At 45.3% G+C, this 144,179-nt stretch overlaps 3 protein-coding genes across 3 annotated transcripts in view; 1 reads left to right on the top strand and 2 right to left on the bottom strand.

Annotated features, from left to right (window-relative positions):
* Positions 1-42,879, bottom strand: part of LOC144508636 (deoxynucleoside triphosphate triphosphohydrolase SAMHD1-like) — a 59,300-nt gene extending 16,421 nt beyond the window's left edge. Inside the window, exons 1-13 of the mRNA XM_078236854.1 lie at positions 42,630-42,879; positions 36,461-36,527; positions 34,816-34,885; positions 32,946-33,106; positions 29,640-29,755; positions 18,460-18,530; positions 15,815-15,994; positions 15,197-15,297; positions 10,856-10,964; positions 4,317-4,408; positions 3,670-3,785; positions 2,627-2,766; positions 848-940 (exon numbers count right to left, since the gene is read on the bottom strand). Of these exons, the coding sequence (XP_078092980.1) occupies positions 848-940; positions 2,627-2,766; positions 3,670-3,785; positions 4,317-4,408; positions 10,856-10,964; positions 15,197-15,297; positions 15,815-15,994; positions 18,460-18,530; positions 29,640-29,755; positions 32,946-33,106; positions 34,816-34,885; positions 36,461-36,527; positions 42,630-42,819 (1,506 nt within the window). The 5' untranslated portion in view covers positions 42,820-42,879. The remainder of the gene's footprint in view (positions 1-847; positions 941-2,626; positions 2,767-3,669; positions 3,786-4,316; positions 4,409-10,855; positions 10,965-15,196; positions 15,298-15,814; positions 15,995-18,459; positions 18,531-29,639; positions 29,756-32,945; positions 33,107-34,815; positions 34,886-36,460; positions 36,528-42,629) is intronic.
* Positions 42,880-57,261: 14,382 nt separating this feature from the next.
* gss (glutathione synthetase) lies at positions 57,262-113,850 on the bottom strand. The gene is made up of 13 exons (XM_078236853.1): positions 113,724-113,850; positions 103,547-103,684; positions 92,309-92,454; positions 86,970-87,045; positions 85,498-85,637; positions 83,665-83,781; positions 82,218-82,298; positions 74,939-75,016; positions 74,521-74,590; positions 69,597-69,791; positions 67,520-67,601; positions 65,229-65,418; positions 57,262-61,429 (listed from the first exon to the last, which is right to left on the bottom strand). Exons 1-13 carry the CDS (start codon positions 113,772-113,774, stop codon positions 61,306-61,308), a joined length of 1,488 nt encoding a protein of 495 aa, XP_078092979.1. The 5' UTR covers positions 113,775-113,850; the 3' UTR covers positions 57,262-61,305.
* A 3,183-nt stretch (positions 113,851-117,033) lies between these two features.
* On the top strand, positions 117,034-143,943 carry LOC144508261 (glutathione synthetase-like). The gene is made up of 9 exons (XM_078236079.1): positions 117,034-117,039; positions 118,032-118,177; positions 120,435-120,510; positions 122,642-122,781; positions 123,928-124,044; positions 128,025-128,105; positions 133,535-133,609; positions 134,423-134,489; positions 143,917-143,943. Exons 1-9 carry the CDS (start codon positions 117,034-117,036, stop codon positions 143,941-143,943), a joined length of 735 nt encoding a protein of 244 aa, XP_078092205.1.
* The last annotated feature ends 236 nt before the right edge of the window (positions 143,944-144,179 follow it).

Here is a 144,179-nt window from a genome sequence, read left to right as displayed (position 1 = left end):
AGAGCTGCTCCCTATCCACTCTGTCGATCCACTCAATCTTGTACACCTTGATCAGGTGGCTCCTCAGTGTTCTCCGCTCCAACGAAAACAACCCACGTCTATCCAAACTCTCATCATAACTTAAATGTTCCATCCCAGGCAACGTCCTGGTGAATCTCCTCTGCACCCCCTCCAGTGCAATCACATCCTTCCCATAATGTGGCGACCAGGATTGCACACAGTGCTCCAGCCGTGGCCTCATGAACCAGGATGAACGAGTCCAATTCAATTCCATTTGAGGGCAGGGCAATTTATTCAGATGGCATCCCTAGACAAGCCAAACCAGCTCCTTGGCCAATGGTCACATGCATACCTTACCCAGTAGAGATCAATGAAGAAGTTAATTACAGTTTTTTCCCAATATTTATTTACGGGATGTGGGAGTTACTGGCTGGGTATTTTGAGAGTCAACCACATCGCCTTGGATCTGGATTCACACACAGGCCAGACCCTAAAGGACAGGTCAACCAGACGGGTTTTAACGACACATCTACAATGGTTTGAAGACCATTAGACTTTTAATTCCAGATTTCTATTGAATTCCAATTTCACCATCTGCCACAGTGGGATTTGAACCCGGGTCCCCAGATCTTGCCCTGTGTCTCTGGATTACTAGTCTAGTGACACCACCACTGTGCCACCTCCCCATTCAGCTGACGTCTGCACTACAGCCACTCTATTCAACAGAGGTCACGATTTGAACCATTGACGTTCTGGGCTGACATGTAGAAGCAGTGTTCACATACCATACCCAATTTTCACGACAGGGTGAAGGAAAAACTCAAAGATGTCCTTAATGAATACCTACATTGACAATGAAATCTGCTGGAGTAAGTTGGACATCCAAAGGTGTTGATGGAATAGCTGCAGCGACCTGATGATTCAGCTCATTGACCTCTTCCTGAAAGTAAAACAGATTGTAACAAAAATAAAGTTAAAAGTTTATTTATTAGTCATAAGTAAGACTTACATTAACACTGCAATGAAGTTACTGTGAAATTCCCCCAGTGGCCACACTCCAGCGCCTGTTCAGGTCAGTGCACGTTTTTCAGAGGAAACCGGAGCACCCGGAGGAAACCCACACAGACACGGGGAGAACGTGCAGACCCCACACAGACAGTGACCCAAGCCGGGAATTGAATCTGGGTCCCTGGCGCTGTGAAGCAGCAGTGATAACCACTGCGGCACCATGCTGCCCCAGTTAGTGCTTTTAATGCCGCACATTGACCATGGCTAATCCACCCAACCGACACATTTTGGGACACTTAGCGGCCAATTTAGCATGGCCAACGCACCTAATCTGCACATCTTTGGACTGTGGGAGAAAACCGGAGCACCTGGAGGAAACCCACGCAGACACGGGGAGAATGTCTGTGTGGAGTTTGCACAGTCACCCGAGGCCAGAATTGAACCCAGGTCCCTGGCACTGTGAGGCAGCAACGCTAACCACTGTGCCACCTGTTGCAAGCCTCCGGCCTTGTAGCCTAGTGCCAGCAAGATTATCCTGTGGATAGAGTCCCCCAAAGATTCGCCCCAGAGATCTCAGAGCAACATAACTGCCCAGCTCGTTACACATAACGGCAAATGGCAGGGGGCTGGGAGGGTAAAACAGCAAATACTTTCCCAATAGGATTTCAGTGGAAAATGTAACAGCTGCCCTTTGGGCAACTGAAACACTGGCAAAGAATAAGAGGAACTTCAACAAACATCTTTAAACCGAGGAAGGGGGTTAACAGGATGGATGTGGCGAAACTATTTCTAATTGTTGATCAGTCTAAAACAAGGAAGAACAGGTGTAACATGGCCACTAGCTGACTTTTTAAATGGAAGCCATGATGTGGAGATGCCGGCGTTGGACTGGAGTGGGCATGGTAAGAAGTTTCACCACACCAGGATGACTCACCTGAAGAAGGAGCAGCACTCCGAAAGCTCGTGATTCCAAATAAACCTGTTGGACTTTAACCTGGTGTTGTGAGACTTCTTACTGAATTTTTTTTTAAAGTCAGGAGAATTTCCTTCCACAGGGAAGATGGAGAATGTGAAATTTGCTGCCACGTGGGAGTGGTTAAAGCTAACAGCATTAATGTATACAAAAATGAGGGAGAATTGAACAGAGGATAGAGGGGTTAGACTGGGAGGAGACTCGCGAGGATTATAAAATACCAGTATAAACTGGTCAAGCCATTTGGTCTGTTTCGGCGTCTCTCACGCTACATCATTCCAGAATCATAGACATCATAGAATCCCTACAGTGCAGAAGGTGGGTCATTCGGCCCATCGAGTCTGCACCAACAACAATCCCACTTAGGCCCTATCCCCGTAAACCAACATATTTTACCCCGCTAACCCCGCTAACCTACGCATCTCAGGACACTACGGGGCAATTTAGCACGGCCAATCCACCTAACCCGCACATCTTTTGGACTGTGGGAGGAAACTGGAGCACCCGGAGGAAACCCACGCAGACACGGGGAGAACGTGCAAACTTCACACAGACGGTGACCCAAGCCGGGAATCGAACGCAGGTCCCTGGAGCTGTGAGGCAGCAGCGCTAACCACTGTGCCACCCTAAAAGGTAAATACTTACTGCCGGAATTGTTGTTTCAGCTTCAGGTTGGGTTTGTCCAATCCATTTGTAGAGCTTGCGACAGATGATATTGTTCAGGATTTTCTGCGCGGGTTTCAATTCTGGTTTAGATGAATTCAGGATTTGGTGAAAGATTTCATCTGGAAAAGCAATCAAAGCTCTGGTCAACTTAATAACTTGCTTCTCATGAGGTAAAAAAGCAGCAGTTAGAGCAACAAAAAGGCCCAAAGTCTTGTATAATCTACAGTTTTTTTTCTAGCTCGTTCCTTCGTTTTAGGGTTTCTCATCCCCTGGGCTTTGGTGCAGCCAGATTCCACAGAAGGACCAATTTCCCCAGATATTATAGCAGTGAGATGGGCCGAAAGGCCCTTTCTGCACTGTATAATGACTCAATGCAATGGTTCTTAAAAGTTTATTAAACACTATTAGGCTTCAGTTAGAGTTTGCATTCATTTCTGGACACCAGCTTTTGGCAGGTGTTAAACCCTTGGAGAGGGTGCAGAACGCCATCAGGGATGGGGGACCGGGGTCTTAATTAAGCAATGACATCACAGAGGCTGGGATTGTCCTCCATAGAGCAGGGAAGGTTCATAGAATTACCACAGAATCCCTACAGCGGAGAAGTAAGGCCATTCTGACCATCAAGTCTGCACTGACCACAATCCCACCAAAGCCCTATCCCCGTAACCCCACGTATTTACCCTGCTAGTTCCCCTGACACTAAGGGGCAATTCAGCATGGCCAAAGATGTGCAGGGGTTAGGTTGATTGGACTGTGGGAGGAAACCCACGCAGACACCGGGGAGAAGGTGCAGACTCCACACAGACAGTGACCCAAGCCAGGAATCAAACTGGTTCCCTAGCGCTGTGAGGCAGCAGTACTAACCACTGTGCCGCTGTGCTCCAACTCTGGAGTAAATGGGGAATGGGATGAACTAAACAGTTTCTTCAAAAGGGGTAGCACAGGAAAGATGAGCCAAATGGCCTCATGGGCTGCAGGATACAAAGAACAACTTAAGTTGGGAATCATACAGTGATGCTCACCTGTCAGTTTGGTGTAAGCCACCATGTCATCGATTGATGTGGACATTTGATAAAGCTTCCCATCTGTACCACTTATCTGGATATGCGGATCTGCCAGCACCAGTGCCTCTGTGATCCTGAAAGATTTAATATTTTCAGAAATGTGTCAGTGACGTTTTCCAAACAAGGATTTTTAAATTGTTTTTCCAGGAATCCAATGGTACATTCACTGCCATGGGGGAACAGACTGACACTCAGATCGCTGGTCTGTACGGAGCTTGTACAGCTGAGCAAGCACAGTAGCAATGCTCTGTTATTGACCTCAGTGTCCTTAGGATGGGGAAGGGGAAGATTAAAGAGAATACAAATCAGCCAGGGTTCCTCATGTTGGCCAACAGACAGAGATTGTTGCTGCAGTGTAAACGTGTCACTGTCAGTGAGGACCAGGCGGGCTGGAGTTTGATGTCTCTTAGGCAACGCCAATCAGCTGCTCACCCTCACCATCATGGCTTCACATTTGGAGATAAGGTGCTAGAGGATGACCAGAAACAAGGACTTGTGATTCGCAACGAGTTCCTTCAGAAGAGGAGAACATTTGAGCGGAAATGAGAGAAAAACAACATAACACGAGTCCCAGAGGGACACGACTTCACTTCAGTTATACTCACATGCTCTCGATAATGTTGCTCACTCTATGCTGATAGGCTCTTCGGTGCAAAGTGTTTCTTGTGTGAAACATGTTATACAGATCAGCAACCTCCTGCGAGAAAAAACAGAAACAAAAACAAATAAACTCTTGTCCTTCAACGTGCGCCAGCAACAAAGTCCTTGGAGTGACATCCCGGAGCAGAACTTGACAATGGATATTTCAGTGAGAATGCCAATGGGGTATTTAAGGAGATCACGCTGAACCTCAAGTACCTCCAATTTTTCCCCTCAAGATTGGATTCCGACACCGACAATAAGCCTTAGGGCTCCGCAAACTGCTGACCACTGTTGGTGAGGTCAGGGATATGTGTGTGAACGCCCTTGAGAATGTCAATATATCAAAAGGAAGAAGTATCCGAAATTGCATTAAGGTAGACAAGTCCCCGGGACCGGATGGGATTAATCCCAGGTTACTGCGGGAGGCAAGGGAAGAAACAGCTGAGGCCTTGACAGATATCTTGCATCCTCTTTGATCACAGGCGAGGTTCCAGAGAACTGGAGAATGGCCAATGTTGTTCCCTTGTTTTGGAAAGGAAGCAGGGATAATCCAGGAAATTATAGGCCAGTGAGCCTGACATGAGTGGTGGGGAAGTTTTTGGAGACGATACTGAGGGACAGGATATATGCACATTTGGGGGGAAATGAACTAGCTAGTGACAGGCAGCATGTTTTGTACCGGGAAGTTAATGTCTCACCAACTTGATTGTTTTTTGAAGAGGTGACAAAGAAAATTGATGAGGGAAGCGCTGTGGATCTAGTTTATATGGACTTTAGTGACGCATTTGACAAGATTCCACATGGCAGACTGGTACAAAAAAATCATATGGGATTCAGGGTGGACTGGCTAGATGGATACAGAACTGCCTTGGTTATAGAAGACAGAGAGTAGCGGTGGAAGGGTGTTTTTTCAGAATGGAGATCTGTAGCTAGTGGCTCCACAGGGATCAGTGCTGGGACCTCTGTGGTTTGTAGTATATACAACTGATCTGAAGGAAAATGTGGGTGGCCTGATTAGTAAGTTTGTGGATGACATGAAGATTGGCGGAGTTGCTGATAGTGCCAAGGATTGTCAGAGGATAGAACAGGGTATATATAGATTGGAGACTTGGGCCCAGAAATGGCCGATGGAGTTTAATCCGGACAAATGCGAGGTGATGCATTTTGGAGGATCAAATTTAGGTGTGAATTACACTATAAATGCAGAACCCCTTCGGAATATTAACATGTAGAGGGATCTGGGCATGCAAAGAACAAAGAAAATTACAGCACAGGAACAGGCCCTTTGGCTCTCCAGGTCTGCACTGACCATGCTGCCCGACTTAACTAAAAACCCCTACCCTTCCGGGGACCATATCCCTCTATTCCCATCCTATTCATGTACTTGTCAAGACGCCCCTTAAAAGTCACTACCGTATCCGCTTCCACTACCTCCCCCGGCAATGAGTTCCAGGCACCCACTATGTGTAAAAAATCTGCCTCATACATCTCCTTTAAACCTTGCCCCTCGCACCTTAAACCTATGCCCCCTAGTAATTGACTCTTCCACCCTGGGAAAAAGCTTCCGACTATCCACTCTGTCCATGCCTCTCATAAACTTGTAGACTTCCATCAGGTCTCCCCTCAACCTCCATCGCTCCAGTGAGAACAAACCAAGTTTCTCCAACCTCTATCAGGTCTCCCCTCAGCCTCTGTCTTTCCAGGGAATACAATCCTAGTTTATTCAACCTCTCCTCATAGCTAATGCCCTCCATACCAGGCAACATCCTGGTAAATCTTTTCTGTACCCTCTCCAAAGCCTCCACATCCTTCTGGTAGTGTGACGACCAGAATTGAACACTATATTCCATATGCGGCCTAACCAAGGTTCTATAAAGCTGCAACATGACTTGCAATTTTTAAACTCAATACCCCGGCCGATGAAGGCAAGTATGCCGTATGCCTTCTTGACTACCTTCTCCACCTGCGTTGCTACTTTCAGTGACCTGTGTACCTGTACACCCAGATCCCTTTGCCTATCAATACTCCAAAGGGTTCTGCCATTTACTGTATATTTCCTATCTGTATTAGAACTTCCAAAATGCATTACCTCACATTTGTCCGGATTAAACTCCATCTGCCATCTCTATGCCCAGGTCTCCAACTGATCTATATCCTGCTGTATCCTCTGATGGTCCTCATTGCTATCTGCAGATCCTCAGTTCCCTAAAAGTGGCAACACAGGTGGCCAAGGTGATTAAGAAGGCATATGTCATGCTTGCCTTCATCAGCCAGGGCACTGAGTACAGGAGTTGGGAAATCACATTGCAGCTATATAAAACCTTGGTTAGGCCGCATTTGGAGTATTGCGTGCAGTTCTGGTCACCACACTACCATAAGGATGTGGAAGCTCTGGAGGGAAAGTTCACCAGGATGTTGCCTGGTCTCGAGGGTGTTGGCTATGAGGAGAGGTTGAATAAACTGGGATTGTATTCCCTGGAAAGACGGAGGCTGAGGGGAGACCTGATAGAGGTCTACAAAATTATGAGAGACATAGACAGGGTGGATAGTCAGAGGCTTTTTCCCAGGATGGAAGTGTCAATTACAAGGGGGCACGGGTTCAAGGTGAGAGGGGGAAAGTTTAAGGGAGATGTGCGGGAGAGATTTTCATGCAGAGAGTGGTGGGTGCCTGGAACGCGCTACCAGAGGATGTGGTGGAAGCAGGCACATTAGCAACATTTAAGAGACATCTGGATAGGTAAAGAATATGGAAGCGGGAGAGAGATACGGTCCAAGTAAGGGCAGAAGGTTTTTGTTTTAGTTAGAGCATCATGATCGGTACAGGCTTGGAGGGCCGAATGGCCTGTTCCTGTGCTGTACTTTTCTTTGTTCTTTGACCATTGAACATGGAGTGTTCCAAAAGTCATCAATCCTTCATTGACATATCTGATCCCATCAGTTTTTTTGGTATAATTTGGACTAATTCGATATTTACTCTCACACAACGCTAAACCCCAGCATTCATGGGTGAACTGGGTTCCCAGGGACTGAAGCTACAAGCTGTGCATGCACACAGTAAATAACACACAACTAATTTGCCTTTATATTACCTCTGTTAATGCCCCACGTCACGTCACAGAAATGTGGAATTAAGTGCGACACCGAGCAACATGTGGAAACATTAGGACAGGTGACCATAAGTTTGGTCAGAGATATCTTGAAGGAGGAAAGCTGGTGACATTTAGGGAAGAAATTCTGAAGTTTAAATGCCTGAGTGGCTGAAAACACGGACACCAAAGTTGGAGTGGTGAAAATCATGGAGATGCAAGAGAGGCCAGAACTGAGGGAATGTGGAATCATAGAATCCCTACAGTGCAGAAGGTGGTCATTTGGCCCATCGAGGCTGCACTTACAGCAATCCCACAGAGCCCTGTCCCCATAATCCCACGTGTTTACCCTAGCTAGTCCCCCAACATTAAAGGGGCAATTTATCATGGCCAATCCACATAACCTGCACATCTTTGGACTGTGGGAGGAAACGGGAGCACCTGGAGGAAACCCACGCAGACATGGGGAGAATGTGCCAACACCACACAGACAGTGACCCGAGGCGGGAATTGAACCCAGGTCCCTGGCGCTGTGAAGTAACAGTGCTAACCACTGTACCACCATGCCGCCTATTCTTAGGGGGTGTAGGGTTGAAGGAGGTTAGTGATATGAAGGGGCAAAGACAGGTAGAGATTTGAAAGCAAGGATGTTGAACGTTAATTAATAATTAAAATCAATCTTTAATTAATAATCAATAATTAAAACCAACAGAAATCAGTGAGCACAGGGATAATGGGTGATAATTTGGTGCGGTGTGTGGTCACTGTATATTAATTGGTGAGCCCCCAGTTCAACAAATGATCAGTGTCACATACAGCAAACGCTTTCGTCATGGACTCGAATTACCAGGCAGTTCGATTCAATTCACCAACAGTTATTCCCAGGTAAAAGTTAAAACAGCAAATTGTTGAAATTCAGTCCAAATAAAAATCATCCTTTCAACCTGATTAGTTTAGTTTATTTATTAGTTTATTATTTATTGGGGCGACATGGTAGCACAGTGGTTAGCACTGTTGCTTCACAGCTCCAGGGACCTGGGTTCGATTCCCGGCTTGGATCACTGTCTGTGTGGAGTTTGCACATTCTCCTCGTGTCTGCGTGGGTGTCCTCCGGGTGCTCCGGTTTCCTCCCACAGACCAAAGATGTGCGGGTTAGGTTGATTGGCCATGCTAAAATTGCCCCTTAGTGTCCTGAGATGCGTAGGTTAGAGGGATTAGCAGGTAAATGTGTAGGGATATGGGAGTAGCGCCTGGGTGGGATTGTGGTCGGTGCAGACTCAATGGGCTGAATGGCCTGTTTCTGCACTGTAGGGTTTCTATGTTTCTAGTGTCACAAGCAAGGCTTACATTAACACTGCAATGAAGTTACTGTGAAATTCCCCCAGCCGCCACAGTCCGGCACCTGTTCGGGTCAATGCACCTTACTAGCACATCTTTCAGACTGTGGGAGGAAACCCATGCAGACACGGGGAGAACGTGCAAACTCCATCTAAACCCAGTTCTTAAACTTAACCCAGTTCAAGCAAAACAGCTCAAACCTCGTGCAGGACCTGGGAGACAAAACTTTAGTTTGCTCGTTGGAGGTTCAATATTTTCCCCGCGGGATCAGAACACATCAACTGCCTCATAACAGAAACCACCAAACACAGACTAGGTCCAGGACAATGGTGCCACACATGCTCTCCAACAGGAATTACCATCTGTATCTTTCACAAATTAAATAAAGTGGTCAATTAAAATCAAATTCAAATACAGAAACACCGTGTACACTTGTGAAACAATGCGACCAATACAGAGGGCAATTGTCTGCACTCCCTGCTGAGCTGACAAGAAACAGCAGACGTCTGGGATACTCACTATAAACAATCCCTTATTATTGGTGACTCATCCTTCTGGGAAACCATCTGCCCCCGAGTCAGGGAGTGCATATTCCATTCTCCAAATGCCCAGGGAGTCAAGAAATCAAGGTTTAAACTTGTTGATGTATCTTGGCAAGCTATCAACTTTGATAGCAAAATATGAAGAGAAACAATTCAGGATTTGCAGTGAAAAGGATTTTGGAACTGTTCCTTTTGTCACCCATATATATATACATTAGAGCACATCATCGTCAACCAAAACCACAAGAGCAAAACCCCAAAAGGTTTTCATAGAATCCCTGTAGTGCAGAAGCAGGCCATTCAGCCCATCGAGTCTGCACCGACCACAATCCCACCCAGGCCCAATCCCCGTAACTCCACATATTTACCCTGCTAATTCCCCTGATACTAAGGGGCAATTTAGCATGGCCAATCCACCTAACCAGCACATCTTGGGACGAAACCCACACAGACACAGGGAGAATGTGCAAACGCCACACAGTTTTAAAAGCATTCTCCGGATCTACCCACTATATAGAGAACCACTAAAATACAAAGCAGCCCGGACAGAACAATCTTAAATCAGATCATAGAATCATAGAATCCCTACAGTGCAGAAGGAGGCCATTCGGCCCATCGAGTCTGCACCGGCCACAATCCCACCCAGGCCCTACCCCCACATATTTTACCCGCTAATCCCTCTAACCTACGCATCTCAGGACTCTCAGGGGCAATTTTTAACCTGGCCAATCAACCTAACCCGCACATCTTTGGACTGTGGGAGGAAACCGGAGCACCCGGAGGAAACCCACGCAGACACGAGGAGAATGTGCAAACTCCACACAGACAGTGACCCGAGCCGGGAATCGAACCCGGGACTCTGGAGCTGTGAAGCAGCAGTGCTAACCACTGTGCTACTGTGCCGTACGATTCATGTGGAATCAATTCATCGTGACCTTGCAACCACTCGCAGTATCTGTTATTTTACTTTTTCTGGAGTCATAGACGTCTACAGCACAGGAAAGGCCCTTTGGCCCATCGCATCTGCGCCAGTCAAAAACAACAACCACCTAACTATTCGACTCCCATGTACCCTCAATTAGATCACAGCAATCTGATGGTAATCCAACCTAGGTGGACATGTTTAGCAGATATATATCACTTGCCTATCAGCGTTGTGGGAGTGCTTTCAACACATGACTGCAGTGACTCGGGGCATGTGGGGGGGTGGCGGGGGGGGTTTGAATGACAACTAGTATCCATCCTGCCAACTACACCCATATCCCTTGACTGAAACCTTCATAGAACACAATATGCTTTGGAGGTTGTAGATCTGGCCAACCATTCTTTATGTCCCAAGTTGCTATGATTGGCCATGGATTCCAAGAGGCAGATAGGTAAAATGAGAATAATGGACAGCATTATACTGAGTTAATTGCTGCGAATACAGGTGTAATAATAGGTTTAGTGTGCCTGTGCGGAGTGAAAAATCCACCAGGGTTTTTATTAACAAAAGCTCTAACAAGACTGTCCATTTAATCTGACAATAGACATCACCTTATCTCGAGTGCAAATATGCTTCTTTCTGCCAACCTCACAAACTCGAGCAAACTTGATGAAGCGTGCAAAGTCAAAGTTGTTCCGGATTCCCAGGTGATGGCAGTCCCTTCAGAAACAAGACAAGACACCATCAATCCCAGCCTTCACATCAACTCAATTAAAGGTGACGACACGTTCTGTTGAATCATCACACAATCTCCAAATGAAGAAACCAGCTTATACTTTCAAATTGGAAATAAGCCCCCGGCAAGGGGAAAATTGGACCCCGACTCCATTCCTAAAGGCTCCAGATCTAATCACTTTCTTTTCCATTCCACTGGCTTCCTCATTCAGGAACTTCCCCTTTAGACAAGGGAATTTTAAATGTAACTCCATTATTTAATTCTGTGTTGTTATAATTGTATAAAATCTAAGATGTGGCGAGGGAAAATGTTGGCCATATGAAGAATCCAAAGGAAAATCTTCATGAAAAAGCAAAGGATTTGGCCAAAGGATGAAAATGAGTACTATGTCTTCACAAAGGAAACAATCATAGAATCCCTACAGTGCAGAGGGAGGCCATTCGGCCCATCGAGTCTGCACCGACCACAATCCCACCCAGGCCCTATCCCCATAACCCCATGCATTTACCTTAATGTCAGGGGGTCTAGCTAAGGGGCAACTTTGCACGGCAAATCCATCTAACCCACACATCTTTGGACTGTGGGAGGAAACCGGAGCACCCAGAGGAAACCCACGCAGACATGGGGAGAATGTGCAAACTCCACATAGACAGTGACCCGAATCAGGATTCGAACCCAGGTCCCTGGAGCTGTGAAGCAGCGTTGCAAACCACTGTGCTGCCACATAATGTGAAAGTTACACTGAATGGAGGCAATGAAATTCTAGATGGGATTACAAGAGATAGAAGATGTATTTGGAAGATTATTTCTGCAAGTTGGCAAGTCATCTGGTCCAGATGGAACATATCCCAAGTTACTGAAAAAAAAAGTAGAAGCAACAGAGGGACTGGTCAAAATCTTTCAATCCTCGCTGAATACAAGGATACTGGAGGAGTGGTGAGTTTCTGATAGAATGCCACGATTCAAGAAAGGGAAGAGGGATAAACAAGGAAACCACCAGCTAGTCAGCCTTACACCGGCACTGGGAAAACTACTGAAAATCCATCAGACTCAAGAAGAAAGCTTTTATCTGGAAAGACAATGAGTTAATCAAGGAGATACAAGCAGCGATTTGTAAAAGGCAAATCATGTCTGACTAACTTGACTGACTTCTTTGATGAGGTAACCGAGAAGGTTGATCAGTAGACCTTCGAGGGGCATTCTACATACAGGAAGTTTATTAAGAAGTTGGAAGCCCATGGGTTCAAAGATGGCTCAGTGGCAGGAAGCAGGAGAAAAGTAATGTTTAAAATAATGTTTATTTATTAGTCACAAGAAAGGCTTACATTAACACTGCAATGAAGTTACTGTGAAATTCCCCTAGTCGCTACAGTCTGGCGCCTGTTCGGGTCAATGCACCTGGCCAGCATGTCTTTCAGACTGTGGGAGGAAACCGGAGCACCCGGAGGAAACCCACGCAGACACTGGGAGAACATGCAACCTCCACACAGCCAGTGACCCATACCAGGAATCGAACCCGGGTCCCTGGCGCTGTGAGGCAACAGTGCTAACCACTGTGCCGTCCCTGGTGCTAATGCTACTGGATGGATTGGGTTATTTATATATACAGACAGGGAGGTTGTTTGCAGTGGTGTTCTCCAAGGATCAGTTTGGGGGCCATTTTAACTCTTCAATTTCTATAAATGGCCTAGGTTCAGATGCAGAACAGGAGGCAAGGTGAACTTTTTCAATCTGAGTTCCCTGGAACACTCCTGAAAAGTTGGTGGATATTTCATAAAACGAGAGTTGGACCAAGTTCTTGAAGATGAAGAGTTTACAGGGCTGTGCCCAAATAGAGTGATTCTAGACTAAGCATGACTGCTCCTTCAAAAGAGCCTGCATTGGCAAGATGGACTGTATGGCCTCCATCAGTGCTGGGTCTCAAACACTGACCACACGCATTAATGCAACAGAGAGTCATATGTCCAAGATTGCCAATGACAAAAGACTATTGGCATCGTCAGTAATACATACAGCAGCCTAACATTACAGAGAGATATTGATAGATTCAGGAAATGGATGATCGTGTGGCAGATAAGAGGCCATCTATTTAAGACCCAAAAAAGATAGTTCAGACTATTTTGTCTAAATGATGAAAAAAGTGATGAACAAAGATATTGAGGGATCCAAGTACACAGATCAATAAAATGCTAAAGGTACAAAGAAAACCCAAACACTTTAAGAAGTATTTACATGAGCACTTGAAATGCCATAGCATAGAAGGTTATGGACCAAGTGGTGGAAAATGTGATTAGAATAGATAGCTCATAGAATCCTTGCAATGCAGGAGGCGGCCATTCGGCCCATCGAGTCTGCACCGATCACAATCCCACCCAAGTCCTATTCCCGCAACCCCACACATCCACCCCGCTAATCCCCCTGACACTTGGGTCAATTTAGCATGACCAATTAACCTAACCCGCACATCTTTGGAGCGTGGAAGGAAACCGGAGCACCCGGAGGAAACCCACGCAGACACGGGAGAATGTGCAAACTCCGCACCGACAGTGAGCCGAGGCCGGAATTGAACCCGGGTCCCTGACACTGAGAGGCAGCAGTGCTAACCACTGTGCTGCCCCTTGATGGCCAGCACAGACATGATGGGCCAAAGGGCCTTTTTCCATGCTGTAAAACTCCATGACAATGCTAATAGGATCTTCACTGTTAAACCCAGAGAACTGTAATGTACAAGAGGGAGGGCAAAGTTGTGCCACAGTTATCCAATGCCCTGGTTCAATCACAGGTCTGGGTTCTGTACCTTGCAAAAAGGATAGACCAGGCTTGCGAAGATTCACCAGAACGTTACCAGGGCCGAATGGTTAGATTATGAGGATTACATAAACTGGGCTTGTGTTCCTCAGAAAAGGGAAGGTTAAGGAATCATTTGACTTAGGTTTTAAGATCTTGAAAGGAGTCGGGAAGGGTGGATAGTATGAGATAATTTCCACTGGAGGAGGGAGTCTAAGACAAGGAACCTAACCCTTAAAATCAGAGCCAGGACATACAGGAGACAAGTTAGAAAACAAGTCTTCACAAAGGGTGGTCACAATTAATTTAAATCTGTGGTCAACAGAATTTGGTGAGCCAAGAAGATAAAAGGTTGATGAGTTTAGGTAGGTTGATGGAGGTCAGTAAGGTACAGATCACCTATGATCTCAGTGAGTGGCAGGGCAGGTGGGAGGCAGAAGTGTCTACTCTTAGTCCCATGGATTCCCACACCAAAAGAAACAGCTTTTCTACACTGACTCTCTTAGATTCCTTGATCATTTTGAATACTCTGATCAGATCACTCGCAATGTTCAAAACTCAAGGGAATACAACCAAGCTTCTGCAACCCTTAATCATGCAATGTCTTAAACAAGAAATCACGTTGAGAATGCAGCAGTGGAAAAGGCTACTACTGACAAACAAGTCATCGTGATCCCGATGGTGGAGGAGTCCAGAACTAGGGGTCATAGTTTGAGGATAAGGAGTAAACCTTTTAGGACTGAGGTGAGGAGAAATTTCTTCACCCAGAGAGTGGCGAATGAGTGGAATTCACTACAAGAAAAAGTAGTTGCGGCCAAAACATTGTGTGATTTCAACAAGAGATTAGATAAAGCACCGGGGCCTAAAGGGATCAAGGGATCTGGTGGGGGGGTGGTGGGGAGGTGTCCCTGTGGATCAAATGGTCACAGGCTGGATTACCAATTCATGTTCAATTAGCTCGCAGCCAAGCCAACAAATCAGGCAAGACTCTCCCTTCCTGGCTATACAGCTGGTGGGAAGCACACCCATATTCAACAGCCAATGAGTTCAAAGTCAGGCTGAACCGTGATTCCCCATATAGTCAAACAGCCAGCCAACATTTACACACTTACAGCCACTACTCAGGCGAGACGCCAGTGTCTGTGGAACAGCACCCCAGCAAGAGCAAAACCTTCAGGAGCAGAAGAAAGGAAATTGGAACAAATATAAAAAAGTCTCCTCTTTAAGCACGGTACGAGTGGCCAGAACTGATACACCCGATTTAAATTAACTTTGAGCGGGATTTTCCAACCCCCGGGATGGGAAAGTTTGGACAGCCATCCCTGCCGGGTGCTGGAAAATCCCAGCCTTTGAGTTCCTGCAGTGAGGAGACATAGATGAAAGAATGTTGATCATTAAGTGATCAGAGAGATTGAGAGAGCAGGCTTACCTGGCAAAGTAATCCCACTTATCAACATCAATCCCATTTCTCTTGTTGGCGACAATTTCATACAGAAAACCCTTCTCTCTGGGCCGGCCCTTGTATGGCCACTGAAAAGACAAGATACCAGAGTCAGATACAAAAATTGAACCCTCAGGACAGAGTAAATACTGAGAGTTATGCCTTGGTTTCTTCTTTCTCATCCACACTACCTTCAATCTCTGTGCCACGAACAACAAACGACTTGTCTGAGCTCTAACATATCATGCTGTCCCCATAACCCCGCACATTTTGCATGGCCAATCCACTGAGGCTGCACATCTCTGGACTGTGGGAGGAAACCGGAGCACCCGGAGGAATGTGTGTGCAAACTCCACACAGACAGTGACCCAAGCCGCGAATAGAACCCGGGTCCCTGGCGCCATGAAGCAGCTGTGAGGCTGCAGTGCTAACCACCATGCCACATTACTGAGACAGATTTACATTCCACATTTACCAATTGAATTTAAAATTCCACCAGCTGCTGTGGTGGGGCTTTGCCACGGTGCCACCAGTGTATTTATAAAACCAGCCACCTCTCACACACCTTCCCTCCTCCCTTTCCCTTGGTTCGATGGGGTCACTTACCACCGAACAGTTTGTACTACAGCCTTCACCATTGCTCCTCACATCAGGTATTGGCCCTCTGATCTGCTCCTTGATAAATACAAGGTCATCTGGTAACTCCAGGCCATGGTTTGTCAGAACACCATCCAACCCATTGAATCTGATCAAGTGCTCAAACATGGACAACGAAGCATCCTCGTGCTAGATTCAAGGAGGAAGATTGGGTCAGCGTTCAACGCAAGTGAATGACAAATGAAGCTGACAGTATCACACACTTAAAATCGGGGCACATTTACTTACACTGAACCCTCCCAATCCCAGATAGAACATTTGGAGGATTCTCAACCAGAGGGCCATAAATACAGGAGAGTCACGAATAAATCCGTCAGAAACTCAGGAGAAACCTCGGCAGGAATTTTCCAACCATTCATGCCAGCGGGATTTTCCCATCCCGCTGCAGTGAACGGAGATTTGGCCTGTCGCCAAATCCTTCATCTTCATTGCAGCGGGAGCGTGGCGTGAACGGGTGGTTAAGATCGCGCCCCACATATTCTAACCACTCGCTAAGGAATGTGGAATTCGCTACCACAGGGAGTAGTTAAGGTGAATAGCATCAGGAAGGGTATTCTGATATACCCTGAATTAGACAAAAGGGGGCAGAAGGTGGTTCATGTGTAGAGTATAAACACTGGCAAGGACCAGTTGACCTGAACACCTGCACTGTGTCTCTGAGAGTGTAAGAGTTTTAACAACGCCAGGTTAAAGTCCAACAGGTTTATTTGGTAGCAAATACCATTAGCTTTCGGAGCGCTGCTCCTTCGTCAGATGGAGTGGAAATCTGCTCTCAAACAGGGCACAGAGACACAAAATCAAGTTACAGAATACTGATTAGAATGCGAATCTCCACAGCCAACCAGGTCTTAAAGATACAGAGAATGTGAGTGGAGGGAGCATTAAGCACAGGTTAAAGAGATGTGTATTGTCTCCAGACAGGACAGCCAGTGAGATTACAGTGACAGGCCCTCCACTCACATTGTCTGTATCTTTAAGACCTGGTTGGCTGTAGAGATTCGCATTCTAATCAGTATTCTGTAACTTGATTTTGTCTCTGTGCCCTGTTTGAGAGCAGATTTCCACTCCATCTGACAAAGGAGCAGTGCTCCGAAAGCTAATGGCATTTGCTACCAAATAAACCTGTTGGACTTTAACCTGGTGTTGTTAAAACTCTTACTGTGTTTACCCCAGTCCAACACCGGCATCTCCACATCTCAGAGTGTACATGGCTGAGGATTCATCGATTTTAATGTAGAACAAAGAGTACAAAAGAGACAGCTAAACAGTTGAAGTGACCATTTCCATAACACATCGAAATAAACATTCAGAGAGATGAAGAGTTCAAGAGCGGGATTTTCTCTTTTCTCGACAATGTATCAAATCAGGTGGTTAGGTGCATTGACCCAGAGTGTGGCGACTTGGGGAATTTCACAGTAACTTCATTACAGTGTTAATGTGAGTCTTACTTGTGACTAATAAATAAACTTTACTTTAAAAGCAGGGTGTAGCCCGCCTGCCTCACTGCCAGCTTTCCCCACCAATATTTTGACATGGTAAAGTAAAAATAAAAACACAAATATGCCACAGAATCCCCTCCCCCCCCCCCTCCCCCAATGGACTCAGGGCCCACCCACCCACTTGGAATGCCCTCAAAGACATGTGACTCTTCCCCCTCCTCAGGAAACTACCCCCCCCAACCTGCACCCCAAACTTTCCTAATGGAAGCCAGGGTGCTGCCTGGGCATGATCCTCTGCCCCTGGGGGAAGGTACTTAACTGTGCCCCACAGTAGGGATCGATTGCCAGGTCCCCATCTGTCAAAGACATTTGTAAACCCTGCTGATGAAGGGGGTGGGGGGTGATACAGCAGGGAATAACAATAATGATATTTAAATGCAAGGGAATGGGGTTCCCAAGCTTTTATTATATCAATGGCAGGGACAGTTGAGCAGGGAAATCCGCCGGCGAGAGCGCCATTTTGGGAATCTCTCTCGATTCTCCACCCCCACCACCATTCCGGCTCACTGAAAACCAGGCTGGGAAATCCCCCCCCAAAGTTCTAAGCCAAACTTTGCCTAAATTTAGCAGATCTCAGCAAATCTGTGCTGAGATACTTCCAAACTGCCCGGAATAAACAACTCGCTCAGTATGTTCCCAGCAACACCTCAGTAATCGGTTCCTATGGCGATATTCATTGGCCTGATAAGAGTGGCTGCCCAGCTAAGAGTGGATAGTGATGAAGAGTGTTCCAGAGGATTTAGTGAGAGAGCTTCCCACTCTCACGCTCTCCATCTTTTTAGCCCATGTACAAGTAGTGAACGTGCAGGTGGAGGCAGTTATATGGCGAGGCCCTCACTCTCCACAAACTGGGTCGGGACTGTTTAACTCATTTAGGATGCTTCCAACGGGAAGGTGGGAAGCTTTCACTGCTGCAGTGTCAAAGCGGCAAGAAGCCAATGTCAGAACCAGAAGTGACAGGAAAACCATAACAATATTCAATTCCACTGGGAGTCTTAACCGAATCCTATTTAACATGGGCAATACGTTAATGACAGCTCACTGCATCGTTCCGTGTACATCTCAGCACATCTAGGACTCGACAAATAACATTACCTTCCATGTTGAATCTTTCCGAGTAAGAGGGATAAATTTTCCATCAAACAGGTGGGAAAACGGCCCATGACCTGGCAAAGTCAAAGATAAAAGTGTTAAACATGCTGTATCTTAACATCTTCTACCTCAAATCCGGATCCTGAGGGAGTATCAGAAACAGTATTATTTCCTCTGTTGAAGCAAGTCGTGTTTATTTAGTAGTGTCACAAATAGGCTTCCATTAACACTGCAATGAAGTTACTGTGAAAATCCCCTAGTCGCCACACTCTGGCACCTGTCCGGGTACACGGAGGGAGAATTTGGCACGGCCAATGCACCCTAACCAGCACATCTTTCGGACTGTGGGAGGAAACCAGAGCACCCGGAGGAAACCCACGCAGACATGGGGAGAATGTGCAGACTCTGTACAGATGGTGACCCCCAAGCCGGGAATCGAACCCGGGTCCCTGGCGCTGTGAGGCAGCAGTGCTAACCACTGTGCCACCATAGCATCACCTAATGGAAAACCTGAGCTAATTTCCTTGGGATTTGTCATCAAGTCGAGACCGAACTTCAGCTGGGATTTACAGTGAATTTTAAAGGAAATTTTCAAACCCCAATACCAACTGGAGGGGGTTCGGATTTCAGTTCCACAAATCTGGGTCAGGAGTTGATCTCTAGAGCTTAAATCTGGTTCAATAACCAATTGCAGTACAGCATTCCATCAACACTTAAGACCCTAAGACATAAGAACAGAATTAGGCCACTTGGCCCATCGAATCTGCTCCGTCATTCAACCATGGCTGATATTTTTCTCATCCCCATTCTCCTGCCTTTTCCCCATAACCCCTGATCCCCTTATTAATCAAGAACCTATCTATCTCTGTCTTAAAGACACTCAATGTCCTGGCCTCCATAGCCTTCTGCGGCAACGAGTTTCCACAGATTCATCACTCTCTGGCTAAAGAAATTCCTCCTCATCCCTGTTTTAAAGGATCGTCCCTTTAGCCTGAGGTTGTACCCTGTGGTTCCAGTTTTTCCTACTAGTGGAAACATCCTCTTCATGTCCACTCTATCCAGGCCTTTCAGTATCCTGCAAGTTTCAATAAGATCCCGCCTCATCCTTCTAAACTCCAACGAGTACAGACCCAGAGTCCTCAACCGTTCTTCATACAACAAGCTCTTCATTCCAGGGATCATTCTTGTGAACATCCTCTGAACGCTTTCCAAGGCCAGCACATCCTTCCTTAGATGTGGGGCCCAAAACTGCTCACAATGCTCCAAATGGGCCTTATACAGCCTTAGAAGTACATCCCTGCTCTTGTATTCTAGCCCTCTCGACATGAATGCTATGAACTCTTATGAATACAAAATAAACATTTCAGACACAAACCCTAAGCATGGGATTCCGTAACAACTTCAAACATTGTGCACCATTCTGAAATGAATTGGAGCCATAACCCCTTAATGTGGCTTTTCTAAATTGGGAAGACCTCACTGACAACAATCCTCATCTGAGTTTAAAATACCCAGCTGCTTCAGGCACTGGTCTGGGACTGAAAAGATGGAAGTATTTCTCCCTCAAAGAGGTTAATTAACAGAGAATGTTATCTTCTTCCAAATAACTGCTTTTAACCAGCATCTACCCGGATATTATAAGTCATGGGGTCTTTCTTCAAAAACGTATATCCCTACTTAGGAATATAGAGCGAGTTATTTTTTGGAGTGGTACACAGAACATGAGAAATTTATATTTTACTAACTTATTTACAAATTTATTTCAGAACGTAAGCAATACACTTCAAATGACTAAGTACATTGTAATGTTAAAGATCATAATCTTTAGTTCCAATCGAGAATCCAAACATTAAAACTCTTATGATACTACAGTCAAAAAGTATAGAATATTCATCAAAATCCAAAAGTGTCACCTTAAATGCCCCGAGCAAAAGGCTTCTCAAACGTACCCAACTATTCGCTTGGCTCAAATGAGAAACTTTGATTTGAGGGTTAAAACTCTGAAGTATAAGTTCCTAACTTTATACATTTTCTAATTGAATGAGATCATCCTTCGTAAATGTGGGACGTGGTCTCTGTGCAAGTTGCTTCCCTTTTATCCTCAATGCTCTATCCTTAACAACTGAATCATTACCAATAATTGTGGAGAATTGTCTTGTTCTATAGTCCGAACTTTTATCGGTCAGCAAATGGGCAGCACGGTGGCAAAGTGGTTCGCACTGCTGCCTCACAGCGCCAGGGACCTGGGTTCGATTCCCAGCTTGGGTCGATTCCCAGCTTGGATCACTGTCCGTGTGGAGTTTGCACGTTCTCCCCGTGTCTGTGTGGGTTTCCTCCGGGTGCTCTGGTTTCCTCCCACAGTCTGAAAGACGTGCTGGTTAGATTGCATTGACCCAAAGAGGCGTCAAAGTGTGGCGACTAGGGGAATTTCACAGTAACTTCATTGCAGTGTTAATGTAAGCCTTACTTGTGACATGAACAAATGAACTTTAACTTAAATGTCTGCAACGCCTTCGAGTAACGATCCCTCTGTCGATTTTTACTTGTTCCTTACATTCATAATGTGTTTTTTGTAAAACGGTTTTGAAACTTTGCACAGAATTCAGATTTTTTTTCATGATTAGGCACCCAAAAGCTCAAACTCTTTTCTTTGTACGGTTCAATAAAGATGGTAACATTCCTTTGAAGTTGATTTGAACAAATTGATTCACAAAGTAGCGGTACTCACCGGTGCTAGCCTTCAATGAGTTCTCTTTATGTTATTAACATTTGAACATTCCTTGTTGCTAACAGTTATCTGTTCTGTAACAGCCTGCACCAGGGTACCCATGTTCAAAAGAAAAGTTTTTTCTTAACAAGTGGATTGTAAAACCATTACATAATGCTCATTTGTTCCTGAAATAACTCCTCCGAGGCCGGTGTCCTTTCACCAGATCCCCTTTATTTACAGACTTGTCCCCATTCCCAAGAGTGCTTCAGATGCAAAGTCAGGATCCGGAATGTCAGTAGCCACGTCTCAATATACGCGCACATGCGCGCACACTCACGCGCACACTCACGTGCACACACGCACAACTCTCTGATTGGGCAGGCAATCATTACCTCAATCAGAAAACTCTTTTCTCCCCCCCGCCAACCAAATAAACAAAATCAAATTAACTTAGGATAACCTCAATCAGGGAGCTCATACTCCAAGAGGCCTATCTCATGGGCCTTGTTGAGATCATTACAATTCTAAATTAGGCTTTAGAGGCTGTGGGTGGAATTTTCCTTTCCCGCCTGCCCCGAGAATTGTAGTTGGCGGGACAGGTCCATGCAAAGGACTGTTGATCTCGGGTGGGACTTTCCGGTCTTGGGCCAGAGCGGCCGGAAAATCCCACCGTGTGTGTATATATGAGAGAGAGCGTGTGCGCGCTCGCAAAGATGTAAGATGGCTGGGGGAAAATTAATCCTTTTCCATTTCTTAAAATTTATTTGTATTAACTAAAATGTAATGTCCTAATTATATACAAATTACTATTCCACCTAATTATATCTCTATTTTTAAAAAATTTTTACTCCATTCTTGAAGTTACAAAGCCAGTGCTCAGGTTGGACTGGGCAGACCGGAATCCATCTCCCTGCTTACTCCAAACACCAAATTCAAATTGAATTCATGGCCCCCACAAGAGAGACAAACTAGATCCAAGCTGACCGGAAAAGCCCCATCTTGGACGTGATCTTAGCCAAAAGGCTTAGAAGCTATATTTCATCACAAAAGCATCAATTTAAATAATATATATATTTATTAGTGTCACAAGTAGGCTTACATTAACACTGTAATGAAGTTACTGTGAAAATCCCCGAGTCGCCACACTCCGGCGCCTGTTTGGGGACACGCTATATTCAGGGAGAATTTAGCATGGCCAATGCACCTAACCAGCACGTCTTTCAGACTGTGGGAGGAAACCGGATCATCCGAAAGGAAACCCACACAGACACGGGGAGAACGTGCAAACTCCACACAGACAGTGACCCAAGCCGGGAGTCGAACCAGGGTCCCTGGCGCTGTGAGGCAGCAGTGCTAACCACTGCGCCACCCTGCCGCCCCCAAAGATTGAGCACCTTTGTATTAAACTGTGTCATCATTCCTGCACAACCACACAATAATACACCACCTAGCTAATGGAGCATTTGAATAGTCGCGTCTATATGTAACAAAAGCATGGGTGATGTTTGAGGGGAATGCAGGCACAATAAGCTGTACTGTATTGTAGGTGTTACTAAGTAACTACATAATGCAGTGAGGTGACCTTGGTGTGAAGCTCTCTAGAACATGTGTAATTATAGTGAGAACTTTGAAAACAAAATGTTCCTGGCCTGTGAGCCATTGTAGATCCGCAATTACAGAGGTGATAGGTGAACAGAATTGGCACTCAATACCTGGCAAGAGAACCCCCTTGGAGTCAGTAAAATACATAACTGACGCAGTGGAAACAGTAAAGGTCAAACTAGCATTTTCCACTCAGAAATAACAATTCCCCAACATAGTTGGACTAAATCAACATAAAGTTTAACCAGAGAGATGCAATAGAATATTAACATCTAAAGTTGGACTAAATAACGGGTGGGTCACCCGTCTGCATGGGTTTCCTCCCACAGTCTGAAAGACGTGCTGGTTAGGTACATTGACCCAAGCAGGCGCCGGACTGGGGCGATTAGGAGAATTTCACAGTAACTTCATTGCAGCGTTAATGCAAGCCTTACTTGTGACTATTAAATAAACTTTAACCGCTCTTACATGCCATATGCCTGTTGCAACGTGGGAATAGCATCCGGCAGCTTCCCCCACATCGGCCACCACCACCGGTTCATAGGTCATGCGGCAATGTGTGAATGGATGCACCTTCTACAGGTGGTCTTCCATCTCCATAGGGCGGACTTTACGGGACACCATGCCTCCCACTCGCCTGACTTAAAGGTTATCGTGGGTCTACAAGTGAGAATGCCAGCTGCCTCCTGGACATTTTATGTTGGACAGGCTTTAATTAGCTCCACCGTACAAAGAGCCATTGACCAACCTGATTGGCTGGCAGTTTTGTAGTCCCAGGAGTGCTCGCTTGAAGCAGTGGTCGTGGCTGCCCCCAAGGCAGAGGAGGTTATAGAAACCGGGGTATTGGCAGAGGTTGGCAGGCAAGTACCAGCAAGGGTTGAGGGAGGTCGGAGGTGCCAAGTTTGAGAGGCCGGTGAGTGGGTTGGGTTGTATGATTAGCCTTTGGGTGGGGAGGGGGAATGCCTCCAATGGGCAGGGGACCCCAAAAGGCAGTCCTCCCACATCTTGCCTTGTATGGTCCTCCAACATTGAAATTGTACTCCTTATAGTCATGTTCGGGTGAACTGTACGCATACAGATTGTTAATCTTTGGAATTCTCTTCCCAACAAACAGTGGGGGCTGGCTCATTGAGCATATTCAAGGCTGAATTAGACAGATGTTTGATACACATGGGGTTCGCGGATTATGGGGGACAACAATGAAGAGTAGAGTTCGGGCCACAATCAGAGCAGCCAAAGTCAAAGGGCCAGATGGCCTACTCCTGCTCCTATTTATGGTCTGATGCATTGTAACATCAAACTGTCAGGCTTTTCGACCCCTCCAACTCCTCCCCTTTGCGACCTCTTCTTTGCTCTGTTACAGTTGTGCCTCCCAGCTTTCTAGGAGTCTGGATTCTCCTCTCTCTGGCCTGTCCGCTGTGGCTCAGTGACACATCTCTGGGTCACAAGGTTCCGGATTCAAGCCCCACTCCAGGACACAAACTGAAAGGCTGACACTTCAGCGCAGTACCAAGGGAAGTGCTGCACTGGCAGAGGTACTGTCTTTCAGATAAGATCTTAAACCAAGGCCGCACAGAGGGACAGGGAAGTCGGCACAATTTACTGCTCAATCACCATCACTAAAAACAGTGGTCATTATCCCATTGCTGTTTGTGGGAGCTTGCTGTGTACAGATTGGTTGCTGAGTTTCCAATGTTACAACAGTGACTATATTTCGAAAGCACTTTATTGTTTGTAAAGCTTTGAGACATCCTGTGGCAGTGACAGGCGCTAGCAAAATACAAGTCTTCCTTTCTGCTGCAGTGTCATAGAACATAGAACATAGAACAGTACAGCACAGAACAGGCCCTTCGGCCCACGATGTTGTGCCGAGCTTTATCTGAAACCAAGATCAAGCTATCCCACTCCCTATCATCCTGGTGTGCTCCATGTGCCTATCCAATAACCGCTTAAATGTTTCTAAAGTGTCTGACTCCACTATCACTGCAGGCAGTCCATTCCACACCCCAACTACTCTCTGCGTAAAGAACCTACCTCTGATATCCGTCCTGTATCTCCCACCACGAACCCTATAGTTATGCCCCCTTGTAATAGCTCCATCCACCCGAGGAAATAGTCTTTGAACGTTCACTCTATCTATCCCCTTCATCATTTTATACACCTCTATTAAGTCTCCCCTCAGCCTCCTCCGCTCCAGAGAGAACAGCCCTAGCTCCCTCAACCTTTCCTCATATGACCTACCCTCCAAACCAGGCAGCATCCTGGTAAATCTCCTCTGCACTCTTTCCAGCGCTTCCACATCCTTCTTATAGTGAGGTGACCAGAACTGCACACAATATTCCAAATGTGGTCTCACCAAGGTCCTGTACAGTTGCAGCATAACCCCACGGCTCTTAAACTCCAACCCCCTGTTAATAAAAGCTAACACACTATAGGCCTTCTTCACAGCTCTATCCACTTGACTGGCAACCTTTAGAGATCTGTGGATATGGACCCCAAGATCTCTCTGTTCCTCCACAGTCTTCAGAACTCTACCTTTGACCCTGTAATCCACATTTAAATTTGTCCTACCAAAATGAATCACCTCACATTTATCAGGGTTAAACTCCTTTCCTGATGCCAGCTTAGGTTAAACCTTCTTCCATAAAGAGGGACTTTGGTTTTAATTTACCTATTCTGCAGCATGTCGAGATCCTTCATGGCCCCAGAACTGTTCCCAATCCTCCAGGAATTTGCAGCCTTCCCTCCCGCATCATTCTTCCAAGCTCACATTCAGCCCCAGTGTCTTCCTGCTTCTGTTCTCACTGCTATACAGCACCGGGAGCAAGTAATTCAGGGAGTTTACCACTTCTGGAGTCTTGTTCATAGAATTCCTACAGTGCAGAAAGAGGCCATTCAGCCCATCAAGCCTGCACCAACCACAATCCCACCCAGCCCCTAACACGAAGGGACAATTTATCATAGCTAATCAACTTTACCTGCATATCTTTGGAGTTCTCTAAACTTTGCCCTCTTTTCGAGTTTTGTAACTCTGTTTGTGGGAACAAATCATAGAATCCTTACAGTGCAGAAGGAGGCCATTCGGCCCATCGAGTCTGCACCGACCACAATCCCACCCAGGCACTATCCCCATAACCCCACATATTTACCTCACTAATCCCTCTAACAAATGCATCCCGGGACACTAAGGGGCAATTTAGCATGGCCAATCCACCTAACCTGCACATCTTTGGACTGTGGGAGGAAACCCACGCAGATGCGGGGAGAACTGCAGACTCCACACAGACAGTGACCCAAGCCGAGATCGAACCCGGGTCCCTGGCGCTGTGAGGCAGCAGTGCTAACCACTGTGCCACCCAGTATTAGGAATTCTTCACCTTTCTTTTCCCCAGTCTGTACAAGAGTAATTGAAGCCTCAAGAATGACTGCTCTACTGTACTTGCATTTCTCTGAAATCACCTACAGATTTTCTCCTTCATCTATAGAGGACAGCGAGCAATTTAAACAATTCCTTTCCCATTCCACAACTCAAACCAAACAGGTTCAGTCATTGAACGCTCTGATATTTCATCCCTCTGTGGAACTGTAATATTGTAAGAAGTTTAACAACACCAGGTTAAAGTCCAACAGGTTTATTTGGTAGCAAAAGCCACACAAGCTTTCGAGGCTCTGAGCCCCTTCTTCAGGTGAGTGGGAATTCTGTTCACAAACAGAACTTATAAAGACACAGACTCAATTTACATGAATAATGGTTGGAATGCGAATACTTACAACTAATCCAGTCTTTAAGAAACAAAACAATGGGAGTGGAGAGAGCACCTCCCATTGTTTTGTTTCTTAAAGACTGGATTAGTTGTAAGTATTCGCATTCCAACCATTATTCATGTAAATTGAGTCTGTGTCTTTATAAGTTCTGTTTGTGAACAGAATTCCCACTCACCTGAAGAAGGGGCTCAGAGCCTCGAAAGCTTGTGTGGCTTTTGCTACCAAATAAACCTGTTGGACTTTAACCTGGTGTTGTTAAACTTCTTACTGTGTTTACCCCAGTCCAACGCCGGCATCTCCACATCAGAACTGTAATATTACCATTGGTCAATGATATAGATTCAGACATGGACCGGGTCTTCTGGCTATTCCCCTCCCACCTCACAGAACGTCTTGCACCCAGTCAGGGATATCCGATTTCATTGCACCTTGGGAAGCAATGCCCGATTCAGGACTGATGTCCGTGACCTCAGCAACAACTGCACATACCCCGGTAATCAAATCCCTTCACTGTCTGTCATTCCTAAATCGACCAATTCCATTGCAGGAGTCTCCGTGGCTGAGGGATCATTATTCCTGAAATGTGCTATCTGCTCAGCTTTCTCTGTGCACTGTAGTGACACCAGTGCCCCCTCTAGCTCAGAAACTCTACCCTGGAAATGTGGTTTTCTGGATCACGACGCATTCTGGAGTTTCCACACGGACGTGCAGGTAACAAGTGTCAGAGGTCCAGCCAGGTTAGCTAACACCAATTTCCAAACTGCTTTTGTTCACACTTTTAAGGCTATTTAACCGTTTAGGCAGCACTAATGACGCTAAAACTTTAATCACTAAAAACATGTAAAAGAAAATACAGCTTATCTGTCTCACTCCACACTCTGGGCTGACTAAGGTGTGACCTAGCTTTTCTCCGCCGTTTTGTTTTCATCACTCAGGCTCTCCCATTCAACCCCTCCCCTCAACCCCTGCTGGTATCTCAGTCAGAACTCCGCTGCGTGTAGTCTAATTCACATCAAGTCCTGTCAGTGTGCAAAAGGTCACAGGCTCCTTGAGCTGGTGCTTTCCTCAAGACCCAGCTACACTAATCCCACCCTCTCCTGCTTGCTTCCCACATCCTTTTAATCCTCTCCTTTTACCAAGCGACTGAGACACTTCCTTTTGAAACATTCATTCCGCCTCGACAACACTTGGCAGCGTAGCATTGCCTTCAGTTGGGCCTATACTCATCGGCGCTAAGACGAATGAGAGGCGATCTTACTGAAACATACAAGATACTGAGGGAGCTTGATTGTTTTCCAATTAGGAGTGCTTTTAAAGCAACCCCCCCAGCATTAAGATAACAACAGAGACCAGACAGAAATGATGCCAGTCTCCATTTCCCAAATTTAACATACAGTGGCAACTTGGTTACAAAATCTATCCTCTTCAGAATCCCACAGTGCAGAAGGAGACCATTCGGCCCATCAAGTCTGCACTGATCACAATCCCACCCAGGCCCTATTCCCAGAACCCCACATATTTACCCTGCTAATCCCCTGACAGTCGGGTCAATTTAGCATGGCCAATCAGCCTAATCCGCACATCTTTGGAGGGAGGGAGGAAACTGGAGCACCCAGAGGAAACCCTCGCAGACATGGGGAGAATGTGCAAACTCCACACAGACAATGACCCGAGGTCGGAATTGAACCCGGGTCCCTGGCGCCGTGAGGCTGCAGTGCTAACCACTGTGCCGCCCCCTCTTTTGTTGGTTAAGGTGAAGGATTACTTGGACACCTACAGACTGCAACACTCTTGCGCTTCTAGACCAAGGGCTGGTTCCTTTTGCTGCCGAGAGGATGACACACCATTGGAATGCTCGGTGTTCCACTTAACTCATGCAAGTGTGTATGGAGGAAGTGGTCGCACTATCATTGGCATTTAAAATGACATTATAAAAATATTAGGGGAGTTGACTGCTGGAATTCTTGTTACAAAAGTGCTGAACTTTCTGTTATGAAGTGAGATACAAACAAGGAGTAGATGCTAAGTGTGAGCTGGAAGGTCGGTCCAAACTCTGGTGGGGGAGGAGATAGTGTTAATGGTTAACAGTGTTATATTTTGCTAACTGTGAGTCTGTCCCAGTTTGGGCCACACCGTGCGTCTGCCTGACTTTCCCTCTAATCAGCATTTCACAATGCTCCACAGTACCATGCAATCCTCAGCCATCACTGCAATAAAGGTAGTTTCACAATTAATAAGACTAGATAGACAGAGATTTGAATGTGCCTTCCTTCTCCCTCTTCACTGGGACACTGTTGGAGTTAATACCTGACAATCACTTCATACACGTGGCCATTCATCATGTGTGAGACACTGATGTCAGTACACCCGGTACACTTACAATTGTGTCGCCAACTTCCATTCCAACTAGGTTTTTCAAGTTTGCTGATGACACCACCGTAGTGGATCGGATCTCAAACAATGACGAGACGGAGTACAGGAAAGAGATAGAGAATCTGGTAAACTCTCACTCAATGTCAGTAAAACAAAGTCGTCGTCTTCAGGAAGCATAGTATAGGGCATGCCCCTGTCTACATCAACAAGGATGAAGTGGAAATGATCAAAGCTTCAAGTTTCTAGGTGTCCAGATCACCTGTCCTGATCCCCCCACCGTGCCGACACGATGGTTAAGAAATCCCACCAATGCCCCAACTTTCTCAGGAGGCTAAGGAAATTCGGCATGTCCATTACGGCTCTCACCAATTTTTACAGAAGCACCGTAGGGGCAGCAATGTGGCACAGTGGTTAGCTAGCACTGTTATGGTGCGGCACGATGGCACAGTGGTTAGCACTGCGGCCTCAACCCCAGGGGCCCGGGTTCAATTCCTGGTTTGGGTCACTGTCTGTGCGGAGTCGGCACATTCTCCCCGTGTCTGCGTGGGTTTCCTCCGGGAATCTGTAGAACTTCCTGCCATGCTAGGTGATAGCTTCGACCACTCAACACTTAAAATAAACTTTTTGATCCCAATTTGTTTTGAAGTGTTATAATCCTGCTTTAAGAAGAAAAAAAAAAATCACATTCATGGAGGAAGCCGCAGTGCCAGTGCCGACAGCACTGCTCACTCACCCAGATCATGACAAAGTCCCGCAATCTGCACACACAGGATGTCTCGATGGTTAATCCGCAGCTCTGGTTGCCGTTCAGCTAAAGCTTTTACTAACTGGCCTGCCAGATATCCCACCCTGCAGGACACAAGAGAGAGAATCATTTAACAAGGCCACGCAATTCTTGGTAGATCAACTATCGGGAGGATTTTTAATGTCGTAAATTCCAATAAATTTTCTTGTGAAAAGCATCTAATTATAGACCGTTCCAGGTGTTTCCAAATGCCGTTTGTTGCAAATAAGGTAAAGGATCAACAGCACCCCGAGTGTCTGGAACAAGCTGCCAGAGGCAGCAGTAGAGTCAGGTATAATTTTGTCTTTTAAAAAGTGTTTAGACAGTTACATGGGTAAGATGCGTATAGAGGGATATGGGCCAAATGCGGGCAATTGGGATTAGCTCACGGGTTTAAAAAAAAAGGCAGAGCAGACAAGTTGGGTTGAAGGGCCTGTTTCCATGCTGTAAACCTCTATGACTCTGTGTCTAACGACTGATGAGATCTGAATGCTTGTACGCTGCCTATTATAGTCAACTTGGCAAGCAGATCACCAACATATCCGAGAGAGCTGCTGGTTGCTAATGATTCATTATTACACCTGTCCTGGCAATTGCATACACGCAAAGCCCTTGCAGCAGATGCCTGGATCTATTTTTACAGAATCACAGCATTTTAATCAAGGGAATCAAAATATCAAACCTCAGTGGGAACCCAACACTGCGTTTGATGCAAGAACAACTTGAGCTCGCCAAATCACAGGAGACAACTTGCTTTTAAAGAATCCTCGCCGTTGTAATGTACGAAATGTAGCAATCAATTATCATGTGGCAGAGTTCCAAAATAGTCATGGAGTACCTGCGGTTACTATGATTTTAGGACTGAAATGATGGGCGGCACGGTGGTTAGCACTGCTGCCTCACAGCGCCAGGGACCCGGGTTCGATTGGGTCACTGTCTGTGCGGAGTCTGCACGTTCCCCCCATGTCAGCGTGGGTTTCCTCCGGGTGCTCCGGTTTCCTCCCACAGTCCGAAAGACGTGCAGGTTAGGTGCATTGGCCATGCTAAATTCTCCCTCAGTGTACCCGAACAGGCGCCGGAGTTTCTTGACTAGGGGATTTTCACAGCAGCTTCATTGCAATGTTAATGTAAGCCTACTTGTGACACTAATAAATAAACTTTAAAACTTATCGACTTAGGATAAGGGGTGACAGATTTAAAACAGAGGCGAAGAAAAATTACTTCTCTCAAAGAGTGGTGAGTCTGTGAAATTCAGAGTGGGCTGGGACTTTGAGTAAATTTAAGGAAGAGGAGGACAGAATTTTAATTAGTAATGGGTTTGAAGGTGGACGGGCTATTGGTGAACGGGCAGGTAAGCGGAGGTGAGATCGTCCATGATCGTGTTGAATGGCGGAGCAGGCTCGAGGGGCTGAATGGCCGACTCCTGCTCCTAGCTCTTATGATTCTTAGGAAATTTATGCAGCTTTCATGGGCAAAAGAATATTGCTCAATTTGTCACCTTTGAACTCAGCATTGTGTTACATTTCAATAAATTATTAGAAATACCCATGAGTGTGGAATTCAGGGGGCAGTGCCGGGGTCACTGTCAGGGGGTGGTGGGGGCGGTGGTGGGGTGGTGGGGGTCCGCGTAGCGGGAGGGGTTCCTTTTTAAAAAATAAATCAGGGTACCCTTTACAAGTGGCGTCCTGATCGTATGAAAGCCAAGGTTGCTGCCACCCACCTCGCTAGCGTAACGTCAGGGGACCCACCTGCAAGATTTCTTTTGACTTAATGTCAAAAATATGGCGGGCAGAGTTGCCAATGCAGCTGGCGAGCTGCATCCCACTCTCCCCGCTCGAGTTGACACTTGGCCAAATTATTGAAAAATTCCACCCATTCTCATTCCAGTTCCAAGCAGCAAGTTAGAACTTGAAAAAGCCATCATTGCTCGAGCAGGGAGTGGGGCGGGAAACTCCAATACACGATAATACAGCCAGTGATCCTGAAGTCCAAGAAGAAACCCGGTGGAACAACTCAAATTGCTGGAGCAAATCCACAATCCTGTTTGAGAGAAAATTCCACCAATAACCCAGTCTGTGAATGCTTCAGAGATGTGACTCTTCCACCTTCTTCCGTCGGGAAAAAGATACAAAAAGTCTGAGGTCACGTACCAACCGACTCAAGAACAGCTTCTTCCCTGCTGCCGGCAGACTTTTGAGTGGACCCACCTTGCATTAAGTTGATCTTTCTCTACACCCTAGCTATGACTGTAACACAACATTCTGCACCCTCTCCTTTCCTTCTCTATGAACGGTATGCTGTCTGTATAGCGCGCAAGAAACAATATTCTATGTTAATACATGTGTCAATAATAAATCAAATCAAAGCCTGTTCAAGAGTTCATCCCACCCTGTTTATTGCCCTCTCTCAGTACAGCACCTAAACCTAACCCGAACCTAACCACAGCCAATAAAAAGGAAAGAAAAAAGGCCAAAAAATGAAAAACAACAAGCCACAAGATAAGGGCAAGGAATCATAGGGAGCAACAAGGATTGGACGTGAGCCTAAAGAAATGTGGCAGAGCATGAAGAAGAAGGAACATGTCCGCTCTGTCTGACCCCAAAACCCTAACCTTAACACCACTCAGAATACACACCAGCCAGTGAACAATGGACCTACCTCGCATTAAGTTGATCTTTCTCTACACCCTAGCTATGACTGTGACACTACATTCTGTACTCTCTCATTTCCTTCTCTATGAACGGTATGCTTTGTCTGTATAGCGGGCAAGAAACAATACTTTTCACTGTATGTTAATACATGTGACAATAATAAATCGAATCACATCAAATGGGCCATTGAGTGGAAGTCAGACAATATTTTCAGTTAGTTAACGTAATTCTTTTCAAACCGGAACCTGCACACAATTGATAACATTGAGCTATAACAGAAAGGAGGATTTCGCATTCAACCGCTGCTCAGAGTCCAATTAGCATGACTCACCCAAAACATCGGAGGGAGAATGGGGATGGGAACAGTGCGATTGGACTCAGAGTCTGGTCATTTTTTAGTAACTGCTGCTGCAGGCACACAAGTGAACACTGGGCACAATGTGATACCAGACCAGGCCCTTCACATGGGCAGGCTTTCAGAATGACCACGGATGGGCAAGGAACTGGCAGCTGGAACAGTGGAGGACAAATTGTTGTGGAAAAATATTGAAGAGGAACGACCTTCAAGCTGCTTCTAAATTTCATCATCCTCAGAATTCCTTACCCTATGGAGTGTTCGAACCTGTTGTGTGAAGCCCCAGGATACACAAAGTAGGTCCCACCGAGCTGTTTGATGAAGCGAAGTCGCTGGAACTGTGGTGTATCAATGATCCGGACGAGGAGCGGATGCATCTCAATGTGTCCATGGATTGGGTCATTGAAAACCTACAGAACAATGGAAAACCTCACAGGGTTACAAATGTGTATGGTATCCACACTCATAGCAACCCTATAGTACAGAAGGAGGCCATTCAGCCCATCGAGTCTACACGCACACACAGTTATTTGAAATCACAATCATTGCTGAAGTACACATTTTCTCAGCAGAAATACAACATAGTTGCCCTTGGAGGTGCTTCAATACAATTGTAATCTTCACTGAATACATTCAATGTTAATCATACCACCTGAGCAGTCTATACAATTCACAGACCCTCACTTGCCTGTCACGTCTCCCCTAATCATTCCAAGAAGCTGCAACAATATAATAAATACTGTGTTACCGTTTTCCTTGGAGAGTTGTTGCGGCAACACGCACTTTTACATGCATGTTGCAGTGTGGAGCCATGGACAGCGATAGTCAAGGCTCTGACATTCTTCCCATCACATGGTTGGCCAGGAATCTCTCTCACGCTTACTGCCTGTCATTGAGGCGTGTGTGTGTGTGCATGTGTGTGTGTGTGCATGTGTGTGTGGGGCGGGTGGGGGGGGCGGCGCGGGTGGTGGTGGGAGGGCGCATTCAAAGAATTTGCAGATTGATACCCAGCCTGTGTCGCCATATTATGAATGCACTTTCCGTGGCCATCATGTACTGGGGTGGGTCTAGAACCCAGAGCTCCTGCCTCGGAGGCAAGGATGCTCCCCACTGCACCACAAGACTGCAATATAATAGTTTGTTCACTCATCCACACCTTCCCTCCATCATCTTCCAAATGAAACATTCAATATTGCTACAGACCAGAGAGAGCAACTAGTACCCAGAGACATCAACCTCCCCTTTGCAAAAAACATTCAGCCCCTTTGCGACTGCTCAGATACAGATCCAAATGCAGCAAAATCTGGACAATATCCAGGCTTGGGCTGACAAGAGGCAACTAACATTCATGCCACACAAGTTGCCAGGCAATGACCATCTCCAACATGAGAGGATCCAACCACTGTCCCTTGACACTCAATGGCACTACCATCACTGAATCCCCAGTATCAACATCCTGGGAGATACCATTGACCACAAACTGAACTGGACTAGCCAGATAAATAGTCCAAGAGCAGGTCAAAGGTTAGGAACTCTGTCGTGGGTAACTTACCTCCAGACCAAAGCCTGTCCACCATCTACAAGGCACAAGTCAGGAGTGTGATGAATTACTCTCCACTTGCCTGGGTGAGCGTAGCTCCAACAAGAAGCTCAACACCATCCAGGAAAAAGCAGCCCGTCTGATTGCTGCCCCTTCCACAAACATTCAATCCCTCCACCGCCAGCAAAGGGTGACAGCCATGTGTACATCTACAAGATGCACTGCAGGAGCTTACCAAGGTCCCCTAGACAGCACGTCCCAAACCCACAACCTCTACCATCTAGAAGGACAAGAGCAGCAGATACCTGGGAGCACTACCACCTGAAAGTTCCCCTCCAAGCCACTCACCATCCTGACATGGAACTATATCGCCGTTCCTTCACTATCGCTGGGTCAAAATCCTGGAACACCCTCCCTAACAGCACTGTGGGTGTGCCTACACCTCAGTGACTGCAGCAGTTCAAGAAAGCAGCTCGCCACCGCCTTCGGAAGGGCAACTCGGGATGGGCAATAAAGGCCGGACTATGCAGCAATACCCACATCCCATGAAAGAATAAAGGGGAAAAAAAGTTCTCCTACCTTCACATCGAGAGGTTTCTGCCAGAGTGCATCAATACAGTTGATCAACTTTAGCCGTTCACCAAGGGTGCTGGAAAGAAGAAACAAAACAGCTAAATTGTAAAAGTCAGCACATAAGCAGTCTTTGCGAACAAAGGAGGAGAAACGAGTCACTGGCAAACGCTGTCCCACGCAATGACGGCCTGGAATGGTTTACCGCACACATTAACAGCAATGTGATTAACGGCCCATTTGTTCTGTCTTCAGTATAGATAGTAACCTGGACACCAGTAGCATTCCTTCCCTTGACAAACTGCCCTGAAACTTTAACATCCGCCTGGAACAACTCAGTCTAACATTTCCATCAGATATGGGCTGTTACTACCCACGGCACCATCTACAAAGACTGCACTGAAGTGTCAGCCTAGATTACGAGATCATGGAATCATCAGCCTTCTGCTTTCCGTTCAGAAATGCTGAGCCAACACACCAAGTTTTATCATTTTATCCAGGGATGGGGACATGTGGGGGGAGGAGGGTGGTGGCAGTGGGTTGGAGCAGAAAGGAAAGGGAAAGCAAACCGCCTGTTCTATTTATAGAACGAGTTAAACAGCTAGAGTGCGAAATAAGAAAAGAATTAGGAGCAGGAGTGGGCCATTCAGCCCCTTGAGCCCGCTCCGCCATTTAATACGATCGTGGCTGATCTTGTCATAGCCTCAGGTTCACTTTCCTGCCTGTTCCCCATTGAAAATCTATCTCCTCCTTAAATTTACTCAATGTCCCAACATCCACCACTCATTCACAACCCTTTGAGAGAAGTAATTTTTCCTCACATCCGTCTTAAATCTGCCAGCCCTCATTCTAAATCCACAACTTCTCGTCCTAGATTGCCCCACAAGAGGGAACGTCCTCTCGACGTCTACCCTGTCAATCCCTTTAAGCACCTTATATACCTCAATTAAATCCCCCTCTGGCCTAATCTGCCCAATCTCTCTTCGCAAGACAAATCCCTCATCTCTGGAATCAATCATCAGAAAACCCTACAGTGCAGAAAGAGGCCATTCGGCCCATCGAGTCTGCACCAACCACAATCCCACCTAGGCCCTACTCCCATATTCCTATATATTTTACCCGCTAATCCCTCTAACCTACGCATCTCAGGATACTAAGGGGCAATTTTAGCATGGCCACTCAACCTAACCCGCACATCTTTGGACTGTGGGAGGAAACCGGAGCACCCGGAGGAAACCCATGCAGACACAGGGAGAATGTGCAAACTCCACACAGACAGTGGCCCAAGCCAGGAATCGAACCCAGGTCCTTGGAGCTGTGAAGCAGCAGTGCTAACCACTGTGCTACCATGCCGCCCCATTCTAAATCCACAACCTCTCGTCCTAGGTTCCAGTGAACCTCCTCTGAACTGCCTCCAATATAACTTCATTCCTCCTCAAGTAAGGGGACCAAAACTAGACACAATATTCAACTTGTAAATGTAGCTCCTTGTGTACTGGTGAGCACAAAAGAAGACGAAGCTGATTATTCCAATTTTCTACCCATTCCCTGTGATTCTGGGGAATGAATCCGTCGCTGTTTTTCCTTTACATTAACAATCCTCACAGGGCCCTGGGTTCACACAGAGTACTCCCCATTCATACATCAGACTCACCTCACTCCTAGCTGTTCCAAATCAGAGGCTGTTAGATAGCGTAGGATGGTGCCAGATATTTTCTCATCTAGAAAATGAGGACAGAGAAGTGAAACACAGAACAATATTCATCTTCCCCATCCTGACCAAGTGCCACAGACAGATCCCAATAAAGTCAGCTTCCATTAACACTGCAATGAAGCTGCTGTGAAAATCCCCCTAGTCGCCACACTCTGGCACCCGTTCGGGTAACACTGAGGGAGAATTTAGCTCGGCCAATGCACCCAACCAGCATCAAAAGAAAAAAATGCTGGAAAATCTCAGCAGGTCTGGCAGCATCTGTAAGGAGAGAAAAGAGATGACGTTTCGAGTCCAGGTGACCCTTCGTCAAAGGGGTAACCCTAACCAGCACGTCTTTCAGACTGTGGGAGGAAACCGGAGCACCCGGAGGAAACCCACGCAGACACGGGGAGAATGTGCAGACTCCACACCGACAGCCGGGAATCGAACCCAGGCTCGGTGAGGCAGCAGTAAAGTTGAGAGGAGACAATGGCATTAATGGAGGGAGCATCAATCAGTACATTGATTGGGGGGGGGGGGGGGGGGGGGGCGGCACGGTGGCGCAGTGGGTAGCACTGCTGCCTCACAGCACCAGGGACCCGGGTTCGATTCCCAGCTTGGGTAACTGTCTGTGTGGAGTCTGCACGTTCTCCCCGTGTCTGCGTGGGTTTCCTCTGGGTGCTCCGGTTTCCTCCCACAGTCTGAAAGACGTGCTGGTTAGGGTGCATTGACCTGAACAGGCGCGGACTGTGGCGACTAGGGGAATTTCACAGTAACTTCATTCGCAGTGTTAATGTAAACCTTGCTTGTGATTAATAAATAAACTTCAATTTTTATTATTTTGAACAGGTAATTGATAATAGGTTCGGGCAGAAAGGTTTTAAACTCAAAAGTTTAAAATCGAACTCCCAGTTGGTTTTCAAAACCAAAATACCGCAGAAACCTTGATGCTCGGAAAACACCAGCTTTCAGTTCAAACAAAAAAAGAGGAAAAATGACCAAGGAAAACTGCGTTCGCAGCAAGGAGAGATGCCAAAAAGAGGTGCAGCCTTCAGAATGACAACTCCAAAAGTGTAAGCTTCATTGTGAAGTACGCAGTGTCTACGCAGTGTCAGCTGGTTACTGCTTCCCCACACCCAATCGTTCAACAATTGGCCAAAATATTTTTTTTTAGAAACACATGGAAACAGAACAGGGAGTTTGACTGGAAGATTGTAACAGAAGAGATGTGAAATGTGTTTATAATATACCGGCATTACTCATCCTCAAACACTCCAGGCGTTCTGTAGAATTTTACATTGCACGATTCCTCACAATCTGCTGTATATTGGAAAGCTTTGACTAATGCATGTGCAATTTTCTCAACTACTTATGTTAATATTCTGACACAGGAACAGATATCTGTTGTTTGCTCCATTACTGTTCTTTCAAAGCTTTCTTTTAAATCTACTAATTCCCTCCCCTTGACTTAAATTCCTTTATCCTACCGGTTTTTGGCCTATTCCTCCACTATAAAGATAGAAAAATACCCACTTTGTAGAGTTTCCGTATTGTCCATTATAATCTCACCTTCATCGGTTTTTGATAGAGAGTCACGTTGCTTTGACCTCTTCCCCTTCAAACATAGATTAAAACTTGTGGTGGTAGCTTTTATTTCCCTCCTATTCTCTTCTTCCCCCACTTCATAACGTACTGTCTATCTTTGTTCCATTTTATAGCTCCCAGTCCACTTTTTCTTTGCATTTTTCCCAGCATTTTCTATTAGCTTGAGACTATTTCTTTACTTCATTTGCTGACCACAGTTGCCAAACTACACATGGAGCTTTTACCTTTATGGGCGTCCTGTGCTTTTTATATTGTACCCAATACCTCTGGGAACGCTTCCCACTGTTTGTTTGTTGGTTTACCTATTAACAGCATTTGCATAAGCCTCTTATCAGCTCGAGACTGTCTCTTACCTTGTTTATTGACCATGCCTATTGACCTAGCTGCCTATTAGAGCTTTTAAAGCAGCAGGTCCCAAAATATGAGCCAAACACCAACTTGTGGTTACGGAAACAGCAAGTGAGGTCACAAGAAATAAAATCACATGAATCCCCCTCATATTGCCCTGGCAGTTTATTCAGTAAGAAGTCTCACAACACCAGGTTAAAGTGCAACAGGTTTATTTGGCAGCACTAGCTTCCGGAACCTCAAGCTCTTTCATCAGGTGAGTGAGGACTTGTGTTCACAAACAGGGCATATAAAGACACAAACTCAATTTACAAAATAATGGTTGGAATGCGAGTCTTTACAGGTAATCAAGTCTTAAAAGGTACAGACAATGCGAGTGGAGAGAGGGCCAAGCACAGGTTAAAGAGATGTGTATTGTCTCCAGCCAGGACAGTTAGTGCGATTTTGCAAGTCCAGGCAGGTCGTGGGGGTTACAGATAGTGTGATATGAACCCAACATCCCGGTTTGAGGCCGTCCTCATGCGTGCGGAACTTGGCTATCAGTTTCTGCTCAGCGATTCTGCATTGTCGTGTGTCGTGAAGGCCATTCATGGGACATGGGCGTCGCCGGCTGGGCCAACATTTATTTCCCATCCCTAATAGCTCTTTAGAAGGTGGTGGTGAGCTGCCTTTTTGAACCGCTGTAGTCCTGGAGATGCAGGTACACCCACAGTGCTGTTAGGGAGGGAGTTCCAGGGTTTAGTCCCAGTGGAAGGAACAGCGATATATTTCCAAGTCAGGGTGGTGGGCGGTTGGGGGTGGGGACTTCCAGGTGGTGGTGTCCCCATGTGTGTCCTGCTTGTCCTTCTAGATGGTAGCAATCATGTGATTGGAAGGTGCTGTCTAAGGAACCTTGGCGAGTTTCTGCAGTGCATCTTGTAGATGGTAAACACGGCTGCCATTGTTCATCGGTGGAGGGATTGAATGTTTGCAGAAGGGGTAGCAATCAAGTGGGTTGGATGGTGTCCAGCTTCTTCAGTGTTGGTGGAACTGCACTCATCCAGACAAATGGAGAGTATTCCATCACACTCCTGACCGGTGCCTTGTGAACTGTTTTGGGGGTAGGGCTTGTCATGAGGTCAGCAGGATTCCTAGTCCGATTGGTCTTGTAGCCACAGTATTCATACAGCTAGTTCAGATTCAGTATGTTGATAGAGCTGGTTCAGCAATGTAATGCCATTGAATATCAAGAAGCGATGGTCAGATCTTCTCTTTCTGGTGATAGTCACTGCCTGGCACTTGTGTGGAACGAATGTTACTTGCCACGACTGTAACACTACATTCTGCGTTCTCTCGTTTCCTTCTCTATGAACGGTATGCTTTGTCTGAATAGCGCGCAAGAAACAATACTTTTCACTGTATGTTAATACATGTGACAATAATAAATCAAATCAGAACTTGTCAGCCCAAACCTGGATATTGTCCAGGCCTTGTTGCATTTGGACATGGACTGCTCGAGTATCTGAGGAGTTGCAAAAAGCACTGAACATTGTGCAATAATCAGCAGCGAACATCCCTACTTCTGACGGAAGGAAGATCATTGGTGAAGCAGCTGAAGATGGTTGGGCCTAGGACAGCATAGAACCATAGAAAATTACAGCTCAGAAACAGGCCTTTTGGCCCTTCTTGTCTGTACCGAACCATTTTTTGCCTAGTCCCACTGACCTGCACTTGGACCATATCCCTCCACACCCCTCTCATCCATGAACCCGTCCAAGTTTTTCTTAAATGTTAAAAGTGACCCCGCATTTACCACTTTATCCAGCAGCTCATTCCACACTCCCACCACTCTCTGCGTGAAGAAGCCCCCCCTAATATTCCCTTTAAACTTTTCTCCTTTCACCCTTAACCCATGCCTTCTGGTCATTTTCTCCCCTAGCCTCAGTGGAAAAAGCCTGCTTGCATTCACTCTATCTATACCCATCAAAATCTTATACACCTCTATCAAATCTTCCCTCAATCTTCTACGCTCCAGGGAATAAATTCCCAACCTATTCAATCTCTCTCTGTAACTCAGCTTCTCAAGTCCCGGCAACATCCTTGTGAACCTTCTCTGCACTCTTTCAACCTTATTTACATCCTTCCTGTAACTAGGTGACCAAAACTGCACACAATACTCCAAATTTGGCCTCACCAATGCCTTATATAACCTTACCAGAACACTCCAACTTTTATACTCGATACTCCGATTTATAAAGGCCAATGTACCAAAGGCACTCTTTACGACCCTATCCACCTGTGACGTCACTTTTAGGGAATTCTGTACCTGTATTCCCAGATCCCTGTGTTCAACTGCACTCTTCAGAGTCCTACCATTTACCCTGTACGTTCTACTTTGGTTTGTCCTTCCAAAGTGCAATACCTCACTCTTGTGTGACATCATCTCAAGGAACTCCTGAGGTGATGTCCTCGAACTTGGATGACTGACGTCCAACAACCACAACCATCTTTCTTTGTGCCTAACCAGTGGAGTGGGAAGTAACCAATCACAAGATGAACGCCAGGTGTTGGACACTGATTGGCTGCAGAGACTCTGATAAGGTATTTATGCAGCTACATAAATACAGAGATTTTCCCCGAGCAGCTTCTCACAACAACAGGTCGGAGCCAGGTAGATATAGCAACCAGAAGCAACCTGGTCACATGAGCCCAGGATTTTCAGCACAGATTTTTATATTCATATGATGTCTTCTAAGTTGATCAAACTTTATAACAATTATATGAATTAATGTTACTGTGCTTTTTATTACTTTTCTGGGCATCTGGGCTGCGCTAATTTTCAGTTATCAAATGGGATCACATTAGCAAATAGTTTGGAAAGCACTAGTTTACAACTACAGTATACACTGAGCACATCAAATATTTCTCTGACAAAGGATTTGGCTCTATTCTCTCTCCACAGATGCGGAGATTTTCCAGCATTTTCTGTTTTTGTTTCAGATTCCAGCATCCGCAGTATTTTGCTTTTATCAAATATTTCTCATCATTTTCAGGTTTATCAATTATCAATCCAACCCAGCGCAATGTGAACAAGTAACACCTTATTGCACCTTGTGTTCTTTCAATTTAAAAAAATTATTTGTTGCCCCCTGTTTTCCCTCTCAAGTCTCGACAACAAATTTGATCACAATATGATCGTTAGTAAAGTTTCTTTCTCACTCTCCAATCCCACAGCTGTAGGTGAGACATTTGGCTGAGAGGTTCGGTCACGACATTCCCCTTTGCACCACTGTACTCCCGTCTACAGATTCAAGACCACAGGAAACTACAAAGGGTTGTGAACGTAGCCCAGTCCATCACGCAAACCAGCCTCCCATCCATTGACTCTGTCTACACTTCCCGCTGCCTTGGAAAAGCAGCCAGCATAATTAGGAACCCCACGCACCCCGGACATTCTCTCTTCCACCTTCTCCCGTCGGGAAAAAGATACAAAAGTCTGAGATCACGCACCAACCGACTCAAGAACAGTTTCTTCCCTGCTGCCGTCAGACTTTTGAATGGACCTACCATATATTAAACTGTTCTTTCTCTACTATGACTACATTCTACACCCTCTCCTTTCCTCCTCTATGAACAGTATGTTTTGGGTGTATAGCGCGCAAGGAACAATACTTTACACTGTATAGTAATACATGTGACAATAATAAATCAAATCAACAGAGTTCCCAGCGGAGCCCCACTAAAGTTACAGGGGGTCAGTGTGACAACCCTATGTGTCACACTGCTGATATCCAAATAAGGAGTCCAAAATAAGGTGTCTACAACATGCTCAGTGCATTGAATATGTTTCTAATATTAAACGAGCCACATCTAATCAGAATACACTTGCAAATGAATGAAAATTTTTCAGTTCCCCAATAATGGTCCTGGGGGATCTGTTACACAGTGAAATAAGATCTATAAAACAGGAATAGAATACTTTAGATAAATGTTTAATTCACTGGCAGTGAGGAGGTAATTCTCAGAGGAAGTGTGTCCTGGCTTCCTGTCTGCTTTATGCGAGTGGAAGGGGCACATTTACAAAGAGAAGGGGGAGGGGGGGAAACAGAGACTTGGGAAAGACCCAGATACGAGGGGCCGAATGGCCTCCTCCTGCCATTCCCCTCCCCCCTTCCCCATGCTGAGATTCTGTACTTGCCTCTGAAGCATTGCTCGAACTTTTCAAAGCCCTGGCTCCGCAGGAAGCAGCAGACATCCTCCACAGCCCAGTCCCAGTAACTGGATTTTAACCTGACCAGGGAAACTCTCTTCTCCGGGGTCATTCTGAAACAGTGTGCCCCAGCCGGGCTGCCTGATCGCGGTCTCTTTCGGCTCTCTGTCTGGCTCATGGTGCAGCCGGGTGCGCTGCAGCCGCTTATCCAGCTGCCACTCTGTGTGAGTGAGAGCACAAACCCGGAAGCGGCTGCCCCTCATCGCGGCAATGTATCCATTCCCACTGCCAATCAAAGCCTCTGCCAACCCCCACTTAAAGGCACAGTCCACCCAGTGTCCCACTGGCAAGTCCCGCACTCGTTGCCCACCCCTAATTACCCTTGAGTGGCACAAAGTTTTACGGTTGAGAGTTTATTTTTTATCAGTGTCACAAACAGGCTTACATTAACACTGCAATGAAGTCACTGTGAAAATCCCCTAGTCGCCACGCTCCGGCGCCTGTTCGGGTACACTGAGGGAGAATTTAGCACGGCCAACGCACCCTAACCAGCACGTCTTTCGGACTGTGGGAGGAAACCGGAGCACCCGGAGGAAACCCACGCAGACACGGGGGAGAACGTGCAGACTCCGCACAGACAGTGACCCAAGCCAGGAATCGAATCCAGCAGTGAAGCAGCAGTGCTAACCACTGTTCCACCGTGTCGCCCTTAAATGTCTCACAGCCCCAGGAAAAAAGGTTCAATTCCGGCCTTGGATGACTGTGGAGTTTGCATGTTCTCCCCATGTCTACATGGGTTTCCTCCGGGTGCTCCGGTTTCCTCCCACAGTCCAAAGATATACAGGTTAGGTGGATTGGCCATGCTCAATTGCCCCTTTGTGTCCCAAGATGTGTAGGTTGGATGGAATTAGTGTGGTGAATGTGTGGGGTTACGGAGATAGGTTGGGGGCTGGTCCTGGGTGAGATGCTCTGTCGGAGGGTTGATGCAGTCTCAATGGGCTGAATGGCCTCCTTCTAAAATAAAATTTTAAGAAAGAATTGAGTGGCTTCCATGCCATCTCAGAGGGCAGTGAAGAATCAACCACTTTGCTGTGATTCTGGAGCCACATGTGGATCAGACAGTGTAGATTTCCTTCCCTGAAGGACACGAGTGAATCAACAATTGATAATAGTCATGATCATCGTTAATGAAACTTCAATTCCCAGGTTTTATCAATTGAATTTAAATTCCACCAGTTGCCATGGTGGGATTTGAACTCATGTCCCCAATGCATTAGCCTGAGTCTCTGGATTACTAGTCCAGTGACATTACCACCAGAATCATAGAATCCTGACAGTGCAGAAGGAGGCCATTCGGTCCATCAAGTCTGCACCAACCCACCTTTTTTAAATTACCCAGACTCTATCCCTGTAACTCCACGTATTTACTCCACTAATCTCCCCAACCTGCACATCCTGGGGCAATAAGGGGCAATTTAGCATGGTTAATCCACCTAACCCACACATCTTCGGACTGTGGGAGGAAACCAGAGCACCTGGAGGAAACCCATGCAGACACGGGGAGAATGTGTAAACTCCACACAGACAGTGAGCAAAGGCTGGAATTGAACCTGGGTCTCTGACAGCAGTGTTAACCACTGTGCCACCATGCCATCACCTCTACACCACCATCTCCCCAACATCACAGATGTAGAGGCCATTCAGCCCATCCTTTCTACTTCTTTAAGATTCTACCAGGCTTAGGAGGTGCAGGCACTTAGCAGTTAAAGCGGTAATAAGTCCCCCTTCTTCAAGGAGTGTCACAAATAAACCGCGCCAGTTAGAAGTTGAAAGGAAACTTTCAAATTAAAATTTCATTCTGGGACCTGGGATAGCCTGGTTAATTACTTTAAATCTTTGTTGTTTGGGTCTGCTTATCAAACCTCCTGTCGGTGGAAACAGTTTCTCCTTCTAAACTCTATCAAAACCCTTCATAATTCTGACCATCTTCTCTTGATGTGGAGATGCCGGCGTTGGACTGGGGTAAACACAGTAAGAAGTTTAACAACACCAGGTTAAAGTCCAACAGGTTTATTTGGTAGCAAAAGCCACAATCTTCCCTTTGCCATTCCACTGTGAACCATCCCAGTTCCTTTCCTGTCTCCATATGACAGAATTCTCTACACCCTCTCCTCACTCTCCCCACGTCTTAACTTCTTCTTTGGGTCATGTTGAATTTTGTCTGATTTCACACCTCGGAATGTTTCTCAACTTGAAAGGTGCTATATAAATGCAAGATGTTTTTTTTGGGAGAACTAAAATCATTAACGTTAAGAACCGTGCAAACCTGATTGTGCAGTGTTAGAACAAAGAGCTTTCTTACACTCAATAGTCTTTCAAAGATTTTCATTTTGCATGCATAGAATCCCTATAGTGCAGAAAGAGACCACTTGGCCCATCGATGCTACACCAAATCTCCATCGACACCAAACCTCTGACAGAGCATCTTACCTAGGCCCTTTCCCCCACCCTATCCCTGTAACCCCACATGTTCACCCCACTCATCCACCTAACCCAAATATCTTTGGACACTAAGGGGCAATTTGTGACTGGATCCTGAACTTTCTAACCCACAGACCACAATCAGTAAGGATAGGCAACAACACCTCCTCTACAATCATCCTCAACACCTGTGCCCCATAAGGCTGTGTTCTCAGCCCCCTACTATACTCCTTATACACCTAGGACTGTGTGGCCCAATTCTCCTCCAACTCGATTTTCAAGTTTGCTGACGACACCACTGTAGTGGGTCGGATCTCAAACAAATGTCGAGACAGAGTACAGGAATGAGATAGCGAATCTGGTGAACTGGCGCGGCAACAATAATCTCTCCCTCAAGGTCAACAAAACGAAGGAGATTGTCATCGACTTCAGGAAGCGTAAAGGAGAACATGTCCCTGTCTACATCTATGGGGATGAAGTAGAAAGGGTCGAGAGCTTCAAGTTTTTAGGTGTCCAGATCACCAACAACCTGTGCTGGTCCCCCAATGCCGACACTATAGTTAAGAAAGCCCACCAACTCCACTACTTTCTCAGAAGACTAAGGAAATTCGGCATGTCAGCTACGGCTCTCATCAACTTTTACAGATGCACCATAGAAAGCATTCTTTCTGGTTGTATCACAGCTTGGTATGGCTCCTGCTCTGCCCAAAACCGCAAGAAACTACAAAAGGTCATGAATGTAGCCCAGTCCATCACGCAAACCAGCCTCCCATCCATTGACTCTGTCTACACTTCCCGCTGCCTCGGCAAAGCAGCCAGCCTAATTAAGGACCCCATGCAACCCGGACATTCTCCCTTCCAGCTTCTTCCGTTGAGAAAAAGATGCAAAAGTCTGAGGTCACGTACCAACCGACTCAAGAACATCTTCTTCCCTGCTGCCATCAGACTTTTGAATGGACTTATCTAGCATAAAGTTGATCTTTCTCTGCACCCTAGCTATGACTGTAACACTACATTCTGCACTCTCTCCTTTCCTTCTCTATGAACGGTATGCTTTGTCTGTATAGCACGCAAGAAACAATACTTTTCACTGTATACAAATACATGTAACAATAATAAATCAAATCAATTTAGCATGGCCAATCCACTTAATCTGCACACCTTTGGACTGCGGGGAGGAAACCGGAGCACCTGGAGGAAACCCACGCAGACACGAGGAGAATGTGCAAACTCCACACAGTCACCCAAGATGGGATTCGAACCCAGGTCCCTGGCACTGTGAGGCAGCAGTGCGAACCACTGTGCCACCGTGCCACCCATCAGGATGGACAACATAGGATCTCTATCTCAAGAATTCTTGTTGATGCAGCCAACCGTCTACTGATCATTGACTTTGCTAAGATAACCTATGTTGCCACAGTAACAATAAAGACAAACAAATGTACTTCCCTTACAACCCAGAGTTGGTTCTACTGGAACGTGTAATTTGATACAGACAGTGCATTCAGGCTGGAGAGATGTGCAGTGACCTATTTAAACGCTGCCTGAAAAGAATACATGCCCCAAGATGCTTCACAAAAGGATAATTCTAAATTTGACACCAAGCCAGATAAAGAGGCATCAGGACAGGTGACCGTGCACTTGGTTGAAGAGGTAGGTTTTGATGAGAGTCTCGAGGAGGAGATGGAGGTAGAGAGGCAAAAATGTTTAGGGAAGGAATTCCAGAGCTTTAGGTCCAGATGAACTGAAAGCCCAGCTCCCTATCACTGGAGGGATAAAACCTGGAACTGCACAGAAGGTCAGAATTGGAGGAGTGCAGCGATCTCAGTTACGCTGGAGGACTGGAGGACTGACACAATAGGGAGAGGCCCAGAGAACGGTAATAAAGAAAATCTTGCATTTATATAGCGCCTTTCACACTCTCAGGACATCCGAAGCACTTCATAGCCAATGAAGTACTCTTGAAGTGTAGTCTTTGGTATAATGGCGGAAGCACAGCAGCCGATTTACAGACAGCAAGCTCTCACACTTAGCAATGTGACAGCGACTGTTTTAGTGATGTTGACTGAGTGATCCTCATTGGCCAGGACAGAAGGAGAACCCCCACCCCCTCCCCCTCCCCGCCCCCCCCTCCCCCCTGCTCTCCTGCAAATTAGCACGATGGGATATTTTATGTCCACCTGAGAGTGCGGATGGGGCCTCCGTTTAATGTCTCATTCAAACAAAGGTTCCTCTGACAGTGCAGCATTCCCTCAGTACTGCTGTAAGGTGTCAGCCTGGATTTCTATGCTCTAACCTGGAAAATGCACTAATATGCCCAACTTCAAACTGCATTCTTTAATGAACTGTTTTTTGCGGGTAGTTGAAACCAGCTTTTTAAGTGCAGATATTTTTGTAAGCTGCCCTGATGAAATGAACCTATGTGTAGGTTAGAGGGATTAACGGGTAAAATATGTCGGGATGTGGGGGTAGGGCCTGGGTGGGATTGTGGTCGGTGCAGACCCGATGGGCCGAATGGCCTCTTTCTGCACTGTAGGGTTTCTATGATTCTATGAAATTTGACCCCACATTCTCCCAATTATTTGGTCAGGTCTCTGGTTTATTCATCCAATAACATAACTATGACTCCACAATAGGACGTGCTAAACATTCACAGTTAGTCACACTCATAACAAGCTCTTTCATTGCTGTTCTGATGACAATATTTTGTGTGGCTTTTGCTACCAAATAAACCTGTTGGACTTTAACCTGGTGTTGTTAAACTTCTTACTGTGCTTACCCCAGTCCAACGCCGGCATCTCCACATCATGACAATATTTACCTGTTAATATGGAAGGACTTACAGAACCCTGACCTTGTCACACTGATGTTGTCCTGTCAGTTCTCTCAGCAGTCGCATTATGATAGGGGTTAGCAGTAAAGCCATCACACCTGCACACGGCTAACCTCTTCGCCAATGCCAGCATTTATTTAACGAGTGTTTTTTTGCGTGTATGCAGTGAATAGGCCATGCAATCTCAGGCTGGCTGCTGCGGCCATTTCTCCGCATAACGTCCTTGACTCCCTCTCCGTGTGAAGAGAGCAGGACTGGCCCTTCCCTCGAACCAACAAACTATTCTCGGAAACAACCAGCTTCGCCGCTCTGCACTGCAGCCTGACTAACCTCGGAACAGATAGAGAGAGGGACAGCATGGTGGCAGCAGTGATAGATAAAGGCACACTTCAGAAAGACTTACACTTACATAGTGCCTTTCAAGAGCTCAGGTTGGTCCAAAGTACTTTACAGCCAATAAAATATGAGGACAGTAACATAGTCATGACCCACACTAATCCTCTGTAGATACAAGTTCAAATCTCACCGCAGCAGCTGAAAGATTTGAATTCACCTAGTCAATAAATCTGAACTAAAACGTTAATCTTATTAATGATCCTGAAACTAGTGGATTGTTGTAAAAACCCATCTGGTTCACTAATGTCCTTTAGGGAAGGAAATCTGCCGTCCTTACCCGGTCTGACCTATATGTGACTCCAGAGCCACAGCAATGTGGGTGACTCTTCACTGCCCCCCGAAATGGCCAAGTGAGACACTCAGTTATATCAAAGCATTGTGGGTGTACCCACTTCTCAAGGGCAATTAGGGATGGGCAATAAATGCTCTCCCTGCCATCAGGACTGACATCCCAAGAATGAATAAAGAAAAGGTATCTTTGAAAACTAATTTTGCTTCATAACACTCCTATGAAATGCTTTGGGTATTACATAATCTTGAAAGTGCTAAATATAAGTTGCATTGTTATTGTATTATCATTGCTGTAATGTAGGAAAGTCAACAGTACTTTGGGATGAAACCAAACCAGAGGCCGGAATTCACCAGTTTTACACACCTCACTACTGCTAACAGCCAGAACAAAGAATTTGGCACTCAGCCAAATTTTTTTAAAAATTCATTTGTGGGACATGGGCGTCGCTGGCTGGGCCAGCATTTATTGCCCATCCCTAGTTGCCCTTGAGAAAGTGGTGGTGAGCTGCCTTCTTGAATCGCTGCAGTCCACGTGCTGTGGGTTGACCCACAATGCCGTTAGGGAGGGAATTCCAGGATTTTGACCCAGCGACTGCGAAGGAACAGCCAATATATTCCCAAGTCAGGATGGCGAGTGGCTCGGAGGGGAACTTGCAGGTGGTGGTGTTCCCATGTATCACAGCAGCGGGACTGGAGAATCCCAGCCGTGGGCGATGTTGGAGAATCCGGCCCAGAAAATGCTGGGAAGACTCAGCAGGTCTGACAGCATCTGTGGAGAAAGAATAGAGCCAACGTTTCGAGTCTGGATGGCTCTTTGTCAGAGCGTAGTTTGGGATGTCCTGACATTAAGAGTGATACTGTGCAATAACAAGCTTTTCCTTTCATTTGAGAAGACTTTTTTCTCTGTAAACACTTTCATTTATCGCTTATTTGAGATGGGGAGGGTGGGGGCTGGGGGGGGGGGGGGGGTGAGATGAGTGGTTGGGGGAAAGCCAGAATCATCTGATCAAAAACAGGCCTTTCTATTCAATTCGCACAGCTGAATGACGTGACTAAGGAGAGTTCACTTCCCACAGCCAGACCACTTCCACAAAAAACCTCCCAGGTTAATGAAGCCTCGGCACTCAGACACACCAAGGTCACACGCACACTCCCGAGATCCTCTCTAACTAAGGATCGCACACAGGACTCGGTAAGGCCGGACATATTAATATCCCACCCACCAGCTATCTCCCAGACACTGTCTTCTGCTTCTCCTGTGTCACTGGTGAAGAATGTTTTGTTTAACACTAGACTTTATTTTTAATTTGGTTCTACCCCTTTGGATTTCCCTCCAACCCGTTCCATTTGGAGCAAAGCGTGAAACAGAGAAAAGTTTAAAGTTTATTTATTAGTCACAAGTAAGGCTTACAATAACACTGCAATGAAGTTACTGTGAAATTCCCCTAGAATTTTATGTTGAGAGCACATCCCCCACCTGCTACAACTGTCTCCCCTCAGCTTAGCACAGGGAACGGGGAAAAAAATCAGACCAGATTTAAACTGAGAATATGACTTTTCAGTTGCTGTTAAGGAGCGAATACTGCACTCACACACATTTGCACTCACACTCACACATTTACACACACACTCACACACTGCACTCACACACATTTACACACACACTGCACTCACACACATTTACACACACACTCACACACACATACACACAAGCATGCACACACACGCACACACATGCACGCAAGCACACACACACACGCGCGCACACACACTCACACACTGCCACACACACAGTACACACACACACACATTTACGCACACTCACATACTGCACTCACACACACATGCACTGCATTCACACACACAAATACACATACACGCAGACATATGCACGCACACACACTCACGCACGCGCACATACGCACACACACATTCATACACACACACTGCACACACACTGCACACACACACTGACACACTCACACACACGCCACTTTGGTTAGCTGATTGAATCTGGTTTGCGAGAAAGCATTCTTTAATTTCAAAATACTTTATTCATAAAATTTGTAAAAGTACTTTACATAAAGATTCAAATTTGACATTCCATAAAGTGCAATACAGATTGGTTTCTTCCAATTCACCACGAGGTCTCCTCCCACACCCCCCATCGCAGCTTCTGTTTATAATGTACATTGACATTGCAATGTCAGCTTCCTGCTCCTCCATGGACATTTTCTGGAGGCTGCCCCAAGCTTTTATGCATCCCTCAGCACTTAGCCCTGAATGTGTCAGTCTGTGCCACTCAATCACTGACAGCCCTTTGCACAGGAAGCCTAGCAGGTTTCAGGAAGACAAAGAGTGTCTTTCACCAGGCTGATAGTCCTCCAGCTGCTGTCGATTTTGGTGCAGGCCTCAGGAACAGCCCGTGGAGCCGTGTTGCAGAGCTGCTCAGGGTGAACCTTGTCACAAACCACTGCTTCTCTTTCCAGACCTGCTTCACAAAGGCACATTCCACAAGGAAGGGGGGGGGGGGGGGCGATGGCCTCTTCCCCATTGCAGCCTCATCGAGGGCAGCTTGTGTAGGCAATGGGACTCCAGGCACACAGTAAGAATCTGATGGGGAGGGTGTTTCTCAGTCCCAGCCAAGCTATATCTTGATGCTTGTTTCAAGGTTCTGGCAGTGAGGCCTTCCACCAAATGCCTATGAGAGTCTGCTCAGGGAATCATACAACAGGATCGAACGTCCCCTTCTCCCGTACCTTGAGGACATTACTCCATGGAATCTCCATAGTGCAGAAGGAGGCTGTTTGGCCCATTAAGCCTGCTTGGACCTTCCAGCTGCAATCCCACCCAGCCCCTGTCCCTGTTGTAGCGGGATCTTTCTTTTTACTCCACTTGCGGGCCGGTATTTGGGGGTTCTGCCGATAGCTGTGAGTGTCTCTCTCCCACAAATTTCAAAGGATCGGGGAATGCCGCACTGGGCTAACTCCGCAGGAGAGAGAGCGCTGAACCAGGCTCACCGTTTACACCTGACCGGTAGCCTGATCCTTATATCACACAGCTATACCAGAACCACCACCAAGGCCCGAGTGATTCTCTCCCTTGTCGGTGGAATAATAGCCACCCGGTACCCACACCACTCGAGTGGGTTCCCAAGAGAGAGAAACAGAGAGACTCTGATCCTTTATCTCCTGACCAGCAGTCTCCCTGGAGTGAGCGGGTTCGAATAGCTCAGATCACCCTGGGTTCTGGACTCCGGATTTATGGTAAGGGATATTGAACCTGTGACCTCGCCAGAGTGCGTCGATGAGAGAACAAGAGGCAAGACGAACTCCAAAACAAGTTTCAAACTTACAGTGATTTATTTAACAATAGAATCAACCTCTCCAATGCCACACCACACATGAATAAAACTTATGCTTTATGCTATCACTATGGGAGAAATGCTAACGGACACAAGTAAAATCTTACTTTACACAGTTCAAACAAGATTACTGAACTTTAAAATTACAATACATCACCCCTCCCCTTTCCCTCAACCCCTATCCTATCCTCGGGAGCTTCACAAGGTTGACTGGGATACTCGCAATCCGAAAAGGGGTTCCTTTGTGGTCGGCTCGAATGTCTTAGTGCAGGCTCGAAACTGAAGAGAGCTCGATCCTGCTTGTCCTGTTTCTCAGCTTGCGATTCTGGAAGAGGGCTTGTCTGCTTGTCTGCTTCTCTTGCTCTTGACTTCTGCCTTGAACCTGTATCTTTTAAGTCTTGACTTTTCAAAAGGGTCCGATCGACTCCGCCCCCGTAGATGCTTTCACAGACGATGGGCTTTCGATCACCCGCAGTCTTGGTTTAAATTGAGTCAAGTCCAAAGACAAAAGGCTGAAACTGCCTTGATTGATATTTTAATGTCCTTTTGATGTCCCTCCGGAGCTTCCTGAACGGTATCCCATTAGTGGGATGGGTCTTTCTTGTCTTCTGGGGATGGGCCGATTTCCATGGCCATTGCCCCCCGCTGATTTGTTTACTTATTCGTCTGCTGGTCTCTATCTGCCTTTGTTCCAATGATTAGATCACAGGTGTGTCTGCCTTTCTACTTCCACTGGCCGCTTGTATATTCAAGGCTGGCTCACACCTTTCCTTATCCCAGTCCGAGGCCGGCTATGCTTGTCCTGCCGAGCCTTCTGGGAAGCTTTCCATCAGGCAGTAGCCAGAGTTGGAGACTTTTAAACTGTCAAGATTTCTTCTGAGTCCTTTAACGTATGGAGGATTGCCCTGAAACTTACACTGTAACCCCATGTATTTAGAGAAGGAAATGAGAGAGTGCAGAATGAAGTTTTAGAAGCAGAGAACGAGAGTAAAAGATAGAATTAGAAGGTATGCTGGGCACAGCTTGCCCGAAGTCGCCTCCCTCCATCACCATCTTGGATGATGGTGAGTGAGTGAATGAACCCAATCCTCTCCATGTTGAAGTCACATTTCCACTATTCCCATTTCACCATATTCCCACGTGGCTATTTGTGCTTGTAACTCACCAACTTTACTAACTGAACTTTGTGTGTTTATATACATGCATTATAAATCTGTCTTTGTACACTGCATAGTCTTTCTTAGCTTGTATCTATCTAATCACAGAATCATTGAAACATAGAATCATAGAATCCCTACAGTGCAGAAGGAGGCCATTCGGCCCATCAAGTCTGCGCCATCTCAGCATCTTACCCAGGCCCATACACCCCTCCCCTCACCCCCATAACCCTCCCAACCTGGGACATTAAAGGGCAAGTTAGCATGGACACATCTTTGGAGCGTGGGAGGAAACTGGAGCACCTGGAGGAAACCCATGCGGACACGGGGAGAATGTGCAAACTCCCCACAGACAGTGACCCGAGGCCGGAATCGAACCTGGGTCCCTGGCGCTGTGAGGCACAGTAAGAAGTCTCACAACACCAGGTTAAAGTCCAACAGGTTTGTTTGGTAGCAAATACCATAAGCTTTCGGAGCTTGCTGCTCCTTCAGCTGTGAGGCAGCAGTGCTAACCACTGTGGAACAAGTTCCTTCTCTTTTATTGTCCAACACTCTGACTTTATACACCTTATTCCTCTTTGCTGTTTCTATCTGCTGATGTCCATACTCCTGCCAATTTAGTTGAAACCATCCCCAATAAGACTGCAGCAAACCTCCCCATGAGGACATAGGCTGAGGTGTAACCCCCATCCCTTTCGAATAGGTTCCTCCTGCCCCAGAACTGGTGTCAGTGACCCCAAGAATAATCCCTTCCTCCAGGTCCGACGATTTAACTTCCTCCCTAGCTCCTGAAAATCTATTGGCAGGACCGTAGTGCTGCCCTCTCTGTGTCACTAAAGTATATTGAGATCTTGGCCCATTAACCACTAGTGGTAACCACTAATAGTGGTATTATCGCTAGACTATTAATTCAGAAACTCAGCTAATGTTCTGGGGACCTGGGTTCAAATCCCGCTACAGCAGATGGTGGAATTTGAATTCACTAAAAAATATCTGGAATTAAGAATCTACTGATGATCATGAAACCATTGTCGATTGTTGGAAAACTCCATCTGGTTCACTAATCTCCTTTAGGGAAGGAAATCTGCTGTCCTTACCCGGTCTGGCCTACATGTGATTCCAGAGCCACAGCAATGTGGTTGACTCTCAACTTCCCTCGGGCAACTAGGGATGGGCAATAAATGCTGGTCAGCCAGCGACGCCCATGTCCCATAAATGAATAAAAAACATAGGGGATCCAGCAGTGGTGGGAATAAAGAGGTTTGCCAAATCTTTCAACCCTCATTTGATTTTTAAAAATGCATTAGCTTTAGATAAAAGCTTATATGCAAAACTGAGTAATTTAAACTGGGTTTCACAGCAGCCCCCGCGTGGAATAGAGATGTTAAAGATAAACAGACAACATCGCCACCTGCTGTACAAATCAAAACCTGCGGAACTCAACAGGTAAGGAAGGGAACACATTTAGTGTGGCAGAACATCCAATAGCATTTTGCTGGAGTGTGTTCAGAGAGTTGACATGAGGCCACATGAGGCAATGTTAGAACAACTGATGAAAAGCTTGGTCAAGAGGGAGGTTTAATGAGCGTCACCAAAATTGCTACAAGTGGATAGTGAAGAAGGTTATCTAACACGATATTGATCAACTGGGCCAGTGGATGGAGGAATGGAAGGAAGATGGAGTTTAATTCAGATAAATGTGAGATGTTGCATTTTGGTAAGAGAAACCAGGGCAGGACGTCCACAGTTAATTGGTAGGAGCGCTGGGGAGTGTTGTCGAAGAGAGGGTCTGAGGGACGCAGGTACGTAGTTCCTTGAAAGTGGCATCACAGGTAGACAGGGTGGTGAAGGAAGCCTTTGGCACACTTGCCTTCATCGGTCAGAGCAGGGTACAGGAGACATTATGTTACAACTGTACAAGACATTGGTGCAGTCATATTTGGAGTATTGTCTACAATTCTGGTCACCCTGCTATAGGAAGGATGTTATTAAACTGGAATGGGTGCAAAAAAAGATTTACAAGGATGTTATCTTTTCTTCCCAGAGCGTAGGAGGATGAGGGGTGACCTTATACAGGTTTATAAAATCATGTGGGGCATAGATAAGGTGAATGGCCAAGATCCTTTCCCCAGGGTAGGGTAGAGGGCATAGGTTTAAGGTGAGAGGGGAAAGATTTAAAAGGCACGTGAGGAGCAAATTTTCCCACATAGAGGGTGGTGCGAATATGGAATGAGCTGCCAGAGAAGGTGGTAGAGGTGGGTACAATTACAACATTTAGAAGATATTTGGACAGGTACATGGATAGGAAATGTTTAGAGGGATATGGGCCAAACGTAGACAAATGGGACTAGTTCAGTTTAGGGAACCTGGTTGGCATGGATGAGTTGGGCCGAAGGGCCTGTTTCCGTGCTGTATATCTCCGAGTGTCTTATCAGTCCAAGCCTGAATATTGTCCATGTCTTACTGCATATGGTTATGGATAGCTTCAGTACGAGACCCAAATATTGCAATCATCACTGAACATCCCGATTTCTGACCTTATGATGGGGACGCAGCTGAAGATAATTTGGCCTAGGATACTACCTTGAAGAACTCTTGCAGTGATGTCCTGGGACTGAGATGATACAGCTCAAACAACCACAACCATCTCCTTTTGTGTTAGGTATGACGCCAACAAACACTGGATAGTTTTTCTCTTGATTCCCATTGACTCCAAGTTTTGCTACGTCTCTTTGATGCCAGTCAAACATAGCCTCGATGTCAGAGGCAGTCACTTTCACCTCACCCCTTGAGTTCAGCTCTTTTGTCTATGTTTGGACAAGGGCTGTAATGTTTTGAGGTCAGGAGTTGAGGGGCCCTGTCAAAACCCAAACTGAGCGTCAGTGAGCAGGTTATTGCTGAGTAAGCGCCACTTGATAGCACTGTCGACACGTTCCATCGCTTTGGTGATGATTAGGAGCAGACTGATACGACGGTGACTGCTGTACTGAACATAGCTGGGCAATTTTCCACATTGCCAGGCAGATGTCAGTGTTGTAGCTGGACTGGAACAGCTTGGCCAGGGGAATGGCGAGTTCAGGAGCTCAAGTCTTTGGTACTATTGCCAGGATATTGTAAGGGACCTGTGGAGTGAATCAAAATCAGCTAAAGACTGCCATCTATGATGCTGGGGCCTTCAGGAGGGGACAGAGATGGATCATCCACTCAGTCTTACCATCTCTGAGACCCCCACTATTGACATCCTGGCGTTACCATTGACCAGAAACTGAACTAGCCTTCTAAGTATTAACCATATCAATATTGTGGCTACCAGAGCAGGTCAAAGGCTAGGAATCCTGCGGTGAGTATCCTCACCTCCTGATTTCTCTGGCACTGGTGAACCAGATGGGTTTTTAATGACAATTGTTTCATGGTCATTATTGCTGAGACTAGCTTTTTAATCCGAGATTTTATGAACAGAATTTAAATTCCAACAGCTGGCGTGGTGGAGTTCGAACCCAAGTCCCCAGAGCACTATCCTGGACCTTTGGACTAGTAGTCCAGTGACATCATCATAAATGTCAATGCCACTCTCTCCACCACCAACACCACCCCGCCAACAAAACATGCTTGGTTTAGCCTTAATGTAAAAACTGGAATTGTCCAATGTTTTACCCAGATAGAAAGCTAATGGGATAGTTTAGCTAAGGTTCATTGCACGAGGCTTTCCTGAAACTTCATAACATTGCCCGATTAGGAATGAGAAAAGAGAACTAAACACACACCAGTTTCCTCAGCACTCACCTATGACTTTACAAAGGACAAAACTAACAAAGGTTGTAAATCAATGTATTTATTAATAAGTCCAGAACAATTTTTCATATATAAAATAGCCAACATTTTTCATTTGAGAATCTGAAACAGTGAAGACTACGCCATCTACTCTGCCTCCATCCACGCACAGGGTTCCAGCGTGACCTCTGTTAGAATTTACAGAGGCAGCACCTAGTTACACCTACTTTATACGGCAGAAAGCAAGTTTGATCAAAATTGCAATTTGCGTTTATTTCAGACAGAGTAAATTTTCAGCAGATTTTGTCCCACACGAGTTTTTTTTTTGAGAATGGAGGTGAAGGAGCTTGACAGGAATGTAGACGAGAGTGAAACAGAGCAGTGCGATTTCAATTTCTCACTTACTGGCAGAAAGGCCAGTGATGCAGCAGTGAAATATTGGTGGAGTTGTCACAGAAACATAGCAATGTCCCACAATCAATTTCCCATCCCAGAAGGGCAGTACATCACAGGGAAGAACAGGCAGAGTCCAGCAGGGTGCAAAAAGAACTTGCATTCACATAGCATTTTTCACATCAGGATGTGCCTGTGGGTTTCACATCAAATTAAGTACTTTTTGAAGTGCATTCAAGATACATTGCACTAAATTATATGTGTATATATATATATATAAAAAAGAATCAACATTAACAGAGGGTGGAATGGTAGAATTGTACAGAGATACATTTTCAACACCTTTCTATTTGCAACCACACGTCAACTTTGGCTGAGAGGCAACGGAGTTCAGCATTAACCAAGATGACTATCAGGAGTACACAATGACATATCTACAATTCATCTGAACCCATGCCTCATTCTTCTCAGAAATATCACAGAAGTGCTTCACATTTAGTCTGAAGTGCACTGAGTGTTATTACCGGGGAAAACGCAGCTGATATCTTTCACACAGCAAGATGATAGAAGGAGAACAACCGGTTAATATGTGTACGTGGCAGTGGGCAAGGGGCTCGAGGGGCTGAATGGCCTACTTCCGCTCCTATTTTGCATGCGGTCGGCACGACTGACTCTGAACATGAAACGAACACCAAGCACCAACTAAAATAAAAGCAAAATACTGCGGATGCTGGAACCCGAAACTAAAACAGAAAAATGTTGGGAAAACTCAGCAGCTCAGGCAGCATCCGTGGAGAGAGAAACGGAACCAACGTCGAGTCCGTTTAACTCTTCATCTCGAAGCAGGGGTTATTGGAGAGCTGGCAGCAATTTCGAGCCTGGCCAGCTGTGTCCTTCAGGTTAATGAGAGTGACCCTATCACCACACTCTCAGAGTTCAGCTAACTTGACGATGACCAAGGTTTGCTTCATTTAAGAACTACTCCACAAGACCGTACTCAGGGTATGTATTTTTGATGAGGCAAATAGGCAACTGGAGAGAAAAGAGAAGACTGAGGGGGTCACCGGACAGAGATCGAAGATAATGAAGGAGTTTGGTAAGTTGGATGTGGAGAAAACATTTCCGCTGCTGGCGTAGAACCAAAACTGGAAGTCATAAATCTACGAGTCGCTAACAAATCCAAAGAGGAATTATTAGAAACCACTTTACCAAGAATGGCGAGACGTGGAACTCACTCCCGCATGGAATAGTTGATGAAAATAGAGGCATTTATGAAGAAGATAAACACTAGGGAGAAGGAAGCAGAGGGTTAAGCTGTGAGGGCGAGATGAAGAGGGATGGGAGCAGGTGTGAAGAGTCAACAAGTCAGTTGATTAGATCATAGAATCTTGGAAACCCTACAGTGCAGGAGGCCATTTTCGGTTCATCGAGTCTGTACCAACAACATCCCCCCAGGCCCTATTCCCACAACCCCACAGATTTACCCCGCTAATCCCTCTAACATCCCGGGACACTATGGGCAATCTAGCATGGCCAATCATCAACCTAACCCAAGTCAAATGGCCCATTTCAGTGCTTTGTGTGTGGGTAAATTTTACACAGGACTTTGGGCTATAGCAGCGAATCCAGATGCGCAGATCACACCTCAGAAAAAGGTTTGAAGCATTTATGACCCACACACCAATGATAAAATTCCTCCTCCAAACACTAGGTTTGTTCAATAGCTCAGGCAGTGTGTGACTGAGTGATACAAACAAGATCGCAGGTTCAATGGGGCTGTTGTGTGCCAGATTAGCTAATCTCACCTCAACTAGCGCAGGGGAGTGACAACACAGGAAGACTAAAGGAAATTACAATCGAGTTTCTACACCAGCAAGCTCTGCTCGAAAGTGTAGGAATATACCGAGGGAGATTAGGCTTAGTTTTAAAGCAATCTCCTTTATGGTGCAGCTGAAAGGTTATACCGGTGCCCGCAGAACCAAACTCCAGCCTGCCAGTGAGTTCAGGACAAGGAAAGATTATTTAAAATTTATTTCTATAAACAGCAGGTACAGAGAGACTTGGGCGTTTAAACAGTTGAAGGGGGGGGGGGGGAAGGGCAAGTTGACCAGGCTGCCTCAGGAAAGATGTCAAGGCCATGGAGAGGATGCAGAAGAGGAGATTTACTGGAATGCTCTCAGAAATGAGGGACTTGGGATTTGCGGAGAGACTGGAAATCATTCTCCAGCGAGCAGAGTAAAACAAGGAAACAAGGAAAACGGAGGTTTTGAGGATTAAGAGAGGGGGCAAATAAGGAGAAACCCTCTCCATCGGCAGGGGTGCCAGTAACCAGAGGAGGCAGAATTCAAGTAATTGGTTAAAGGAGAGCGAGCTGGTATGATCTGGAATGTACTTCCTAGACTTCCTAGGAAGCAGATTCAATCGTCAGTCTCAGAAGGGAATTGGATAAATACAATAGACTGAATAGTCTCTACATGAGCCTTGTGCCTGCTCTGCACCCATGCTTGATGGCGCTATGAATTGGCTATACTGAAAATACTTAAATTTGCAGCCCGAGATTACTTTTAAGAACACACAGTTATAATCTGCGGTCATTTTTGCATTGCGATCTTGATGTTAATGAACTGGAATCCAGAGGGGAGGAAGAGCAGTCAGCAGTATACGCACAAACAAACAGTGAAACTGACCCCCTTCCAACCCACTGATGGGATACCTGAGGAATTTACAACATCTTTATGGAATTAATGAACTGGCGGCTGCTCAGAATGTTAAGTGGGAGAAACGAAACTTGCCTTGCATCATGTGGCTAACCAGGTAAACGACCAGAAATCACACGAGTTAGACCCCAGTCTCTGTCTCATTTAGTTAATCCCCTGCTCTGCTCCTACTGTGTGTTTTTAAAGCCTTTATGTATCACCTAGAATAGTGGATGAATACAAAAGAGACTTCAGCTTCCACAGCAGGCTGGGGCATGTTTGGTTGGATGTACAATTTCAAATTGCCTCCAATTTAAAAGACCACATTTACAAAAGTTTACGCTTAACTTGAACAGCTTGCTGTGTGACTCGAGTCACTCAGCTTAAATTACTGACTAATTCAATTGTTTTGAGTGCAAATAAAAAGAATGCCATGAATAATCGTTTTACACCGAGTTACCCAGGCTGACGAACCGCAAGGATTAGGGATTAACTGAAAAATAAATTTAGTTCTGCTGGTAGACCACATAACAGATAGCAGAGCTGTGATAGCCAGACTTCGCTGCGTCCCCAACATATCAACTCACCGTATGACAGAATCTTGAGTGAATAGCCAGCAGTATATTTGATCCAGTCAAGTCAAATGCAGGCTGGGAGACACGAACGCTGGGAGACAGCCAGCTATTTCTCCCAAAGAAACATCAGAAGGAAGAGAGGCTGTTGAATGACTCACTCACAATTTGCTGTCAGCTTTCACTCCCCCGCCCCACGTCCCTCCGAGGAAAAGAAATCTTCAAGTGGCTGATGGAAAGGTCCAATGACGTAGCGGGGGAAGGAGACGTGCTTCCGAATTAACACTATCTCAAAAATTATTCTTTTCTATTCTGACGCCAAAAACCCAGTGAAACAACTGCTGGAACTTTATTCTCCAGCTTTGGACTGTCTTCATAGAATCCTTACAGTGCAGAAGGAGGCCATTCGGTTCATCAAGTCTGCACCAATGACAATCCCACACAGGCCCTATCCCTTGATTCTCTTGGTCCTTTTTGTCCAAAATTGGAAAGTGATGAACCCTTCACTACATTTTTGGTGATGAATATCTCACTCTGTGCACATTTCCCACACGCCGCCCACCCGCCCCCGCCCCGACCTGATTTTAGCTCGAGCAAGGGGATGTGGGGGTGGAGAAAGGTGCAAAAGAAGAGGTTTCTGTTGAACCCCTGCAATTTTAATGCTGCACACTGTACACACGCTGGGACATACACCTTAGGAGATCTGTGGTTCAGATAAGATAGGGTGTATCCAGGACTGCCACGCCAGCAGACACTCCTCCATCTGCAAACTCCGTGCTCTTGGTGCGAAGCAGGTGGCCAGGGCTTTCATTCATGACCAATTTCCGACACTTCCTACAAGATAGAAGCACAAAGACTGAGTTAACCAAAAAAGAATGGGCACAAATCACACACAAGCTCACACAACACCCAAAATACAGTCTCACCATCACACATTCTATTTCTCATCTCCCCCAACATCCTCTCTTATGATGATGTTGACTCCTCTGTGTGAGAGTACCAGGTAAACTCCTCTTCCCCATGCACACAACCGCTTCCCAAAATTGGCTGAGAAGAGATGGGGCACTGTATGGCCCCAGGGATTTAGTGAGTACCGCACTGCAACCCAATAAACCACTCTCGCCACGCCGCGCTCTTCATAGAATCCTCAACAAAGCAGCTTAGCATTTCTGTTCCGCTCACTGATTGGGAGTTTAATATTAAGCTGCTTGCTGAATACTTGGAAGGTCTGTCATTTATTTCATCTCTTTTCATTTGCACCCAGACAGGCAAAAATAGGTTTTCATTGAAAGAAAAGCACGAGGTGGCACGGTGGTTAGCACTGCTGCCTCACAGCACGAGGGTCCCGGGTTCAATTCCCGGCTTGGGTCACACTCTGTGTGGAGTTTGCACGTTCTCCCCGTGTCTGCGTGGGTTTTCCTCTGGGTGCTCCGGTTTCCTCCCACATTCTGAAAGACGTGCTGGTTAGGGTGCATTGACCCAAACAGGCACCGAACTGTGGCGACTAGGGGAATTTCACAGTAACTTCATCGCAGTGTTGATGTCAGCCTTACTTGTGGCACTAATAAATAAACTTTACTTTGTATCATTGCTGCGATTCCTCACCCTGATATCTGTCACAAGAAACACACCAGAAGCCTCAAAAACCTCTTTTCATGTACAGACAGTAATATCTACATTTTAACATCTAAAATGGACAGGAACATACATTAGCCCAAGAGCAAAAAAAATTAATTAATCACTGACAAAAACATCAAAGCAGTTAACAGTGTTTTATTTGTTCCCATTATTTTGCACTGAAATCCTTGTGTTTACTGTCTATTCCGCACTAACTGAGAGTAAATAGAACTTTGTTACACAAAAAGTAATTGAACCTTATTGAAAAACTTCCAAATCTCTCAAGTTTGAGGAGTTAATGCTAAATTCGGGACGATGGTAACATATGCAGCCTAAAAGATAGAGGAATGTTGTAGTGTTACCCTGTCGTACTCACTGTTGACCTGGTTACTTCGTCTGTCACAGAACACACGCATCAGCTGGAATCATACAGAATTGGGTCTTCTGTCAAACATGACATTTTATGGATCCCAAATGTGAACAGGAAGGTCTTCCATCAAGTTCTCACTGAATTGTGAGTGCGTAAACTTGGGCTGATTGCAAACTGTTGGATTTATTTCGGGTTGTCCTGAGCAGGTTATAGAGCCTGCTCACAAGCGCAGTCCTTTAAGCTGGTGGGAGTCTGAATACACCTGCGCTTTCGGCATCCCCCATTTCATCAGAATAACGTGGAGGTAGTATGAAGAAAGTAGTTCCACTGAATCTCTTCTAATTATTTTGTTAGCATGGTTATGTGGCCTACTTCACTGTATTAACACAAAACGTGGAGATGCCGGCGTTGGACTGGGGTAAACACAGTAAGAAGTTTAACAAAACCAGGTTAAAGTCCAACAGGTTCATTTGGTAGCAAAAGCCACACAAGCTTTCGGAGCTCCAAGCCCCTTCTTCAGGTGAGTGGGAATTCTGTTCACAAACAGGGCATATAAAGACACAGACTCAATTTACATGAATAATGGTTAGAATGCGAATACTTACAGCTAATCAAATCTTTAAGAAACAAACAACGTGAGTGGAGAGAGCATCAAGACAGGCTAAAAAGATGTGTATTGTCTCCAGTTTCACTGGCTGTCTTGTCTGGAGACAATACACATCTTTTTAGCCTGTCTTGATGCTCTCTCCACTCACGTTGTTTGTTTCTTAAAGACTTGATTAGTTGTAAGTATTCGCATTCCAACCATTATTCATGTAAATTGAGTCTGTGTCTTTACATGTCCTGTTTGTGAACAGAATTCCCACTCACCTGAAAAAGGGGCTTGGAGCTCCGAAAGCTTGTGTGGCTTTTGCTACCAAATAAACCTGTTGGACTTTAACCTGGTGTTGTTAAACTTCTTACTGTGTTAACACAAAACACCAGTAACCAGACCAACATCTCCCCAAAGACATGGAAAAGTACATTTTATACTCTCCATTAGCTCCTTATTCTTGCTTTAACCCTTTATGTTTATGTGGGCATCATTGGCTAGGCAAGCACTTGTTGCCCATCCCCATTTGTCCATAAGGTGGTGGTGGTGTGCTGAAGATGGGAATCGAAAGGGCACCTGGGCCTCCTCAGGCTGGCATGGACAAGATGGGCCGAATGACCTTCCTCTGGGTGTAACTTTTCTATAGTTTTTGAACCGCAGTAGTCCATCTTGTGTAGGAGTATCCACTGTGCTGTTAGGAAGGGTGTTCCAGGATTTTGACCCAGTGACGATGAAGAAACAGTGATATAATTAAAGGTCAGGATGGTGTGTAGCTTGGATTGAGACTTGCAGGTGGTGGGTGTTTCCCATGCATCTGCTGCCCTTGTCCTTTTAGGTGGTGTCATGGGTTTGAGACATCCTGCCTAAGGAGACTTCACGATGTCAAGATGTGCCATCATTGTGCTCTGACGATGGAGGGAGAAACATAACCAATTTAAACAATGTATCCCATGCTCAGCTGAAAGCGATTTTGATGCAGTGGACGAACTGTTCGCCCCCTGCCTCCAGACAATGAAAAAACAACTACTTTCTTTGTGGCTTCTGAACAATGTGCCCAGAGTCTACCGTCTTTCCCATCAGAATCTTCCTCTTGTGCTAGTCACAGATCCTCTCCTAAGTCACACTCAATTATGAACATACACAAGACAGCAACATGCAGACATGCTCACACACAGAGCCTCACAAAAGGGAGTGATCTACTTACTACCATTTCGTTAATATAACAAACAGCAAGTTTCCACCTGGGCACTGGGGATTGGTGCCAATATCCTTGGCTTTAAAGTAACAGTCAAAGTTTCCATTGCTGCCGTCCACATTTGTAGATGTTGGTGGGGAACAAGGGATAACACTGACTCCTTCATTTTACAGAGAAATGCTGCTCATTCGAACTGCGGAAATTTTAGGGAAGTGGAAATTCCTCCAGATGTTGTGCCTTTCAGAAATGTTTTCCTCACAATTTTGCTGGGAATATGGAAATAGAGAACCCACTTTATGATGTCATCGACGTACAGTGACAGGGAATTCTTTATCTTGAGACAGGCGGGATCCAGTTTGGCTAAACGTGGTTGATAAGCCTGTGTCCACCCACAGGAGGATAGGCTCTGGACCATCTGCTCATCCCTGTGAAACCTAGGCCACCATTGAGTAAAAGACAGAGACTTTCTCATCATTCAAATGTTTTAAAGCATTTAGCAAACAGATAATTATTTTGTGTACGGTGTGTGTATGGTTATGTCGGCAAACTGACCATATTTCACCCAGCAAGATCCCACAACAGCAGTGTGATAAATGACCCATGGTAATTTTGGTTGCCACACTGGGAGATCTCCCTGCTTGTCTTCAAATCCCTGACCCACTGGAATCGACCTGAGTGGCTGCTGTCTTCAGCAATACAGCACTCAGTGCTTTACTGAAAAGCAGACCTGGGTTTCCAGTCTTGGGAAAAGAGCTGGGACTCAGATGGCAGTGCGAGCAATTAAGTCAGCACCTTCAACAGAAAATAGAAGTGAGGGTGATGCGTGGGGGAAACGTGAAAGATGAAGACCGTTTCTCACCTGACGTAGACTCCAAACACTCCCAACTCAACGATACATTCTGACAATTTCAGAGCTGATCCTGGGTGCAGTAAGTAATTCTTCACTGCCTGTGGTTTGATCCTGTCCATCAGGATATAGGCTGATCGCTTTGGTCCATCCTTAATATTTCCAAGGAGCTGCTTGAGCTCCTCTCCAAAAATATTGTTTCCTGACGGAAAGACAAATAGCAAGAAATAAACACGCAAGACATGTTGCAGGAAAAAGACGCACAGCATCCGTCATCTAATGGCTTAATTGTTGGAAAAAGGACAACATGCATTTAGCTGCCTTTTGACACCTGGTAAAACCCGAGGAAGTCTCACCCCTTTAGGTGACAAATGAATGTGGAAGAATTTAGGGTGGAGGCATGGATGAAGTGATGGATGAAGAGGTAAGACTGAATATAGTCTCTGATCATTGTTGAGCTTGCTGCAACCTTTCCCTGTCCTAATGCAGCAGGTACGTCTCCTGCATTAGCATCTGGACCAATATATCATCAGATATAGTCCAAAAATTCATTCTTTGGTCCCTGCACTTCCCAGTTTTAATGCTGCCAAAACCGGATTTCACTTTTCACTATGGATAACTCCACGACCGGCAGCATGTTTAGCTTGCTGCTCATTCAATAACAAGTCCTGGAATAACAGGAATTCCCAATCAACACAACATGGACAAGAATAAAGCCACCTTCATTCATCTCCTGCCAAAATCAGACTCCCAGACCAATAATACAAAGAACAAAGAACAGTACAGCACAGGAAACAGGCCCTTCGGCCCTCCAAGCCTCTGCCGCTCATTGGTCCAATTAGACCATTCGTTTGTATCCCTCCATTTCCAGACTGCTCATGTGACTATCCAGGTAAGTCTTAAACGATGCCAGCGTGTCTGCCTCCACCACCCTACTTGGCAGCTCATTCCAGGCCCCCGCCACCCTCTGTGTAAAAAAACGTCCCTCTGATACCTGAGTTATACCTCGCAAACTCCGGGTGAAGCGAGTTTCAAATTTCATATGCTAGCATTAAATTTCACCCTTTCAGTGTTCACCAAGTACTTCCTAACCCCTATACATCAATTTAAAATTCCTTGTCCCAATGTACCGATCTCTCCGACCCTCTTCACTCTGCAGCCTCGACCAGTTCCGTGTTCCTGGGCAGATTCTTTCCTCTTCAGATCCTAATGCCCCTTGTACCCTCTATTATCCCCATCTTAACCCAGTCTCAGAACATTGCGTTCACAGTCCCCCACCTTACCAAATACTTCCTTCCCCCGACCACGTTGCTTTCCTTTAGCTACCATCTCTGCACTGCTCCTTTCACCACTATTCACTGTCCTTTATTTTCAACTCTGCAAAGTGGCTTGGGATTCCTGGCACCCTGCATGCCTGTATCATAAACACACACCAAGTCCCTTTCAGCCTTATTCTCACTGGCTTTGCACCGGGCTCCAAGTCTGGCATTGCCTCCACATCAAATTCTCAATTTCATCCATGTTGTCTTGCCCTCCTCTACCTCTGTAACCTCCTCCAAGATCCCTGCGACTCCCAATTCTGGCCACATCCACTTCACAAATCTACAACTGGCATCTGTACTTTCAGCTGCTGAGGTCCAAAGCTCTGGAATTCCCTCCGTAAACCTATTCACCTCTCTTCTCATCAGGCACTCCTTCAGATCTACCTCTTAGATCTACTCCAGTGTGGCTCATTTTCAAATTTTATATTATAATCACTTATGTGAATTGCTTTGGGGTGTTTTGATCAAGATGTATTAAATGTAAGCTGTATTATGTTAATGGTGCACACTACTGCTGAGTAAGCTTTTGAAAGGAAGGTGAAGAGAGCAAGGGAGCAGGAGGGGAAAGATGGAAAGGTTGAGGGAGATAGTTTGAGCCTTTAAGGCATGATAAGTGAAGGTTCTTCACAAAGTGAAGAGGCCATGGGACATGCAAGGTCCACCCCAGGGGGTAGGTAGGCTGGCTTTGGCTTAATGTTTCAACGGCATCGCCAGCAGTGTAGCACTCCCTCAGTAAGGCACTGGAGTGTCAGTTAGGATTTTGTGCTCTAGTCGCTGGAGCGGCATTTGAACCCACAAATCTTTGACTTAGTGGCATCAATGAGCCACGGCTGGTGTCTGGCACTTTAACGAATTATTTCTGACACTTCCCACTGACAGGGCGATGGTGAAAAAGTCAGACCACACATTTTTTGCTCTCGGATGACCTTTGGACCCAAATACAAGAGGATAATTTAAAATCAGAGTGCGCCACCATCGTACCTCCTCCCTCTCTCTGTGGTTTCAGCACAAAGCCTTCAGGATCTTCCACTGCTTTCTTTATTATCTCATCACCCTCAGGACCCTGTCAACACAGAGAACGTCCAAGTTAAACTATTAATCATTTGAGGTGGAAGGTCATTTGCTTTCTTGTGGGTTAATTTTCTTCAAATTGGTCATGGTGAGAAAACCCAGTTTGATCGCCACACTCCGTGTATCGATCCAATCAACATGCTTCTCAATGTTTCCCCTCTCCCTTACCCTCTAACTTCCTCCTCCATTCCTTCCGCTCCTGTAGCTCTCGCTCATGTTGGAGTTGGGTTTTAGGCGCACAACCTGATTTCCAGTAGCTGCACTCGTGAATGTTAGCTCCTCCTTTTCCTCCCAATAATTCTACTGTTTGAATCAATTCCTTTTTTGTTTCAGGTCCAGAGATGCTCTTGGATCTCATTAACCGAGTACAATTGATACAATAAGCCCGGACTGTGTTAGAAAGCTTAAGGGACATCACTATTGAGCCTGTTCCTGTATTCACCAGAAGAGCACACGGACAATAGGAACACGCTTACTGTTACTCAATTAGGTGCCCCAGTGCTAATTGTGGGTGATGAGTTGATGCTAGGCCTTTCTTAACTTGCACTGACCAAGTGTGCATTCCATTGAGTATAGAAGATTAAGGAGTGATATAATTGAGGTGTTGACCCTCTCAGATCCTTTAATTGTTGAGAGAGAGAAAAAAGTCTGGTTTGGGAGGGGCAGAGAGGGGGTCCAGGGCAAGGGGATGATGTCAGAAATCACTTCCAGTGAAAACCTTGACCAGGGTGGGTGTGTTGCTGACAAATCCAGCATTTGCCGAACTGGCTGTGATCTGCTATGTCATTTAAGAGGGCAATTAAGAGATAACTACACTGCTGTGGATCTGGACTCGCACGTAGGGCAGATCAGGTAAGGACAGCAGATTTCCTTCCCTTAACGGGAAGAACAAAGAGATTTTTTTTTTAAACAATGGTTTGATTCCAGATTTCTATTGAATTCAAATTTCACCATCTGCCATGGTGGGATTCGAATCCAGGTCCCCAGCAAATTACCCTGGGTCTCTGGGTTGCGAAGCCAGTGACAATAGCACTGCGCCCACTGATTCCCCATGCCACAATGGCTGAGGGTCAATGGAAGTTTCAAGACTGAGATGACCAGGTTTTTGTTCAGGGAACAAAAAAATACAATGCAAGTAAATGGAGTTACAATGCTGGTTATCCATAATGTAATTGAATCATAGAAATGAATCATAGAAACCCTACAGTGCAGAAGGAGGCCATTCGGCCCATCGAGTCTGCACCGACCACAATCCCACCCAGGCCCTACCCCCACATATTTACCCACTAATCCCTCTAACCTACGCATCTCAGGACTCTCAGGGGCAATTTTTAACCTGGCCAATCAACCTAACCCGCACATCTTTGGACTGTGGGAGGAAACTGGAGCACCCGGAGGAAACCCACGCAGACAAGAGGAGAATGTGCAAACTCCACACAGACAGTGACCCAAGCCGGGAATCGAACCCAGGACCCTGGAGCTGTGAAGCAGCAGTGCTAACCACTGTGCTACCGCGCCGCCTTGAGATCAGATACAGAAAGGCTTGAAGCGCTGCTCTTGTTCCTATGCACGAGCCAAACTAGTCAATGCCTGAACCAACACTGCAAAAAAAAAGAACTCATGCATCAATTCCTACTCTATATTAACACAACCTCCAGAGAACATTTCATATTTTTATAACACGAGATTGACAAGAATATTTCAGTGTTACAATTCAAAGTAACCTGTTGATGGAAAGCTCTTATCAATACAATAAAATGCTGCAGTGAATTGGCAAGTGAAGTTAAGGGTCCTGATTTAATTCTACGTGGCTACATTTTATAGCAAAGCTCTTGCTGCAAAACCATCTTTCTCTAAGCAGACCAAACCCCAGTGTGTGGCACCATTTACTATCCGTGTGTCCAGTTGTGAGGAACTTCCTTCCTGCTCCCCCAGGAGAGCAATCATTTGGAGAGTTTTGCCAGCTGGAAATTGCATCTGTCTTTACCTCATCGATGCTGTACAGGCCGACAAAAGTGGCACGGATTCGTTCAGCGGATTTTGGGCAGTCGGTGAAGTACTTCTCCACCACTCCACTGCGAGCAAGCTCTTGTTGTATTTTTTTGGTTCCCACAAGTTGAGTGGCAATATCCGGACATTTAATTGCTTTGGAACGCTCAATCAACAATCTTGCATCCCAGCACTGAAGCAAAGAAGGAACGAAATGTTAGATGGGCACAATGATTGTCTTTCAACATAGTGCAACATTATCACAAATCCTGTGTAAGACATGTACCACTTGCTCACAAACATTACTTCCGGTCCTCAAAATTTCTGGTCATGTTTTTCTGTCAATGTTTCAACTTCAACATTGTTGCATCACCTAAAACAAGGCAGATTCTGGCCACAAGGTGGTTCATTTGATCAATTTTTCACAAGGTCACAGTACATTCAAGGATGAGGTAGCCCAGTTGGTCCATATTATTTCATACATGCAAAACAACTCTTCATTCCCCTCCGAACCTGCTTAATTGCTGTTTAAGTAATTCAAGAATTTTGTTTCCTCCATTCAGTGTAGAACGTTCCTTTGAGATTTGATTACATTCTTCAGGAAGTACAACCTCCTGGTGTCAGACCTGAAGTTACCCATTTACTAATCCAAACCTGTGTCTCATTGAACAAATCCCTCTTGTTTAATTTAGGTAGTATTCCAGATAAGCTATTTTCACACCACCTTCTAAACGTTTCTTACCAATTTCAGTTCAGAACGCTTGATCTGGCCCCCGCATCCACTGGATTTTGGGGGGACAATTTAAGACTTCGACCACCCACTGTGTGATTTCCTTCAACAGTTCAGCTCCAATTTGGAGACCATTCTTGCGTAGGAAGAGAGAACTTACCCGTTGTAAATGGTTGGGTCAACATTTCAGTTCTGTCACTAACTAAAATGATGCAGATTCAGGCTCTGGTCACTTGGTGGTTCCATTGACCAGTTTTGTTCACAGTGTGCAAGAATAAGGTAGGCAGGGCATTCGATTACCACTTCATCTAACTTGTTTCCAAATTACCCCAGTCCCAATAATGTGGGAATGCCACCATCCGCAGGTTTCCCTCCAAGCCACTCACCATCCTGACTTGGAAATATATCAGCTGTTGCTTCGTAGTTGCTGGGTCAAAATCCTGGAATTCCCTCCCTAACGGCATTGTGGGTCAACCCACAGCACGTGGACTGCAGCGATTCAAGGCAGCAGCTCACCACCACCTTCTCAAGGGGCAACTAGGGATGGGCAATAAATGCTGGCCCAGCCAGCGATGCCCATGTCCCACGAGTGAATAAAACAAAAAATTCCATGTCCCTCCCTATCTCCTTCCCTACAACCTTCTGAGTGTGCCATGATTCTCCAGTTCTTGCCACGAGCCAGCTTTCTATCTTTAAGCCCATTTCTAACCCATACCACAGTTTTGCTGTGAGCCCTCACAGCTTTGAGTATCCCTACTAACTTTCCCTTGTGGAATCTGATCTTCTGAGATTCTAAGCCTATGCAATGTGGTTTACTACAGCCAACTTGCGTTACCACTTCTGAAAGGAATCAAGGATTTGGTCAGATAGCTTCTTTCTCAGCTAAGTTATTGGTAATTAGATTGTTACTCATATCAATCTCAAGTTTATTCCAGATAATCTCTTATTCGGATGAAACAGAAACAATGCTGATGTATATTTACCTCATCTCTATCACCATCTCGTTATTACTCCACCATAGCAATTTCAAACACCAAATGCAGGATTTTTTGCCATTCCATCCATCGAGCCTGCATCAACTCTCCAAGAGAGCAAACCACCCAGGCTCTATCCCCGTAGCCCCATGTATTTACCCCGCTAATCTACCTAACTTACACATCTTGGGACACTAAGGGGCAGTTTAGCATGGCCAATCCACCCAACCCGCACATCTTTGGACTGTGGGAGGAAACCGGAGCACCCGGAGGAAACCTACACAGACACGGGGAGAACATGCAAACTCCACACAGACACCCGAGGCCTGAATTGAACCCAGGTCCCTGGCACTGTAGGGATCCTATGATTCTATGAAATTCATTCGTGGTACATGGGTGCCACTGGCTGACCAGCATTCATTGCCCATCCCTTGTTGCCCCGAGGGCAGTTGAGAGTCAACCACATTGCTGTGGCTCTGGAGTCACATGTAGGCCAGACCGGGTAAAGACTACAGATTTCTTTCCCTAAAGGACATTAGTGAACCAGATGGGTTTTTCCGACAATCAACAATGGTTTCATGGTCATCAGTAGATTCTTAATTCCAGATACCTTTTTTTGAACTAAAATTCCACCATGGTGGAATTTGAACCCGGGTCCCCAGAACACTAGCTGAGTTTTTGGATTAATAATCTAGCAATAATATCACTAGGCCATCGCCTTTCCATCCGATGTGGAGAGTGTTGGAAAGGGAATTTGAGAATTACTTTTGCAGAAAGAGTTTGGGGAGGGGAAATATTGAACAGTAAACCAGTGGAGGAGATAACTGATAACTGACCTGCTGACCATGTTGGAGGGGTATGGAAAATGAAGAAATAAAATAAAAATGGCTTTCACTTGCATTGAAATTTCATATCCCCAGGATGGCTCTTTATAGCCAATGTTGGAAATGTAATAGCCAATATTCAAAGATGCACAAATGACAATTCTGCTTTTGATGATGTTAGTTGAAGAGCAAACACTCTTCAACTAACTGTACACATGGGAAAACTCACTTGCCCCTTTGAATCTTTCATGTCCACCTGCGAGGGCAGACCGGGCTTTGGCTTAACATCTCATCTGAAGGACATCACCTCTGACAGTGCAGCACTTGGTCAGGGTGTCAACCTTAGTTCCGTCCTCAAGTCTGCAGGTTGGGATTTGAACCCGTAGTCTTCTGCTCAAGAGGAGGAAATCCTGCCACCTGAGCCAGGACTAACACCTGTCTGACAATATGTTGTGATGAGAATAGTACAACTATAGTTCATTTTGCTGGAGGGAATATTTAAAATTCAGCTTTATTCTGCAGGCATTTGTCATGTTTGGAAAATATTTAGCTCAAGAGTTGCAAGAGCAAGTTAATTACTCATTTCAGCTCAGAATTTATTTCTTTGATAGAGCTAATGGACTTTTGTTTACACAAAAGCTTCCTTGGGGAAGTTGATCGACAGGGTCATGTGATAATGTAGTTAATCGGCAATGTTGGGTCTGTAGCAGAGAGAAATAAGCATTTTGCAGTTTTAGAGTTGGAGTTCTGGCTAGGAACGGTTTAAAGGCAAGGGGTTTTCTGCAAGCCGCTCTGAAACTCATTTTCTCTCAGAGCTTCAAGACTGTCTACACTCATTATAGCAAGTATATTTATGGTTGCTAAATGTATTTAAAGTGGCATTTAAGTCTGTAAGAGGAATGATGCTTACTTGGAACTGAAAGCGGTAAGTTAGAAATTAAAGTTGTTTCCTTTCATTTTTAAATATTGTTCAACTGTTAATGGTTAAGCTGCTTCATTTGTTAACTTTATTTAATAAGTTTGTTTTTGCAATATAAAAAACTAATTTGTCAGTGGAATTATTTCTACAGCAAAACACAGGCAGCACGGTGGCACAGTGGTTAGCACTGCTGCCTCACAGCGCCAGGGACCCAGGTTCAATTCCGGCCTCGGGTCACTGTCTGTGTGGAGTTTGCACATTCTCCTCGTCTCTGCGTGGGTTTCCTCCGGGTGCTCCGGTTTCCTCCCACAGTCCAAAGATTTGCGGGTTAGGTGGATTGGCCATGCTAAATTGTCCTCGAATGTCAGGGGGATTAGGAGGGTAAATATGTGGGGTTACGAGGATGGGACCTGGGTGGGATTGTGGTCAGTGCAGACTCAATGGGCCAAATGGCCTCCTTCTGCACTGTAGAGATTCTATGATTCTATCCTATCCTCACATTTATGCCAAAATAGAAAAATTGTAGGGATCTAGTCTGGCTTCATAATATACCTTGGGGTTTGGGTCCAGTACCCTAACAATGTATTCAGCTGAGGAGTACTGCTTTATTAGCCAATTATATGAAATCCACAAAAGTATGTCTGCCAAGATCGAATCCAGGATAATTTCTGATGTTATTTTATAGTACAACTTTGTCCTTAGGGCCCTGTATTGCCCTCCATATTATAAGGTACTCAATAAAAGAACAATAAAACAAGATATAAATCTTTATACTTGAAGTTTGAAGACAGCTGGAAGCAGATTCAATGCTAACTTTCAAAAGAATAGATAAATACCCAAGGAGGGGATGGGAGGGAGGGGGAGGGGGGGTTTAAAGTTTATTTATTGTCACAATTAGGCTTACATTAACACTGCAATGAAGTTACTGTGAAAATCCCCTAGTCGCCACACTCCAGCAGCTGTTCGGGTACGCTGAGGGAGAATTTAGCACGGCCAATGCACCCTAACCAGCACATCTTTCAGACTGTGGGAGGAAACCCACACAGACACAAGGAGAACGTGCATACTCCACACAGACAGTGACCCAAACCGGGAACTGAACCCTGGCGCTGTGAGGCATCAGTGCTAGCCACTGTGCCACTGTGCCGCCCCAGGGACAGACAGGAAAGCAAAGTCTCCGAATGACAACATTTTCAAAGTGGATCATTTTTTTGCACTCGTGCTAAAAATCAGCAATGCTTCTTGATGAATATAACATTTGACTGAAGTCTAAAAGGACTGTCCCTCCACCACCCTGCCCCCAACCCATACACAGCTCAAGTGTATCGGTGTCAATCGGTGCTGTGTGAACCAAGAAAGTCCTGCAACTGAACTCTGGTCTGTGCAGGGTTAGGTGACCTGAAAACAGTTGTGACTATTAGCTTGGCTTGTCAGTGAGAGTCAACAGAAGGCAAAAAGGAATCGTGTGCACTCACCTCATCGTTGTGGTAATCCTCTGGACTGTATCCCGTGCGGAAGTAAGCAACTGCGATTTCATATCCATCTCTAAACATTAAACACAATATGGACAGTCATTATTACAAATCTATTCTCACCTTTGGCATTCAGGGCAGACACCAACACCTTCCGAAAATTGAATCTAATCCTGTAAATTATGACAAACCACATCCAAGTAAGGGGCCAAATTTTCATTCAGGCAGAAAACCAAACCCTTAAAAGTTGTTGAGTGTTTGCTCCAGATAAAAATCCAACTGTAACACATCTGGCACGGATTAAGAGTAAAGGCAACTATTTTGGCAAGATATTTCTGTCAGACCTGCAGAACAGCTGACTCGAGTAAACTAGACTAAAAACCTTTTATAGCGCAGGCAGGAAATGCAAAATAAAACTCACACAAAAAGTTTTTTCTCAGCGTCCAAGGAACCTCTCTCATATATGTCCAGAGTCTGCCGTCTTAATACACGAATATTTCTGCAGAGATAAAGCAAACTTTATAAAGCAATCAATTCTCCGACAGCTGAATGAAAAAGAATCTTAGAAACTCTACAGCACAGAAAGAGGCCATTCGGCCCATCGAGTCTGCACCGACCACAATCCCATCCAGGCCCTACCCCCATATCCCTACATCTTTTACCCACTAATCCCTCTAACCTACGCATCTCAGGACACTAAAGGCAATTTTTTTAGCATGGCCAATCAACCTAACCTGCAGATCTTTGGACTGTGGGAGGAAACTGGAGCACCCGGAGGAAACCCACGCAGACACGAGGAGAATGTGCAAACTCCACACAGACAGTGACCCAAGCCGGGAATCGAACCCAGGTCCCTGGAGCTGTGAAGCAGCAGTGCTAACCACTGTGCTACCATGCCGCCCCACACACACACACTTCTAAAAAGTTCAAAGATCTAGGGGCGTTGCTGAAAAGAGACATGCTGCCAAAAGTTGAATGTCAAATTACCCCTGAGAGACAAAGGGCCCTATTTTACCATTTTGATTCTAAGTGCTGGGCGGACTTGAAACTGGGAGAGTTTCAGATCCGACTTTTAGACCTGTTCTCAGGCGCCCCCATACGCATTCTGCCTGAAAAAAAAAATCAGTGATTCCGAATCGCGCTGCAGAAGCCTGTGGGTGGGGCTCAACACGCCCGAAATCCTGCAGCTCCGATCGACGCCTCCAACTGCGCACGCGCAGACAAAAGGATATGGGTGAAAGAAAGGACCTCCCAAGGTGGCATCGTTTTGGTGTCAGCTGCCGCCTCACAACTCACCATCCCAGATTACTGACACGTCGGTGGGTCCAGTTAGTGGTGAGGCTTGTGGGCCACTCTCTGGTGAGCACGACACATCTGGTAAGGTACATCGGGTGCAGGAGGGAACACCCAAGGCCTCTAAACATGCGGAGGCCTGCCGGAGGCGAGGACTCAGCTGGCCCCCCAGGCTAGATGCTGGGCCCCGCTGCAACGTGTCTCCTACCATTGCTGATGCCCCATCCAACTGGCAAATGTGGCTGGCTGTTTAAATTGCCATTTGCTTTTGCACCAAACAGGAGGGGCTGTGAAATCCTGGCCATTCTAATAAGTGAGCATTTAGTGGTTTACTTGGCCCATGAAACCCCAAGTTACCTTCACGGTGCATATTCTGTGCACAAAAGCAATTAACTAGTTTTTGAACCAAAAATATTTATCAACAGATCCCTCCCTGAAGCACAAACTACAAATACTATTCAATGATGTGTGTTGCAAAATAATGCATGCTTTAGGATGTTTGTGTGACATGGTAAAGTACAACAAACTGTGGTGTTGATACCCACAGCATTGCTGGGGAGGGATTTCCAGGATTTGGACCCAGTGGCAGTGAAGAAACGCCAATTTAGTACTGAGTTGGGAGGGTATGTTGCCTGCAGGGGAATTTGCAGATAGAGGTGTTCTCATGCATCTCCTGCCTTTGCCTTTCTACATGATGGAGGTCACAGGTTTGAAAGGTGCCTAGCAGGAGTGCTGGTGAATTTCTGGAGTAACAGAGCACGTTGCCATCGCTGAGGGCCCTATTTCACTATTCTGATTCTAAGTGCTGGGTGGACTTGAAACTGGGAGTGTTTCAGATCTGACTTTTAGACCCGTTCTCAGGGCGTCCCCATACGCACTCTGCTTGAAAAAAAATCAGCGGTTCTGAATCGTGCTGCACAAACCTGTGGGCGGGGCTTAACGCGCCCGAAATCCTGCAGCTCCGATTGGCGCCTCCAACTGCGCATGCGCAGAAATAAAAATAGAATAACGCTCAAAATCAACATCTCTCCCGGGCCGGATAATGCCTCCCCTTGGTCCCCACAGACATTGCACCACTCCCCACAACAGTACTGACCCCCTTATCCCCCTACTCCCCGCCTCAAAGACCAATCGCTGGCCCCTCCCCCTCCCCCCAACTGATCTAAGGCAGAGTGGCAGTGGGCCCTCCTTCCTCCCCCCCCCCCCCCGACCCGAGAAAGAAAATGGCCGCAACGAAAGGACACCCATGAGCAGTAGAGAGTTGTCGGACGCTACGCACTTACCTCCTCACTAACCCTCACTGATGGAGCGCCCAAATCTGACTTTCATGGAGCATGTCTGTTTCACGCCAATTTGGGATTGGCGAGCGCGGTGGTAAAGGAGGAAGTGCCGATAAAGTTGGGCGTGCAGCCCATTATCAATTTAAATGCATTCAAATACATTTAAACGGCCGTCGCGCCCAATTCGGGCACGGTCCCAATTGCATTCATTTTTGGGCCTTGGTAAAGGGGGAACCAGCGTGGAGGCGGGCGCGGATCATGCTACCCGGCTCAATTTTCCACGCCTGATGGTAAAATCAGGCCTCCAGTATCTCAAAATTTCAAAAGTTTAACGAGCCATTTCACACTGCTGCTTCGCAGCGACTATGCAAATGAAATTTTCCACCATCAGGAAGCTGCCACCATCCCGCCTACCACACAATTGAGCAACATAGGGCATGAATTTTAATGCCAGTGCGATGCCAGGTATTTAGGCCGTACATCCCAATGATTGGCTGGTCAAATCAAACATCTTCCTTTGGTTGTTTGTAACAGTCACAATTCAGACCAGCTGGGCTTGTACAACAAAACGTCTACTGTTAGGATGAGATTCTGCAATCGGACAGCACTTGCTGAACAACCCAGAGTGCGATAACAGCTCCAGTATTAATTAACTTAAGATAATCAGTTGAGATCGTAATGTGGCTCATTTAGAAGCAGCATACATTCATATGTAGGGACATATTCCCTGCAAACAAAAGGATTATGTTCAAACCTTACACCTTTATTGAATTACATGAGTGTTCGGTGAGTCTCTTTCCCTGCTGCAGTCTCCACGGCAATGCCTCAGCCAATTAGAATTGACGTGCCAAATAATCAGCACTCTTTTTTTCTTGCGGTATAAATTGTTGTATTCATTTTAAATTTGGTATTCTTGCATTTGTCCTCATGAGTGTAAGATGAAAAGCTTCAGCAACATCTCTTTTCAGCAATAGCAGGGAAAAAGATTTCATTTTTTTTTCATAACTGTACTGGCAAATGGCTACCTTTGCGCTGGTTTCCTCCCCTACACATTTTTTCATGTGTTATGACTGGTGCCCAGGCGCGGTCCCCCAGTTTGTCACCCTCCGTCTCCTCTATGAGAACCTCCTCAGTGTGAGCCCAAATCTGTTTGGGTTCCTGTCAAGATACCCCCCGATTGTTGGGCTCCTGAGTGAGGAGGGATGAACTGGCACCCCATCTTCATGCAACCCTCCCGGATTGGTTGTGACAGGAGTAATTTAAAAAAGACCCCTTCCCTTGTGGATATCTCGTCCCAATTTAGGAGCCAAATTAACTACACTTTGAGATAAAGAAAGAATGGGTTTATTAGTTACTGAAGCGCGAGAAGAAAATAATAAAACAACCTAGATATGCACAGAGAAATGAGAAGTGAGCCCAAAAATAAAACTTCAAAAAAAATACGAATCAGTCTTTGGCTTGTCCGTGAGGAATAGATGGTGAAACATTGCGGTCTTTAGCTGGGTGATTCCAGTAGTGCTGCCGGTAGCAGTTGGTTTGGAGATTCTTGGTTCTGTAGGTTAGCTGAAAGGAGTTACCCTGCTTTCTTGTCGACTGTGGCTTTGCTGACTTAACTCGCTTCCAGCAATCAGAGGGAAAGAACAACTTTAACTGCAAGCAGCAGGAATATTCAGCCGATATTCTTCAGTTGTGATCCTCACTGAACACACCAGCACAGCACACAAGAATCCAGACTTGCAGTTGGTTTGTAGACACTGGATTCAGTGTGGTAGCTGGAAAGCTGTTCAATTTCCTTTAGCTTGTGGCTTTTGCTGAGCTTTCTTCCATCAAGAAAGGCAGATTTATTTTCCTGCAAGCTGCCCGTGCAGGGGTGAATGACGGCCCAGCATCAGTACATACTGATCAGGTGGTCTTTTTATTCCAGTTCCCTGTGTTTTCCTTGAAGGGGAAAACCACAATCACGTCTGGGATATAACTCTCAAGATGGTACTAGTTTCTGTTGACATGTTAAACACAGTAAGAATTTTAACAACACCAGGTTAAAGTCCAACAGGTTTATTTGGTAGCAAAAGCCACACAAGCTTTCGAAGCTTACTTATGGATCATTCAACTTTACATTACGAAGCACAGAGCTTCGAAAGCTTGTGTGGCTTTTGCTACCAAATAAACCTGTTGGACTTTAACCTGGTGTTGTTAAACTTCTTACTGTGTTTACCCCAGTCCAACGCCGGCATCTCCACATCATGACATGTTAAACATCAGCTTTCATTATCTCCAAAGGGGATTACAGTTAAGCCTCTGGATTGCCTCTTCCTTTGAAATGTCTCTGTCCAAAAAATGGTACAACATTCCGTTGTCATTCTCAGGACCGAGTATAATCCACATAGGAATTTTCTGGAGAAAACAGTGCGACACTCTGTTGTCTTGCTCGGGACCAAGTATAATCCACATAGGAATTTTCTAGAGAACCACCTAAATACATTCTCAGAATTTACCATCTCAGCCATCACTGGCTTCTGTGCCCATTTTACAAACAGAGCTCCTAATGTAAAGTTGAATGATCCATAAGTAATTCGAGTTATGATCCATTGCCGTGACACTTGCACTTCTGTTCCTCTGCCTAGTATAGGGAACGTTGCTGGTCGTGGGCCCTCAGGCCTCAGTGCATATTCAGGCTGACATGAGGAAATGTGAATTACACTTACAGGATGGACCCAGCTCTGCAGCTTTTGTTTTTTCAAAAAAATCATATAAATGCAAACTCCCGAACAGGATTAAAAGGGCAGTTTATGACTAATCCTCAAGTGGAAATTTAGAAACCATTCAGTAAATCAAATTCACAAGAGCTGACTGCTGTCTTTACTTTGTAGAAATAGAATCCCTACAGTGACGAAGGAGGCCATTTGGCCCTTAGAGTCTGCACCAACTTTCTTACCTGACCCTCTCCCCTACCCTATCCCCATAACCTCACACATTTACCATGGCTAATAGATCTAACTTAAATATCTTGGTCCACTAAGGGGCAAATTAACAAGGTCAATCCACCTACCCAGCACGTCTTTGGACTGTGGGAGGAAACTGGAGCACCCAGAGGAAACCTATGTAGACACAGGTAGAACGTGCAAACTCCACGCAGTCACCCCAAGGCCGGAATTGAACCTGGCTCCCTGGGGTTGTGAGGCAGCAGTGCTAACCACTGTGCCACCCCTACAGCAGAATCATGCTCTGCCACTCCCGGTGTTAGAGAGACAACTTTTCCTGTATTAGCAACTCATTTCCTTCTTCGAGACTAGGAGGTCCAGAAGAGAATTTCCTTTCGCTTGCGGCTTTTGCCGAGCTTTCTTCCATCAAGAGAGACAGGTTTATTTTCCTGTAGGGGTGAGTGACAGCCCAGCATCAGCACACGCTGATGAGGTCTGCAGCTGCCTTCTACCAGTTCCCTGTGTTTTGCTGAAAGGGGAAAACCACAATCATGTCAAAATCATGAAGGGTGTGGACAGAGTAGAAAGGGAGAAACTGTTCCCATTGATGGAAGGATTGAGAACCAGATACGGCACAGTTTTAAGGCGGCTGATAAAAAGGGGGAAAGACACCAGTAAAATATTTTTTTAAAAACAAAGGCTGTGCCTTTGTCATTACTGGCGCCGAGGTGGTCCGACCATTTTATTCTTACCCGACTTTTCAGTACGAGTGCAAAACAATCAAGTGATTTGCTGTGGCAATTTCAAAAGGCAGTTAACCACATTTGATTTATTGTCACATGTATTTACAGTGAAAAGTATTGTTTCTTGTGCGCTATACAGGCAAAGCATACTGTTCATAGAGAAGGAAACGAGAATGTAGTAGAATGAAGTTTTAGAAGCGTAGAACCAGAGTAAAAGATAGAATTAGAAGGTATGCCGGGCACAGCTTGCAAAACGTCGCCTCGCTCCGACGCCATCTTGGAAATAGCTATGGGTCTGGAGTCACACATAGACCAGGCTTGGTAAGAATGGCAGATTTCCTTTCCTGCAAAGCATGAATGAACTGGATGGGTTTTTCCAAGACCCAGTACTTTCTTGGTCGTCATTACTGAGACTACCTTTTTATTCCACATTGTTCTTAACCAATTGGATATAAACTCCCCCAGCTCCCATGGTGACAAGAACTAATGTCTAAACCATAGAAACCGTAGAAACCCTACAGTGCAGAAAGAGGCCATTTGGCCCATCGAGTCTGCACCGACAACAATCCCACCCAGGCCCTATCCCCGTATCCCTACATATTTACCCTGCTAATCCCTCTAATCTACACATCGCGGGACACTAAGGGGCAATTGAGTTTGGCCAATCAACCTAACCCGCACATCTTTGGACTGTGGGAGGAAACCGGAGCACCCGGAGGAAACCCACACAGACATGGGGAGTATGTGCAAACTCCGCACAGACAGTGACCCGAGACGGGAATCGAACCCAGGTCCCTGGAGCTGTGAAGCAGCAGTGCTAACCACTGTGCTACCGTGCCGTCTCTGGGGCATCAGTCCAGACCTCTGGATTACTAACCCAGTAACAATACTTACTGTAGCGCTACTTACCGTACTCATAAGCGAGCAAGAAAATATTAGATGCAATGCAATGTCATAAACCATGAAGCATTCACTTAATAAAAAAGCAATTCTTTTTTTGAATGGAGAGAGACTGGGAAAGGTTTACAGTCACAGGATGCCTTTGCGCACGAATTACAAAGTTAATTTGTGAGGCAGCAAGCAATTAGGAAGGCAAATGATACATTAGCTCTTGTAAAGTGATTGGAATAGAAGAGTAAAGTAGTCTTAATGCAATTCTACAGGGCATGGATGAGGTCACATTTGGAATACTGTGCGCAGTTTTGGTCTCCTTCAGTTGGGGAGCATTTCACAATATGTTCCTCCATTCAATATATCTACAGAAATCATTAAAGTGCTTTAAAATAGTTTGCGATTTCATGAGAAATGGTGAATAGAATAAAAATGTTCAGCAACTTCTGAAACGAACTGCCTGTAGTAAATCCACCCCTGTCCATTTCTCACCGGTTCTCGCAATGAAAATGCAGTCAGATATTCAAATAAATTAACCCAAACCTCCCTAACCTTGCCCAGTTGATACATACTTATTCCACAGCTCCATCTCCAAGCAGCGTTGGTCGAAGATATTCCTCGAGACCTTTTCAATCAGGAACAGAACCACTGCCCTAGATAAAAACACAGAAAGGTACAATGAGCTCGGTATCGCACAACAGATAATAATCAATTCAGTTTGAATTCCTGATAAACACAATGTCCCTGGTCTGAGATTGCAGTCTGAGGAAACCAAATCAAATACACTGACTGGGTCCCTTGTTTACGGTGACCAAACTCACTTATTATTATTACACTGGATGCCAAGACTTTTACCAATACTTCAGTGGATTCTTTTTCATGATTTTTGTCTAGCTGTTTTTATTGGCCTAAAATGAAAAATCAGCAGTTTTATTTAAAACATATAAAGCAACTTGCTACAAAGAACAATACAGCACAGCAATAGGCCATTCGGCCCACCAAGCTGGCACCAATAGGCGGTTTCTATCCCTCTGCTCATATGTCTATCACCTTGAATGTTGCCAATGTGCCTGCTTCCACCACCTCAACTGGCAGTATGAAAGTCCGGAGATTCAGATTCTGTATGAAAAACTTTCCCCGCACATGTCTCGAAATCTTACCACCTCTCGCCTTAAACCTGTGTCCTCTTGTAGTTGATCCTTCCACCCTATTATGCCTCTCATAATTTTGTAGACTTCTATCAGCCTCAGCCTCCAGTGAAAACAATCCGAGTTTATCCAACCTCCCCTCATACCCAAAACCCTCCAGACCAGGCAACATCCTGGTAAACCTTCGTTGCACCCTTTCCAAAGTGCCAGTGGATTGGGAAATTTAAATTCCATTTTTATTACACTTCATTGAGTGAATCTCAATTCATTGATGTCAGCCAGAGCGCACTTTAAGATGCTTGTGCCGATACGGAGACTTTAAAAAATCTTGCCACGGGATCTTTCACATTTGCTCGAAAATACACACATGGTCTCGGACTAGCGTCTCATCTTGTGGATGGCACACCTGACAATGCAGTGTCGTACTGTAAGCTTCCCACCCAAGTCACCAGAGTGGGACTTGGACCCATGACCTGTTGACTTGAGAGGTGAGAATACGATTGACTGAGACATGACTGACATCAGTATCATCAGCAAGACCAGAGATTGGGTGATCCCAAAATTAGGCTTGACTATTAACGGCTTCCATGATTGAATATCCTCCCGACACATTATCTAGGTTGGCACAAGAAATGGAGATTGGACAAGGCCCCAAAGACCAGAAATATGTATGGAACCAAACACAAGCAATAGGCAAAAACTTTGAGGAGAAAATTAGAACAAACGCACATTTGAAAGACACAGGTACCCAGCACAAAACTTGCCAGCCAACTGTTGACCAAATTTACTGCTTCTAGATTCAAGTGTCTTTCTCCTCCACCCACCCCACGATACTTTTACCAGTCTGACCTCGAGTTCAAACATTACTTACTCTGATGACCCATACAGTTGCCAGGCTTTTGCAATTCCTTCAGCAATGCCTTTTACGGCATTGTTAGTCAAGATCTTAGCTGCTTCATCAGATTTTCCCCAGATGTTAAGGACGTGCCTGCATGAAACGTCAGAAAAGAGACACCATAAACGTTGTCAACTTGTTTAAAAACTAGGCACCATTAAATGGTATAATTTTAAAGCATGTGCAAGACCGAGGACTTCCTGCACACGAATCCTTGAAGGACAAGTTGATAAGGTTGTCAAGATGAGAAAAAACACTTTATTAACAGTGGCTTGAGTATGAAACCAAAGAGGTTACACATCAACAATTAGCCTTAAGCTAGGGTATTGTGGCCAACTCAAACCATACTCAAGGACGGATGTCCTTAAGCTCTAGAAGGAGGTGCAGAGGAGGGTTCCCATAATGGTGCCAGGGAAGACCAACTTCAGTTATGTGGAGAGAATGGAGAAGCTTGGATTATTCACAAGAACAGAGAAGGTTAATGGGGAGATTTATAGAGATGATCAAAAATTAGGAGTTTTAACAAGAATCAATGATGAGAAACTGATCCCACTGGCAGGAGGTGACAGATTCAAGATAATTGGCAAAGAAATGAGAAGAGGGGCGAGACAATTATTTTAATGCAGCCAGATTGGAATAAACTGTCTGAAAGGACAGTGGGAGCAGATTCAATAATAATTTCAATTGGGGAATTAGATAAATATTTGAAAGGGAATAATTTTCAGAATGAAGGGGGAAGGACATGGAAGTGGAACTAATTGGCTTGCTCTTTCAAAGAGCTAGCAGAGGTACGATGGACTGAATGGTCTCGGCAGTCTGATTCCTCCAGCCTAATCTTCTGTTTAGCTGCCGACATTCAATTATATTAAACCCAGTCTCTTCCTTTTAGGTCTCTGGGGATGTAGTTGGCACAACTGATCCCAGTGGAATGTCGATGTTACGAAGAGTCTCGAACAAGGAGAACAACCACATGCTTGAACATTCTATTAGCTTTCACAGCGATTAGCACTGCTGCCTCTCAGCGCCAGAGAGCTGGGTTCAATTCTGGCCTCGGGTGACTGTGTGGAGTTTGCACACATTCTCCCCGTATGGGTTTCCTCCGGGTGCTCCGGTTTCCTCCCACGGTCCAAAGATGTACTGGCTAGGTTGATTGACCATGCTAAATTGCCCCGTAGTATCAGGGAGATTAGTAGGGTAAATATGTGGGGTTACGGGGATAGGACCTGGGTGGGATTGTAGTCAGTGCAGGCTCGATGGGTCAAATGACCTCTTCCTGCATTGTAGGGATTCTACATTTCTATGATAAAGGTTTGGTCATTAAAAATTGATAAAAGTAAAGTGCGCAGAAATTTCTTCTCACAGGCGGTGGTGAATCTCTGGAACTCTCTACCCCAAAAGGGCAGTGGAGGTTGGATCATAAGCATTTAAAAAGTGGAGGTGGATAAATACTTGATAGATCGAGGAATGGAGAGCTAAGGGAAATGGTACAGAAAAGGAGTTGAGGCCGGCATAGATCGTGTTGAATGGTGGGGCAGGCTTGAAGGGCCAAATGGCCCACACCTGCTTCTATTTCTGGTGTTACAGTGAAGAGTAAACCACAATGCTATATATCGTACGCACATCTACACACAAAAATGGGATTGCAGAATTTGTGCAACACAGAACCAGTCCATTCAGCCCCTTTGGTCCATGGTGGTATAGACACTCCATGGAGGTTCTCCCACTACAGACCACAGGCAACTATGTGCGTCGACACAAAGGAACGGTCAGTTTCCACTAAGTTGTCAATATCGCTCATTGTGCTCTTACCGGTGTACATCTGGGACTCGCTCCGCCAGCCCTGCGTAACTAGCAGCAATGGTATTAATTTCTATTTGTTTCAAGGAAGTGTTGTGATCCAGGCCTTTGTCAAACATGTAGTCTGATCTGTTTATACCTAGAGTAATAGGCTGAAGTAGGAAAGGGGGAGAAAAAAAATATCTTAGCTGATTTAAGGAACAAAAGCAAGAGGTGGTACACACTTTTAACTCAAAACACTTCCCTTTCTTTAAATTCACATATGCATAGATTTTAAGTAACGTCCAATCCTTTAAAGGCTTGAAGATCTACATTTTTTGTTCCATGTGGCTCACCCATCTTACCCACTCTCTTCCCGCAGAAGTTACTCAAACTGGCAGTGGAATTCATTCTGTGCAAAAGTTGTTGAGGGAGGGGCTGGGTGGTGTGCAATTGAAACAAATCTCTCATTCCAGAATTGTCAGGCGAGGGTTCCGGAACCATAGCAACCATGAACCGGGGCGGCACGGTGGCACAGTGGTTAGCACTGCTGCCTCGTAGCTCCAGGGACCTGGGTTCGATTCCCGGCTTGGGTTACTGTCCCTGCGATGTCTGTACGTTCTCCCCGTGTCTGCGTGGGTTTCCTCCGGATGCTCCGGTTTCCTCCCACACTTCAAAGATGTGCAGGTTAGATGCACTGGCCATGCTAAATTGCCCCTTAGTATCCCGGGACGCGTAGGTTAGCGGGATGAATATGTGGGTTGACGGGGATAGGGCCTGAGTGGGGATTGTTGTCAGTGCAGACTCGATGGGCTGAATGGCCTCCTTCTGCACTGTAGGGCTTCTATGGATGCCATTAACAAAGATCAGCCCTAATGCAATTGAATGGCAGTGGAATAGGCTCGAGGGGCTGAATGGCCTCTTCCCATCCCTTCCTAGACCTGTGTATAAAGCAGCAGTACAAAATTGACAAGATCACTGATCCAGTCACACACTATTCAAATTAACTGCTCAATGTAAGGTTGAGGAGCAAAGAGGATGACAGGACATTGTAGTTGAGGTTGAAATGTTCCTTATGCTCAGATGTGGATGATAAATGAAGGCGCAGGGAAAAGAAATTCCATCAACAAAAGAACACAACATGTTCAAGATATATTTAATAGTCTCAAAACATCACATTTGGAACCAATAGACTTTCACAGTGCACCAGTACATATTTTGCCCAATCACTTAACTCCTCATTCAAATTGTTCCCCGTACTGCCAGTGATAGTGGGGTGACACAGCTAACAATCCTCTCCACACATGACGCAAGTGTAAAAGGTCAAATTCTATAAACTACATCGCTAAAAGTTTCCCACAGTTCAAGAGGACTTTTACATTCAGACAGTTGCCATTGCACCGCTGTTTAAAATCAATAATCCTGAGGGAAACAGAGCAATCACTTACTTGTGAAAAGGTTCAATTTCCCCGCCTGCCCCAATTAGGATGAAACAAGATCACTACCTGGGTAATACCTTCTTCGAGCACCTGCTTGTAGATGCGGAAGAGACCAGCAGTGAATTCATCCGCTTCTACAGTGCTGAAAGTGAGACAGAAGAAGAATTACTTCACAAGATGGCAGCAAAGGGGTGGCACAGTGGGTTAGCACTGCTGCCTCACAGCGCCAGGGACCCAGGTTCAATTCTGGCCTCGGGTCACTGTCTGTGTGGAGTTTGCTCATTCTCCCTGTGTCTGCTCCAGTTTCCTCCCGTAGTCCAAAGATGTGCGGGTTAGGTTGATTGGCCATGCTAAATTGACCCTAATGACAGGGGGATTAGGAGTAAATGTGAGGGGTTATGGGAATAGGGCTTGGGTGGGATTGTGGTCCGTACAGACTCGATGGGCCAAATGGCCTCCTCCTGTACTGTAGGGTTTCTATGAAAGCCTTAAGGATCCTCATTGCACATTTGGAACATGGCCACATTAATACCCTGCCAAAGGTGAGGCTGCACCAACACAAATCTCTAAAATATATCTTCATACGTTAACTGAGGAGCCTGATTCAAACAAATTCATATAGGTGCCAGCTGTGGCTCCGTTGATGGCACTTGTGCTAATGACTTAGAAGATTACCGCTTCCCTGGACACGAGCACAATGAAATACTGAATGAGTGCCGCGTTGTTGGAGGTGCTGAAAAACCGAGGCCCCATCTGCTCTCTCTGGTGAAATTGAAAGGTACCATGGCACTATTTTGATGCATCTCCACATCATGACTATTTTGATGGGCAGGGGAATTATCCCTGTCCAATATTTATCCCTCACTCAGTATCAAATAAAAACTGATCATCAGGTCATTATTACCATTATCCCAAAGCTATTGATGTGAGCAAATTGGATGCTCAGAAAATATGGGTTAGCATGGAGACAATACACACCTCTTTAACCTGTGCTTAACCCTCTCTCCACTCACATTGTCTGTACCTTTAAGACTTGATTACCTGTGAAGACTCGCATTCCAACCATTATCTTGTAAATTGAGTTTGTGTCTTTATACGCTCCGTTTGTGAACACAACTCCCACTCACCTGATGAAGGAGCAGTGCTCCGAAAGCTTGTGGCTTGTGCTACCAAATAAACCTGTTGGACTTTAACCTGGTGTTGTGAGACTTCTTACTTAGCATGACTTGACAGGGGTTAGAGAGGATAGCATTTCTCGAATAAAAACAAAATGAAGGCATACAAAGAGTGGAATGCTCTAGGAAGAGAGCTAAAACCACATAAAGTGATTTAATTATGAGTGGAACATTGTAAGAACCTATTGGGTAAACCAGGAAGAAAATCCACTGTGATTAGACCTGTACAGAATTGAATATATTCATATAATTGGATTTGTATAAAAGACGGCTGTGAAAGAACAATTTTGAGTAGATCCTCCTGATCACTCCCAATGGCTACTGTAAGTGCAAAATGAAGTAATATTGTGTGGATTTGCCACGATGTAGGATGTTCATTAAAATTTTCTTTAACACTGTATTTCCAACATTACAGCAGTGACTACACTGCTGAAAAACACTTGGGATGAGCAGAGGACATGAGAAGCACCACAATGAATGCAAGGGTCGCTTACTATTCTAGCAAACCTCCTTAAATGGTGCCCACGGCAAGCTAGAGGATATAGTTTTATGAAGCACATTGCATGAGGGCACTTATTCCTGAAATGAGATGCGCAAATGTGAATGACTATCACAGCACAGATCACAGGATAACAATGGAGAGTGGGTGTCTTCCCCATCCGTCCTTCCCTCCCTCCCTCAGTGGTGTTGAGACAAACCATCGCACCTCACCTACTACAGAAGCCAAGATTTAACTTTAACTAAAGATTCAAAGTAGACATGTTGCTTCAGCAACTCAATCATCAGGGTAGGTCAAGCCACAATGTGTGTTTTGGAGATGTGTTACCATGGTCTCTGCTTGCGGGTAGACCCACAGTTGGCAAATTTAGTCACACTGACATAATTTATTATTACAAAACACTGGAAGAATTTGCAGAAATTTAAATATATTTTTAACATGTACATTTCTAACAAGAATAACAGATTTCCTTCAGTTCTACTCTGTTTCTCTCTCCACAGATGCTGCCAGACCGGCTGAATCTATCCAGAACTTTTTTGGCCATTATTTCAGATTTCCTGTGGTGTTGTTCACTTATCTTAGAATGATACAAATATACCATCTATTTAGACATATTATTCTACTGCTAACATGAGTTTTACTTAAAAGCTGACCTGTCTCTTTAAAGGCACTAAGTAAATCTGCCTGGGGTAATTCAGAGTTTAATAAGGAACAAAGGTTGGACCATTCAGCCTCTGGAGCCTGGTCTACTTCCTTGCACCCTATTTCCATCAACCTACCTTGTCTTCATATTCCTTTGTCCCTTGGCTAGCAGAAACTTGTCATTCACGGATGTTAAATTATTAATTGAGTTAGTATAAGACCATAAGGCACAGGAGCAGAATTAGGCCACTTGGCCCATTGAGTCTGCTCTGCCATTCAAGCATGGCTGATATTTTTCTCATCCCCATTCTCCTGCCTTTTTCCAATAACCCCAATCCCCTTATTAATCAAGAACCTATCTATCTGTCTTAAAGACACTCAATGACCTGGCCTCCACAGCCTTCTGTGGCAAAGAGTTCCACAGATTCACCACTTTCAGACTGAAGAAATTCCTCCTCATCTCTGTTTTAAAGGATCGTCCCCTTAGCCTGAGGTTGTGCCCTCTGGTTCTAGTTTTTCCTACTAGTGGAAACATCCTCTCCATGTACACTCTATCCAGGCCTCACAGTATCCTGTAAGTTTCAATAAGATCCCTCCTCATCCTTCTAAACTCCGAGTACAGACCCAGAGTCCTCAACCGTTCCTGATACGACAAGCTCTTCATTCCAGGGATCATTCTTGTGAACCTCCTCTGGACACTTTCCAAGGCCAGCACATCCTTCCTTAGATAATGGGGCCCAAAACTGCTCACAATACTCCAAATGACCAGAGCCTTATACAGCCTCAGAAGTAGACCCCTGCTCTTGTATTCTAGCCCTCTCTACATGAATGCCAACATTGCATTTGCCTTCCTAACTGCCGATTGAACCTGCACGTTAACCTTAAAAGAATCTTGAACAATTACTCCCAAGTCCCTTTGTGTTTCTGATTTCCTAAGCTTTTTCCCCATTTTAAAAATAGCCTGTACCTCCTTTCCTCCTTCCAAAGTACATAACCTCACACTTTTCCACATTGTATTCCATCTGCCACTTCTTTGCCCACTCTCCTAACCTTTGCAGCTTCCTTCTGCAGCACCCCCCGCTTCCTCAATACTACCTGTCCCTCTACATATCATTGTATCATCTGCAAACTTAGCAACAGTGCCTTCAGTTCCGTCCTCCGAATCATTAATGTATATTGTGAAAAGTTGTGGTCCCAGCACTGACCCCTGAGGCACAGCACTAGTCACCGGCTGCCATCCTGAAAAAGACCGCTTTGTCCCCACTCTCTGCCTTCTGCCAGTCAGCCAATCCTCCATCCATGCCAGGATCTTACACTTAACACCATGAGCTCTTAACTTATTTAATAGTCTCCTATGCAGCACTTTGTCAAAGGCCTTCTGGAAATCTAAATAAATCTCGTCCACTGGTTCTCCTTTATCTAACTTCCTTGTTACCTCCTCAAAGAACAGATTTGTCAGACATGACCTCCCCGTGACAAAGCCATGCTAATTCAGTCCTACTTTATCATGCACTTCCAAGTACTCTGCAATCTCATCTTTAATAATGGTAATAGTATCTTCTGCTTTTTATGGCAGAGTGTTTCACACTTCTGCTTTGCTTGTGTGAAGTGGTATTTCCTAACTTCTTGGCTGAATGGCCTGGATTTAAGGTTGTTGTAGACTCTCCCACCAACAGGAAACGTTTTTATCTACTCTATCAATACCATTCAATATACCAAAATCCATAGATAAAGTCACCTTTCCTACAGGAATACAGGATTAATTTGGATAATTTTTCTCCATAATTCGCATTGGAATAAATTATTTAGTCTTAGAACTCTCCATTAGCGGATCCACTTGGGAAATAAAGCAGTGACAATGGCTGGTAAGTGAGCTATTAAAGATACACTTCATCCAAGGACAATCTATCGCTGCTACGTTGCAATTGTTTGGTCCATAAATTTTGCAGTTTGTAAGATGCTCAGCATTTCTAGCTGGAAATCACTCAACATTTTCACAATCGTTTTGTCTTTGCAAACAGAAAGAATGTGATACTTAAAAGTCCTAAAAAATTGTTCTCAGGAGAGAAGGGTGTGATACAAAACAAAACAAAAAATGTTGCATACAGAACGAATTCGTACTTTCATGTGCAGTGATTCGTCAGTTAACTTTATACTTGCATTTCTGAAAAGTGCAGCCTGAAATAAAACAATCTTAAGTGAATGTAAGATTCTCCCATTACAACCAATGTAAAAGCTGTAGTTTGAAAAAAAAACAGCAAAACATTATACTCCCCAGTTGAAACTCTGTGTATTCCAAAATTCGTAAGAAACTTAAAATAAATTTTGAAATATAAAATATGCTGACTCTACTAAGAAATCATAGAAACCCTACAGTACAGAAAGAGGCCATTCGGCCCATCGAGTCTGCACTGACCACAATCCCACCCAGGCCCTACCCCCATATCCCTACACATTTACTCACTAATCCTCTAACCTACGCATCTCAGGACACTAAGGGCAATTTTTAGCATAGCCAATCAACCTATCCCGCACATCTTTGGACTGTGGGAGGAAACCCACGCAGACACGAGGAGAATGTGCAAACTCCACACAGACAGTGACCCAAGCCGTGAATCGAACCCAGGTCCCTGGAGCTGTGAAGCAGCAGTGCTAACCACTGTGCTACCGTGCCGCCCCTCTCCCGAATCTTTGCAACAAGTGAGCAGGAAGGAGGCAGTGAAGGGGAAGAGGAAGATGGAGGGCAGAAGGTTAAGCACTGAGAGGGAGGGAGGCAGAAGGTTAAGCACTGAGAGGGAGGGAGGCAGCAGGCGGCGAGAAGGTGAGGGGCAGTGGGCAGGGGGTTTGGGGAGGGAAGGGGTGAGAGGGAGGGAGGGAGGCGAGGAAAGGAAATGGCTCAATTGGATCACAATGCAATATTGACCCCAGCACAAAACAGAGAATGCCAAGTGTGTATACTGGCCCTTTTATATCAGTGTAAAGCAGGACTTTAAAAAAAAGAGTAGCTTAAACAAACAGCAGCTTAAAACTGAAAGAGAAAACTGTAAAAGTTAATCAGCACAACTATGTTCTTTGTACAATTGCCTTACCTTGCTAGTGCTTTGGTTAAAAATTCAGAGTCTTGGCTTATTCTGTCAACCAGCATGTTAAAGTCTTGCTGGACCTCGTGGGCCTGCGTAAACAGCTTTTTCGGTACTGGTGATGGGAACAGACTAAACGGTGCATAGCTGGTTGACTTTTTAAAAAACAAAGAGAAATAAAGGGAAAAGACCAATTACTCCCATGAATAGAGATACTAAAATGATCAGAATTAAGAACAAATCTACAAATAAAGCATACTGAAACATATTACAATAATAGAAACCTGAAAAAAGCAAAGATGCTGTGACAATAAAGTTGTTCCATTGATGAGTGATAGGAAAAGACAGGTTTAGATATTGGCTGTAAACACAATTCTGATGGAGGCTCTGTACCAAAATACTAACAACTTGCATTTATATAGCACCTTAAATGTCCAAAGTATCCAAAGGTGCTTCACAGGCACATAATAAAAGAAAGAAAACGACACCAAGCCAGAGAAGGAGATATCTGGATAGGTAACCACAAAACTGTCCAACAGCGATAGGTTTTAAATAGCAAGTGTCTCAAAGGGAGAAGGACAGCACAGTGGAGAGATTTAGGGAAGGAATTCCAGAGTTACCCAGCTGAGACACAGACACCAACACTGAGGCAAAGGAAATGTGGAATGTGCAAAAGCCAGAATTGATGGATTGCAAGTCAGTTCTTGGAGCTGAAGGAAGAGAAAAATAGGCTGGCACGAAGTCACACAAAGGACCTGAACACTAGGATGAGAACTTTAGAATCAAAATGTTTGAGAACGGGAGCTTGTGTGGGTCAACGAGCACTGGGTGTATTAGGTAAAGATCCTAACCCATTAAAACTGGATCCAGTGTTAATCTGGTCCTCCTCTTTACAGTTCTCCATGTCAATCTCTGCGATTAGATCTCACAATCCAAGAATTGGTGGAGAAGATTCAAGCGCCTCCCTACAAAAGGGCAGTAGTGCGAGAGATGGCTCTCTTACAAATAGTCAGGAGTCACAGCTGTCATTAATCTCCTGACAATATTTAGACCGCTGAGTAATTGTCAGTATTGCACGTAACACAATACACTAACCACAGTGCAGCATGCTATTCTCTCTACCTCCATGTCGGCTGAATTTACAACACAAGCCAACACCAACAAACAGAGCCGGAGCCTCTAACTCGAGTGCTTTCCAAGCGCTTTCTTCATCGTGGCCCTGTCTGGAGGCTTGAAAATTGCCGTGACTCCCGGTGAGAGAGCCAAGCGATTGGAGGGTGGAGTAGGGAGCCGAGAGAGCGGGGGGGACTGTTTAAGCTGCAGGGGTCTCAACTTAAAAAGCATCCACTTTTTCCAATGGCTTTTTGGACCAGGAATCAAGCCTAACAAAATGGTCAGTGAGGTCATGTCCACCATTTTAAAGAACCACCAGGATTTAAAGGGACCTCACAATTGTTAATGTTCCTGCCACGCTGCATGGCAGCTTTGCTGCCTCGGAGCTTGCCAACCCAATTTCTTTTCATGGCCCCACTTGATGTCATGATCTACAGTTTGGGAAACCCCTGTTCTAACTCAAGACTGCCCCGACTTCTACGGGTCAAGATTAACTGCCTCATCTCATTCTACTAAAATTAAGAAGTTCACTCTGTCAATGCAAGAGATTCATTTGAATTTATTCTTTTGATGTGGCCATCAGCGGCACTGCCAGCATTTGCTATCCATCCCAGGCATGGTGGTGGGGCCAGCTTCATAAAGCACTGCGGCCGGTGTGGCTTGAAGCAGTTTTGATACAATGGATTGGATTGCGAACCTATTTCAAAGAGCAGCTAACAGTTGAAGCAGGTTTGGAGTCAAATCTCGGCCAGACTGGGTAAGGGCAGCAAGTTTCCTTCCCTCAAAGGATAATTGTGAGCGAATTGGGAATTTGCATGGTAACACACACTCTGGGGGCAATTCTCCCAAAAGTGCTGAATTGGCGAGAAAACTGGTCTAAAATCACAACTGTCTTTTCAGTGCCACTTCAGACCTGAATCTCCCCACGCTGTGCACTGCCGAGGTCACAATCGTGAATATCATTAAAAACTTCTTTACTCAGAGAGTAGTAAGGGCGTTCTTTACTCAGAGAGTAGTAAGGGCGTGGAATGCCCTGCCTGCAGCAGTAGTGGACTTGTCAACATTAAGAGCATTCAAATGGTTATTGGATAAACATATGGATGATATTGGAATAGTGTAGATTAGAGGGGCTTTAGATTGGTCGGCACAACATCGAGGGCCGAAGGGCCTGTACTGCGCTGTAATGTTCTATGTTCTACTCTTAAACCCCGCTGGAGTGAAATACTCATGGCAGGGTGGGAGATGCTATCGGATCCGGCAAGTTCCCTGCCAGGCCCGATAATCACATTTAAAATAGATTTAAAATACATTTTTTAAAAATATTTAAATCACTGACCCCTCTTCCCACAGTTTCCAGCGCGGTCCCAACTGCGACTGTTCTCTGGCTCTGGGTGACCCGCACGCATTCCTGACACATGTGCATCACCCAGAGTCAGAGAACAGTCGCAGTGAGTCCCGCGAAACGGCCAGCACGCACATCTCCCGACCGGACCCGCCAGAAGATTTGCGGGTTGCGATGGGAGAATCGCCCCCGCCCCTCCTCTGTCTCCCATATCAAAACTTCTCAATTTTGAAGCCCTCTATTAGATCCCCACCCAGCCTTCTGTTTTCAAGGAGTTAAAAAAAAAAGGACCTGAATTGTTCCCCTTTTTGTCGACTATAACCTTACAGATTGGGTCTGATGTTTGAAAATCATTCCCCCACCACAAAACTCCTATATGGTTTTTTTTACAATTCATAGAATCATAGAAACCCAACAGTGCAAAGGAGGCTGTTCAGCCTGTCAAGTCTGCACCGACTCTCTGACAGGATATTTAACCCAGACCCTCTCCCCCACTCTATCCCCATAACCCCACACATTCCCTATGGCTAATCCATCTATTTACACATCTTGGGACACTGAGGGGCAATTTAGCCTGGTCCATCCACCTAACCTGCACATCTTCGGACTGTGGGAGGAAACTGGAGCACCCGGGGGAAATCCACACAGACACCGGGGGAATGCGCAAACTCCACACAGTCACCCAAGGCTGGAATCGAACCCAGGTCCCTGGCACTCTGAGGCAACAATGCTCATCACTGTGCTACTGTGCCTTTGAAATTGGGCTACGAGAACTAGACCCATGACTCTGACGACCTTTGGACACAGTTGAGATTGCCACCAGTCAACCAAAAGCTGGCATACTGATTAAGGAATCTCTGCCCTGGGAAAATTCTGGCAGTGTACATGGCTGGCGAGAGACAAACAATAGTGGAACTGTTTGCGTATTCATCAAGTGGACTACGGAAGGAGAAATCATGGTTCTCTAAACAGCTCGAAGTGAGTAGCGCAGCTGAAAAGATGAGTACATGTTGTAGAGTCATAGAGGTTTACAGCATGGAAACAGGCCCTTTGGCCCAACCTGTCCATGCCGCCCTTTTTGTTTAAATCCCTAAGCTAATCCCAATTGCCCGCATTTGGCCCATATTCCTCTATACCCATGTAACTGTCTAAACACTTTTTTTAAAAAACAAAATTGTACCCACCTCTACTACTACCTCTGACAGTTTGTTCCAGACACACCACCCTCTGTGTGAAAAAACTGCCCCTCTGGACACGTTTGTATCTCTCCCCTTAAACCTATGCCCTCTAGTTTTAGACTCCCCTATCTTTGGGAAAAGATATTGACTATCTAGCTAATCTATGCCCCTCACTTCTTTATGGATCTCTGTAAGATCACCCCTCAGCCTTCTACACTCCAGAGAAAAAAGTCCCAGTCTATCCAGCCTCTCCTTATAACTCAATCCATCAAGTCCTGGTGGCATCCTAATAAATCTTTTCCACACTGTTTCTAGTTTAATAATATCCTTTCTATCATAGGGTGACCAGAACTGCACACAGTATTCCAATGTGGCCTTACCAATGTCTTGTACAACTTCAACAAGACATCCCAACTCCTGTATTCAATGTTCTGACCAATGAAACCAAGCATGCCGAATGCCTTTTTCACCACTCTGTCCACCTGTGACACCATTTTCAAGGAGCTATGAACCTGCACTCATATATCTCTTTGTTCTATAACCCAACGCCCTACCATTAACTGAGTAAGTCCTGCCCTGGTTCAATTTACCAAAATGCATCACCTCGCATTTATCTAAATTAAACTCCATCTGCCATTCATCAGCCCACTGGCCCAATTGATCAAGATCCCGTTGCAATCCAAGCTGGCTAGTCTCAGGAGGGCATTTGGGTTACCACTGCTGATCTTCATCCTGCATCTGCTGATGGAAGTCCATGTGAGCGCTGGACAAAAATACAATGATGTATGGCTCAGACCACCTTTGTCACTGTACTGGGTGAAAAATGGTCACTTGGATAAAAATCGAATTCCAGCAACTGTATCCTGGCAAGGACTTAGGAGCTGACTATAAGAGACTTCATCAATGACCTTCCCTCCATCGCAAGGTCAAAAGTAGGGACTCTCACTCATGTTGCACATTGTTCAATTCTATTCGCAACTGGTCAGATACAGAAATGTGACCATACGCAGCAAGACCTGGACAACACTCAGACTTGGGCTGATAAGTGCCAGGTGATGCCTACCTCCAACAAAAGAGAATCTAACTATCGCCCTTTGATGTTCAATGGCTTTACCATTGCTGAATCACTCTGAACATAGGGTTCATAGAGATATACAGCACGGCAACAGGCCCTTCGGCCCAACTCGTCCATGCCAAACAGGTTTCCTAAACTGAACTAGTCCCATTTGCCTGCGTTTGACCCATATCCCTCTAAACCTTTCCTATCCACGTATCTGTCCAAATGTATTTTAAACATTGTAATTGTACCTGCCTCTGCCACCTTCTCAGGCAGCTCATTCTATATACACACAACCCCGTGTGTGAAAAAGTTACCCCTCAGGTCCCTTTAAATCTTTCCCTTCTCAACTTAAACCAATGCCCTCGCGTCTCCCTGCCGGTTAACATTTGACAGAAACGGAACTGGACCAGCCATACAAATACTGCGGCTACAAGTGTAGGTCAGAGGCTGGGAATTCTGCAGTGAGTAACTCATCTCTGGATTCCCCAGAGCCTGTCCACCATCCAAAAGGCACAAGTCAGAAGTGAGGTGGACTACTCACTCCCGTTACCTGGATGAATTCAGCTCCAGCAACATTCAAAGAAGCACAACACCATTCAGCACAAAGTAGATGCTCGATTGGCATCCATCCACCACCTTAAACAGTCACCATCTCTATCACCAATGCACACTGTTCAGCAAGTGATGTCTGTATCATTTGTTCCTTGCAGGAAACTGATGCCTGCTAATTTGATTTATTATTATTGTCACATAAGACCATAGGACATAGGAACAGAATCAGGCCACTCAGCCCATCAGGTCTGCTCCGCCATTCAATCATGGCTGATATTTTTCTCATCCCCATTGTCCTGCCTTTTCCCAATAACCCCTGATCCCCTTATTAATCAAGAACCTATCTATCTCTGTCTTAAAGACACTCAATGACCTGGCCTCCACAGCTTTCTGCGGCAAAGGGTTCCACAGATTCATCACTCTCTGGCTGAAGAAATTCCTCCTCATCTCTGTTTTAAAGGATCGTCCCTTTAGCCTGAGGTTGTGCCCTCTGGTTCTAGCTTTTCCTACTAGTGGAAACATCTTCTCCACATCCACTCTATCCAGGCCTCGCAGTATCCTGCAAGTTTCAATAAGATCGCCCTCATCCTTCTAAACTCCAACGAGTACAGACCCAGAGTCCTCAACCGTTCCTCGTACGACAAGCTCTTCATTCCAGGGATCATTCTTGTGAACCTCCTCTGGACCCTTTCCAAGGCCAGCACATCCTTCCTTAGATATAGGGCCCAAAACTGCTCACAATACTCCAAATGGGGTCTGACCAGAGCCTTATACAGCCTCAGAAGAACATCCCTGTTCTTGTATTCTAGCCCTCTCGATATGAATGCTAACATTGCATTTGCCTTCCTAACTGCCGACTGAACCTGCACGTTAACCTTAAAGAGAATCTTGAACAATGACTCCCAAATATTAGTATACAGTGAAAAGTATTGTTTCTTGCGCGCTATACAGACAAAGCGTAGACAGGGAAAGGAAAGAGTGCAGAATGTAGTGTTACAGTTATAACTAGGGTGTAAAGAAAGATCAACTTAATGCAAGGTAGGTCCATTCAAAAGTCTGATGGCAGCAGGGAAGAAGCTGTTCTTGAGTCAGTTGGAACATGACCTCAGACTTTTGTATCCTTTTCCCGACGGAAGAAGGTGGAAGAGAGAATGTCCAGGGTGCTTGGGGCCCTTGCTTATGATGGCTGCTTTGCCGAGGCAGCAGGAAGTGTAGACAGAATCAATGGATGGCAGGTTGGTTTGCTTGATGGATTGGGCTGCATTCACGACCCTTTGTAGTTTCTCGCGGTCTTGGGCAGAACAGGAGCCATTCCAAATGAACCAGCACCTACAGCCAAGACAATGCAAGGTCCAAAAGATAAAAATCTAAGAGTGAGAATGTGTACAAGGTAGATTGAGAAGAGGAAAGGGTTAAAATTGGGATGCATAACTAGGAATCAGTTGAGGGATAAACTGGTTATGGAAGGGGCCTGAGGCGAGGGTGACAAGGCTCACCAAAACTAATGATCATGTTAAAGAAACTGCTAATAGGTAATTGTGGTTCTAGCTTCGGAGGGATTGGCCTTTTGTTCTTGAAAGTAATCTAATCAAAATGTAACAGTACAGCTATGCCCTTATTGGCTAACAGAAGTACGTGGATGTATCTCTGTCGGGTATAACTGAAACTGTTTTGTAAGCCAGACAGAGACTCTCAAACCCATGCTTGATGCGCATGGTCTAGCGATCTCTCCTCCGATGCAATAAAGGAGGTTTGCGGAGAAACCTGTGTCTCATCAGTTTTTGATCCGACGTCCGAAAGTGAATTCCTCAAGAGGAATTCCAAACACAGCTCACAACCAATCAGGAAAGTCTTCACACATCCAGCTCACTTCCAGGACAGTGGGATCAAATCTTGTCAGCTGTTGCTCGCTGTGTCCTGGCCATTTAGTTTAGGCATTATCTTCACAAGGCTCAATGAAAGTGATACTCAATGTGTGACCTCCTGGGACAAGAACAAGCAGCCATCATTGTCTGGCAGGACAACTCAAGGTCGTAACTCAAGGAGGCAGCATTCTGACAGCTCATGGCTGATGCCCAAAGACAAATGTGGATGATAAAAAGGTGGGAAGAGAAAGCCCGGCAGATCCAAAGACCTTCTGTTGATCATGACCTACAAAGCTTTTATATATATATAGACCAAGATCAGTCAAATAGACAAAATCCTCATTCGCTCCTAGGGTGGGGCTTCTCATTGTAAAGATATCAATGCCATCTGTCAACTCCGGAAAGATCATTTTCAACTTCCCAACTCATGAATCCACAGTGGCAGCTGATCTCCAAGCCATTTGACAGTAACCTATGGTACAATCCGCGGGTGAACCACCACCAATGGGAGAGCTGCAACAAGCAAGCAAATGAAAAACAACAAAGTCTCCAGCCCTGAGGCGTTCAAAGTTGGTGGGCTTTTGCTCACATCAAGATCCCATGCATTAATTAACCCTATGGTTTTTAAAGAGGGGAAAACAAAAAGCACACGCCCTGCCCGCTTGCAATTGGTTAAAACTTTCAATGAATTTCTCATTATCATGCAAACAAATTGCACGCAACGTAGTTTTGCTTGTTTTCAGCATTTCATTTTGCCTCTTGGGCTCTTTCATGACCCTCCTTCCAGCTCTCCCCCTCTCCAGGTTCTCTCAGTAACCTCCCTCTCAGGGGATCTATTCAGTCTGGCGTTGCCTCTTCCCCGAGGGCTTATTACCTCCTCCGAGCTCCAGCATTTCCTCTTTCGTGAGGGTCTTCAATTTCCTCCTTTGAGGTCTCGCCCTCTATCTGGGGTCTTCGCTGATTTTGCTGCCCCTTGTCCTTTCTCCCCGCTTGTGGTTGTTTCGTTAAATGTTATACAACTTGAAGCGCGTTACCACTTTAAGACTGTCAGCTGTCTTTAATGGCTCACAGTTGCTGTTATTCTCTCTCTCTCTCTCTGCATGCTTTCGCCACACTTCTGCAGTTCTGGCAGGAACTACAGCTCCTCTTTCTTGGACCCTTTTTTTTTTAAGACTGTTAATGTATTTTCGCTGTCTGAAGACTTTTACTTCAATTTCTACAGTTTCCTCATTTTTCCTGGTTGCCTGGCGAGTCTGTTTTTTTTCCTTTTGTTAATTTCATTCAGAGATCAGCACTGTCCTTTCAGGATCATAATATTTTTTTAAAGTTTTAATTTTTTTTTAAAAAAATAGGTAGAGGACCTCTTTCCATCTGAAAATTTTCAAACTTCACTGCCTGCAGATGTCCCTCAGTGCAAGGATGGTTCCCTGCAGGCTCTGTTCACAATCAGAAGTAGGGGGGTACCTGTAATCTCAGCTTTTCACTTTGCCGTGCTTTTGGGACATGCCTTGCAGCATCCTGGCATTTCTTCCATTATTTAATCTTGTTTAACTGCAGCCAATATCTGTCTTATTTGCAGATTTCTCCTTTTTAAAATCTGAAACACAGCTTTCTTCTAGCTGGGCACATCTTCATTTTATTTCAAAAACTCCTGCCCACTTTTTTTTTAGCTCAAAGTTTTACTCCTCTTGTTGCTGAAGGCTAATCTCTCCATTTGCTGTGCGCAATGTTGCTGGGGGCGGCACGGTAGCACAGTGGGTTAGCACTGTTGTTTCACAGCTCCAGGGACCTGGGTTCGATTCCCAGCTTGGGTCACTGTCTGTGTGGAGTTTGCACATTCTCCTCGTGTCTGCGTGGGTTTCCTCCGGGTGCTCCGGTTTCCTCCCACAGTCCAAAGATGTACGGGTTAGGTTGATTGGCCATGCTAAAATTGCCCTTGGTGTCCTGGGATGCGTAAGTTAGAGGGATTAGTGGGTAAAATATGTAGGGATATGGGGGTAGGGCCTGGGTGGGATTGTGGTCGGTGCAGACTCGATGGGCCGAATGGCCTCTTTCTGTGCTGTAGGGATTCTAAGAAATTTTTCTTTATATCTTTCCAAACCTCGCGACTCGCTGGCCACACCGGGTCCGTTACTTCACCTGCCCCTCAAGAGTCTGGCACTAACTTGACAACTCATGCCGAGTCTATTTGCCCAGAACAGGCACTCGGGTGAGTATCCCAAACCTCAATTAAATCAGATACGCACAGGTGGGTTGTACCATCCACTTGATCCACCTCGTCACCAATATATCGTGGCATCCTCTGGCAACGTCAAGAGATTTCATACTGTTAGGAACAACGTGAATTGGGTGGCACGGTGGTTAGCACTGCAGTCTCACAGCGCCAGGGACCCGGGTTCAATTCCCGGATTGGGTCACTGTCTGTGCGGAATCTGCACATTCCCCCCGTGTCTGCATGGGTTTCCTCCAGGTGCTCCGGTTTCCTCCCACAGTCCAAAAGACTTGCTGGTTAGGGTGCATTGGCCACGCTAAATTCTCCCTCAGTGTACCCGAACAGGTGCCGGAGTGTGGCTCTACTTTTTCTGGAGCAAAAAAGTACAGGTTCTTCTGTTCCTTTCTTCAAGTTTTCACATGGTTGTTTATTTTTTTAATCAGGTGCGACAGGCCCAATTTTAATAAGACAATTATGCTGGATGAATATGGCGTCACAAGTCAGATTACCATGGACGATGAGGGGATCACAGGAGTGGAGGTAGCTCAAGGCAGACAAAGTCTGGGTGCACCATCTCTTCCAAGCCTTTTCAGTCATAGTTTTGTGGTTCTTCTTAGTTTTCTTCAAAAACTGTTTAAAACTTCCAGGTGACTTGTATTCTGTTATAAATATAACCCTAGCTTTATTTTCTTTTACATCTGCCCAGTACTTGTGAAATTTCACAATGTTAGTATTACTCGTGACTAATAAATAAACTTTTTAACTTTTGAAGGTAATTAGCTGTGGGTTCAATTCCCCACTTGTTAGCACAGAATCCAAGACGTTTCCATTGCAATATCACGGTGGGGGAGGGGGCGGCTACACTTTTGAAGGTGTCACCTTTCAGATGAGACCCAATGACCCTCAGGAACAGAGGTCCCAATGGCCCCTGCTCCAATTCACAGGAGGGCAGGTGTGTTCAGTTCAATGGCCGCTCGTGTTTCAACATCTGCTAATGGCAGGCCTTAACCAGGATTTCAGCTGAGCGCTAATCAAAACAATAAAAACAGACACTGTGGTTTAGTTGAGTTGGTAGATGTGTACTTGCACTGTTTAACTCTGTAAATAAGTGTTAGACTGAGCAAAGATAGAATCCAGTACAATTGCTCACTTTTTGGCAATCATTTTCTGCTGCCTGCTAATCCAGAAAGGCAGTTTGTGAAGGATCGTATTCGAGCCAATCTTTCCTGAGTTTTATACGTTTTTTGATTAGCTAAATTTGGGGCGGCACGGTAGCACAGTGGTTATCACTGCTGCTTCACAGCTCCAGGGACCCGGGTTCGATTCCCGGCTTGGGTCACTGTCTGTGTGGAGTTTGCACATTCTCCTCATGTCTGCGTGGGTTTCCTCCGGGTGCTCCGGTTTCCTCCCACAGTCCAAAGATGTGCGGGTTAGGTAGATTGGCCATGCTAAAATTGCCCCTTAGTGTCCTGGGATGTGTAGGTTAGAGGGATTAGTGGGTAAATATGTAGGGATATGGGGGTAGGGCCTAGGTGGGATTGTGGTCGGTGCAGACTCGATGGGCCGAATGGCCTCTTTCTGTACTGTAGGGTTTCTATGATTCTATGAAATAATACCGGCAACCAATCACCTAATAACACTAACAAATATTAACTGACTGTTGCAATGTTGCTGTGCACAAGCTGGCTGCCACATCTCTTATATTACCGCCTTCTAAACAAACTTCACGTGCTGCAAAATGTTTTGGAACTTTGTGAGCTAGTGAAAGGTGCTATATAAATGCAAGTTCCTTCTTGAGAGCACACTGGGAGTTCAGAGGCGTGAGGAGGGAGGACAAACCAATGAGCCAATTAAGGTTTGAGCTTAACAGACAATGAATGAAAAGTGCAATGTTAGAACAACTAAAGACGCTCAAAAGGACGAACCTCAGTGCTGGATGGGTCTTCTTTCGTCCTCATGAGAACTCCACGAAGGAGAGCTGCATCTTTTGCAGCCACTGCCAGCTGCTGGATGAGACTATTGTTGTGAAGTACGTCATCTGCAGCAACAGGCGGCAAAAGAATCTGCTCGGAAACAGTGGAACAATAATCAGAATCACATCGTGTTAGGGCATTCAAAATATTTTTTCCTCCAAATGCACACAACCATCCCCTCGCCCCATTCCGCCTCTCAAATCCTGTCATTTGCACCCGTGAATCTTGCCGAAAAGAGAGACATGTTGTTGGCGGGGTGTTTAAACTAGAGTGGCAGGGCGATGGGAACCTGAGCAGGAAGACCCAAGAGAGGGAAGCAAAGATAGAAATGAAAGATGGATAATTAAGCAAAAGTGGAAACAAGGATTTGATGAGTGTTTTATTTGAATAATTTACAACAAGGCTGACACCTTTCCACACCGGGTTTCACCTCTATTCGCGCATTTTTCCAAATCGCAAAAAAACTATTAAGAATCGGCGTTCCAAGTTTCCCTTCTGGGATTTGGGATGCCCTTGCACTGAACATCAGCAGGGTTCATAACAACAGACAATGGCTAATACGAAAGGAACAAGTGTACACACTGCAGCAGTTACATATTCCTTCCTGGAGCAAAAACACAACAAGAGCCCAACCACAGCTAACAAAATAAATTGAGGAAAGTTTTAAATCCAAACAGGAGCCATGTAAAGGTCAGAGTCTGTGTGGAGTTTGCAGGTTCTCCCCATGTCTGCGCAGGTTTCCTCCGGGTGCTCTGGTTTCCTCCCACAGTCTGAAAGACGTGCTGGTAAGTGCAGTAATCCGAACAGGCGCCGGAGTGTGGTGACTCGGGGAATTTCACTAACTTCATTGCAGTGTTAATGTAAGGCCGACTTGTGACTAATAAATAAACGTTGCTTGACCTTAAAGGAGCAAGCCTGAGGATTGGGAGCTGTGCAGAATTCAGCAAAGGAGGACCATGGCAGAGAGAGATTTCTATACTCTAAAAAGTACGGGGTATGGGGAAAGAGTCTTGGAGTATGATGTCCAGATAGAGGATCAGCCGTGATCACATTGAGTGTTGGAGCAGCCTCGTACTGCTGAATGGAACACAAATGCTCATAGGGAAAAGGATTGGCTGACAAGTCAACTCAGTCCTGATGAGTGCAAACGGAAGGTTTTGACAACATATGGGAATACATTGGAGGCAGGATCATTGAATATTTTCAAGGTCGCGTTAGATAGATTCATTATCAAAAGGAGCCACGGGGCATAGCGAGCAGACAGGAAAGTGGAGTTAAGGCCACAATCAGATCAGTCATGATTTTATCAAATGGCAGAGCAGGTTTGAGAGATCGGCCATGTGTCCATATGTACATTTTCCTACATTATATTCAGTCTGCTAATCCTTTGCCCACTCATTTAACTGATCCAAATCCCCTTGTCGACCCTAACTCTGCCTCATAATTTACTTTCTTAACTATCTTAGTGTCATCAGCAAATTTAGCAACAAGACATTCAATCCCTTCATCCCTGTCAGTTACATGGGTATGATGGGTATAGAGGGATATAGGCCAAATGCGGGCAATTGGAATTAGTTTAGGGGTTTAAAAAAAGGGTGGCATGGACAGGTTGGGCCGAAGGGCCTGTTTCCATGCTGTAAACCTCTATGACTCTAAGTCATTGATAAAGATTGTAAATATGAGACTCAAGCATTGATCCTGGTGGCACTCCACTGGTTACAGCTTGCCAACCAAGAAATTACCCATTCATTCCTATTGTCCGCTTCCCGTTCACTAACCAATCCTCCATCTATGATAATTTTTTGCCCTCTGCTCTATAAGCTCTTGGTAGAGCACGAGAGGCTCTATCATTTACTGTATACTTTCCTTCTGCAGTAGATCTTCCAAATCACATCACCTCACATTTGTCCGGGTTAAATTCCATCTTTCGGCCCAGGTCTCCAGCTGATTTATATTCTGCTGTACCCCTCCAGTGCCAGTATATCCTTTCTCAAGTAAGGATTCCAAAACTGTACACAGTACTCCAGGTGTGGCCTCACCAGCAACTTATACAGCTGCAACATAACCTCCCTGTTTTTAAACTCCATCCCTCTAGCAATGAAGGACAAAATTCCATTTGCCATCTTAATTACCTGCTGCACCTGCAAACCAACATTTGAGATTCATGCACCAGGATACCCAGGTCCCTCTGCACAGCAGCATGCTGCAATTTTTTACCATTTAAATAATAGTCCATACTGCTGTTATTCTTACCAAAATGGATGACCTCACATTTACCAACATTGTACTCCATCTGTCAGACCCTCGCCCACTCACTTAGATTATCTATATCCCTTTGTAGACTTTCAGCGTCCTCTGCACACTTTGCTCTGCCACGCATCTTCATGTCATCTGTGAATTTTGACACACTACACTTGGTCCCCAACTCCAAATCATCCATGCAAATCGTAAACAATTGCGGTCCCAGGACTGAGGCACACCACTAGTCACTGATCGCAACCAGAATAACACCCATTTACCCCCATTCTTTGCTTTCTGTTAGTTAGCCAATCCTCTATCCATGCCAATACATCACACGTAACACCATGCGCCTTAATCTTATGCCTTTTGGTACGGCACCTTGTCAAATGCCTTCTGGAAATCCAGATACACCACATCTATAGGTTCCCCATTGTCGCACATAATGTTCTCAAAGAATTCCACCAAATTAGTCAAACATGACCTGCCCTTCATGAACCCATGCTGCGTCTTCCCAATGGGACAATCTATATCCAGATGTCTCGCTATTTTTACTTTGTTGATAGATTCAAGCATTTTCCCTACTACGGAAGTTAAGCTAACCGGCCTATAGTTACCTGCCCTTTGTCTACCTCCTTTTTTAAACAGTGGCGTCACATTTGCTGTTTTCCAATCTACAGAGTCGAGCGAATTTTGGTAAATTACCACTGGTGCATTTGCTATTTCTCCCTGCCATCTCTTTTAGTGCCCTGGGATGCATTCCATCAGGACCAGGAGACTTGTCTATCTTTAGCCCTACTAGCTTGCCCAACACTATCTCTTTCGTGATAATGATAGTTTTTAGGTCCTCACCTTCCATAGCCTTCTTGTCATCAATTTTTGGCATGTTATTTGTGTCTTCCATAAATAACATGCCAAAGACATGTTAAGACATGTGAAGACAGACACAAAATACCTGTTCAATGCCTCAACCATTTCCTCATTTCCAGTTATTACATCCCCCTTTTCATCCTCTAAAGGACCAATGTTTACTTTAGCCACTCTTTTTCGTTTTATATATTTGTAGAAACTTTTGCTATCTGTTTTTATATTCTCAGCTAGTTTACACTCATAATTCATCTTGCTTTTCTTTTTAGCTTTTTTCGTGGCTTTCTGTTGACCTTTAAAAGATTTCCCATCCTCTAGTTTCTCATTAATCTTTGCCACTCTATATGCATTTTCTTTCACTTTGATAACCTCATTTGTTTCCTTAGATATCCATGGCTGATTATCTCTTTTCCTAGTCTTTGCTTATCACTGGTATATACTTTTGCTGAGCACTGTGAAAAATCGCTTTGAAAGTCCTCCACTGTTTCTCAATTGTCCTGATGTGGAGATGCTGGTGTTGGACTGGGGTAAACACAGTAAGAGTTTTAACAACACCAGGTTAAAGTCCAACAGGTTTATTTGGTAGCAAATGCCATTAGCTTTCGGAACGCTGCTCCTTCGTCAGATGGAGTGGAAATCTGCTCACAAATAAGGCACACAGAGACACAAACTCAAGTTACAGAATACTGATTAGCTGTAAAGATTCGCATTCTAATCAGTATTCTGTAACTTGAGTTTGTGTCTCTGTGTGCCTTATTTGTGAGCAGATTTCCACTCCATCTGACGAAGGAGCAGCGCTCCGAAAGCTAATGGCATTTGCTACCAAATAAACCTGTTGGGCTTTAACCTGGTGTTGTTAAAATTCTTACTGTCTCAATTGTCCAACATAAAGTTTTTGCTCCCAGTCTACCGTAGCCAACTGCTCCCTCATCCCATTGTAGTCTCCTTTGTTTAAGCACAAGACACTGGTATTGGATTTTACCTTCTCATGCTCCATCTGTATTTTAAATTCAACCATACTGTGCAGGACTTACTCAGTTAATGGTAGGGCGTTGGGGAGAGTTACAGAACAAAGAGATCTAGGGGTACATGTTCATAGCTCCTTGAAAATGGAGTCACAGAGGGACAGATTGGTTGGTTTCATCGGTCAGAACATTGAATACAGGAGTTGGAATGTCTTGTTGAAGTTGTACAAGACATTGGTAAGGCCACACTTGGAATACTGTGTGCAATTCTGGTCACCCTATTATAGAAAGGATATTATTAAACTAGAAAGAGTGCAGAAAAGGTTTACTAGGATGCTACAGGGACTTGATGGATTGAGTTATAAGGAGAGGTTGGATGGACTGGGACTTTCTTCTCTGGAGCGTAGGAGGCTGAGGGGTGATCTTATAGGAGGTCTATAAAATAATGAGGGGCACAGATAAGCTAGATAGTCAATATCTTTTCCCAAAGGTAGGGGAGTCTAAAACCAGAGGGCATAGGTTTAAGGTGAGAGGGGAGAGATACAAAAGTGTCCAGAGGGGCAATTTTTTCACCCAGAGGTTGGTGAGTGTCTGGAACAAGCTGCCAGAGGTAGTAGTAGAGGTGGGTACAATTTTGTCTTTTAAAAAGCATTTAAATGGTTACATGGGTACGACGGGTATAGAGGGATATGGGCCAAGTGTGGACACGATGGGTATAGAGGGATATGGGCCAAATGCGGGCAATTGGGATTAGCTGAGGGGTTTTAAAAAAAAGGGCGGCATGGACAAGTTGGGCCGAAGGGCCTGTTTCCATACTGTAAACCTCTATGGCTCTATAACAGTATTGCTCTCACTTCCCCACTTTCTGAATCTACCCTGTCTATCCCTGTTAGAAGTTTGTAAATTCCCCACTGGTGCCAGTGCCCCAAGTATCAAAATTCATTTCTCCCATACCAACCTTTGGCCACGCATTCAATTCCATAATCTTATTTACCCTTTTACATAGATTATGGTCTTTGAGATTCCACTTTTTAATTTAGTTCACAGGTGCTCATATTCCCTGTGCAGAGCCTCTTTCTTAGTCCCCGTCCCTGCGTGGACTGCGACAAATGGATCTTTCCATCCCACTGTAGATTCCTCTCCCCTCCAGGAAATATCTCAAACCCTGGCACCAGGCAGGCAACACAGCCTTCTGGACTCTCACTCTCAGCTGCAGAGAACTCTATTCCCCCTGTCTATACTGTCCCCTACTATCACTACATTCCAAGCTACTCTATGCACCCCCTTTAATAGTTTCCTGTGCCACACTGTTGTGGTCGGTTTGCTCACCCACACTGCAGACCCCACTCATCTACACAAACTGGAAGAGCCTCAAGCCTGTTTGAGACAACTGCAATTGCCGAGCCTCCTTCATTTCTACCCTCACGATCCACAGAGCTGCCTCATTTGCTGTCACACTCACCTGATGTGTTTACACCCACCTCCTGACCATGGAACAAGTCAGATGACCCTAGTAGGGGATAGAAACTTAGAAGCAAGAAGCAGGTTAGGCCATTCGGCCCTTCAAGCCTGTTCCGCCATTCAGCTTGATCATGGAATTCAATGTCCTGATTCTCCCTCCCCCCCCCCCCCATATCCCTTGATCTCTTTAGCCCCAAGAGCTATATCTAATTTCTTCTTGAAATCAGATGACGTTTTGGCCTCAACTACATTCTGTGGTAGTGAATTCCACACATTCACCACTCTTTGGGTGAAGAAATTCCTCCTTACCTCAGTTCTAAAAGGTTTTAGAACTTTATCCTCAAACTATGACGCTGAGTCCTAGACTCCCCCACCATCGGGAACATTCTTTCCGAATCCACCCTGTCTAACCCTGTTAGAAGTTTATAAGTTTCTATGAGATTCTTAGATTCTTCTAAGCTCCAGTGAATATAATCCTAACCAATTGGGAATAGGGATAGAGTACTAGATTGGATTGACTGACTGGCAGAAAGTCGGAATAACTGGGTCCCTCTCTGGCTGGCAAACTAGCTAACTGGCTAACTAGCGGGATTTCGCAGGGGTCAGTCCTTGGACCTCAAATGTTTACAATCTATATAAATGATCTGCCAGCAAGGACAGAGCAAGGTTATCCATTTTGGCAGAAAAAATAGAAAGGCAAATTATTACCCAAACGGAAAGCATATTTAAAATATGTCCAGGCAGAGGGATCTGGGTGTCTGTGTTCATGAATCGCAGAAAGTTGGTATGCAGGTGCAGCATGTAATAAAAAAGGCAAATGAGATGTTGGCATTTATTGCAAAAGAACTGGAGTATAAAAGTAGAGAGTGTTGTTGCAATTGTATAGGGTGTTGGTGAGACCACATCTGGAGTATTGTGCCTAGCTTTGATCTCCTTATTTGAGGTAAGATGTGGTGGCATTGGAGGCAGTTCCGGGGGTGAAGGGTTGACACATGAGGAGAGATTACACAGTTTGGGCTTGTACTCGCTGGAGTTTAGAAGGATGAGGGGGGATCTGATAGAGGTCTATAAAATTTTAAAAGGGATTGATAGGTTCTTCACTCAGAGAGTAGTAAGGGCGTGGAATGCCCTGCCTGCAGCAGTAGTGGACTCACCAACATTAAGGGCATTTAAATGGTCATTGGATAAACATATGGATGATATTGGAATAGTGTAGGTTTGATGGGCTTTAGATTGGTTTCACTGGTCGGCGCAACATCGAGGGCCGAAGGGCCTGTACTGCACTGTAATGTTCTATGTTCTAAATGTAGACCAAATGTTTCCCCTTATGGGGCAATCTAGAACAAGAGGCCACAGGTATAAGTTGAGAGGCGGTAGATTTAAAACTGAGATGAGGAGGAACTACTTCTCGCAGAGGGTGGTGAATTTGTGGAACTCGCTGCCCCATAGCGCGGTGGAGTCTGAATCATTGAATGGTTTCAAGGAGATAGATATATTTCTAATAAAAAGGATATGAGGAACAGGAGGGATGGTGGATTTAAGACCAGGGAGAGATCAGCCATGATCTAATTGAATGTCAGAATAGGCTCAAAGGGCTGAATTTGCCTACTTCTGCTCCTAATTCCTATATTAAAGGTCTTCTGGAACAAGTGTCCAAGCAAATTCCTTCTCTCCTTCATGCTTCGCAGATTTCAGACGGCTGGAGGTGGTTACAGAGATATGGGGAGTGTGAAGCCACAGACAGGCCCAAGCACAAAAATGGGTATTTAGAAACTGAGACATTACTCAAGCAGGAGCCAATGTATGTCGGTGAACATGGGAACAATGGATGAATGGAACTAGTTGAGAGTTAGGTGCAGAGATTTGGAGGAGCTCGGGTTTACATAGGGAGGAAAGTGATTTTTCCCAAACTTTCTATTTTGATATTTTTCCTTCACGCAAGTAGATTCCAAACCATATTTACCGACCTCAATCCTTCCTCCCTTTATCTGCCCTTCATCTGGTAAACTAATCTTGAACATATGACTAAGTTTCTGCCTCGGTCACAAACCTTGAGCGCTCCGCACCCAGAGCTTCACACCCTCTGTTTAAAGTGGATTCCCTGTCTATGGTTTCTCAGGACAGAATTGGACGAGATGAACAATGGATGCTAATATTTACTGCAAACAATTGCACAGTGCCACAAATAGAAAACAAAAATAGACCACGTGCATACTCCATAAATGCCCTTAAAGTACAATTTACAAAGCTCAAAGACTCCTCGGCAAGTTAGCGGGTTTGATAATAAACCAGTCCAACCAACTAGCAAGTCACTGACAGTAGGCTGTTGCAGTACATAATTTTTAAAAATCATGTTAGAGGAGGCAGTGATGACATTTTATCAGATGATATTTTGATCAGAGCTTGCAAACTCTGGGTCAACATATTTCTAGTGGCTTTAATACATAATCTCTAGCTCACAATCATTTAGTCTTTCCCTTCAACTCCAACAATTTTTATAATAAATGTGTGCAATGGCAATGAAAGCAATTTTTTATAAAGCCTGTGCTTTTTCTACAGGGGGTTGCTCACAGCAATGTTCAGGAGATTGATTACACTTCAATTCCTAAAGGCTACAGGGCAATTTAGGATGGCTAGCAGCCCTATCTTGACTACTGCAACCAGTTGAAAGAGTATCAAAGTCATGCCAGCTCTTTTGAAAGATTCATCCTAACAATCCGGCTGCCCACTCTCTCCCATTGCTCTGAAAAAGCTTCCTTTTCTAATCTATATCCAATTCCCTTTCTAAACCCACGACTGAATCTACTTCCACCACCCTTTCGGAAGTGCATTCCAGATCACAACAACTTGCTGCATAAAGAATTGTCTCATCTCTCCCCAATTCTTTTTACCTTAAACCTGTCTCCTCTGGTCACTGCTCCACTTTCCCATTGAAACAATCACTCCACATCTATTTTAAGAAAGCCATTAACATTTTAAATACCTCAAAACTCTGCATCTCAGCAGCTAGAACCACTTGCCAAGGCGGTGTGTGTTGAATCATACCGGAGACTTTTATTTTTTATGATTGGTGCCAGAAAGACCAAATTATAAAGAAAGTATTTTAACCTTATAAAGAAGGCACTCGAGAGCTGAGCTTCCATAGGCCAATTAGGAGCACAGATGAGTTGAACCCAACATACAACTTGAAATTAAGTTGTGATGTGGAGATGCCGGCGTTGGACTGGGGTGGGCGCAGTAAGAAGTCTCCCACCACCAGGTTAAAGTCCAACAGATTTATTTGGTAGCACGAGCTTTCGGAGCTCTGCCCCTTCTTCAGGTGAGTGGAGAGTTGGGTTCACAAACGGGGCATATATAGACACAGACTCAATTACAAGATAATGATTGGAATGTGAGTCTTAACAGGTAATCAAGTCTTTACAGGTGCAGACAATGCGGGTGCAGAGAGAGAGTTAAGCACAGGTTGGAGCCTTCTTACTGAAATTAAGTTGCAACAGTAAAATGTGGAGGATACAGTCAACTTTTGCAACTTAAAATTACAGATGGAGAAGAGGGAGGCAAGAACCTAGAATTAATTTAATTAGAGAATACAATGCAGAATGAAAGGTAGGGAAAGACATTTCTCCAAATGCATCAAAATGAGCTTGTGCCCTTTTCCTCAACAAGACTATAATCTCTCCTATATAATAAAGGTAAAATACTCCAGATACCGGAGTCTGAAACAAAAACAGAAAAATGCTGTCATTGACAAAGGGTCATCTAGACTCGAAACTTTGGCTCTATTCTCTCTCCACAGATGCTGTCAGACCTGCTGAGATTTTCCAGCATTTTTCTGTTTTATAACCCCTCCAATTCACTTGGTATAACAGTATCAGGAAACACCAAGGACTGCAAGTGACATAAGATCATTAGAAGCAGGAGTTGGCCATTTGGCCCCTGAAGCCTGATCCACCTGATCTCTTTGTGGCCTTAACTCCACTTCGCCAACTCAAATTATAAGTCCTGGCAAGTTAAATTCCCTGTCTTTGAAGCCAGACACACTCACAGTCCCTTCATCCGAGTCACTGGCGCAGATTGAGGCCCCAACATATTCAAAATAACAAATCAAATCAAAAACCGCCAAGGAAACAAAACGTACAAGAGTTGGAGTGATTGGCAAAAGCCAGGATTTTTTTTTGTATTGAAACACATGCAGCAGTTTACATTGCAGGAAGGCAGGGGCAGTGCTGACTGGGTGAGGCAGCTTTACAGACTCTGTCCCCGCAGGCTGGAGGCTCTCTCAGTCAGCAGGCCCAGGGCAAAGGCCATTTCCCCTGCCACCAATTTTCCTCATCGGACTCCACAGGACTTAGACCGGGGGAGAGGGTGGGATTCGAATGGCAGAACTTTCTCCAATCTGTGCGCCACTTTTTAAACAAATCTGAAAGCAATGCCACCAAGAAACCCCCTGTGCTCTCATTTGCAAACATTTCTCACTCTCCAATTCGGTTTGTAACTGCTAATTGCCCCGTTCAGAGTGTTGTCGCGCGATTTTATTTAAATATCTGACAGACAGTCGGTCCTTGGCTGTAAGAGGATGAATGTTGTCGCAGCGTTACCTGGCTTTCCGCCTTCTTGGGCAGAGTCAGGCTGGGCAGCCTGGCATGCATCTTGATCCTGCCACCTGCTTCGCTACACCTCAACTGGATACATTCACCCGCCCCGGGGATGATTGGCAGCTGTCCCAGTCACTCACAGCGCTCCCTGCCCGGCCCCGCCCATCGGGAGGTGTGGCCTAACCTCTCTCTCCAATCCGGGGTGGCGCGCGCATCGCCCTCTGTGTCCTCGCTCCTGGGACGAGGGATGGGCGGGGCTTGGGCCCGTCACTAGGCTGCGCGCGCATCACCCTCTTCCCGGGAGGGAAGGGGGAGGAGACGGACGGCTCTCTGCGTCTCCACTCTGGTTGGGTTAGGTTGGGGGGAGGAGGAAACGGAATATGCCGCGCGTGCGCATCGCTCATGGTCCCTCTCGGGGAAGTGGGACTTGATACCCACCCGCACGCGCACTGGTCAGCAGGGGCGGGGCGGCGCTGTGGTCCCGCCCCCCCTCCTCCTCCACACGAACCGCCGCTAAGGGGGGGCGGAACGAACACAGGGCACGTGACTTCCCCTTCTCCCGCCGCGACAGCGCCGCCTCAGGCCTGGCTGATTCATAGCTCAAGAAGGAGGCCATTCAGCCCATCAACTCTGCACCGACTCTCCCGAATCATAGAATGGCTACATTTGCACCGACTCTCTGACAGAGCATCCCACATTGTCTGTACCTTTAGGACTTGATTGCCTGTAAAGACTCGCATTCCAGCCATTATTTTGTAAATTGAGTTTGTGTCTTTATATGCCCTGTTTGTGAACAGAACTCCCACTTACCTGACGAAGGAGCAGCGCTCCGAAAGCTAGTGTGGCTTTTGCTACCAAATAAACCTGTTGGACTTTAACCTGGTGTTGTTAAACTTCTTACTGTGTTTACCCCAGTCCAACGCCGGCATCTCCACATCAGAGCATCCCACCCAGACCCTATCCCTGTAACGGCACGAATTTAGCATGACTAATCCCCCTAACCTGCACATCTTTGGACTGTGAGAGGAAACCCATGATGTGGAGATGCCGGCATTGGACTGGGGTAAACACAGTAAGAAGTTTAACAACACCAGGTTAAAGTCCAACAGGTTTATTTGGTAGCAAAAGCCACAAGCTTTCGGAGCCTTAAGCTCCTTCTTCAGATGAGTGGGAATTCTGTTCACAAACAGGGCATATAAAGACACAGACTCAATTTACAGAATAATGGTTGGAATGCGAATACTTACAGCTAATCAAGTCTTTAAAATAGAAACAATGTGAGTGGAGAGAGTATCAAGACAGGCTGAAGAGATGTGTATTGTCTCCAGACAGGACAGCCAGTGAGACTCTGCAGGTCCAGGCAAGCTGTGGGGATTACAGATAGTGTGACATGAACCCAATATCCCTGTGGAGGCCGTCCTCATGTGTGCGGAACTTGGCTATCGGTTTCTGCTCAGCGACTCTGCGCCGTCGTGTGTCGTGAAGGCCGCCTTGGAGAACGCTTACCGAATATCAGAGGCCGAATGCCCGTCACTGCTGTAGTGCTCCCCAACAGGAAGAGAACAGTCTTGCCTGGTGATTGTCGAGCGGTGTTCATTCATCCGTTGTCGCAGCGTCTGCATGGTTTCCCCAATGTCCCATGCCTTGGGACATCCTTTCTTGCAGCGTATCAGGTAGACAACGTTCGCCAAGTTGCAAGAGTATGTACCGTGTACCTGGTGGATGGTGTTCTCACATGAGATGATGGCATCTGTGTTGATGATCCGGCACATCTTGCAGAGGTTGCTGTGGCAGGGTTGTGTGGTGTCGTGGTCACTGTTCTCCTGAAGGCTGGGTAGTTTGCTGCGGACAATGGTCTGTTTGAGGTTGTGTGGTTGTTTGAAGGCAAGAAGTGGGGGTGTGGGGATGGCCTTGGCAAGATGTTCGTCTTCATCAAAGACTGGAGCCTTCAACGTATCATTGATGAAGACTAACATCTCACCAAGGCCATCCCCACACCCCCACTTCTTGCCTTCAAACAACCGCACAACCTCAAACAGACCATTGTCCGTAGCAAACTACCCAGCCTTCAGAAGAACAGTGACCACGACACCACACAACCCTGCCACAGCAACCTCTGCAAGACGTGCCAGATCATCAACACAGATGCCATCATCTCATGTGAGAACACCATCCACCAGGTACACGGTACATACTCTTGCAACTTGGCGAACGTTGTCTACCTGATACGCTGCAAGAAAGGATGTCCCAAGGCATGGGACATTGGGGAAACCATGCAGACGCTGCGACAACGGATGAATGAACACCACTCGACAATCACCAGGCAAGACTGTTCTCTTCCTGTTGGGGAGCACTTCAGAGGTCACGGGCATTTGGCCTCTGATATTCGGGTAAGCGTTCTCCAAGGTGGCCTTCATGACACACGACGGCGCAGAGTCGCTGAGCAGAAACCGATAGCCAAGTTCCGCACACATGAGGACGGCCTCAACCGGGATATTGGGTTCATGTCACACTATCTGTAACCCCCACAGCTTGCCTGGACCTGCAGAGTCTCACTGGCTGTCCTGTCTGGAGACAATACACATCTCTTTAACCTGTCTTAATACTCTCTCCACTCACATTGTTTCTATCTTAAAGACTTGATTAGCTGTAAGTATTCGCATTCCAACCATTATTCATGTAAATTGAGTTTGTGTCTTTATATGCCCTGTTTGTGAACAGAATTCCCACTCACCTGAAGAAGGAGCTTAAGGCTCCGAAAGCTTGTGGCTTTTGCTACCAAATAAACCTGTTGGACTTTAACCTGGTGTTGTTAAACTTCTTACTGTGTTTACCCCAGTCCAACGCCGGCATCTCCACGTCAACGCAAGTGACCATGAAGCCATAAGATTAAGCAAAAACCAGCACGTTCACAAAGATCCTTTAGAGAAGGAAACTGACAGTCCTTTACCCAGTCTGCCCTAGGTTTGACTCCAAACCTTCTCCAAAATGGTTGACTCTTAACTGCTCTTTGAAATGGCCGACCACTCTATTCAGTTGTGTCAATACGGCTTCAAACCACACAGGTCACAACAGCTTATGAAGTTGTCCCCAACACCTTACAGAGATGGATAATAAGTGCTGGCATTCTGAATGATGGCCATTACAAGAGAACTAATTAAAATGAATCTCGTGTTGTTCACAGAGTGAACATGCTAATTTCTGTTACTTTTATGAGGCAGTTCACGGTTTCTCTCAGAAGAAGTAAGACCACTCGAGTTAGAGGCTCTGGCTCTGTTAGTTAGTATTAGCTTGTGTTGTAAATTCAGCCGACATGGAGGTAGAGAGAACAGCATGCTGCACTGTGGTTAGTGTATTGTGTTACATGCAATACTGACAATCACGCAGCGGTCTAAATATTGTCATGAGATCAGTGACAGCTGTGACTCCTGACTATTTGTAAGAGAGCCATCTCTCGCACTATTGTCCTTTTGTAGGGAGGCGCTTGAATCTTCTCCACCAATTCTTGGATTGTGAGATCTAATCGCAGAGATTGACATGGAGAACTGTAAAGAGGAGGACCAGATTAACACTGGATCCAGTTTTAATGGGTTAGGATCTTTACCTAATACATAACAACAGAGGCTGTTTCCTCCTTCACTCCAGTGCTTGTTGACCCACACAGGCCTCAAAACACTTTGCTTTTAAAATTATCAACCTAGTGTTCAGATTCCTTGTGTAGCCTCGTGCCATCCCATTTTTCTCTTCCTTCAGGTTCAAGAACTGATTTGTAATCTATCTATTCTGGCTTTTTGCACATTACCCATTTCCTTTGCCTCAGTGTTGGTGTCTGTGTCTCAGCTGGGTAACTCTGGAATTCCCTCCCTAAATCTCTCCACTGTGCTGTCCTTCTCCCTTTGAGACACTTGCTATTTAAAACCTATTGCTGTTGGACAGTTTTGTGGTTACCTATCCAGATATCTCCTTCTCTGGCTTGGTGTCGTTTTCTTTCTTTTATTATGTGCCTGTGAAGCACCTTTGGATGCTTCGGACATTTGAGGTGCTATATAAATGCAAGTTGTTAAAATTTAGGTACAGAGTCTCCATCAGAACTGTGTTTACATCCAATATCTAAAACTATCCTTTCCTATCACTGACATCAATGGAACAACTTTATAGTTCCAGCATTTTGCTTTTTCCCAGGTTTCTATTGTTATTTTAATCGGATTCAGTATGCTTTATTTGTTGATTTGTTCTTAATTCTGATCACTTTAGTATCTCTATTCATGGGAGTAATTGGTCTTTTCCCTTTATTTCTTTGTTTTTTAAAAGTTAACCAGCTATGCACCGTTTAGTCTGTTCCCATCACCAGTACCGAAAAAGTTGTTTACCCAGGCACACGAGGTCCAGCAAGATTTTAACGTGCTGGTTGACAGAATGAGCCAAGACTCTGAATTTTTAACCAAAGCACTCGCAATGTAAGGCAATTGTACAAAGATCGTGCTTGTGTTCATTAACTTTCACAGTTTGCTCTTTCTGGATCAAAGCATATTGTCTTATACAATAAGTTAGTGTTTTAGATTGCCGTTTTAAAATGATCTATTTAACATCCGAGATAATGGGGTTAGTATGTACACTTAGCATCATTGTAATAACCCAGGAAGCCCAACTGCAAAGGAATGGTATTTATGGTTAAGCACAAAATAAAGCCACTACTCCATGGCGTACACACACACATCCCAACCAAGACAACCGTTCTGCAGATCCTGCCACCGTGTCACCCTCAAGTGGGGTGACAGGGTGGCACAGTGGTTAGCACTGCTGCCTCACAGCTGCAGGGACCTGGGTTCGATTCCCTACTTGGGTCACTGTCTGTGTGGAGTCTGCACATTCTCCCCGTGTCTGTGTGGGTTTCCTCCAGGTGCTCCGGTTTCCCCCCACAGTCCAAAGATGTGTGGGTTAGGTGCATTGGCCATGCTAAATTGCCCCTTAGTGTCCCGGGATAGGTAAGTTAGAGGGATTAACAGGGTAAATGTGTGGGGTTGTGGGGATAGGGCCTGGGGTGGGATTATTGTTGGTGCAGACTCGATGGCCGAATGGCCTTCGTCTGTACTGTAGGGTTTCAATGATTTCTAAGTGCTGAGCTCTACCTGGGCAAGTCATTGCCTGTGACCAAGGGAACTTGTATTCAATGAGCCCCGCAGGGAAATCAATTAGAGATTCCCCATGGAACTCATGGGTGTTACTGCAGTTATGATTTCCACTTCAATTACATTTCATATTGGAGCCGATGTAGAGTTATGTGATTCTAATTGGTGCCATTTTGGAGTGGCCTCTCTGCCCTGCCATCGCTCCTGCCCATCCCTTCACCTCCAACCACCCTCCTGTTGCTTCCCTCCCTGGGCCTCCTCTCGCCCACTTCCTCCCTCTCACCACCACTCTCCCAAGTCCTTGTTCACATTTCAGGACTGTGAAGTGGTTAAGTTATTTCACTTATGCAAAGAGGAATTCAGGAATGTACAATTTTCAATCCTATTGAGTATAATGTTTAAATATTTTTCCTGACCAGTAAATCCTACAGAACCTAAATACAGCTTGGAGTGGGGCTGTGTGATTATTAGAATGGCTACTAGCCCCCTTCACAGCTTTTATATTCGCAGTAGTGGGAATAGAGCAGGAGAGTTGCTTAACATTGTTTTACGTTAAGTTGCACTGTAGGAAATTTTAATAATTATTTACAATTAGTTTGTAATTGTAATTTAGTTATTGGCATTAGTCAAATAATCAAAGTATGTAAACCCAATATCATTTTATGCAGAATTCTGGGATACTAGCACATCACGTGATTTAATCTTGGTAACTCCTTCGACAAGGGAGAGAAAACATATCGGGGGGGACCATTCTCCCCGCCTGCTGCACTGTTCAAGCAGCACAGTGGGCCGGGACACATCAGCAGAGGCCATTTCGCAGGCTTCCCGTTGGGCATTACGGCCTCCGCAAGTCTGCCAGGTAAAGATTTCCAGCGTAATCAGCTTCACACTGGAAATCTATGCAGAGCTGATTACAATATGGAAATCGGGATTTCAATATCATTAGCGGACCCGGACTGAAGTCTACAGGCCTGTTAGTGTCTCACCCCCCGACTAGGAGTGGTTCACTCCAGCGGGGTTTACTACTGCTTCCCGCTGATGGGGAACAGGCGGCCAACACCATTGGAGGGATAAGGTGGGGGACAGTGCCAGCCTGGCAGTGCCAGCTTGGCGTCCTTGCACGGCCCAAGGGGCAAACTGTCACTGCCCAAGGGCCACCTTGGCACTGCCCACCAGGCATCAGGCAGTGCCAAGGGGGGCGGACATAGGGGTAGAGTCTATTGGGGGGGTGGGCCTTATTGGGGGGGGCATCGGTATGGGGGGGGGGGACTCGCTGCCACTCTGCAATCGGGATCGCAGGCAGAGGGAGGAGGCGATTGGGGCTGGCCATCCGGGTGGTGGGGGAGGGTGGTCGCGAGATCAGGGCTGGTCAGATGGGTTGGTCAGGGATATTGGGGCTGGCTAGGGTGGGGGGGGGATACATATGGGCTGGCCCGGGGAGGTCCGGGAGGCCAATGATCAGGGGGTGGAGGGGCCAGAAGGCCAGCGGTGGGGGGCTGCAGGGCTGGCCAGTGAACATGCAGTGAAGATCCTTAAGGCTTTGCTGCCATCTTGTGAAGTAATTCTTCTTCTGTCTCACTTTCAGCACTGTAGAAGCGGATGAATTCACTGCTGGTCTCTTCTGCATCTACAAGCAGGTGCTCGAAGAAGGTATTACCCAGGTAGTGATCTTGTTTCATCCTAACTGGGGCAGACGAGGAAATTAAACCTATTCACAAGTAAGTGATTGTTCTAATTTCCTTGGAATTACTGATTTTAAACAGCAGTGCAATGGCAATTGTCTGAATGTAAAGTCCTCTAAACCGTGGGAACTACTGACAGTCCTGTGCTGTGCTGTTCAGTAGATTTTTAAAATTATTTTTTGAGATATGAGTGTTGCATTTGTTGCCCATCCTTAATTGTCCTTGAAAAGGTGTGGATGAGTTGCCACCTTGAACCTCTGCAGTGTGATTGCTGACTAGGCATAGCTGTGGCTGCAACAACACCACTTCATCCATGTGCACTCATTTGAGTAGAAAGCACCTTGCATATGCTGTCTCAATCCAGGCACATATTAGAATCATAGAATCCTACAGTGCAGAAGGAGGCCATTTGGCCCATCAAGTCGGCACTGGCCACAATCCCACCCCAGGCCCTATCCCCATAACCCCATGCATTTACCCAAGCTAGTCCCCCTTACACTAAGGGGCAATTTAGCATAGCCAATCCACCTAACCTGCACATCTTTGAACTGTGGGAGGAAACCAGAGCACCCGGAGGAAACCCACGCAGACACGAGAAGAATGTGAAAACTCCATTCAGTGACCCAAGCCGGGATTGAACCCGGGTCCCTGGCGCTGTGTGGCAACAGTGCTAAACACTGTGCTACCATGCCCATATATCTAGAGGTTATGTATGTATCTAACACCACACAGTTATTCAGGAAGTAAAGCACCCAACCTGAATAGACACTCTAGACACATCCTGAGTTCTATCTCGCCCTTAGACTAAAAAGTCCACAGGAAAGAATAAAAGTACACGTGAATGAATATTTAATCAAAGTGTTGAAAATAGGGTAGGGTTTCTACCAGGTTCGTGTAGAGAACCCGTATCCTTTAGTGGAGAAATCCAGAACAAGAAGTTGAAATGAGAGCTGAGCCATTTAGGTAGAAAATTGGAAAACAATTTTTCATACAAGTGTTGCAGAAATCTGCAACTCCCTCTCATTTTTCCTTCATCTTGAAAAAAAAAGGTTTGGAGTCTGCAACATCTCTAGTATTTTGCCCCAGTTACCTTTTTTCAAGTCTTGAAAAAAGTGTCACAAGATATTTGAACATGTAGGCCATTGTATGTCGTCCTTCCCTAATATGTACAGTTCAGATAGTTCATGCATCCGTTGAGCCTCTGGGGCGTTTTACTATGTTAAAGGCACTACATAAAGGCAAGTTGTTGTTGATACACTGCAGGTTTGATTCCAGTGAGCTTTGAGTTGGGCGATTTAAGCATCACTAAGGGTGCTATTATTAAAGTAAAGTAAAAGTAAAGTTTATTTATTAGTCACAAGTAGGCTTACATTCACACTGCAATGAAGTTACTGTGAAAATCCCCTAGTCACCACACTCTGACGCCTGTTCGGGTACACTGAGGGAGAATATAGCATGGCCAATTCACCTAACCTGCACATCTTCGGACTGTGGGAGAAAACCACAGTACCCGGAAGAAACCCACGCAGACACGGGGAGAACGTGTAAACTCCACGCAGACAGTGACCCAAGCCAGGAATCGAACCCGGGTCCCTGGCACTGTCCCCCACATGTCTCCCCCATGCCTCTAGATAATGAGGACAATGCAGCCATCTTGAGTGACGTTTGCAGAAAGAGAATGGATAGGATTGGTGGTTCATGTGGGACAAAAATGTAGATCTTCAAATTCTTAAAGGGTTGAACACTACTTAAAATCTATGCATATGAAATAATTCCCACGAAGCCGGTGTCCCTTCATCAAATAAAGAAATATTTACAATAGTTAGGAATACTCAGACAGGTACTTCCCAGTATAGAGTATGCACCCTGAGTGCTGGTAACCCGGACACTCCACATTATACACCTCTGCAGGGCTCCCGGATTGGACAGCATTAACTGCCTTAATCAGGGAGCTCATATTCTAACAAGTCCACTTTGTGGACCCCGCTAAAGTCATTACAGCATATATGAATTTTTTTAAAAGGAAGTGTTTTTGGGTTAAAAGTGCCCACCTCTTGCTTTTGTTCCTCAAATCAACTAAGATTTCTTCCCTTCCCTTTTTCTATTTTAGTCTATTACTTTAGGTATCAATAGATCTGACAACATGTTTGAGAAAGGACGTGATCACAGCAGTTCCTTGAGACAAATAGAAATAAATACCAGTGCTGCTGGTCTCGCAGGACTGGTTAAGCGAGTCTCAGATGTACATCGGTAAGAACTCAACTAGTGATTTTTACAGCTTAACTAAGATTGGTTTCTCCTTTGGCAAACACACAGCATTGTCTTTCAACTGCAGTGGGAGGAGGTTCATGGAGCATTTATACCAGCATGGACCAAAGGGGCTGAATGGACTTGTCTGTGCTGCACAAATTCTGTAATCACATTTATTGAAATATTCTTTCATGGGATGTGGGTGTCACTGGCAAGGCCAGCATTTGTTGCCCATCCCTAATTGCCCTTCAACTAAGTGGCTTGCTTGGCAATTTCAGAGGGCAGTTAAGAATCAACCACATTGCTGGAGTCACATGTAGGCCAGACCGTTTCTTTTCCCTTCTAGATTTCCTTTCCAAAAGGACCTTTGTGAACCAGATGAGTTTTTATGACAATCGACAACAGTTTCATGGTCATTCCGGAGACTAGCTTTTAATGCTAGATTTCATTAATTGCATTTCAATTCCACCAGCTCCTGTGGTTGGATGTCCATAGAGCATTAGTCTGGCTTTTTGGTCCTGTGTTATTAGTACTATGCCACCATTTCCTTTTGTAGATGTATATATGTATGGGCAGCATGGTGGCACAATGGTTAGAACTGCTGCCTCACAGCGCCAGGGACCCGGGTTCAATTCCAGTCTCGGGTCACTGTCTGTGTGGAGTTAGCACATTCTCCCTGTGTCTGCATGGGTTTCCTCCAGGTACTCCGGTTTCCTCCCACAGTCCAATGACGAGTGGGCTAGGTTGATTGGTTATGCTAAATTGACCCTAGTGTCAGGGGGATAAGTAGGGTAAATATGTAGCATTACCCGAGAGACTTTTTGCTCGAGAGTAATCCGAGATTCTCCACTCTTTCCACATACCTGCTTGATATCCGTCCTTGAATATGGTTTGAGTTGGCCACAATACCCTAACTAAGGGCTAATTATTGACAATCATATTGTAACCTCCTTGGTTTCATACTCAAACCATTGTTAATAAAGTGTGTTTTCTCATCTTGACAACCTTATCAACTTGTCCTTCAAGGATTCGTGTACAGGAAATCCTAGGTCTTGCACATGCTTTAAAATTATACCATTTAATGGTGCCTAGTTTTTAAACAAGTTGACAACATTTGTGGTGTCTCTTTTCTGATGTTTCGTGCAGGCACGTCCTTAACTTCTGGGGAAAGTCTGATGAAGCAGCTAAGATCTTGGCTAACAATGTCACAAAAGGCATTGCTGAAGGAATTGCAAAAACCTGGCAACTGTATGGGTCATCAGAGTAAGTAATGTTTGAACTCGAGGTCAGACTGGTAACTGGTATCGTGGGGTGGGTGGAGGAGAACGACACTTGAATCTAGAAGCAGTAAATTTGGTCAACAGTTGGCTGGCAAGTTTTGTGCTGGGTACCCCGTCTCTTTCAAATGTGCGTTTGTTCTAATTTTCCCCTCAAAGGTTTTGCCTCTTGCTTGTGTTTGGTTCCATACATATTTCTGGTCTTTTGTGCCTGGTCTAGTATCCATTTTTTAGTTCAGTTGGGCAGCATGGTTGGTGCAGGCTTGGAGGGCCGAAGGGCCTGTTCCTGTGCTGTAATTTTCTTTGTTCTTATGTAAACCTAGATAATGTATCGGGAGGATATACCCATGGAAGCCGTTACAGTTGAGCCTCACTTTAAGGATCAAACACTCTCTGGTATTACTGATGATACTAATGTCAGTCTAGTGATGATAAGCTTTAAAGAAATATGATAATGTCCCAACTGTGATAATTGCAAATTATAGATTTCCCAAAAACAATTGTTTTATTATGCTCCACCTCCAACCTTTTGGACCTCTACCATTGAAGGTTTACTTAAGGTATTTCACCCAGTACCACATCAGCACTGATAAAAGTGATTTACTGCTGCCATTTTATACACAATTACTACTCTTTTTGGTGGCTACATCATGTTACCATCACCAAACCTGAAACAAGTAGAACTGTCGCATTCTTTGACTTTACTTCCTACTCCCTTACTTAAAGAATCCATGTAACAAATTATCCTGTCCACTCCACATACCGTAGATATCCAGAACTCCACAATTGAATGAATCTACGAATAGGATATTCATTACCTGACTGAAGCTCTGGTGACCAATTGAGTTCCCTCTGATTGGTCAGTATCATCCTCCATGCCTTCCAATCCACGTGTTGTCCAAAAAAATCCTGTTTTTCATTTTTGGGCAATTCAATGTATAACAGAATCGCATCTGAAGCACTTGTTGACCAACCCTAGGTTATTCCTGGGGTTCATCATCCTTCCATACTCCTGCCTGTTACAGCTCCAAAAAGGGTCTCTGTTCTGGTACTTTTTGTTTGTAATTCTTCTTTTGTCCCAATGTTTGGGCCCTATAATCGAAAGGTCTTGAAATGCTGCTAGCATTGTATCCTCCATCTTTGGTATCATTGCTAAAGAGCTCATTTTAAGTTGGTAAAATCTGATCAAGCCTTGTAGGCATTCAAGAAGTCATCTTTCATATAAACTTTATGTCCATGAGTCTCAAGAGAAACCTTCTTCATTGTCCAGTTCCTGAGGGTCTAGTTCCGAGAAAGTGACTGGCTTGGATGGGGCACCCGGACAAGCACTCAGATCCTGTGCGGACCAACTGGCGGGGGTATTCACAGACATCTTTAACCTATCCTTACACTGATCTGAGGTACCTACCTGGTTCAAGAAGACAACCATCATCCCTGTACCAAAAAAAAGCCAGGCAGCGTGCTTTAGTGCCTATCATCCGGTGGCTCTGACATCCATCATTATGAAGTGCGTTGAAAGGTTAGTCATGGCACAGATCAATTCCGGCCTCCCAGATTGCCCGGATCCATTACAGTTTGCCTATCGCCACAACAGGTCTACAGCAGATGCCATCTCCCTGGCCCTACACTCAACCCTGAAACACTTGGATAACAAAGACACTTATGTCAGACTCCTTCAACACCATTATCCCAACAAAACTCAACTCCAAACGCTGTGGCCTAGGGCTCGGCTCCTCCCTTTGCGACTGGATCCTAGACTTCCTAACCCACAGACCACAATCAGTAAGGATAGGCAACAATACCCCCTCCACGATTATCCTCAACACCAGTGCCCCGCAAGGCTGTGCCATCAGCCACTTACCATACACCTTATACACCTATGACTGTGTGGCCAAATTCCAATCCAACTCCATTTTCAAGTTTGCTGATGGCACCACTGTAGTGGGTCGGATCTCAAACAATGATGAGACGGAATACAGGAAAGAGAGAGAGAACCTGGTGAAATGATGCAATGACAATAATCTCTCACTCTGTCAGTAAAACGAAGGAGATAGTTATCGACTTCAGGATGCGTAGTGGAGGACATGTCCCTATCTACATCAATGGAGATGAAGTGGAAATGGTCAAGAGCTTCAAGTTTCTAAATGCCCAGAACACTTTGCAGCAGATCTTGCTCCTAACAGGACATGAAAAGAACTAAAGCCATCTCTTGTTTTCTTTTCAGTGGAGATTTAACCCATGTCAATAAATTGATTTTGTAAAGTTCCATTGCACAAAACAGTCCTGTAAGATCATATCCTGCCTGTATCTGATTTCAATCACCTTTCCTCAAAGAGACTCCAATTATACCAGCCTTCTGTCTGGAAGTAAATCTTAGTGGCAGCACGGTGGCACAGTGGTTAGCATTGCTGCCTCACAGTGCCAGGAACCCGGGTTCAATTCTGGCCTCGGGTCACTGTCTGTGTGGAGTTTGCACATTCTCCCCACCTCTGGGTGGATTTCCTCCGCGTGCTCCAGTTTCCTCCCACAGTCCAAAGATGTGTGGGTTAGGTTAATTGACCATGCTAAATTGACCCTAGTGTCAGGGGGATTAACAGGGTAAATATATGGGGTTATGGGATTAGGGCCTGGGTGGGATTGTGGTCAGTGCAGACTCGATGGGCTAAAACGCCTCCTTCTGCACTGTAGGGATTTTACGATTTTATGAATGGTCACTTGCAGGCAACCGTCCTCTGCTACCAAATGACAGAGAAATTCCCAAGCCTGGTTGTGAAGAAGATGGAGACTGTTTAATACTTGTCACAGAAATTACTTATCCACTCTAACACCCTCCTCTAGTGCTGACTAACTCTTTATGTACACAGCTGAGCATAATCTACCAATCAATACGCAACACCTCTTCACATTATTACCTTAAACTGCTAGGTATTTAACATCCATTAACAGAGCCTATTAGATGCTAACAGCTAACTCAGCAGCATTCTTACCACTGAGTCAACAGGTAGTAAGTAGTAGGATTAAAGGTCACTCCAGTAATGTGAGCCTGATGCTCACAGTGCAGCACTCCCTTGGTACTGCACTGCAGTATCGGAGGTGCCATATTTCAGATGAGATGTTAATCTGAGACATGTATACATTGTCAGGCAAACGTAAAAGTTCCTACGGCCCTATTCCAAAGGTGGACAGGGAAGTCCAGACCAATTGTTATCCTTCAAAGAACTTTACTAAAACAGATTATCCCTCCATTATCATATTGCTATTTGTACACCGTATGGACTGCAGCGGCTCGAGAAAGCAACTCTCCATCACCTTCTCGAGGGTAATAAGGGATGGGCAATAAATTCTGGCTCAGCCATTGAAGCCCACATCCCGTGAATGAAAAAAAAACAAATGTTGCCTGTGCACAAATTAGCTGCAGATCTTCTACATTACAACAGTATGTGCCCATCAAACATTACGTAAAGCACCTTTGGGTACTTTATGGTCAAGGCAGTATATAATTTTCAGAAGTTGTTCTGAAAATAGAGACAATGGCCAGAATTTTCCAACCCCTCCCCCCCCCCCACGGTGTCTTTCTAATGGAAGACGCAGCTTGCCATTGCCGCCGGTGGGATATTCTGGTCCCACCAAAGTCTAGGGCGTTCTGCGTGGCTTGCCTATCCCGCTGCGGGCAAACCAGCAATGGAGTATCGACATTGGCTGGACCAGAAAATCCTGCCCATACTGTTCGATTTTTTCTTCATGGACCCTTCAGGATAGAATGTTAATCCCACAACATGATTGATAAAAGTCTTGGCATTCCGTGTAATACTAACTGAGTTTGATCACAAGGGACCCAATCAGTGTATTTGATTTGGTTTCCTTCGACTGCAATCTCAGACCAGGGACATCAGGAATTCAAACTGAATTGATTATTATCTGTTGTGCGATACCGAGCTCATTGTACTTTCCTGTGTTTTTATCTAGGGCAGTGGTTCTCTTCCTGATTGAAAAGGTCTCGAGGAATATCTTTGACCAACGCTGCTTGGAAATGGAGCTGTGGAATAAGTATGTGTCAACTGGGCAAGGTTAGGGAGGTTTGGGTTAATTTGGTTGAATATCTGACTGCATTTTCATTGTGAGAAGTGGTGAGAAATGGACAGGGTGGATTTACTACAGTCAGTTCAGAAGTTGTTGAATATTTTTATTGTATTCACTGTTTTGAGTGAAATCGCAAACTATTTTAAAATACTTCTATGATTTCTGTAGAAATATTGAGTGGAGCAACATATTGTGATATGTATCTCAACTGAAGGAAACCAAAGCCGCGCACAGTATTTGTAGAATCAGAGGGGGCACTCTGACCAAAAACATTTTAAGTGCCAAATGAGCGTGAAAACCGGAGAATTACAGATTCATTTTTTCGGCAAGGCCTCAAATGAACTCTTACCCCACTTAGTGCAAAATATGATGCACGATCTGATTCTCATTAGCAAGGGGAGGGGGCAGGGCCTAAGTTCTCCCGCAAGCCGGCTGCTCACACCAGAGGGCGCTAACGTGCATGCGCAGATCTCTTCTGTGCAACAAAAACAGAGAGAGATGTCAGTCATCTCCCCATGGACATTGCGTCACCTCCCCGATTGCTGGCCTCCCCGCCGATTGCAATCCCCTCACCCCCCGGATATCGCCCCGATACCCCCGCCACCTCTGGACGATCATCGCCCCGATACCCACCTCGGTTGATCACCCTTTCCAAACCCCTCCTCAGACCGGTTGATTGCTGCCCTGGCCAATCACCAATTGCAGAGTGCGCAACGCCCCCACCCACCTCCTCTTAGCCCTGTCCCTATTATGGCCCCATCCCCTTCCCTTAGGCCCCGTCCCTATCATGGCACTGCCCCTTGGCAATGCCTGGTGGCCAGTGGGCAGTGCCAGGGTGCCAGGCTAACACTGCCAGGGTTCCAGCTGGCACTGCCCAAGAGTACAGCTCCTACTAGCCCCAACCACCTGGAGAGCCTCATACCAGCGAGGCCATCACGTCAAGTCCCCGTTGATGGTGACCATACGTGCTCCTTGCTGGTGAGAACCTTCACTGGTGAGGCCGTTAAGTCAAGTGAGCCTGGACGAGACTGTCCCGGGCTCACTAATTATATTAAAACGTTGATTTAAATATTTAAATCAGCTTCTCACCCTTCCCAGGCACGAAGCTGATCATGTCTGAAATTCGGGGCTGGTAAGATCATGAGAGCTGAGAAACCAGGCACAATCTTACCAGCCCATCCCACCCATCGTCCAGCATCCTGAGCCAGTAAAATCGCCCCCATACAATTTTACAACACAAAATGAGACCATTCGATCCATCATGTCTGCACCAGCTCCTGAAAGTGCTACCCAGCTAGTACTATTCTCCAGCCCTATCTCCATAGCCCCCTAAATTCATCACTTTCAAGGACGTATCCAGCTCTCTTTCGAAACCTCCTGTGGAATCCACCTTCACCACTCTCCGAGGCAGCACATTCCAAATCCCAACAACTCTGTGAGCAAAGTTTCTCCTCATTCCACTCCTAACTCTCTTGCTGACCATCTTGAAATTGTGACCCCCTAGTCACTGACATACCAACTAATGGAAACAGAATATCCTTCTTTACCCTGTAAAAATTGTTCATCATTTTGAACGTCTGATTAAGGTCACTTCTTAATCCTCTCTGCTTCAAGGAGAATAAGCCCAATTTCTCTAATCTTTCCTTTTATCTAAAATTCCTCATTCTTGGCATCATTCTAGTAAATCTCCTTTGCATTCTCTCTAGGGCTTTAACTTCCTTCCTTAACAAAGGTGCCAAAACTGAAAACAATTCTGAATGTGACCTCACCAATTCCCTGTAGAATTGCCATAAGACTTCTTTACTCTTCTATTCCAATCACTTTGTAACAAGAGCTAACGTATCATTTGCCTTCCTAATTGCTTGCTGCCTCACAAATTAACTTTGTGATTCATGCACAAAGGCACCCAAATCCCTCTGATTGTAAACATTTTCCAGATTTTGAATTTTTCTGCCAAAGTTGATAACTTCACAACTAAGAAGTCTCACAACACAGGTTAAAGTCCAACAGGTCTATTTTGGAGCGCTGCCCCTTCATCAGGTGAGTGAAGGGGCAGCACTCCAAAAGCTCGTGCTACCAAATAAACCTGTTGGACTTTAACCTGGTGTTGTGAGACTTCTTACTGTGCCCACCCCAGTCCAATGCCGGCATCTTCACAACTGAGAGTATTGCATTGCACCTATTATTTTCTTGCTCAGTTACAGGTATAGTAAGTAGCACAGCGGTATTGTTACTGGATTAGTAATCCAGATACCTGGACTGATGTGCCAGCAACATGAGTCCTAGTCTCACCATGCGAGTTGGGAGAGTTTAAATTCAATTAATAAAGAACAATCTGGAATAAAAAGCTAGTCTCAGTAATTACGATCATGAAAATATTGGATTTCAGAAAAAACACCCAGTTCACCAGTTCAGGGAAGGAAATTTGTCATCCTTACCAAGTTTGGTCTTCATGTGATGCCAGACCCACAGCAATATAGTTCACTCATAACTGCCCTTTGTAACGTTATAGCAAACCATTCAGTCGTGTTGAAGTTAAATAAAAATATAACAGGTCAGACTACCTGGGCACCAGAAATGACAAATGCACATCCTACTCAGTCAATCCTGCCAAGTCTTTGTGAGTAACATCTGGATACTGTTGCCCAAATTGGGAGAGCTGTCCCACCGACAAGTTAAGCAACAGCCTGACATAATTATACTCACTGAATCATACCTTACAGACAATATCCCACACACCACCATCACAATTCCTGAGTATACTCTGTCCCATTGGCAGGACGATGGTATGCAGTCTGGAAGGATTGGTCCCGAGAGTCAATGTTGGCTCAGGACACCATGATGTTTCATGGCACTTGGTCAAACACGAGCAAGGAAACTGTTTCTGCTGACTGCCATATATCCATCTCCTTCAGCTGATGAATTGGCATTCCTTCATGTTGAACATCGTTTGGAAGCAGCACACAATGTAGCAAGGGCACAGGATGTATTCTGGGTGGGGGGAGGGAACTTCAGTGTCCAGCACCAAGAGTGGCTTGGTAGCACCACTACTGACCATATGGCTGAGTTCAGAAGGACATTTTTGCCAGACTAGACCAGCCGCAAGTGGTGAAAAACTAACAAGAGGGGAAAAGTTATTTAATTTTGACCTAACCATTCTACATGTTGCAGATGAATCTAACCATGGCAGGAATGTTAGCAATAACAACGAGGCAGTACTTGTGGGCACAAAGGGCAGGATTTCCCGGCCACGCTCATCACAAGAATCAGAAAATCCCACCCGAGGTCAACAGACCTTTGCATGGCTCGTGTCCCGCCCGCTATGATTCCCATGGTGGGCATGATGAGAAAATTCCGCCCAAAGTCCTATTTTCATATTCGATTTTCACATTCATAAACTGCACTTTTAATCTTTTTTGGCTTTTTGTGTTCTATGGCCCAATCTTATTACTTAACAAAAGATGCAGAGTTTCTGGTGTTAGGCGGTTGGAATGAAATGATAAATAAAGAATTGAATAAAAATAATTGATAGGGATTTCGCTGCATTGAAGACTTTGTGATGCAGACTATCCCAGTAGCAGGGTGAAACATATTTTGCTGAACAAAGTGGAGACTAGCAGTCCAGGGACCGAGATCACAGCCATGCCCAGAGCTCTCAGAGAGTCAAACTATTGTGCAGAAAAGAAAGCTGAAAATGTCTATCCATGAGACCCCATGGATTCTACTCTAAACCAGAAGAAAGGTTCCCAAGAGAAAACTACAGGTCCTGGGGCAGCAGAGTGGCACACTGGTTAGCACTGCTGCCTCACAGTGCCAGGGACCTGGGTTCGATTCCCGGCTTGGGTCACTGTGTATGTGGAGTTTGCACGTTCTCCCCGTGTCTGCATGGGTTTCCTCCGGGTGCTCCGATTTCCTCCCACACTCCAAAGATGTGCTGGTTAGGTGGATGGACCATGCTAAATTGCCCCTTAGCGTCAGGGGGACTAGTTAGGGTAAATGCAGGGGGTTATGGGGTAGGGCCTGGGTGGACTTGTGGTCGGTGCAGACTTGATGGGCTGAATGGCCTCCCTCTGCATTGCAGGGATTCTATGATTCTGTGTGGCAATTATTTGCTGGATTTGACTCTTGATGTTAAAACATATGGGATGTTGCTTTTGGGAAGGAGTACTCTTGGAAGTTTAGGAAGGTAGCTAGATTTAGTTTGGGAGTAATTTGAGTATACTGTCTGGGTAACCATTATCATAGTTAATTTTAAATGTTGTTATTTACTGTTGCCTTTGTTATCTTTTTTAATGTTCAGTAAACATTGTTTCAATCCTTTACAACAAGACTTTCCACACTGGGTTTCATCTTTTTTCTCACGTTTTTCCAAATTACAAAAATAGTTAAGAATCGGTATTCCAAGTTTCCCTTCTGGGATTTGGGATGCCCTTGCACTGAACACCAGCAGGGTTCTTAACACTGGGTGTATTATGTTTCATCCAGTGCATTACATACTTCCTTACATCAGCCTGAACGTGCACTGAGGGTATTAACCCATTCTGTATAGTTAGGAATATAAAAGGCAGCAAGGCACAGAAACAGAAATGCATGGAAAATAATGTGGGGGAAGAAGAGAATGCAACTTTAGCCATTTGCAAAAACACCAATTTTCATTACTTCCCCTGATATTCCTGAAAGAGAGAGATGTTGCCAAAGTTTTATGTCATGCAATCATCCGAATCAATGCAAGAATGCCAGAATTCAAACAATCCCAACAATTTATAAAATAAGAGAAAAGGGTTCTGATTTGTTGGCTAGTCAAGATGTTACCATGGAGAAAGCAACGGGAAACTAGAGGTACTCATAGCTTCCAGGTAATTGAAAAAAAACTCTTGAACATATTCCTTTCGTGTGTAGAGATTGGTCTCTGTATATGAACATATGTTGCAAGCATAAATGAATCATGTTAAGAGTTCAACTGATTATCTTAAATTAGTTGTTAGTGTAGCAATTAGCGCACTTAGGGTTATTCAGCAAGTGCTGCCCAATCATGAGGTTTTGCACGCCCAGGCTGATTGAGTATGGTCTGTACTCTGCCTGTTACAAATTACCAAAGGAACGGGCTATTTGATTTGATCAGCCAATTGTTGGGACATACAGCCCACGCACCCAGCATTGTGCTGCTGCTCAGTTGTGTAGAAGGCAGAGCATCTTTTTGGATGGGCAGCAGCATCCTGTCGGTTAAAAATGCCACTTGTGTCACCATTGCATAGTGGCAGCATGCTTAACCTGTTGTTCAAATTTTTGAGCTATTTGCCTTTCCAGGGTAATCTGAATTTCAATTTGAAATTGAAACATAAGATGAAAAGCTTCACCAACAGGATTGTTTTTTTCATTTTGCTTTATCTGTTCAGAAATATTTATGTAATAAGGAGAGACTTTCTGGACATACACGAGAAAGGGCTCTTGGATGTAAAAAGACTTTTCGTGTGAGTTTTTTTTGGTGTTTCTTGATTTGATTTGATTTATTATTGTCACATGTATTGGTATACAGTGAAAAGTATTGTTTCTTGTGCATTAGGCAGACAAAGCATACCGTTCATAGAGTACATGGGGAGAAGGAAAGGAGAGGGTGCAGAATGTAATGTTATAGTCATAGCTAGGGTGTAGAGAAAGATCAACTTAGTATAAGGTAGGTGTATTCAAAAGTCTGATAGCAACATGGAAGAAGCTGTTCTTGAATTGGTTGGTTCGTGATCTGAGACTTTTGTATCTTTTTCCTGACGGAAGAAGGTGGAAGAGAGAATGTCCAGGGTGTGTGGAGTCCTTAATTATGCTGGCTGCTTTTCCGAGGCAGCAGGAAGTATAGATGGAGTCAATGGATGGGAGGCTGGTTTGCGTGATGCACTGGGCTTCGTTAACGACCCTTTGTAGTTTCTTGCGGTCTGGGTCAGATCAGGAGTCATACCAAGCTGTGATACATCTGGAAAGGATGCTTTCTATGGTGCATCTGTAAAAGTTGCAAGAGTTTTCTTGGCAAGGTTTTGCTCCAGGCAACTGTTCTTAAGATCAGACAGGAATGTTTTACCAAAATAATTGGCTTCACTCTTAAACCATAACTAATGCATTGTAGTTGGATTTCTATGTGGAGGACTGGGTTTTAGTTTTCTCTCTGGTTGAATTTTGTTTGTCATAATTTATAAGATTAGATTCGTTCTCCCAAAGGTGTTTGTGTCTGACCTGAACGTCGATGATGTACATAGATTTGTAATAATGACTGTCCATATTGTGTTAATGTTTAGAGATGGATATGAAATCATAGTTGCTTACTTTCACACAGGATACAATCCAGAGGTTTACAATGATGATGTGAGTGCACACGATTCCTTTTTGCTTTCTGTTGATTCTCACTGACAAGCCAAGCCAATAGTCACAACTGTTTTCAGGTCAACTAACCCTGCACAGACCAGAGTTCAGTTGCAGGACTTCCTTGGTTTATACAGTATTGATTGTCATGGAAATGGTGATCAAATGTCCTGCCTAGCTTGTTCTTGCACATTATGAAAGAACTGGTCAAAGGGACCACCTAGTGACCAGAACCTGCATCTGCATCATTTCAGTTAGTGACAGAACCGAAACTGAAATATTGACCCAACCATTTATAAAGGGTAAGCTTTCTGTTACAATCTAAGAATGGTCTCTGTGATAATCTTACTGAGGCCAGTCTTTCATCACCAATCACCCTTTATTTACTGTCCTCTCAGTGTTATTCTGCAGATACAGAGTACAGGCCAAGCCTAAGTCTTTTGACTGCCGGCCTAATTGGAGCCAGCTGGTTTTAAACCCCCCGCTGCTCCTTCCCTATTGGGCAAGCCTCCAATCGTCTAATAGCAGTATTCCTATTCTATGAGGCCCATGGGGAGATCTATTAACGATCCCCCATGGCCATCATAACATCCCTCCCCCCTCAGGTCCATTTCCTCCTCTGCACCCCCGCCACGGCCTTTTCTGTGGCAATCGATTGGAGGCAGGATTAGATCAGAGGGTGTGAAGTGGATTGGAGGCCTTCCGAAGGAAGTGGCAAAAAACTATTGACACCGGTTCTTCTTGAAGTTTGCTTCACTTCCATCTCAGGATCCGTGTGCTCATCATCAGGCTGGGTAGACGTGGGGTTGATTTCCGGTCATGGCTCACACTGGCAATGGTCATCCCCACGGCTGGTGAGGAGGCCTGTACTGGCAAGGACGCCGCTTTTATCTCGGAATCTGTACCCTCGTCACCCAGAGGGGCAGGCGTAGGGTTGACTTCTCGTTGTGGCTCAATGCTGCAAGTGGTCATCCCTATGCCTAGTAATGAGGCCTGTACTGACACAGGTTCCCAATCCTGAGATGGTCCGGGTGCTTCCTCTTAATTTTGCCCTGCACTTGGACCTTATAAGACATGGACCCTGTTTTCTCTGTTAAAAGTCCTGGGGACTCATCTGAGGCCATCCCTGAAGTTTCTCATGTGGACTGGGCCGCTGATTTTGGACATTCTTTCAGTCGTGACAGAATCATAGTTCTTCTTCTGGTTCTCCTGTTGGGGCTCCACCCTCCCCACCAGGTTTGGCAAAAGTAAGCATAATCTTGCCCGAAGCCTCCGCCCCATTAACAATTCCGCTGGGGGACGATTCCTGTAGTTGTGTGACCGGTAGTCCTATAGTTGAATAAAAATCGTGCCAGTTTGGTCTCAAGGCATGCTGCAGATGTCTTCTTCATGTTGAGCTTAAAAGTTTGCATCGCTCATTCAGCCAACCCATACAATGACGGGTGCTGTCATAATATGTTTGATTCCATTGGGAAGCATGAAAGTCTGGAACTTGATGCTAGTAAAGGCTGTGCCAAAATCAGAAACCAGGACTTCAGGTATCCAGTGTGTGCAGAAACTTTGTCGTAGTTTCTGAATGGTAGCAAGGAAAGCGGTGGAACCCATGCAATGTATCTCCAATCATTTGGAATGCGCGTTGACCAGAATTAAGAACATGCATCACAAAAAAGGCCCAGCGAAGTCTACACGCCGCACACCCAGGGCCTTTCAGGACACTCCCATGGATATAGGGAGGCTGAGGGGGTCAGTTTTTGATTCTCTTGGCAGATTCACAGGACAGGAATTTCCAGCCGTGCTCGTCCTATGGCCGGAAAATCCCATCCAAGGTCAACAGACCTTTGCATTGTCCGTGTTCCACCCGCTACGTTTCCTATGGCGGACGGGATGGGAAAATTCCACCGACGGTGTCTAACCAAGTCAGTCAGGGTGTATCAGGTGGAAGCATGGGGTATTGACTTGTTTTGTTTAAAAAGTCCCAACAACAGTTTATGGTCAGTTACTACGATGAAGCATCTGCCGTAGACATATTGATGGAATCTTTTAATGCCAAAGTCAACTGACAACCCCTCTTGATCTGGGAGTACCTCCACTCAGTGTCCAAAAGGATGCGTACACAATAGGATTCTTTGTTCCATCTCTCCAGAACCACCCCAAACCTGTAAGGGGAGCTATCACATGTCAAGATAAGATCCTTTTTGGGCTCAAAATGGGCCAATAAATCAGAGGACAAAAGTTGCTGTTTAATGCTGTTGAAAGCCTCCAGCTGCGGCGCCTCCCAAAACCACCTTGGATATTTCCTTAGTAGGGCTTACAAGGGGGCCAGCAAAGAAGCTAAATTAGGAACAACCTTCCCGCAATAATTCACTAACCACAGAAGGGTTTCAATTCTGTCGGGTTCCTTGGAGTTGATGCCTCCTTAATGGCCCTCACCTTGTCCCCCACCGGATGAAGATCCTTGCTATCCACCTGATAGCCCAAATAGACCACTGCACTTGCTTGGAAGACATGTTTTTTCCCCATTTCAGGTGTACCCCGACCTCTGAAAATCATCATAAGATCTTTTCCTGGTTTGTGAGGTGTTCGTGCTCCGAAGTCCCTGTGACCAAAACATTGTCCAGGTACACCGCTACCTGAGATAACCCTTGGAGTATGTTGACACATGCAGACAAGACCCCAAATGGCAGGTGAGTGTACTTGTATAGGCCTTTGTGGGTATTATTTGTCACATACCTTCGGGAAGGGTCGTCCAATTCAAGTTGCATGGCTCATGTCCAACTTCGACAATGTTTGGCCCCCCGATAACCTGATGTACAGGTCCTCAATCTGGAACAACCTTCGGAACCTGGTTAGAAAGTGGATAACAGATTCCCCAGGGGTTAGCCCTGCTGTGTTAAAATGGTATCGTTGGAGCATTATGAAGGTTTTGGTTCATAATTGCCTTTAAGCAAGTCCCCTAATGCATTAAAGGTTTAGGATCACGTTCTGCATCTCATCCCCCTTAATGCTGCTGGCCCAAAATAAGTAATGCATGTGCTCTGTATGTTGGGCCCACTCTTCTATGCATTGTAGGCTTCAAGTTTACCAAAAAAAGGCATTTTACTTACCGGCAGATTACTTGTCTCAAACATAAGGATGATCCGGAGGACCATCGCTTTACTCCTCGTCACCAATGTCATAATCTTACTGAGGCCAGTCTTCCATCACAATCACCCTTTATTTACAGTGCTTTCAGAGTACCGTTCAGCCTTCACTCGCCTAATAGGGGAGCTTGTATTCTATAGGGCCCACGGGGAGATCTATTGACGATCCCCCATGGTCATCATAACAGTCTCTAAATCGGAGCTATGTTATTGAGGGAAATCACACAATGGGTGGTAGAAATCTGGAATTGTCCCCCCCCCCCCCCCCCCAGCCAAAATCCAGTGGATGCTGGGGCCAGTTCGGGCTTTCTAAACTGAAGTTGATGAGAAAAGCTGGAAAAGTTTAAAAGGTGGTGTGAAAATAGTTAATCTGGAATACTACCTAAATTAAACAAGAGGTGATTTGTTCAATGGGACACAGGTTTGGATTAACTTCAGGTCTGACACCAGCAGGTTGTACTTCCTGAAGAATGTAATCAAGTCTCAAAGGAACGTTCTACACTGAATGGAGGAAGCAAAATTCTTCAAATATTTAAACAGCAATTAAGCAGGTTGTGAGGAGAATGAAGAGTTATTTTGCATGTATGAAATAATATGGACCAAATGGGCTACCTCATCCTTGAATGTACTGTGACCTTATAGAAAATTGATCAAATGAACCACCTTGTGGCCAGAATCTGCCTTGTTTTAGGTGATGCAACAATGTTGAAGTTGAAACATTGACAGAAAAACATGACCAGAAATTTTGAGGACCGGAAGTAATGTTTGTGAGCAAGTGGTACATGTCTTACACAGGATTTGTGATAATGTTGCACAAGTGATCACATGAGAACATGTTGACACAGTTACATAAGAGGTCACGTGGCAGGAGCATGGGAGTTATCTCCCCAATCTCAGGCAAAGCACAAGTATTCTTTGTAACTGTTCAGCTTAGGAATAAACTATCTTTGTTGGAAATCCTTGATGTCAGTGATTTAAGGAACCCACAACTTTCTACATGATGCCAGGAGTTGGCGGTATGGCAGAAGGACTTCGCTGCATCGATCCACTCATCGTTGATGAAAATATTGTGGATAAGTTTGAAAAGAGTGGCATATTTACAGCGGTGCTGCACTCCCTGACAAGTCGAAGAGGATACAGGTTTATACTCTATTAAATCTTGTGGGTCCTGAGACCATCGAAAAATTTGAGTTGTTTGTTTTCTAGATAGAGGATGGAAAAGAAGATCTTGAGATGATCCTGAAATAGTTTGCGAACATCTGTCTCCCAGTAAAAAAACCTATTCCTTGATAGAAATGCATTCAATTCAATGAACCAAAGTGCAAATAAGTCAATACAATCTTACAGTGCCACCCTAAAAATATTGGCAAAGAAATGTGCGTTTGGAACTTTCACTGAAGACCTAATCAGGGATTGATTGCGTTATGGAAGATATAACAATTTAGCCCACAAGCAGCTGCGAGAAAAGACTTAATTTTACAAGCAGCCATCAATCAACAATCTGAAAAATGAAGCAGAGATTTTAGAAACTGAGAATTTTAAGTACAGGCACCATCTTCCTCCAGTGGCAACGGCCAGCAGGATCATCCAATTGAAGTTTAACCCAATGGAAGGGTTAACCAGGTTCTTTATGTGGACCATTTACCCAGACGATGATATAAGAGTTGGTCTAGACAAGACAATGGCTATAAAACAAATGACCATTCCCGTGGCCAAGCACACTCTACTGCACTCTCTTGATCTGACAAATTATCTTCCTAATTTCATCGCATGCTATAGTGAGGTCACTGGCCTTTTAGTCAACTTTTCCATCAGCACGTTGAATGGTGCTGGCAAGAGCACCATACAGTGATCTTCGACAGACTCAGACCCATCGGTGCCACAATTTGACTTTTGAGCATCTGTACTTATATCAGCAGATGCCTCACAGCATGGACTTGGTGCAGTCTGCATCCAGAATGACAGACCAATAGCCTTTGCATCAAGGACTCTCACTTACATGGAGACTGGATATGTACAGATCAAAAAGGAACTCCTCACTCTAGTCTTCGCCTGTCAGAAATTTCATGACTTCATATGTGGTCATCCTACAATTGTTGAAATAGATTACTAGTCATTCATAACTATCTTATAGAAGCCTCTTCACACTGCGTCTGCAATGCATGATGCTAAAGTTGCAACGTTACAATCTCAGCGTAACGGTGGCACAGTGGTTAGCACTGCTGCCTCACAGCGCCAGGGATCCGGGTTCGATTCCCAGCTTGGGTCACTGTCTGTGTGGAGTCTGCACGTTCTCCCCGTGTCTGCGTGGTTTCCCTCCAGGTGCTCCGGTTTCCTACCACAGTCCCAAAGACGTTCTGGTTGGGTGCATTGGCCATGCTAAATTCTCCCTCAGTATACCCGAACAGGTGCCGGAATGTGGAGACTAGGAGACTTTAACAATAACTTCATTGCAGTGTTAATGTAAGCCTACTTCTGACACTGATAAATAAACCTTTTAAACCTCAGCATCGTCTGCAAATGTGACAAGGATCTTACTTGGCTGATACCTTTCCAGAGCCTCTTACACACCAGAAATCAGGCGGATCCTGAGGAAGACATAGACATTATGACAATAGATGTGCTGTCTTCTCATTGAATTCAGGAACTCAAAAAGTCCTTACAGGCTGATGTCACATGTAGGCAACTGCACAACATCATCATGAGGGGCTGGCCAGGTGGCCAAGGGAGATTCCCCAAGAGCTCTGCACATTCTTTGCCATCAGAAACGGACTGACCATACAGGATGGACTAAAACTGTGTGGCCAGTGATCCGTCATCCTACTGCCCCCCACAGGTATTACACGCAACAACTTCATGAGGGGCACCCTGGGTTGGAAGCAACCAAATACAGGCCAAGGAATCACCGTACTGGCCCTCCATGTACGCAGACATTGAAAGGGAAATCTCCAGGTGTGTACCATGCAATGCACTCAAGCCACATCAAGCAAAAGAACCGTTGCATTTACACGATGCCCCGGACCTCCCATGGTCATCGACAGCAGCTGACATCTCTGAGTGGAATGGGAAACAATACCATGTTTTAGTTGATTCATATTCCAGCTTGACTACCTGCCGAACATGATGAGTAAGACAGTAATTATCAAACGTAAGAGTCACTTGCCACACACACACACCAATTCATCTATGCTGAATTTCATAACCTTGCACACAGATGGGACTTTGACCATATCACAAGCAGCTGCTTTTATCCACAATCCAACTGTTTGGTGGAATGGACGGTTCACTCAGCCAAGCGTCTTCCCAAGAAATGTGCCTGGGATTGCACAGATTACTATGTTGCACTCCTCAAACTATGAAATCAACCACGTCAGCACAACTCTTTTCCAGGCGCACCCAGGACCACAATTACTACTGCCAAGGCTCTGCTGCAGCCCAAACTTGGAACAAACATGAATGAGGCCCTCCTGCAATGCAGATTGAAAAGCAAAACACACTGTGATTGAGGTGGCCATTAACTCAGTCCTCTAACACCAGATCAAATGGTTAGAATTCAAACCACAAATGGCCATGACCAGTTGGCGGTGGTACACAGTAACGCCCCACAACTGAACACCTACTTTCTAGTCTCAGATGGCGCCCACTATATGTGCAATCACCGTCACCTTCTGCAATGATCAGAACCAGCATCAACAGGTAACACAGCACTTCAGTCATCCAGCCTATGGCACAGCCCTCTGCAATAGCGGACATGCAGACCCCTACAGAGGCCAATGCAGCAGATCCTGCACTTGACAAGCACACAGATGAAAAATACCATGTTGCTAACTGTGAGGACACAGAAAAACTACAACACCACCTACCGGCAAAATCACACGCTCAGGACGCCTAAGCAAGCTGAACACAAGATTCCAGGACTTAATTACCACTTAGCTTAGAACTGATGTTTGAAGTTCAGCTTTCTTTCAAACGGATATTTGGGGGTTGGGGGGGGGGGGGGGTAGAGAGAGAGTAAAACAATGAGCTATGCACCAGTTGCTCCTAATTCATGCCTCAGAATATATATGTAAATAGTTAAACATTGTCAGTTTGTTTAATTGCATGTCACACAATAGTCTGTACATAGTTTCCTGTTGTGCACACTGTTACATCTCATACCACTTGGTGCCCCAACTAAATGGGGAAGATTTAGACCGAGTGGTCATGTGAGAACGTGATGACGTGGCAACACAAGAGGTCATGTGGTGGGAGAGCAGGAGTTATCCCCAGGATCTCGGGCAGAGCACAAATACGGTATGTAGCTGTTGAGCTTAGGAGTAAACCACCTTTGTTGGAAGTCCTTGATGTTGGTCGTTTAAGGAGCCCACAGCATTTTACATAAATAAAAAGATTATGGCAAGAATAAGGAGTGGATGTAAAGTGTAAATGGCACTTTTCAACGTCTTAAGTTGGGGAGATGTTGATCTATACTGGTGCTTATATTAATAATAAAATCGAGTGGGCTGCATAACCATGCCAACAAAATAATTAAAGGAGATTCAGTAGAGCTACATGCATCTTACTATCTCCATGATATTCTGATATCACTTATGTATCTTTGTAATGTGATTTATTGATATTACATAGTGATCAAAGGTAGAATTAGTAATGAGTTGTGAGTGAGTCACTGTATGTTGTACCCGGGTTGAATTGTGGAGTGTGATGTACCAGTACTGATACAAGTTTGTGGAGTTGGTGTTATTAGTCCAGATCTTGTGGTGAGTGACGAAATGGAGGCGTTTACTGCTGACAGCAAACCTGCTGCTCTAACACTCTCAGCTCCAGCTCTCCCCATCTCCTGAGCTCTTCTCTGACATCAGCAAGACTGGGCAGGGGAGTGGAGGAGGGGTGGAGCTGAGGGTGGGGATGAGTGCAGCTGGGAGAGGGGATGGGTGGAGCAGGAGGGTTGGGGAGGTGTGGTGCTGAGAACTGGGTTTAACTGGGGATGTCGGAGGAGCAGGTTTATTCATATTTGTATTGATCTAAAGGAGTGTACTCTTGAGCAGGCTTAACACCCGGTAAGAGCTATCCTAAATTAATCAGTGTCCTGGATTTGCAAGCAGCCCACGTTTACACACAGGACCATCAGCATGTGCTCCTCTCGAACCTCTTTCAGAAGAACCGCAACTTCCAGATTTGAGTGTAAGTGGTCTCTCCAGAGTCTTCTCTGCCTGCACTCATCACTATTGAGACCACAAGTCCAGAGTCATTAACTCAGGATTTCAATTAGAACTCAATGGATTCATAAAATCCCATGTCTGTAAGAAGACCTGTTTCTGTACTATTATAGCTGATGTGTGTGTTCTCTGGTGGTTGAGGTAACCAGTTCAACAGTGAGTATGACAGGGTGGCGTGACAACCCTACTGAAGACAACCATTGAGGCTGCATTTGTTACCGCAGTCTGAATTTAGCATTAACTGTAACCCCACACACTTAAGGTATTAGACAGCTTGGAGTAAGATTCAATTCCTTTTTGTGTAAAAATGTGCCAATTACTGAGATTATTCTTGTTTCAGAGTATCTTAAAGTGTGAACTAGAAAATAAACATAACTTTTACAGCGGAAAACAAAGGGAGCACACAAAATACCATGACAAGGACTTTGAAAGTGACATAAGTGTCAGTGATTAATTAATGGTTTTTGCTTGTGGGCTAATGTATGTTCCTGTCCATTTTAGATGTTAAAATGTAGATATTACTGTCTGTACATGAAAGGAGGTGGTTTTTGAGGCTTCTGGTGTGTTTCTCGTGACAGATATCAGGGTGAGGAATCACAGCAATAATATGTGCTTTTCTTTCAATGAAAACCTATTTTTGCCTGTCTGGGTGCAAATGAAAAGAGATGAAATAAATTACAGACCTTCCAAGTATTCAGCAAGCAGCTTAGTATTAAACTCCCAATCAGTGAGCGGAACAGAAATGCTAAGCTGCTTTGTTGAGGATTCTATGAAGAGCGCGGCGTGGCGAGAGTGGTTTATTGGGTTGCAGTGTGGTACTCACTAAATCCCTGGGGCCATACAGTGCCCCATCTCTCCTCAGCCAATTTTGGGAAGCGGTTGTGTGCATGGGGAAGAGGAGTTTACCTGGTACTCTCACACAGAGGAGTCAACATCATCACAAGAGAGGATGGTGGGGGAGATGAGAAATAGAATGTGTGATGGTGAGACTGTATTTTGGGTGTTGTGTGAGCTTGTTTGTGATTTGTGCCCATTTTTCTTGGTTAACTCAGTCTTTGTGCTTCTATCTTGTAGGTAGTGTCGGAAATTGGTCATGAATGAAAGCCCTGGCCACCTGCTTCGCACAAAGAGCACGGAGTTTGCAGATGGAGGAGTGTCTGCTGGCGTGGCAGTCCTGGATACACCCTATCTTATCTGAACCACAGATCTCCTAAGGTGTATGTCCCAGCATGTGTACAGTGTGCAGCATTAAAATTGCAGGGGTTCAACAGAAACTGTTTTCTTCCCCCCACCCCGCACATCACCTTGCTTGAGCTGAGTGCAGGTTTGCAGGGGGG

Source organism: Mustelus asterias, chromosome 20, assembly GCF_964213995.1.
Source record: "Mustelus asterias chromosome 20, sMusAst1.hap1.1, whole genome shotgun sequence".
Taxonomy (NCBI): domain Eukaryota; kingdom Metazoa; phylum Chordata; class Chondrichthyes; order Carcharhiniformes; family Triakidae; genus Mustelus; species Mustelus asterias.
This window is presented reverse-complemented; position numbering and strand designations above follow the sequence as displayed.

Bases quoted from the DNA above. Each gene is read 5' to 3' on its own strand.
- LOC144508261 (XM_078236079.1), top strand. The intron at 133,610-134,422 runs GTGAGTTTTTTT...GTTAATGTTTAG, and splicing joins GATGTAAAAAGACTTTTCGT to AGATGGATATGAAATCATAG. The intron at 134,490-143,916 runs GTGAGTGCACAC...TCTATCTTGTAG, and splicing joins CAGAGGTTTACAATGATGAT to GTAGTGTCGGAAATTGGTCA.
- gss (XM_078236853.1), bottom strand. From the start codon at position 113,774: ATGCATGCCAGGCTGCCCAGCCTGACTCTGCCCAAGAAGGCGGAAAGC. The intron at 75,017-82,217 runs GTATGTATCAAC...TTATCTCTGCAG, and splicing joins GAGATGGAGCTGTGGAATAA to AAATATTCGTGTATTAAGAC. The intron at 74,591-74,938 runs GTGAGTTTTATT...TTTAATGTTTAG, and splicing joins GCTGAGAAAAAACTTTTTGT to AGATGGATATGAAATCGCAG.